General features: G+C 47.0%; 36 protein-coding genes and 1 non-coding gene across 37 annotated transcripts in view; 21 read left to right on the forward strand and 16 right to left on the reverse strand.

Moving 5' to 3' along the window:
- Positions 1–1,238: 1,238 nt before the first annotated feature.
- Positions 1,239–2,705, reverse strand: GUITHDRAFT_150779 (hypothetical protein). The gene is made up of 2 exons (XM_005838613.1): positions 1,357–2,705; positions 1,239–1,310 (listed from the first exon to the last, which is right to left on the reverse strand). The coding sequence occupies exon 1, from the start codon at positions 2,628–2,630 to the stop codon at positions 1,788–1,790; it is 843 nt and encodes a 280-aa protein (XP_005838670.1). The 5' UTR covers positions 2,631–2,705; the 3' UTR covers positions 1,239–1,310; positions 1,357–1,787.
- Positions 2,706–4,349: 1,644 nt separating this feature from the next.
- Positions 4,350–5,562, forward strand: GUITHDRAFT_134065 (hypothetical protein; the record flags this gene model as incomplete). Its single annotated transcript, XM_005838614.1, has 6 exons — positions 4,350–4,431; positions 4,578–4,646; positions 4,691–4,871; positions 5,050–5,151; positions 5,351–5,404; positions 5,490–5,562. 6 exons carry the CDS (start codon positions 4,350–4,352, stop codon positions 5,560–5,562), a joined length of 561 nt encoding a protein of 186 aa, XP_005838671.1.
- An 865-nt stretch (positions 5,563–6,427) lies between these two features.
- On the reverse strand, positions 6,428–6,796 carry GUITHDRAFT_102299 (hypothetical protein; the record flags this gene model as incomplete). The annotated part of the gene is made up of 3 exons (XM_005838615.1): positions 6,428–6,479; positions 6,527–6,639; positions 6,704–6,796. 3 exons carry the CDS (start codon positions 6,794–6,796, stop codon positions 6,428–6,430), a joined length of 258 nt encoding a protein of 85 aa, XP_005838672.1.
- Positions 6,797–7,303: 507 nt separating this feature from the next.
- GUITHDRAFT_102300 (hypothetical protein) lies at positions 7,304–8,291 on the forward strand (the record flags this gene model as incomplete). The annotated part of the gene is made up of 2 exons (XM_005838616.1): positions 7,304–7,627; positions 7,671–8,291. 2 exons carry the CDS (start codon positions 7,304–7,306, stop codon positions 8,289–8,291), a joined length of 945 nt encoding a protein of 314 aa, XP_005838673.1.
- Positions 8,292–9,347: 1,056 nt separating this feature from the next.
- GUITHDRAFT_102301 (hypothetical protein) lies at positions 9,348–10,269 on the forward strand (the record flags this gene model as incomplete). The annotated part of the gene is made up of 7 exons (XM_005838617.1): positions 9,348–9,404; positions 9,456–9,626; positions 9,669–9,711; positions 9,757–9,917; positions 9,971–10,095; positions 10,138–10,198; positions 10,240–10,269. 7 exons carry the CDS (start codon positions 9,348–9,350, stop codon positions 10,267–10,269), a joined length of 648 nt encoding a protein of 215 aa, XP_005838674.1.
- Positions 10,270–10,351: 82 nt separating this feature from the next.
- On the reverse strand, positions 10,352–13,531 carry GUITHDRAFT_157138 (hypothetical protein; the record flags this gene model as incomplete). The annotated part of the gene is made up of 24 exons (XM_005838618.1): positions 10,352–10,417; positions 10,462–10,497; positions 10,547–10,647; positions 10,708–10,807; positions 10,872–10,913; positions 10,960–11,040; positions 11,095–11,214; positions 11,259–11,336; positions 11,383–11,437; positions 11,481–11,588; positions 11,637–11,692; positions 11,743–11,835; positions 11,865–11,976; positions 12,034–12,065; positions 12,113–12,151; positions 12,213–12,264; positions 12,310–12,365; positions 12,432–12,503; positions 12,557–12,604; positions 12,651–12,749; positions 12,795–12,857; positions 12,899–12,953; positions 13,012–13,166; positions 13,214–13,531. 24 exons carry the CDS (start codon positions 13,529–13,531, stop codon positions 10,352–10,354), a joined length of 2,037 nt encoding a protein of 678 aa, XP_005838675.1.
- A 639-nt stretch (positions 13,532–14,170) lies between these two features.
- On the forward strand, positions 14,171–18,788 carry GUITHDRAFT_102302 (hypothetical protein; the record flags this gene model as incomplete). The annotated part of the gene is made up of 30 exons (XM_005838619.1): positions 14,171–14,290; positions 14,342–14,430; positions 14,486–14,536; positions 14,603–14,695; positions 14,748–14,947; positions 15,017–15,074; positions 15,124–15,244; positions 15,295–15,429; positions 15,551–15,609; positions 15,673–15,814; positions 15,861–15,950; positions 15,997–16,041; positions 16,087–16,191; positions 16,240–16,278; positions 16,327–16,370; positions 16,414–16,505; positions 16,551–16,635; positions 16,902–16,990; positions 17,034–17,086; positions 17,140–17,166; positions 17,216–17,617; positions 17,664–17,749; positions 17,810–17,927; positions 17,975–18,050; positions 18,095–18,168; positions 18,211–18,322; positions 18,397–18,461; positions 18,506–18,622; positions 18,669–18,698; positions 18,759–18,788. 30 exons carry the CDS (start codon positions 14,171–14,173, stop codon positions 18,786–18,788), a joined length of 2,847 nt encoding a protein of 948 aa, XP_005838676.1.
- Positions 18,789–19,959: 1,171 nt separating this feature from the next.
- GUITHDRAFT_134069 (hypothetical protein) lies at positions 19,960–23,175 on the reverse strand (the record flags this gene model as incomplete). Its single annotated transcript, XM_005838620.1, has 18 exons — positions 19,960–20,016; positions 20,192–20,247; positions 20,293–20,431; positions 20,481–20,532; positions 20,580–20,660; positions 20,938–21,000; positions 21,042–21,114; positions 21,135–21,183; positions 21,230–21,276; positions 21,669–21,775; positions 21,912–21,997; positions 22,076–22,208; positions 22,254–22,327; positions 22,379–22,444; positions 22,634–22,678; positions 22,720–22,865; positions 22,949–23,009; positions 23,083–23,175. 18 exons carry the CDS (start codon positions 23,173–23,175, stop codon positions 19,960–19,962), a joined length of 1,428 nt encoding a protein of 475 aa, XP_005838677.1.
- Positions 23,176–23,973: 798 nt separating this feature from the next.
- Positions 23,974–26,276, forward strand: GUITHDRAFT_134070 (hypothetical protein; the record flags this gene model as incomplete). The annotated part of the gene is made up of 10 exons (XM_005838621.1): positions 23,974–24,318; positions 24,369–24,444; positions 24,490–24,663; positions 24,925–25,003; positions 25,049–25,232; positions 25,288–25,407; positions 25,507–25,563; positions 25,622–25,755; positions 25,859–25,900; positions 25,997–26,276. 10 exons carry the CDS (start codon positions 23,974–23,976, stop codon positions 26,274–26,276), a joined length of 1,491 nt encoding a protein of 496 aa, XP_005838678.1.
- A 456-nt stretch (positions 26,277–26,732) lies between these two features.
- GUITHDRAFT_102305 (hypothetical protein) lies at positions 26,733–28,068 on the reverse strand (the record flags this gene model as incomplete). Its single annotated transcript, XM_005838622.1, has 5 exons — positions 26,733–26,760; positions 26,808–26,850; positions 27,075–27,162; positions 27,232–27,486; positions 27,541–28,068. The coding sequence occupies 5 exons, from the start codon at positions 28,066–28,068 to the stop codon at positions 26,733–26,735; spliced, it is 942 nt and encodes a 313-aa protein (XP_005838679.1).
- Positions 28,069–29,230: 1,162 nt separating this feature from the next.
- Positions 29,231–29,572, reverse strand: GUITHDRAFT_55948 (hypothetical protein; the record flags this gene model as incomplete). Its single annotated transcript, XM_005838623.1, has 2 exons — positions 29,231–29,408; positions 29,457–29,572. Coding segments are annotated over 2 exons (294 nt in total), but the record flags the coding sequence as incomplete, so codon positions are not given.
- Positions 29,573–31,790: 2,218 nt separating this feature from the next.
- Positions 31,791–31,861, forward strand: GUITHDRAFT_t28. The gene has a single exon. It is a non-coding gene; the product is annotated as a tRNA-Gly (tRNA).
- Positions 31,862–32,586: 725 nt separating this feature from the next.
- GUITHDRAFT_102307 (hypothetical protein) lies at positions 32,587–32,995 on the reverse strand (the record flags this gene model as incomplete). The annotated part of the gene is made up of 2 exons (XM_005838624.1): positions 32,587–32,679; positions 32,726–32,995. 2 exons carry the CDS (start codon positions 32,993–32,995, stop codon positions 32,587–32,589), a joined length of 363 nt encoding a protein of 120 aa, XP_005838681.1.
- A 1,471-nt stretch (positions 32,996–34,466) lies between these two features.
- GUITHDRAFT_102308 (hypothetical protein) lies at positions 34,467–35,742 on the forward strand (the record flags this gene model as incomplete). The annotated part of the gene is made up of 10 exons (XM_005838625.1): positions 34,467–34,557; positions 34,607–34,711; positions 34,754–34,906; positions 34,953–35,003; positions 35,054–35,112; positions 35,157–35,204; positions 35,272–35,337; positions 35,392–35,436; positions 35,477–35,554; positions 35,611–35,742. The coding sequence occupies 10 exons, from the start codon at positions 34,467–34,469 to the stop codon at positions 35,740–35,742; spliced, it is 828 nt and encodes a 275-aa protein (XP_005838682.1).
- A 1,983-nt stretch (positions 35,743–37,725) lies between these two features.
- On the forward strand, positions 37,726–42,402 carry GUITHDRAFT_134074 (hypothetical protein; the record flags this gene model as incomplete). The annotated part of the gene is made up of 1 exon (XM_005838626.1): positions 37,726–42,402. The coding sequence occupies one exon, from the start codon at positions 37,726–37,728 to the stop codon at positions 42,400–42,402; it is 4,677 nt and encodes a 1,558-aa protein (XP_005838683.1).
- A 6,742-nt stretch (positions 42,403–49,144) lies between these two features.
- Positions 49,145–49,982, forward strand: GUITHDRAFT_102310 (hypothetical protein; the record flags this gene model as incomplete). The annotated part of the gene is made up of 2 exons (XM_005838627.1): positions 49,145–49,880; positions 49,933–49,982. The coding sequence occupies 2 exons, from the start codon at positions 49,145–49,147 to the stop codon at positions 49,980–49,982; spliced, it is 786 nt and encodes a 261-aa protein (XP_005838684.1).
- A 5,270-nt stretch (positions 49,983–55,252) lies between these two features.
- On the forward strand, positions 55,253–57,272 carry GUITHDRAFT_134075 (hypothetical protein; the record flags this gene model as incomplete). The annotated part of the gene is made up of 5 exons (XM_005838628.1): positions 55,253–55,522; positions 55,595–55,999; positions 56,046–56,113; positions 56,197–56,662; positions 57,237–57,272. The coding sequence occupies 5 exons, from the start codon at positions 55,253–55,255 to the stop codon at positions 57,270–57,272; spliced, it is 1,245 nt and encodes a 414-aa protein (XP_005838685.1).
- A 6,053-nt stretch (positions 57,273–63,325) lies between these two features.
- Positions 63,326–65,166, forward strand: GUITHDRAFT_134076 (hypothetical protein; the record flags this gene model as incomplete). Its single annotated transcript, XM_005838629.1, has 4 exons — positions 63,326–64,018; positions 64,220–64,282; positions 64,322–64,948; positions 65,077–65,166. 4 exons carry the CDS (start codon positions 63,326–63,328, stop codon positions 65,164–65,166), a joined length of 1,473 nt encoding a protein of 490 aa, XP_005838686.1.
- Positions 65,167–68,776: 3,610 nt separating this feature from the next.
- GUITHDRAFT_102311 (hypothetical protein) lies at positions 68,777–69,575 on the forward strand (the record flags this gene model as incomplete). Its single annotated transcript, XM_005838630.1, has 2 exons — positions 68,777–69,493; positions 69,537–69,575. 2 exons carry the CDS (start codon positions 68,777–68,779, stop codon positions 69,573–69,575), a joined length of 756 nt encoding a protein of 251 aa, XP_005838687.1.
- A 7,121-nt stretch (positions 69,576–76,696) lies between these two features.
- GUITHDRAFT_102312 (hypothetical protein) lies at positions 76,697–85,445 on the forward strand (the record flags this gene model as incomplete). The annotated part of the gene is made up of 2 exons (XM_005838631.1): positions 76,697–85,303; positions 85,353–85,445. 2 exons carry the CDS (start codon positions 76,697–76,699, stop codon positions 85,443–85,445), a joined length of 8,700 nt encoding a protein of 2,899 aa, XP_005838688.1.
- Positions 85,446–85,524: 79 nt separating this feature from the next.
- On the reverse strand, positions 85,525–87,603 carry GUITHDRAFT_102313 (hypothetical protein; the record flags this gene model as incomplete). The annotated part of the gene is made up of 17 exons (XM_005838632.1): positions 85,525–85,594; positions 85,653–85,705; positions 85,749–85,802; positions 85,847–85,906; positions 85,955–85,999; positions 86,039–86,084; positions 86,133–86,179; positions 86,232–86,291; positions 86,343–86,380; positions 86,430–86,492; positions 86,589–86,633; positions 86,685–86,797; positions 86,872–86,897; positions 86,947–87,000; positions 87,173–87,291; positions 87,344–87,474; positions 87,530–87,603. The coding sequence occupies 17 exons, from the start codon at positions 87,601–87,603 to the stop codon at positions 85,525–85,527; spliced, it is 1,098 nt and encodes a 365-aa protein (XP_005838689.1).
- A 1,092-nt stretch (positions 87,604–88,695) lies between these two features.
- Positions 88,696–89,049, forward strand: GUITHDRAFT_102314 (hypothetical protein; the record flags this gene model as incomplete). Its single annotated transcript, XM_005838633.1, has 1 exon — positions 88,696–89,049. One exon carries the CDS (start codon positions 88,696–88,698, stop codon positions 89,047–89,049), a length of 354 nt encoding a protein of 117 aa, XP_005838690.1.
- Positions 89,050–90,528: 1,479 nt separating this feature from the next.
- GUITHDRAFT_55153 (hypothetical protein) lies at positions 90,529–90,684 on the reverse strand (the record flags this gene model as incomplete). The annotated part of the gene is made up of 1 exon (XM_005838634.1): positions 90,529–90,684. A coding segment is annotated over one exon (156 nt), but the record flags the coding sequence as incomplete, so codon positions are not given.
- A 3,273-nt stretch (positions 90,685–93,957) lies between these two features.
- On the forward strand, positions 93,958–97,320 carry GUITHDRAFT_102316 (hypothetical protein; the record flags this gene model as incomplete). Its single annotated transcript, XM_005838635.1, has 2 exons — positions 93,958–97,131; positions 97,183–97,320. 2 exons carry the CDS (start codon positions 93,958–93,960, stop codon positions 97,318–97,320), a joined length of 3,312 nt encoding a protein of 1,103 aa, XP_005838692.1.
- A 760-nt stretch (positions 97,321–98,080) lies between these two features.
- GUITHDRAFT_102317 (hypothetical protein) lies at positions 98,081–98,902 on the reverse strand (the record flags this gene model as incomplete). The annotated part of the gene is made up of 1 exon (XM_005838636.1): positions 98,081–98,902. The coding sequence occupies one exon, from the start codon at positions 98,900–98,902 to the stop codon at positions 98,081–98,083; it is 822 nt and encodes a 273-aa protein (XP_005838693.1).
- A 1,103-nt stretch (positions 98,903–100,005) lies between these two features.
- GUITHDRAFT_102318 (hypothetical protein) lies at positions 100,006–103,197 on the forward strand (the record flags this gene model as incomplete). Its single annotated transcript, XM_005838637.1, has 9 exons — positions 100,006–100,015; positions 100,056–100,094; positions 100,148–101,604; positions 101,654–101,666; positions 101,728–101,934; positions 101,980–102,011; positions 102,062–102,195; positions 102,243–102,438; positions 102,487–103,197. 9 exons carry the CDS (start codon positions 100,006–100,008, stop codon positions 103,195–103,197), a joined length of 2,799 nt encoding a protein of 932 aa, XP_005838694.1.
- Positions 103,198–103,231: 34 nt separating this feature from the next.
- GUITHDRAFT_102319 (hypothetical protein) lies at positions 103,232–104,026 on the reverse strand (the record flags this gene model as incomplete). The annotated part of the gene is made up of 1 exon (XM_005838638.1): positions 103,232–104,026. The coding sequence occupies one exon, from the start codon at positions 104,024–104,026 to the stop codon at positions 103,232–103,234; it is 795 nt and encodes a 264-aa protein (XP_005838695.1).
- A 1,098-nt stretch (positions 104,027–105,124) lies between these two features.
- Positions 105,125–106,536, reverse strand: GUITHDRAFT_84839 (hypothetical protein; the record flags this gene model as incomplete). The annotated part of the gene is made up of 2 exons (XM_005838639.1): positions 106,145–106,536; positions 105,125–105,198 (listed from the first exon to the last, which is right to left on the reverse strand). The coding sequence occupies exons 1-2, from the start codon at positions 106,509–106,511 to the stop codon at positions 105,125–105,127; spliced, it is 441 nt and encodes a 146-aa protein (XP_005838696.1). The 5' UTR covers positions 106,512–106,536.
- A 1,846-nt stretch (positions 106,537–108,382) lies between these two features.
- On the forward strand, positions 108,383–108,756 carry GUITHDRAFT_102322 (hypothetical protein; the record flags this gene model as incomplete). Its single annotated transcript, XM_005838640.1, has 3 exons — positions 108,383–108,484; positions 108,538–108,617; positions 108,669–108,756. The coding sequence occupies 3 exons, from the start codon at positions 108,383–108,385 to the stop codon at positions 108,754–108,756; spliced, it is 270 nt and encodes an 89-aa protein (XP_005838697.1).
- Positions 108,757–110,616: 1,860 nt separating this feature from the next.
- Positions 110,617–113,016, reverse strand: GUITHDRAFT_134086 (hypothetical protein; the record flags this gene model as incomplete). The annotated part of the gene is made up of 3 exons (XM_005838641.1): positions 110,617–111,937; positions 111,987–112,848; positions 112,923–113,016. The coding sequence occupies 3 exons, from the start codon at positions 113,014–113,016 to the stop codon at positions 110,617–110,619; spliced, it is 2,277 nt and encodes a 758-aa protein (XP_005838698.1).
- A 1,174-nt stretch (positions 113,017–114,190) lies between these two features.
- Positions 114,191–114,658, forward strand: GUITHDRAFT_102324 (hypothetical protein; the record flags this gene model as incomplete). The annotated part of the gene is made up of 1 exon (XM_005838642.1): positions 114,191–114,658. One exon carries the CDS (start codon positions 114,191–114,193, stop codon positions 114,656–114,658), a length of 468 nt encoding a protein of 155 aa, XP_005838699.1.
- Positions 114,659–115,445: 787 nt separating this feature from the next.
- GUITHDRAFT_102325 (hypothetical protein) lies at positions 115,446–120,530 on the forward strand (the record flags this gene model as incomplete). The annotated part of the gene is made up of 15 exons (XM_005838643.1): positions 115,446–115,573; positions 115,695–115,751; positions 115,842–115,928; positions 115,987–116,098; positions 116,532–116,618; positions 116,672–116,842; positions 116,919–117,020; positions 117,143–117,214; positions 117,579–117,720; positions 117,956–118,101; positions 118,323–118,622; positions 118,698–118,765; positions 118,931–119,108; positions 119,296–119,403; positions 119,598–120,530. 15 exons carry the CDS (start codon positions 115,446–115,448, stop codon positions 120,528–120,530), a joined length of 2,691 nt encoding a protein of 896 aa, XP_005838700.1.
- A 37-nt stretch (positions 120,531–120,567) lies between these two features.
- GUITHDRAFT_102326 (hypothetical protein) lies at positions 120,568–122,399 on the reverse strand (the record flags this gene model as incomplete). Its single annotated transcript, XM_005838644.1, has 15 exons — positions 120,568–120,645; positions 120,695–120,725; positions 120,773–120,813; positions 120,862–120,924; positions 121,049–121,114; positions 121,167–121,245; positions 121,293–121,318; positions 121,376–121,426; positions 121,473–121,650; positions 121,707–121,777; positions 121,829–121,885; positions 121,935–122,034; positions 122,086–122,144; positions 122,191–122,248; positions 122,299–122,399. The coding sequence occupies 15 exons, from the start codon at positions 122,397–122,399 to the stop codon at positions 120,568–120,570; spliced, it is 1,059 nt and encodes a 352-aa protein (XP_005838701.1).
- A 772-nt stretch (positions 122,400–123,171) lies between these two features.
- GUITHDRAFT_161397 (hypothetical protein) lies at positions 123,172–127,077 on the forward strand. The gene is made up of 18 exons (XM_005838645.1): positions 123,172–123,379; positions 123,499–123,558; positions 123,611–123,658; positions 123,710–123,756; positions 123,803–123,856; positions 123,900–123,993; positions 124,043–124,108; positions 124,160–124,215; positions 124,289–124,376; positions 124,427–124,464; positions 124,512–124,569; positions 124,614–124,682; positions 124,728–124,759; positions 124,912–124,975; positions 125,023–125,096; positions 125,146–126,511; positions 126,568–126,775; positions 126,834–127,077. The coding sequence occupies exons 1-17, from the start codon at positions 123,299–123,301 to the stop codon at positions 126,607–126,609; spliced, it is 2,337 nt and encodes a 778-aa protein (XP_005838702.1). The 5' UTR covers positions 123,172–123,298; the 3' UTR covers positions 126,610–126,775; positions 126,834–127,077.
- A 27-nt stretch (positions 127,078–127,104) lies between these two features.
- Positions 127,105–128,040, reverse strand: GUITHDRAFT_102328 (hypothetical protein; the record flags this gene model as incomplete). Its single annotated transcript, XM_005838646.1, has 1 exon — positions 127,105–128,040. One exon carries the CDS (start codon positions 128,038–128,040, stop codon positions 127,105–127,107), a length of 936 nt encoding a protein of 311 aa, XP_005838703.1.
- A 1,180-nt stretch (positions 128,041–129,220) lies between these two features.
- On the forward strand, positions 129,221–130,511 carry GUITHDRAFT_42232 (hypothetical protein; the record flags this gene model as incomplete). The annotated part of the gene is made up of 4 exons (XM_005838647.1): positions 129,221–129,561; positions 129,736–129,826; positions 129,885–129,995; positions 130,143–130,511. Coding segments are annotated over 4 exons (912 nt in total), but the record flags the coding sequence as incomplete, so codon positions are not given.
- A 1,861-nt stretch (positions 130,512–132,372) lies between these two features.
- The window catches only part of GUITHDRAFT_150786 (hypothetical protein), a 1,126-nt gene continuing 161 nt past the window's right edge, over positions 132,373–133,337 (reverse strand). The window contains exon 1 of the mRNA XM_005838648.1: positions 132,373–133,337. This exon is cut by the window's right edge and continues 161 nt beyond it. Coding sequence (XP_005838705.1) covers positions 132,448–133,323 — 876 coding nt within the window. The 5' untranslated portion in view covers positions 133,324–133,337 and the 3' untranslated portion in view covers positions 132,373–132,447.

Consider the following 133,337-nt stretch of genomic DNA (forward strand, 5'->3'; position numbering starts at 1 on the left):
GTGTTGCCGCCGTTGCACAGCCCCTCCATCTCCTTCCTCGTGAAGCGACCAGATGCCGCCGTCGACTTGATGATGATCTTGATCTCCTTGCCGTCCTTGCCGCCTGCCTTCTTCTGCAGTCTTGATGCCTTCTTCAACTTATTTCTGGACACAAAGCGATCGGCTGTCAACTCGACTGCGAGCGCCTCTCTGATCTTCGGGTCCTCGCTGAACAGAGTCAGGTGTACTCCCTCCATCGCTTCGCTCTCTCGGAAAGCTCGAAATGCTGTATCATTCGCCTCTGGGCAGCTCGAGGAGACGATCCACTCCACCTCCCTCTGTCTCCAGATGACGTTGGCCCCTACAGCGACGAAGCCTTTCTGACCTAAGCCTTTGTGGACTTGCTGGCCTGGCGCCCCAGCGACCAGCATGCCTGCCAGCGGCTGGAGTTGGACCGCTGCAAGGGACTGGCGCAGCAGCTGATAGCGATAGACGGCAGCTATCTCAGCCGTTGTCATGCCGCCCAAGGTTAGCAGGTGAGTCAGCTCTGCCAAGCTGCCCCCTTTGCCCCAGGGTCCTCTCTTGGCTCGAATCTTGAAAGATCGATCGTGCACGATGCTCACATGTACAGCTGTGAACTTGCGACCATCGATCGCGAAGTCCTCTCTTCCCTGCCAGAGCTTCTCCGCTTGTGCATTGCGGAGGAAGGAAACAGTCACCGGGATCTCCTCAGCACTCGCTATCTCGGGTCTATACGGAGCCTTCCACATGATTGCTTTACTCTCTTGCACTGAGTCTACGATCAGTCCGATCTCTTCAAATTTCTTCTTCAGCTTTTCTTCATGGTTGACATACACCGAGGAGATGCCCAGGAGAGTCATGGAGATGAAGGAAGTCACCTCGTTGCCTGCTGAGGCGGTGTATGTCTCGACCTTCTCCTTCTTGGCTTCTTCAATCTGCTGCATAAACCACTCTCTGGATGCGTCACTCCATCCAGTCATCGCTTCTTGCAGAAGCTCACGTCGTGCCTGCTGACATGTCGAGCGGATGGCTTCTGCGATAGCGTCGGGGGTGCATCCCTCCACAGCCTTGCAAGCCTGGGCTGTCCTGCTGTTCGGATAACGCTTCGCGAAGCTCTTCACCCTCTCGACGAGATCAGCTTCGAGGACAGAGGCATCCACAAGTCCGCTCTGCGTGTATTGGCATGATCTCCGATACAGCAGGTTGCGAACATTTTCATCATACTGAAGAACCATACTTAGAAAGCTATTTGAAGTATACAAACCTCTCGCTTGCAGCTTCCTTGGCGCCCTGGCGGCTTCCCCTACACCTGGCAAGGGGCCATGCTCCTAAACCCTAAACCCTAAACCCTAAACCCTAAACCCTAAACCCTATTATTATTATTATGTGAGTTTATTAGAATGCTAGAATGTTGCTCGGCCTCGTTGTGGGCTTGTGCAATTGGATCCTAGTCTAAAGAGGCGCGCGAGCACTGGGAGTACACGGCCTACAATGCGAACCCTGCTTCTGAGGCGTCTTTCTACTTTCTACTTCTGCTGTCTTCTCTTGGCTTCCTCAGCCTCAGTCAGGAGAGTTGCCTCTCCTCACCTTGGCCTTCGGTCGCCACCTACTCTACCTCCATTCAGCTTCCTCAGCCTCAGTCAGGAGAGTTGCCTCTCCTCACCTTGGCCTTCGGTCGCCACCTACTCGTCCTCCATTCAGCTTCCTCAGCCTCAGTCAGGAGAGTTGCCTCTCCTCACCTTGGCCTTCGGTCGCCTCCTTCCTTCTCTCCTTACCTTGGGCTCAGCTCAAGCTCGGTACGGGCTCGCCCCGTCTTCTTCCTCGGCGCCCTCGCCTTGCTCTTCCTCCATGTCTTCCTCTTCTTCGTCATCTTCCCTCATCTCCACTCGCAGTCGGTCCTTCTTGTCCACCTTCAGCGAGCAGGCCAGCACATGCATCTCTGCGAATTTACTCAGTGCTATGAACAGGAAGCTAAGAGATCGACGCTCTATGTCGTCGCTCTCCGCCTCCTGCTCAAGCTCAGCAGCTGCCGTTGCCCGTGGCGAGAACGCGCTGCCCCTCCTTGCCTTCTTGCTCTCTCCTTGCACGCGAGTCCAGCGCTTGCTCTGCAGCCACTTCCCCAGCTTCTCCTTGAGAACGTTGCGCCCAACTCCCTGCTCCTCTGGCATCTTCGCCCACTCTCCCAGCGCCATGAACTCCAGGCTCCCCGGAGAGTAGAAGGTGTCGTGGAGGTTGCCGACGGCCTTGTCCAGGACCAGCTTGATCGGCTCGCTCGTCCCTGCCTCGTTCAAAGAAGCTGCATCTTCGATGACTGCTGACAGCTCGCTGACGAGCTGCATGTCCTCTTGGCTTGACGGAGATGCTGCCTCCATTGTGATCCTCTCCAGGTCTGTAAACTCCAGCCACTCTCCCTCGCTCTCCTCCTGTCGCTGCGCTGCGTCGCTGGTGCCCCGCTGACCAGCCGCCTCAGAGTCAGGCTCCTTGTCGAAGCCGACTGCTTCGAGCTTGGTTGCTGCGCCTTCGAGATAGAAGGGCAGCTCCTTCATCATGCGTCGAGCATCCTCCGTGGAGCCGAGGAGGATGCATAGCTTGGACCCGTTCCAGGACTTGGTGTTCAAATCCTCCTCCATGTCGATGCCTTCAACGTTGATCTCGAGCCTGTTAGCGATCTCCAACAAGACTCTCTTGACTCTTGCGATGGACGTGTTGCCGCCGTTGCACAGCCCCTCCATCTCCTTCCTCGTGAAGCGACCAGTTGCCGCCGTCGACTTGATGATGATCTTGATCTCCTTGCCGTCCTTGCCGCCTGCCTTCTTCTGCATCCTTGATGCCTTCTTCAACTTATTTCTGGACACAAAGCGATCGGCTGTCAACTCGACTGCGAGCGCCTCTCTGATCTTCGGGTCCTCGCTGAACAGAGTCAGGTGTACTCCCTCCATCGCTTCGCTCTCTCGGAAAGCTCGAAATGCTGTATCATTCGCCTCTGGGCAGCTCGAGGAGACGATCCACTCCACCTCCCTCTGTCTCCAGATGACGTTGGCCCCTACAGCGATGAAGCCTTTCTGACCTAAGCCTTTGTGGACTTGCTGGCCTGGCGCCCCAGCGACCAGCATGCCTGCCAGCGGCTGGAGTTGGACCGCTGCAAGGGACTGGCGCAGCAGCTGATAGCGATAGACGGCAGCTATCTCAGCCGTTGTCATGCCGCCCAAGGTTAGCAGGTGAGTCAGCTCTGCCAAGCTGCCCCCTTTGCCCCAGGGTCCTCTCTTGGCTCGAATCTTGAAAGATCTATCGTGCACGATGCTCACATGTACAGCTGTGAACTTGCGACCATCGATCGCGAAGTCCTCTCTTCCCTGCCAGAGCTTCTCCGCTTGTGCATTGCGGAGGAAGGAAACAGTCACCGGGATCTCCTCAGCACTCGCTATCTCGGGTCTATACGGAGCCTTCCACATGATTGCTTTACTCTCTTGCACTGAGTCTACGATCAGTCCGATCTCTTCAAATTTCTTCTTCAGCTTTTCTTCATGGTTGACATACACCGAGGAGATGCCCAGGAGAGTCATGGAGATGAAGGAAGTCACCTCGTTGCCTGCTGAGGCGGTGTATGTCTCGACCTTCTCCTTCTTGGCTTCCTCAATCTGCTGCATAAACCACTCTCTGGATGCGTCACTCCATCCAGTCATCGCTTCTTGCAGAAGCTCACGTCGTGCCTGCTGACATGTCGAGCGGATGGCTTCTGCGATAGCGTCGGGGGTGCATCCCTCCACAGCCTTGCAAGCCTGGGCTGTCCTGCTGTTCGGATAACGCTTCGCGAAGCTCTTCACCCTCTCGACGAGATCAGCTTCGAGGACAGAGGCATCCACAAGTCCGCTCTGCGTGTATTGGCATGATCTCCGATACAGCAGGTTGCGAACATTTTCATCATACTGAAGAACCATACTTAGAAAGCTATTTGAAGTATACAAACCTCTCGCTTGCAGCTTCCTTGGCGCCCTGGCGGCTTCCCCTACACCTGGCAAGGGGCCATGCTCCTAAACCCTAAACCCTAAACCCTAAACCCTAAACCCTAAACCCTAAACCCTAAACCCTAAACCCTAAGACGGCAGCTTCCTTCGGTCCCCTTGCGCTCTCCCTATGCGCCGCAGAGCAGCATGCTTCTACTAACGGAACGGCGCCTGCCTGAAATAACGGCGCTTGTACTAACGGGCCAGTGCCTGTACGAACGGGCCGGTAAACTTGAAACCCTAAACCCTACCCTAAACCCTAAACGGTTATATTCTTTGAGAAAGTAACGATCAGTGTTAAAGATGCGCCTGCTGTTGTCTTTGCCTGCCGGGTCGGGGTGCATTATGGCAAGCGGGAACAAGCAGGCTAACAAGGAGGAGCGGCTGTTTAGCTTCGCTGCTTGTGGTTGGCTAAAGATATACTTATGTAAGTTAAGAGGATGGGTGAGGTGGCAGACTTTTGGGTGAAGGAGGGCTAGCACGCCAACACTAACTGTGTTTGCTGACAAGGATTGCATCGTGCAAAGCAATCACGAATTTTCTTGCTTACGAAGTGATAAGATTCCTCAACAGTTGGTGTCGCAAAAGCTCTCCAAGAGACTGGAATGGCTAATAATGCAAAATTCGTTGGTTCATCGGCAGGTTTGAGTTCAACTGTGCTTTGCTAAGTTCTGAACTCATTTCAGGTTCCTTGGTGGGTTTAGCACTTGCGTTAGATTTGGACTTCGAAGAAATCAAGGAATTCCAGCTTAACTGCGTAAAACGGACGCATGGCAGTATCAGAGGAGCGCTGAGGCTCAAGGCATACTTGGACGAGATCATGGACCAGATGCTCCCTGAAGGAGCTTGCGATCAGATTAACGACAGGTCATCTCCTGATATTCTATTGAGTGATTTACCCCAACGCTCTTGACCTATCAGGCTTGAAATTTCAATTTCCACATTGCCATATTGCCGGAACAAGCGGCTTAATCACTTCAGGGACAATGAATTTTTGCGGCAAAGCGTGCATGCAAGTTGCTGGTTGCTTCTTGTTGCGTTGCAGTTTCCAGAATGTTTCTAAGTGCACCACTAGTATGGCTCCCCTCTGTGGAATGCCTTTTGTGCATGATGGAGATTTAGTTTATGATGGAGCAGTTAGTGACTGGTACTTACTCCTCGTTTACACAGTTCCTAACGACATCGGATTGTCAGGTTTCACAATGGATTATTCACTGCACCAAAGGGTCATCAAAGTTCGAAAAAGAAAGAGATCAGCGTGACACCCTTTTGGTTTTCTCGAGCTGACATAAAACCCTCACAGGTCATTGCTTCCTTCCAGAGTCAAACCTGACTTTTTTTTGCAGTATATTCCACTATGGTGGGCGTTGTATCCTCCACGAGTCGAAGATTTTGAATGGGTTAGTCTTCTTTGAATGTACATTTATTTCCCTCCTTTGCTGCATTTTGGCTGCTGTAAATGTCTATGTTAGATTCGAAACGCAGGTGTATCATTTGGGATGTCATGATGGAAAAGTATGGAGCATGCAACAACAAGAGAGTTTGGATGGACAAATAACAAGCGACATATTGCTGCATAAATTTGCTGCAACAGATGGAAAACCAAAAGGTGCATTTACACGATCATTTGGTTATCGATCAATTTTGAGGCTAGTTCCCTCGTCTGCATTTGATATGGTACGGTTTGCAGTTTGTTTCATTTGCAGCTGACTACAACCGCAAGTTGTTGTGGTTGATAATCCTCATTGTTGTGAAACCGTGCGCAATTTGGATCATGTATATGGAGCTGTTCTTAAGATGTCTCTTGCATCCAGACGAGAACAAGAGAAAGCGGTGAAATAATCTGCTTGGCTCCATGAACAAAATCTGATTCGCTTTCACAAACACAGATCTAGAGTTTGCGCATCAAGGCTGCGATTGCCGTTCGATGTTCTCACCTGCCAGAGGTACATTTCGACGCTTCTACGAACTCTCATTTACATATCCGTAGCAGGTTTAGGAAGCAAGTACTGGCATCTTGTTTCAAAATCAGTTTTCACCCTACTTTCAGGAAAGCGATGGTCAAAACAAAGTTGTGGTAGCTAAGAAAGAGCTGTTTGAGCAGGTAAGCATTCTGGTTCTCTAGATTTAGGAGATCGCTCTCTAAAACTATTTTCAGTCATTCGTATTCAGAGTTTGTATCCACTTCCTGGAAGATAAAGATCAAAGCAACGCTTTCTTCAAGTGAGAAATGTTGGCGCGGATGTGATTGTGAACGAATTTGTAGAATACATGAAGTAGGGAATTGGAAATGAAAAACGGACGCCATGTTTTACTACCAGAAGGGTATGATGAAAACTTTACAGGGCAGGAAATAGCATCTTCCAGTCATCCGCTAAAAACAGTAATACCAAAGCAAATTTGCAAGTTCTACAAGGGGATCTTCACTGAAGGAATGGTCCATGAGTAAGAGCAGTAATGCACTTGATGCGGTTGCTACGTGAGGAGTTACCAAGCAAATCTCAATTTTGATTTCAACTGACCTGATGTAGTCAAACTGCTCAGTGCAATAATCAATACGCTTGAGATTCTTGTAGATGTTCGGCCATGTCATGAACGATGCACCAGTAGGAGGGACATATGTTGGTGGAGGTTTCTGTACAAGGTTCAGGTCAGATAAAACCGAGGTCATGGATTGACAGGAAAACATCGGAACGTACCGGCACACCATTCATCAGGGATGATGACGAATGATAGCGCTCAGCAGCAGCGCTGTCATCGCTCAATTTCTGTTGCATCAAAAGCTCAAACATCTGCAGAAGGGAGAGTCAAATCGAGTGTAAGATCATCAGTAGCAATCAACAATGTGCAAGTTCTCCATGAGAACTACAAGTGCCATCAAATGAACTTGCGGTAAGATTCACGCAAGCCGACAGAAACTCATTATAATTGACAATCAACTGTATTCCGTGCGACTGTTGGTGATCATGGTCTTCCCCTCTTGTCCCTTTCCTCATCACTTCTTTGTGCAGTACTTCTTTCTCGAATCGTGAAACCATTCTACCGCTCCACTCCTCCGCCGTGATGTCTTTCGCACCCGAAATAGATTCACCAGACGTCAAAAAAAGAATTGATTACGATAGTACACTTTTATTTTGACTAAAATCTCTCAGGGAGTCTCCGGACTCGCTCTATTTGTGTTTCAAAAAAACACTTGACCTCTTTTGATAGATGAAATTCTTTAGCGAGAGTCGTAGACGAAGAGAGGTGTCGATGGCACGATAACAGAGTGACTGTGGAGGTTGATCGAAGAAGAGGGGATGGACATTCGATCACGTCAAAGTTTTTGGGTTAGAGTTGTTTGTACAGCCATCCTTTTTGTTGTAGCAGTTTGCTTCGTTATTTGCAATAATGCAGAAAAGCGTAGCACGATATCAAACCTTATCTCAACAGTGTACACCAATGGTGAACTGGTAAGAGACAATGATCTGGACGCGACATTCATCTCAAAAATTCGAGGGGAAGTTTTGAGCATAGCTCCGTACAAGGAAGGGGCCATAAACTTCTCAGCAGACCCCTGCGACAATTTTTACGAATTTGCATGTGGACAATGGATCGAAAACACTTCTATCCCGAAAGAAAAGGTAATCATGGAACTATCAGAATTCGCTCTGACACACTCACCAGGCTTCAATCTCCATGATCTGGGACGCAGCAGAGGATGAGATTGTGCGAGAGATGAACGACCTGATGACGTCTGATGGTCATGATGGTGACGATGCCCAGAGACGCCTAAGAGCTTATTACAAGGCTTGTATGAATGTCTCCTTGCTCGATTCTCTAGGCGTGGATCCGTTGCGATTTCTCTTGAACCTGGCAGATAGCATTCAGAGTGTACAAGACGTGCGAGAAGTTATATCTATCCTTCAAGCTTGGAACTTCGACACCTTGATTTCATTGAGTGTCGAACCAGATTCGGCAAACCATTCGAGATACGCTTTACTAATCCGCTCTAGTGGCCTCAGTCTACCTGACTTCTCTTGGTATGAAGTGATTCCAGGTTCGCCTTTACAGACGCCAAACAATTCACAACCAGACGCCGCATGGAAATTGCAAGTGATTCAAACACTGGCTAACGACATCAAGAGGATGAACATGCTTGCGGGCTACAGCGAAAACGAAGCTGAACAAGCCGTCAAAGATACCTTCGAGATTGAGTTGCAATTAGCCAGCATCCTTTCGAAGGAACCGTTTGGTAACATTTTCCTGATAATTCTACACAATCGTTCACTTGACTCCACTGGGTGATAAACAGACAAGTATTTGAAAGAAAATCCTGGCGGACTCCCCAATATTGATGTGATGGAATTGCTCAAGATATGTCCAAATTTGCCATGGAAAACAATATTTGATCTGGTACAAATATTGAGATGTGACGATCACAATTTTGACGCATTGTCATGTAGATTGAATCTCAGTGCCTGAAGTCCCATTTCTCTTGTCTCAATATTGATACGCTGCAATCAGCAGGGAAAATTATCAACATCAATACACCATTCTACATTGCTCAAATTTCAGAAATGATTCAGCAAACCGATCCGAAGCTGTGGACTACTTACTTTAGGACGCACTTGCTTCGTCACTGGGCGCCTGTCCTGAGCAGGTAGTGGATATAGTCCCTTGTTTCGATGCTTGATTGGCTCCGATTCTAGCGCCTTTTTTGAGCAGCATGTCAAGACCGCACGCGCCATCACAGGAGTCAAAACTGCACCACCTCGTTGGTAACGTTTTAGTTCACAACTCTCATTCGGATTAACATCATCCCTGTTAACTACAGGGAGAAGTGCACAAAAGCTACAATGAATGCTCTGCCTGCTGAAACAAATTACGTTTTCAATCAGCATTATGTCAGTCAGGTAAAACAATCGAAGTTTCCACGCTAAAATTCACAATGCACAATTACTTAGGGAACCTTGAGAAATGCATCCGTATTGTTGAAGAATGTCAAGCAAGTTGTATTGCGTCGTGCATGAATCCAAACATTGATAATTTTCGCAGGCATTTATGCAAAATCTCAAAACGGTCGATTGGTTGGACGAAAAGACAAGTTCAGCTGCTATCCGAAAGGCAGAGCATATAGGATATCACGTTGGTGGACCAAAATGGTTATTTCACACCAACTTCAGTGTGCTTGAAGACACGTACTTCAACAATTCTTTACATTCGGCACGAGACATGTTGTTGCGAAGCGTAAGAACACCCTTGTTTCTCTTGGAACATTCCATTCTAGTACAGTAAGTCATTTGAGTGTAGCTATTTCGTCTCTGGCAACCTGTTGACAAAGAAGAGTGGAAGTTGCTATGTATGGCTGACACTCTTGGAATGCGTTCTGAATCTATTGCAGCAACATCCGTCAATGCGGTCTACGTGAAATTTTCTAATTCAATTTTTGTTCCCGCTGGTGTCCTACAGCCTCCGTTCTTCGACAATGCATACAGCCTTGCTGTTGTTTATGGAGGACTGGGTTCAGTCATTGGACATGAAATTACTCATGGATTTGATGTAAATGGCGCAAAATATGACGAGGACGCGAATAGAAAGAATTGGTGGACAGATGTTGTGAAGCAACTCTTTGACAACAAGGTGTAATGCAAGGGCCATACTCTCTCTAACGCGAATGAACAGACTGAATGTCTTCGAAAATTGTACGCAAACTTTGAAATTGCAGGTCTGGTAATATTCAGACGTGGGTTGATAAGTTGATATTCGACAGGGTCGAAGGTGGATGGTCAACTCACGCTCGGTGAGAATATGGCGGATCACGGAGGCCTCAAAGTGTCGCTCGATGCATTTCTTGAGTCAGTTAAAGAAGCTCCCCCATGCTCATGCGATGTGGAGTCTCTGATTCGCGTCTTCTTCATCTCCTACGCTCAGGTAAGAGGGGCAGATGCTCAAGAGCAGCTGATAGAGAAGCTAATGCTGCTCAGCTCTGGTGCACCAAATCGCATCCTGGCCAGGCGAAGGTGAACGCCATAACGGACAAGCACGCACCTCTTCCCTTTAGAGCCAACGGAGCTGTTTCTCAGAACAGCAAGTTTGCAGAAGTGTTCAGGTGAGACTTAGCTAGAACGATTTGGCTAAACAATCTGAGCAGGTGCAAGCAAGGAGCAGCCATGAATCCGATACACAAGTGCAGCGTGTGGCGCGACTCCCAGGTCTCGCAGACAACCTCTTCGCTGTGCTGACTTCCTCTCAGACAGAGGTGCTGGCTCAAGATGGTATGTAGATTGTTAAATATTTCTGTAAATCATTTTCAAAGCCCCCCCTTACTGGCAAGAAATAGTCCAGGTTGGCCGAGATCTCAACATTCAACTTTTGCCTGCTGTCTTGTACAGCAATGGCACGAGCTCAGCGAGCCAACCAACGTCGATCACCTTCCATCCATATTAGTCATTCTTCTATCTCTGTATGTTTTCACCGTGCAGTGTCGCATGTACAGCTTGGACGTGAGGACCTGTCGAAATGGTGAAATTCTGCTCTTCATCTTCTTTGCATCATTCTACAAGTTCATCAAACACCACGCTCCTTGCCCGCCTCCCAAAAAGAACCGACGAAGGATGGAGATAGACCTCCTGGGCTGTCACTTCCATCCTGTAAGACTTTCCTGCTGATAGCATGAGGCAATGGAGATTCAAGCACGTGAGGCAATGGAGATTCGCCTGACCGTCTGGTGCGATGGTTGCCGTGTTGCTGTAAAATGCAGTGCAGAGGCATCGCGCCACTGCCGTTAACTCTTGCTCACAAGAGACGAGAGGAATCTTCCCCTGAAGTTTGTCTCAATCCATTTAGACGAGGCATTGGAAAGGGAAGCCATGGAAGCAAACCTACCTGCTTGCAGTATCCTTGCAGTTGATTTCGGATGTCTTCAACCTTGCTACATGTCAGAGAATAGCGAGCCAATGAGTCAACGTCAAGCCTTCTTCATGTTCCGCGAGTTGATGAAATACTGATGACACCATTCTCTGTCCTTCTTTGACTTCAGCCAGCCATCGTAAACCTGAAAAATCCAACAGATGTAAACTATAAACTGACATGCATCAGACTTTGCTACCTTGAGGTAAGTCATGTGATCACCATCTGCAGACGATATGAGGTGCCGTGCTCTTGCAGCCTCTTCTCGCTTCCCTGCTGGGTTGAAAAATATTGAATCTACTGATAACATTGCCACAATCTGTGGGCTCTGTGAGAACATTCAAGTCCTCTTCAAATCCTTACAGTGAGAATCTCCTCTGAACAAGAGAATTTGCTTGAAGAAAGTAGCAATTTTGCGTAAGGTGGTTCCAATGGCAGCATCTGCAAATATGTATAAGGATGAAGTTTGCATTGTAACGGACCCTACCGCCATTTTACGTCCCAGGTCTGTCAACGTTTTGTTCTTGTCCAGAGCTTGCAGTCTGTCAGGATTTCGGTACCAACATGGAAATGAGACCTCCCAGCAGGAAAAGTTGCTCGAGTGCTTTGGTCAATAGGAGTATCGGTGGTGTATCCATAAATTCGAACTCCATGAGGTTGTCAATCCCCATGACAAACAGCTGGAGAACCATGCTGGAGAGTGCGGATTGTCATCCACCAACGAATTGAAGGTCAACCAACCTTGATAGCCTGCACCTCTTGATCTCGGGAACAGCAGCTGCACTCAGTTCCTCAAACTTGTATAAATATAAGAGATTGTCGGCAGCCCAAGACTGTTTGAACTGACCTGTGCTTCCGTGTACAGTCGATAGGCTTTGCCACTGGAGACTCGTCCTGCTCGTCCAGCTCGCTGCTTTGCTTGTGCCTTGGAGATAGGGATCTGGATGGAAGCTTTCAACGGACCATCACACAGGCGTTTTGTAATTCCTCGTGCAATGACTCCATATCATGTTTGGGATCATAAATTCTTGCTTTCACCAGGCCGTTGTCTACGACATACTTGATGCTGTCGATAGTGATACTGCAATGGTTGTTGAATCAATCTTCTGATACTTGATACTTGATGAAATTGAATCACCTGCTCTCAGCGATGTTGGTTGCCAGAATAATCTGTCATGCATTGAGCCTGGAAGATATTCGTAAAGGAGGGGAAACACCTTCCGGGTTCCTTCAGGTGCAGGGGCAAACGCATGCATCTGTTCACCGAAGCTGGCGATTAGCAACGTGCTCTTGAGCTGCTGGATGGTTCAAACTCACCTGCTCTGAAGGTGGCAACGCAGCATAAAGCGGGCAGGGCATCAATTTGTCACTGAACATGACCGTCAATACAAGAAGTTTCAACCCTGCGGAGAACCATGAAGGCGGCAAGGCCCTCGATCTCTCTTGCAACACTTTTGCAGCATCCTCTATCTACGACACGGAAGTGTTTAGGTGTAACCTATACCGGTAGCGGTTCAACATGTGCTTGAATATTACCTGGTCTTGACCACACAGGAAGCAAAGAACGTCTCCCCTTGGCTCTTCGAGATGTATTTGCAAGCAGGTCACCTTTTCATTCCATACTTACTGTCGTAACCGAAACAGAAAAAGCAAGTACACACCACAGCAGCATCAAGAAAGTCTGGTTGAGGTTCCGGGGTGTATAGAACCTGCGGATAAGAAGTCATTGATTGTGGCTATCAGAGGTCTTCGAACCTCGACAGGATACATCCTTCCTGGTACTTTGACAATCTTACAGTCAAGAAAAAAGCGAGAGTAGGCTTCTGCTTCCAGAGTTGCTGACATTATCACCACCTTGAGAAGCATTAACCAACCCGTTACGTATCAGACTGCAATTACTTTTAATGGAAATGAAGATTCTTGGCGTGACTTTTGCAAACGTTTGACAAGAGCGAGGAGAAGCTACAGGAATTCAGATCCAATGAGTCTCAATGCAGATGTACCTCAGTGTTAAGGCTTCTTTCATGTGCTTCATCAAGAACTATGGTAGAATATCGCCTAACTCATCTTTCTATTCAGTGTTTCACTTGATTTTCAAGTGCATGTCATGGCAAACCGTAGCTCGCCGTCCAGCATAAGTTCCCTAAGCAACATACCGTCCGTCATGAACTTTATTTTCGTGGAATGAGACGTGCTGTCCTCAAATCGTACTGTGTAGCCAACTTCTTCTCCTACTCTGCAACCAAACTCATCGGCAACTCGTCTTGCTACCTGTTCGACAATCATGCAAAATCAAAATCAAGTTCTAACAAAAATACAGATGTAGCCGCGACTCTCCTTGGCTGGGTGACCGCAATCATTCCATGTTTTGCGTAACCAGCATCAAAAAGAAATTGAGGAACTTGCGTTGTCTTGCCACTGCCAGTCTCCCCGACCAATATGAGTGTAGCATGTCGGCGGCATTCGAAGAGAATTTCGCTTCTTGCTTTGTACACCGGCAGCTCCTTCCTTTTCTCGAGGATAGACTCTTTGTGCTCTCCATTCATGGAATTCTTTCCTTGACATCTCTTTTTCGTCCCGTGACTCTGATGATTTTTCCTCCTTTTTTCTCCAACCTCCGGATCAACGTCGCTCATGACCTCAAGTTGGATGCAGTCTTTGATTTGTATGCTTATCTACCTATTTCATATGATTCAATGAAACCAGACATCATTTCTTCGACATTTCGTGTCAGAATTTCAATCTCGCATCGCACATTCCCTTCGCGTGCTCTCGTCTTCTTGCTCACGCGTTCTTTACTGCAAGCTCCTTCCACATTGCGACTATCCGAAGCAGCCCGCCTCAAGATTTGTTGCAAGCAAGAATTTGAAATTTTGGTGATTAACATTGTGAATTTTCCTATCTTGTTTTAAAGAATTCCCCAACAGATCTGTGAATAATCAAATCGAATTTTCTCTGTGGGTTCCCAGGCTTCACAAGTTTTCACTAAGTACCAACGATTCAGTTACTCACAAGCTAACATTTCAAATTTATTGATTAATATCAAATATATTCTATGATTAGCAATTCCAAACACCGCAGTACGGTATTTCCACCTCTCCTGGGGTTGTACGCGTCATGCAGGAGGCGCTCGCTAGTGGGGGAAGAGAAGATATGTCAGCAAGACCATGGCCTGCTCGTTCCTCTTCTCTTCTCCTCGCAGCTTTTCTGGCGGTCTGTGACGTCAGTAGGTTCGAAAAGATGAACTCACTCTTATGCCGTAGGCTCAAGTGTCCATGTTTCCAGCACATGCCCACCCAATGAGAGAAAGGCTGGGAACAGGAAAGGTGAACGCAAGCAAACTGCACTTTCCTCTCAGGAACCCCAAGCTATCTCGAAAATCAAGAGCAAACAAGGTATTATCTACCATGAATACTCTCATCTGGCTAACAGTTTCATAATTGAAGAATCCAACGCACTGGGGGCTTCTGGCAGACGCAGGAGCTGTGAATCCTGGTCTTCCTCAGGGTTGGACGGAAATGAAGGATCCGATCACGTAAAATCAAATGTAAACCATTTCCGACAACAGCTTGATGATTCTTTGCCTGCAGGCATCAATCCTACTACTACAACGCGGATAACAGCGTGGCAACTTGGACAATGTGAGTCATTGCGTTCTTCCAGAATCGTGCTGATCATCTGCTGTAACAATGACAACCATGTGACAGCCCTCAACCTGATATGATTTCTACCATCAAAGAGTGCAAAGATAACGACATCCACACTTCTTACACGAGCTGTGATGAGTCAACCTCGACGAGGTGAGGGATCTCACTGGCCGTACATTCAAATTGAATTGACAGTGTTTCAAAGGTCTCTGACGTACTTCTATTCCGCTCTTTGCAAGAAAGGAAAGGCACTCCCTCCTACAGTTGTTAATCTCCCGTGCAACATCACATGCAACGCCGGACAATACCTGCCACTGGGCAAGCCCACTTGTTCACCGTGCGAACCCGGTACCTACTCTATTGGTGGAGGAGAAAAGTACATGAACTGGGAATCTTTCCCTCCTGGTAATTCTTCTATCCATCGTATTCCATTCCCAACCATCTTTGAGATGGAGTCAATAATGATCCTCACAGGGTTTTCCACCAGCTGCAAATTTCAGTTGGAAGCAGACAACGACCAAACCTGCAATGGGTCAACTATACCGATTAAGGGGTTCACGTTGATGTGATATGATATTCAGGTGGGTTTTGAATGGTACATATATTCATTCCGGGGAGCTCCGCGGAAAGCGTCTTGTTGATTCAACCCTGACAATGAAAGTGGAGCTCATAAGAAGTGGATCTGTCACGTTCGAGTATAAGGTAACGTTTTACTGAATCTTGTTTTGAAACAATGATCGTGTCCTTTTTAGGTTGATGCTGAACGCCGCTGGGATGGTCTATACTTCGCGGTGGATGGCGAGACAGTGATGCAAATGGATTCCTACGAATTCAAGTACACCCAGTTCACCTGGCCACTTGCAGCTGGGCTGCACACTTTGCAATGGGTCTATCACAAAGACGTTGCATACGAGATGGGAGAAGATCGTGCAAGGATCAGATCTGTACAGGCAAGTGCACGCAGTGATGCCAAGAATGCAACTTGATTGAAAATTTTGGTTGTAAAAGGTTATTGGAATGCAATACAACACGGAAACTTGCTCAGTCTGCCCAAAGGGACACTACAGGTGATGTTACTGTTCTTGCTGTAAAGAAATCTGGCTAGGTGATTTTCCTGATTTTGTGTCCAGCCCCCCTGGAAGTGCTGAGTGCCTTAAGTGTCCAGTCAATACATATGCTGACAAATCCGGGACGGCTTCTTGCTTGCCGTGTAATCCAGTTGGAGGCCATGACTCTGCTAAATACTCACTTCCCGGAGCTGTCCAGTGCAAGGTACTTGTGCTGCATTTGAAAGTACTCTCTTTCACCGCGTTGTCAGCCCGCCAAGCCCTGTGTGGAGACCGACATTTTGGTCACCTATAGTGAATGCAATAATGGAAAGCGTACGAAGCATGAGTCTTACGTGGAGGTTTTACCTTTGACGGGCTTGTCTACGTTTGTAAAAGAATTTCCAGCCTAAGATATGCAGTGGTGGTGTCCAACCTAAGCCAGACAAGGAGGTAACACTCTTTGAAAATTCATGCTGAGTTCTAAGTCGAGATTAGGTCGAGTGTTCTCCATGTGATAGGGGAGAATATCGCCAGGGAGCTGTGTGCAATTACTGCCCAGCGGGCAAGTACAATCCCAATCCAACAAGGAGTGGAATCGATGTTGTACATATGTCTATGAGATTGATTTTCCTGAGTATTTGGTGAAAGGTCTGCAAATCATGTCCTAAAGGCTTTGTTGCATTGAAGGTACAGCCTCAGTTGACACGTACAAGATTCCTTGATCATTTGTGGCAGCTACGATATTACGACCAGCAATTCACCCCTGCGATGTTCAAACGGTTCAAAGAAAACTACATTGGCGTTCCCTGAATCGTATTTTAGCTACCTTGAAAGAGGAGAAATGCAAACGGGTTGCGCGAATGGCTTTTGTGCACAGAATGGCTGGCGAGCGCTGGGATCTAGTTTAGACACTGGTACGTTCAACACTAAGAAAGCTTCCTTTTATGCTTCTTTGTCAGGGGTTGGCAATGGAGATGTTGCAGATATTTGGCTTTCAGTGCGTGTTGTGTTAGAGACTACAGGGCAGGTGTTCTTCAACTACAGGTAATTGCATGCTCATTCTTGCAATTCCTGCATTCGCCATTGAAAGTTTGCAGTACGCGTGTGAGAAATTCAGAAAACCGACTCCAATTTTTCGTGGATGATGATCGCATATGGGGTGTTGAAACTCAGCAGGTGATAGATTCTTCTTTGCATCGAGTCGATGACCTGTGGTGTAAGCTTTATGCTTATGAAGACAGCGGCTATGAGTCCACGGTGACAATTATCTTGACTTAGCCTTTTAGCCTTGCTTATTCTTCGAATTTTAGGCTACCAGTGGATTTGAGAGTCGCTTCACATTCGCTGCTGATGTCGATCGTATGTGATGGGCTAGAGGGGAAGCTTAGATGGATTTCAGGTGCCCCCCGGGTCGCATGTTCTCACATGGGTATTCCACAAAGAACGCGAGTACTCGTGGATGGAAGGCGATGCCAACTCGCAGGCTGCAAAAGAGGTCGAAATAGATTTCATTCACTTTCCCTCACTCAAATCAATTAATTTCTGCAGGACAGGGCAGTGATCGATTCTATTGTGGTAAGATAGGTTTGAAACACGCGGAAGGCCTTGAATGATATCTCCGTAGGTCACTGGCGTCCAAGACGGCGGAGCCATTGAATGTGTCGCTTGTCCGCCCGGCTTTGTGTCAGATGAGCAGGCCTCCATCTGTGCACCTTGTCCCCCTGGGCAATTCGCTGCGGGCGGAGGATCCTCGTGTGCACCTTGTACAGCGGGAACTTTCACTGCCACTCCAGGATCGAGCTCCTGCAGATTGTGTGGGCATGGAACCTTCAGCCACATCGGCGCCGCTTCCTGCGATGTCTCACCAACTAACTGCCGGTACACGGTTGATGACGAGACCATCTACGACCTTGGAGAATTAGCGCGAGTTGGAAAGCCAATGTGGGGGCCAGTGGTGGACAGCAACAACAGCATGAACTATTACATCAACATTTGTAGTCAAAGCCATGCGAATGGAACTTGCGCGGTCTGACGTTACATTATTGCTTTTGAGATATCTGAATTGTTTCCAGGGGAGAGGAGGAGACGCTGCCAGATCATTTGCTTGTCAAGAGAGCACGCTCTTCGACGATTTCAATGACAATGCTTTTGCTGTGAGGTCGGTTCTCTGTTTCCTCTGAACTTTTGTTGGTTGTCACCCAATTGATTTCTATGCAAGTCGACTTCATGTGTTACAATCTGATCAAGTTCCTGACTGCAACGATAGCCTCGGTGATACCATGGCATTTTACACCCTACCGCAACGACCTCGCAATGGGTTAATGGTTTCTATACAGGTTTCAGCTGCCTTCTTCACATATGCATGCTGAACTTGCTTGCTCAGGGTGGAGAAAAGTGTTGGAATGGAGGCACACGATCGTTGAACATCACGATGTACTGCGACCCTGAAGCTGGACCTGGTCTTTCTTGAGTGTTGCGGTTGTCTCATCTTATCTTATCGCAGGCTTTCCATCTCTCATTCCTGGAATGCCAGTCGAACAGAAGAAATGTGGATATGCTTTGCAATGGCGATCGCAGGTGAAGTGATTCTTGTCTCGTTTGCAGCTCACAGTGGCCTAGTATGCTTGTCCTTTGTGCACAAATGAAGACATGCGAACACTGCCTGGGGAATGCTCAGTCACTGGAAAGAGACCAGTGCACATGGTGTGGAAAGAACCCAAGGTTTGTCATGGTAAGACAACTCCAATCTTGCATTTACCTTTGAAAAGTTGTCGTCTTCCTCAGCTTGACATGTTATGACGAAAGGTGGACTGGATCTCCCTGAAGTGATCTACGAAGATTGTCAAGCTGTCTTGCTTGACAAGTCAAAGGTGAGTTCATGGGCGTTCGTCTTTGCTGGCTCAGACTGATGTAGGTGACAATGATCATCGTATCGGGGGTCTCGGTGTTTGGAATCCTCTTAACAGGATTGATATATCTATACTTCCGCAACAGGAAGATATATAGGGAGTACAGCGTGTTGAAGGAACAGGTACAACGATTGTGCGAAAAACTTCATCGCTAACTTAGACATCCAGAACGAAGCAGAGATCGAATTGGACAGAATGGTAGGCTGAAGATTGAGGTTATTGAACATTCGTTGCACTGACTTGACGGGCCGGGTGCAGGCTGGTTTCTCACTGGACGAAGATCACTGATCTGCCGCTGCTGCGGCTCTCATTCAATGTAATGTAATAACTGAGTAAATTCGTCTCTACCGCTGTTCCCGTTGGCACCAGTCACTGAGTCAGATGAAACATCCGTGGGGCCGGGCAGTAGTAACGGGTGAGTAACGTAAAGCCACTTGCCACCAAAAGGGTGCGCCTCACCTTGGCTCTTTTACACCTGATCAAGGGTCGTTGCTGACTCGCACGAGCTGCCCCAAAAACTGTGAAAGAGAGCGTTTTGGAACTGAGCTTTCCCGAGAAAAAAAATGTCCCTTTCAAACTAGAGTGTGGAAATCTTTGACGAGCACAGCGACAGCAGCGGAAGCAGCAGCTTTCAACACCGTCGCACAGTCAGCTCTGTCAGTCTGGTCAACATCGTCGACATAGTCAACATGGGTAGTGGGTTGTCTCGATGCGGTTTGCAAGACAAAACCACAGCAGATGCCGCAAAAAACGGGCGAGGAAAGACTTCTCAAGGGGAGCATGTCGACCGAAGAATGAAAATTCATGTTTTCAACCATGAACAACCGAAGAAAGCAGGTCATCAACGAGAGATAAAGCATCAGAATCTAGTCAAATTCGAGAAGCAATTCAAGACTGATGAATCTGCCTCATCGATCTCTCGCAGTCCTTCATGCCCTATGCAGGTGCAAGCGCCTATTTCTCCTTGTTGCACAAGGGGGGAAGCAGATCAACGGGATTTATGGCCGAGGAGGTCACCATCGCGACCTCCGGTCAGCTTCTGCAATCTGAATCAACGTCGAAGGAACATGGAAGCTCAGCTGGCTCAGGAGGAGCTGATCCTTGCAGTGCTGCAAAACTCCAGGAGAGAGATCCCCTCATACTGAAACTTCTCCGTGACATCCACTGATGGACTTGGTACTTACCCAAATGGACTTTGTAAAATATCATATCTAGTAATCCCAATCAATAAATTAATATCAATGCAATCTCTTCTACTCCTTGATGAGCTCATCCTGCAGCTTCAACGTCAGCGAATGCAAATGCTGCCGGACCAAATCACCTCCTCCTCGGAGTACTCTGAATCAGAGACGTCATCTTCTCCAGGTACTTGAACCTGCGCCACCCAACCAGGTCACCGTGGCACCGCGATCCTTCGAAATAGCAGCATACAGGTGCCCAAATCCTTGGTCTCGGCAAGTCAGGGCGAGTTACGGCAGTTTTCAAGTTTCGGATGTGCAAGTCTGCCACGTTGAATCTGAAAAAACGTTAGAAAGCCTATCCATGCTCCGTCGGCATCACCCGAAATGCAGAGCCAAGCAAAAGCAGATAAGAAAAATGAAGGCACTGACGATGATCAGAGCGAGAATGGGCGGACTCCACTCAATACAAATCTGTCTATCGGTGTCAATTCTCAAACATGACATTCTGACCATGTTCACAGGTGGCTTTCCGTATGGGAGCTCTGGTGAGAATCCACCGCTATCGCCTGCTGGAGGGGTCAGCCATACAAGCGACCGCGATTCTGAATGACCTGTAGGATCTGCAGGAAAGTTTGGACTCGCTGGATTGAGCTCGTAGGTTGTTGGGTGAGATCCATACTCTCCGGTAGAGTTTGCAGAGGGAAGACAAGGGCCCATGAAGCCATAGGGCGCAAGCCACTTGGGCAGTGGCTGATGGATTGGCAGAGGTCAGTTTGAAATCTGCCAAGGCCAAGAAAACCTGTTTGGTCAAGTCTCCTCTCGTTCTTGCCCAAGCACTCTCCGTCCCCTTTCTGCAGTGATACATTAACGACAGCTTGTAGCCTAAACCTGGATGAACCTTGACAGTGTCGTTTGTTGCAGGATGGCGAATTCAGCAGAGCAGTCCAAACAATAATTGTGATTGTCCTTCATACAGGACCTATAAACCAAAAGCAAGGTCGCAATCAGCAATCGTCAATTACGATGTAGAATACCAGCATCGTCCATAAAGTTGCTTCGTTCCTAAAAAGGTCTGTTGTCCACCTTTTGACCGTTTTCACACATATTGTTTGTCCATGCAAGGAACACCTTCAAAACATCTCCCATACCAAAGATCACAAGGACTGACTTGAACGCAGATGCTCTTTCCGATTTGACATCCTCTGTCAAATCAATTTGAATCATCTGATTGTACTATGAAGCCTTGCAGGACTTACTGGTAGGTACATCCGTCAATTGTGTTTGATCCATTGCACGCAAAATCTTCAGGCTGACAGTGCCTGCAGAAGATTCATGAAGATCTTGTTGGAGGATGGCCCACCAGCAATGCCAATTGTACTCCACTTGGCAGGATTGAGAGCATCCGTCCTTGGCCACACCCTCACGAACTTTATCTTGAGCATTCGTTTCTTACTTACCCCATTTATTTGGTTTCCGTCATCGCATTCCTCCCCAGTGTCTGTCTGTTGCATATTTAGCAAAAGCAAACTTCATTCTGCTTCTTGTTACCTGTGTCTTGCCGTCTCCACAAATCTTGGATTGTAGTGTCGTGACACCTGACACATGTGATTGCTCAAGCAAGCCGAGATTCATCGTTCACCATCAATAGATATCGCCCTAAACGTTGTCAAATTGACGCCGCCGGGAAATCCTTCCTGTGAATGTTGAATGTCTCAAACTAGAACCGCGATATTGGTAGCAAAGCGAGTACTTCTCGCATTAATTGATCCACAATGCCTTGACTAAACTTTTGCGCTGTAGATAGTCAACCCCGATCGGATCAGTGGGTAGAGTATCGGCCATTGAATCACATACCGATGAGAGCAACAAGAATTTCACTCTTGGCGTCACTAGCAGTTGACACCCGAACTTTGACCTTCACTCTTATGACATTTCGCAGGGAAAATGGATCATTTCTACCTCTACATTATTTGATGCTCGAACAAACCTGCAAACCCTTCAATGTTCGTTGACCCTCGGTAAATTAAGCTACATGCGCTTGACATAATTTGCGAAGCTGTGCCGAGTGAGCTTTGCATGAAGTGGATAAGATCTCTTCGTCAAAGTCAAACAAAATAAGAAATATGTGAAGCTCGATTACAGTATCGGTTGCTGTAATGATATCGAGGAATATCTAAAAACCAAGGTGTCATTATTCAAAGGGTAGAAGGTTTCGGGAAGACGATGGCACCTGCGCGATATCGAGTGCCTTTGCAAGTACACCAAGAAAATGAAACTTCCTCTCCCTATTGAAGCTGACGCCACTTTCTCCGTGAACTGAAAAGCAGGTAATCAATGAAAATTCACAGAACCCTTTGCTTAACCTAAAATGTTCAGTTCAATGCTAGATCTGACAGGCTCAGGGGTTGTTTCAATGATCTGTGTAGTTGCTGCTGCAGCTGTTGTTGTGATCTGCTGATTCGTAACAGGTTCGCAGGTTCCAGGGCAACCCATGCATGGCTGTCTATCTGAACATCGAAACTGCGTCCTGAGAAATGTGTTATGTAACATTCAAAAGTGTAAATAGTCTTACCGGCATGTTTGATTAATCTTTTGAATGGTTTCGTAATATTTCACTGATCCTACAGGCCAGCTCTCCCAGTCTCCCTAAGACCTTCGGTCAGCCGTCCTTGCATGTGAAAGCAACTATGCTTTCACTTTGCACATCTCTGACGCAAGCATCTTCTCACAAAATCCGCAACACATCTCAAGAAATCCAATGCCCTAGCATGATAATCAAATTCTGCAGGAGTGTACACTGAGAGCATGCATTCAATGGGGGCTGAAATGTTTGCTTAATGCCTTGACAGTCTTCGTCTCTGTAGCACATCACATGTTGTCCAAGTGAAACCTCTCCCTTTCGAGATGGTCAGAAAGCTTTAATCGTTTCTTGGTATGCTCGCTATAACTCACCGGGATGGTCTCATATTCTGGTACCACAACATCAAATTTGGTATCCTGAGAGGGCGTTACATGTCGGTAAGAGGCATAAGACATACCGTTGCAAACGTCAAAGTTGTTTGAAACTTCGTTGTATTATCAGCTTTGTTCACGTCGTAAAGGGCAGTCAAACTTAATATTGATGCGTATTGATCTATCTTTAATGCCAGAGTTTTTGTCGCCAAACTATCTGGAAACGCATTGCCTGCAAAGTTTGTCATGCTTGTTTCAAGAGGGGAGGTAGCCTACCCATTTGTGTTAGTTTTGCTGTTATGCATGGAATCAAACCGCATGTTGGATTGGCTGCATCATAGATGAAGTAGCCATACGCAATTGACTTCCAATCTTTCTGACGAGTGAAAAGGTATCGTGGATTTCTTCGACGAGTCGTCAAACGGTAAATCGGTTCCTCTAGAGGGTACCTGCAACATCTTTCCGTCCCGCTCGCTCGGTCTGTGATTGAGCTGAAAAAACCATTGGCGTTTGAGCAAATGGCAGTATAGTTGCCAGAACATGTCAGCGTATTCATTCCCTCCTGAGATTTTCCTGGCTTTAAAAGACAGTTTCCATCAGATCAGGGCAAACGCAAACCAGGGATGGTCGGAGGATGTTGTTGGCATAAAGGGTAGCATTTGCTTGTGAGGTCGCGCAAACAGCTTTCAAAAAGAGATCAATCGCTGAGAATCACAAGATTTGATTGGTACAAGTGCGAAACACGCTTGGCTCGCTTATGCCATTTCTGAATGTCAAAATCAGAAACGTAATGTCAGACGTGCCCCTGTACTTGCAAGCAACGAAACCCGAAGTATCCGTGATACATTCTGTTGGCTTTATCAATGAAAGTGTGCCTCTACATTTGAGATAAGACCTGCTTCTCCACAGTTTGTGTCGGCATCAAAGTTGGAGTAAACCATCGCTGTTGCTTGGTAGCACCGAAAGGTGTCTGTAATAGCTGGCTGTAGGTAAGGAAATGTCTGGTCAACGGTGGGCTCAACTGCTGGGAGAAAGAGGAGGAGGGAGAACGTGATGAGTGCGAGAGCGATCGAGCCATCACGCATGAGGCGAAGCTTCATCTTCACCATCGCGCCCGTCTCGCTCTTACTTTCCCTTCCCGCCCATTGCTGCTCAAAAAAAAGAAATCATTCAGGGTGATGGGAGAGTGATTTGAGGATGAATCAAACTTGTTTCAAATAGTTCGGTTTCATTTGAAATTATCTTGTGAGCGTAGTCGCTCTATAAAGGGAGGGCTCGAATGCAAGGACGGTAAAGGACTGACGGGTTGAACAAGTCGAGGAGGTAGCAGCAACTGCGTCATGTTCCCCTTGCACTTCATCTCCCTGCCCTTGGCACTTGCCTTGCTCGCAACCGCAGCCGAGTCTCAAGTATGCCCCACTCAAACTGTCTTCTCCTCCGACAAGGGTTTCAACAATCGAACATTCACCATGGCGCTTCACGTGGCTCCGCCGTTTGTGAGTTACAACAAGGAAGTCTCAGGCTCGAGCCGCTTCAGTGGGCTGACCATTGACATTGCGAACCTTCTGGAGAATGAGCTTTCATGCAAATTTGAATTCATGTTAGCCGATGGAAACAATCCAGAATCTTCTAGAGCAGCAGTGCAATCAGTGGTCTCAAATGCGGGCAGCAGCCCTCAAGCTCAGGTGAATATTCACATGTCACTTGATCCTCCTTTGAACGTCTCTACTTGCAGATTGCGGGTGGGGCTCTTGAAATCACCACAGAGCGGTCGAGCATTGCACATTTCACCATTCCTTACTATGACACAGGTCAGATAGATGAATGTTTGCTTGTTTGTTTTATGTACCTTTCAGGATACATCTTGATAGTCCAAAGGCCTGCACAAAGTCCCAGTTTATGGCACTTTTTCGGTCCATTTCAAACCACGCTTTGGATAGCTGTCCTTGTTGAGATTGTTGCGGTGGCTCTTCTGTGCTACCTGATGGAATCTCCCTTTCTTTCCTCCATCAAGGATTCAGATATTGTAGGTGAGAACTTGAGATATTACTTGGATCAGGTCGTTTACCTTTCTCTCCTTGTGATTTCTTTGCTTTCAGATGGAGGGTTGGAGGGCTTCGTCGATTCCTTGTATTGGTCATTCACGCTTCTGCTGCAAAATCCAGATAAAGCTCCAAGAACCTGGGGAGGGAAGTTGGTGATGATGGCACATGGCTGGTTCATGCTCATAATCGTTGCAAGCTGTACACGTTCATCGTATCTTATTGAAACAATGACTTTGAATTACACAGATACTGCCAATCTGGCAAGTTTTTTGACCGCTTCGTTTTCCGTCCCGGGAATCAGTGATTGGAGTAGTGTTTTGAACAGGTAATCTGCAGTTTGCCTATGTATCAGATGACACGTTGTCGATAGCAAGGGGAAGTTCAAATTAGCACTTCCAGCAGGTGGGCTCCATCAAGCTTTCGTACAATTCGAAAAGAAACAATATCCAAATGCGGTGTTCAATGTCACCTGGACAGACTCGTGGGAAAGCGCAGTCAAAATGGTTGGTGACGGCTTAGCCGATGCTACATTTCACGATGAGCCGATAGTGCAAGTAAGAATGCAACTGATAAAATCAATGTGAAATCATGTTCAAACACCTTGACCAGGATTACATCGTTCGTGAGGGGCTCAACTGTAAAGTGATGGAAACTGGGAAAATATTCAATGTATTTGGATATGGCTTTGCATTCAACTATGCGTCCCTGGACTTCATACCCTTCTCACAGGTACGCGTTTTTATGAGAGTTGAAAGGAGGTTGTGTAGCTACACATTGACTGGTCGCATTTTCTAACCATTGATGACGTGACTTGCTGGTGGACGATAGGCTATTGTATCTCTAAAGGAAAGTGGTGAAATTGGACAGCTGATCAAGAACTATCAGGTAAGCCGAAGCCTACTACAACATCTGCTCCTGTAAGAATCATTTTGGTTGTATCCAGGTGGGAACCTTTCAAACCACTTCCACAGAATCGTGTGCGGTCACTTCTGGAGACAATTCTTTTTCTTTTCGAGACATGCTTGGGCTGTTCTTGATGACAAGTGGAGTGATCTTTGTGGGATTCGTCATAAATGCGTGTGAGCTATTCGTACATGGAAAACTTGCTCTGGGCGGCTGCAAAGGTTTAGTCTTGCAGCTTAAAAAATCCTCTTGGTTTGACCTCTTTCTTTTGTTATAGGAAAGAAGCAAGAGAACAAAACAAGTACGACGGAGAAGGGCAGTGAGGATCCCGAAAAGCTTGCGAACGAGCGGATGAGTTTGGCTTTCTCTGAAGCAGTCCGACAAGGTACTTGGGTGTTTCCTTGTGCTTTGACAGGCTGATGCGCAATGGGACAGGAATCCTCTTGTCATTGAAGTCAATGTGTGAGACCCTGAGAGACGGCGAGAGCGCACGAGACGTTGATGTCAAATCTGAGCTTCTAGCATACATCGATGGCATACTGGACTCTAGCAGGCAGAATGGTTCCAAGCCAGAGGACGAGTTTCTGCGGAAGGATTGTGTCGGAGACAGACTTCTATACGGCAAGGTGTCGCTGATTGAGCTGGACGACCAAACTTTGAAGCAGCTGCGCATGTATGTTGATGAGTGGCTCTAAATTGTAATGTATCTAACACAATCGTTCCGATTGTAATACGTTGTTAACGAGATTCCAACCAAGGCGAGAAATCTGTTTGTCACACCGATGTATCTACATACCTCTTGATTATCCAACGAGTCACTTCGCCAGTGTAAGAGGCAACCAGTATCGCTGAACTCCCTGAACAATATCTTACCATCTTGAAGCGGCTTATTCTTACACATACCATCCGATATCATAGACGAGACTGGACCAGGAAGAATTCGAGTTCCCACACACTTAATTTCTCCGTTTGCAAACATCCACATCCGCATATTATGATCTTCACCGGTCGTTATGATGAAGCTGCCACTGTGACAGGATGAAGTCAGAACGACGCATGCAAACCGGGATGAAATCAGTATATTGCACACATGTCAGTTTCATACCAAGATGCCAGGAAGGTTACAGAAACTTTGTCTTGATGAGATGAGCTTACAATTCTCCAATCTTGGTCAGAGTCCTGCGATTATGATCAGCTGCAATCGAGCGTGTGAGACGAGGTGGTACCCGAACTTCGATACATCCTTCTTCCGAGCAGCTAATGACAAACCTAAGACAAGACTGTAAGCAGCATCAATACAACCGATACAATCTACCTTGACAGAGTCGTTATGCCAAGGACAGAGCCCTTGTGACCTTCAATCCTCGACAACAGCCTCCAATCGGTCGTGGACCAAATGCAAATGCTCTTGTCGCAAGATCCGCTATACAGAAAATCATTGGAGTGCTTCAGGACAAGCACTGAGTCTGTATGCCCACGTAAAACCCTATCACAAGTCCAGCTTTTCTTTCCATCTGAAATCTGCCTCCAAATGCAAATGCAATCGTCTGCAGATCCAGTAGCAAATCTTCGTCCGATGACCTGAGCGATCAGAAGCAAGGGGTCAGGAGCTGCAAGCTTTTAATGTCTTGTTTGATCAATGCATCATACCTCCAGTGCACCAACTCGTTGTGAGTGCTTATCATGTTTCTCCAGAAGGGCAAGCTCGTCCGTAGAAAAGATGCACACTTTACAATCCGCAGATCCGGTAACTAGTATTTCTTCCAACGAGATCAATCCAAGAACAGCATCACTGTGAGCCTTGATCTCCTTCAAGCAGGTGTATGTCTTCATGCACCATTTCTTTATTGTACCATCATGCGATCCGCTAAACAAAAACCCTTGTGCAATGGCTAAAGCCCAAATCTGCAGTGCAACAAAAGTCTTGTTAGATATAATTGTGCTCCATTGCTTGGTTACCGATTCCCTATGCGCAACAAAGTTTTTGTCCAAAAGAAGCTCCCATGATTCAACCGTCTTGGTCTTGCTCTGTTTGTTTGTCCCCTGTCGCCTAGACTCAATTTGAGTACGCTGTGCATTGTTAGATTTCTCCTTCTTCAGTGCTTTCATCAGAGCTTCGTCGTCGAATTCTTCTGAGCTCTCTTTCCTGTGACCATAAAGTTCGCCTTGAGTACCAAGAAAGTTCTCGGCTAACAGCATCCCCTTCAATTCTTGGAGAAGTCGAAGGGATTTGTCGAGGCATGGCGGACTCAAGTCCGATTGATTCAAGCGCGGCACTTCTTGACCTTTGCTGTGATGATGTATCTCGATCAGTTTATGAACTTGTTTCACGACGACTTTGAAAGGAGCTTCGAAGTCGCACAATAAAGCGCGTGTACTCGCTGATATGGAGGCAGACTCTTTCTCAAGCTTCGCTTTCAGAGCATTCCACTTGTTCGTCATATCATACACAAGAAGAGAGAGATCGTCATGGATTCTTCCTGCCATAATCTTGGCTGTTAATCTCTCATCATCTTTGTTCCCACTGCCATCATCTTCGCTTTTCACCTACCGCCACTGTGAGTATGAACTGACTGCATGTTCGCCTGATCCCTTTGCCGCCAAACGCTGTGATATGATTTCAAATATGTCGATACATATTGAAATTAAGTGTTAAACAATTCGAAAAGACCCTTGAGATTTGGGCAACCAGTGCATCGAATGTACCGCAACGCACCTAGTAGTACCGTACCGTAGTACCCAAGTACTCTCAGCACGGGTCAGTTCGCCGAGTCGCCCGGGCCGCCGGTATGATTCAGTAGTGCCAGTGAGCCTTTGAGAGTGGCAGTGGCCTGCGCCGCAGCTGCCAGCGAGTTTCCTTGAGCGATCTCTATTCAGTTTACCTTTCATTCGCTGCACTTGCTAAGCTCATGAAGTTTCTGCTTAAGCCTAACTGTCTCTCGGTGATGTCTGCCATAGATGTTTTGGAGAACACGAAGCGCCTTGTCGTAGCTAGCGATGGCATCTTGCTTGCTCTAGTGAAAGACATTCATCACTGCTGACAACGCATGTTACCACTCAAACCGGGTCAGAAGATCTCATCATGGCATCGGCGTAGTGCTGTTCCATCAATGCATGAATGGGATGGTTTCTGTGCAGATGATTTTTGGCTGCCCCCAGCACAAGTCGACAATATCTCACAGTTTCGTCATGGAGATTGAGACCCTTGAAAAGTATCAACGAACGGTTGATACAAAGATTCCTTACCAGGCATACATCAACGAGCAATTTGTAAATATCAAACATTATCCAGTTGTCGTACATCAGCACACTGCCAACCTCGTGCAAGGTCTAAATCAAAGGTCAGCTTTTATCTAAACTCAACATGGTCGATCGAAATAAAGCAAGCAACAACACACATATCTTTTGACTGTGTATCTTCGATGAGGTTTCAGAGACCTGCATGAGAATGAAGTGGCTTGACTTGAGTTGATGAGCTTGGTATTCACGCAAAGCGGAGCTCCAACCTTCCTGGGCCCTGACGATTGTCTGAATAATTGGATTCGTCACAATTAAAAAGATTTCGGAGAGCGAACATGTATGCATAGGATGTCACCTCCTTTGGGCCGGCAGCGATTCTAGATTCAAGCGGATGGTCAATGGGCCTGCGACATCTCGAGCATCTACAGAGAAATCCCTTGCGCGAGAGCAAGGCGTCTCTCCTCACGTCCAGAGGAGCATACAGCTCGACATATGCTATTGTGATCTCGGTGCCTCGGGGAATGTTCTCAAGAGCTCGAACTACCAATTTGTTTCCATCGAAGGAAATTATTGCATTAGGCTCACAGCTAAAGAAATAAGTCAAAATATCTTCAATGGCAGAGATGTATTTGAACCTGTGATTAATGAAAGAAGCAAGTGGATACAATCCATGGCCGAAGTTTTGACCCTTGAGGTCGACTATGCCATGCATATTTCGTTGAGCTTTAGAAATCATGGAAGCAATGACTTCATCTTGCAATTTGAAATTCACATCAACAAATCTGAGAGAGTTGATTACCATTTGTGTAGCTGCAGAAAACAAAAACAATTACCGATTCACAACACGCGCCATCCCTGAACAAGCCTGTCAGTAATGCACAAAATCCAATGCAAGTGCATGGACTTACCTAGAAGGTTGCTATCTTTAGAAGCACTCTTGTCATGCTCAAGCAGATTTAACAGACCTGCACAAATGTTGCTCCTGGAAAATGCATAGACCAAACGGAGGAACAACCTCAACCCCCGCACGCCTCTCTGCTATTTTATGAATTCGAACAATCAAACTGAGAGAAACAAGCTACAGCACCTTTTGATTTGCATCTGTCGATTTGTTCCATAGTGATAGAATAGAACATTCTCCGTCGTGATGAATGGAATCAAGCACTTGACATCGTTTTGAACAGTACAAAACTCCTCCACACTCGTTCGCACACACTACTGATTCTTCCACCTTAACTGAGTTGAAGCAATTTGAGCAAATCATTCCAGAATACTTGTCATTTACAACCGCTGCAAGTGCTGATGCTTCCATCAATACTTCCCCTTCTTGCACATCTTGCCTTGACTTGATACACCGCCCTCTTTCATGATCAGTCTGGAGTTCAATGGGAAATGCTTTTAGACATTCTGAAACGTACTGAATCGCACCCTGCAGGCTACCAGGAACACTTCTGCTCTCCTTGGATGATGCTCTGGAAATGCTACATTCTTGAAACTGCGATGTGAGCTGTTTTATCCCTGCCAAGCACCCAGAATGATCAGGCTGTATTCTCAAGGCGACCTGTGATATGACAGACATTGGCAATGCAAGCTTCAGGCATTCAATCATCAGGAATGAGATCCAAGCTCACATGAAAGAAATTTTCAGCAGAGATCGAATCTCCCTTGGAAAGGTGAATGTCACCCAGACGCTCGTATGCCCTTGCACAATTTGGAAATTTCCTTGTGCATTCCATGCAATCACGAGTAGCATCTTCCAATGCTCCCTGCTTCAGAAAGCAAAGTGCTCGGTTTGTGTATACAAATTCATCTTCTTGCCAGATCTTGTAATTACAAATCAGTTTGAGCACAAAATCTTCTTCAAACATACCTGAATAGACTCGGTATACAGCCTTTGCGCTTCTTGAAAATCCCCTGCTCGAAAAGCTTGATTTCCTTCATTCTTGGGCAACATTTAGACCCAAGGCATGTCATCATACTTCAAAGATACCTTGAGCCTAAGTGCATTATTTCTTGCATCAGAATCCAGTTCAACGTGACGTTTCTCTTCTTCTCCGATAGATTTCCATGACTTCGATCCGCATTCTTGTGCAGCAGCAAGTTCCTCATTCGGGGTAAGAATTGGTGCGAACACACGAAGCATCGAACGATTTCGAATCAATTTTGCCCTGACATGTTCCTCATTGATCACGTATGGACATCTGCACAAGATTTCATGATCAGCGTGGTCCTTGCCGGTCGATTGACGGAGACAAAAGATGTATGACCCGTCTTCCCCGTCTTGTTTGATTAAAAGATCCAGGTAGTCTTTACTTGGCACAGCCTCGGACAGTTGAAAGCAAATTTTTACTCCAATCACACTCTCATCCTCCACACAATGTTCTATCGTGCATGCCATGGTTTCCGGCAAAGTGAGCAATGAATGGCTCAGGTCTCAAGATGTTGCTGATCACTTTCCTTTTTCACTTGAAGCATGAATTCGTTGCCATGGTCTCACTGCTTGCTTATAATCGTGCAATGTTTTGTCGTCCTTCTCTTCCCCCCTGCATGATTTATGAGCGACGTGCGATCTTCTACCTGCTCCCCTAAACCCCTCCCCACTTGCGTTGCTTTTTCCCACCACACACTTGCCACCCTACCCCACCATTGCCCTTTGCTCGTTTCATCATGAAAATGACGGGTGTATCTGGTCAATCCTCTGTATTTCTAGTTGTTGGTCACGAATTTAGCAGCAAAAAAGTGGACAGGAGGAAGTGATCAAGTGAGAGAATCAAGTCGAGATGGAGGGTTGATTCTACTGAGGACATTCTAGGCGCGATTGTAAAATCACAACTTTCAGTACTTGCTGGGTTCAACATAAATCGTAACAAGCGGCAACATCTGCTCCACGATCATATGTCTGAAACCTTATATATATACGCATAAATTGCGATGTACAGCATCGAATGTTGGGGGCTTTACAGCCCTGCACACCGATGGTCTAGTGGTAGAATACGCCCCTGCCACGGGCGAGACCCGGGTTCGATTCCCGGTCGGTGTACCCGACTGTACAATTCTTTTTACGCTAGGCCTGGCTCCGAGCTCTGGTTTTTGATCACTGCAAGTTTGAGGCTGGCACGCCATATTATGTCTGGGCCTTCCGTCTAGCATCGCGGCGGTGATCTTAGAGTGGCTTGAAAAGACAGAGCGAGCCAACCCTCATCCTTCCAACTGCACAATACAGGCGGGGCTCAATAGGCAACAACAACTCGCATTGGAAGGCGGGGCCGCTCTTGAATCTGAGTCTGGCGCTGCTTGTCGATGATACACGTATTGACGGAAATTACGGCCAGTGAAACTTTCCGAAGCCCACACCAGTCCGAAGGAACAGTGTGGCCAGTGAACTCGATTGTTAGTCATGTTTTTCCATTTCAAACATGGACAAACCTGAAATAATTTTGCTTATCCATCAAAGCAAATCGATGCTGATAATGAATGCAAATACACAACAAGATGGCTGCTACACCTAGGTACACTCCCACTATCTCTCATCACAACTCCATCTGTTGATTAATGCAACTCCATCCGCCTTGCAATCATAATGAAGTTTGTTTTTGGCAGTCGATTGCAAGATAAAACGAAATCGATTCCCTTCATTTTGAATACTGAGCCATCATTCCTCACTAGATTTATACACATGACTTGAGGCGATCATATGTCCTTTTCATCGACGAAGTTGTCTTCGTCGGCAGTAAACAACGCAAGTTGCAGAGTACATTGGATGATTTATGATGTAAGATCTTTTGCTCCAGCATATGGATCTAGAGATTTGTTACATTTCTTGAACCTGCGTTGAAATTCATCAGGCACATTGCCCCTCTGCAACAGGGAATCAGAAACCGAAACAAGGCAAGAGTGATCGTACCTTTGGTAACGCATTTGGGTCTTTCTTTCTCTTCACGAGCTCAGGGTCCACTGGAGTTGTGCCGTTCAAGAGCATTTGCTTCATTTCTTCTGCAACTTCATGGAATTCGTAGTTGGCTCCGCCTTCTGCTTCATCATCCGTGTTTGGAAATTCGTCAAGAAACTTAGAGTACCCCCCTCTAAGCCTGATGTTTCCTGAATTGCAGTGCATGAACCCATCTGAAGCCGACATGCGGATACCGGCCCCTGCACCTGCACGGATCTCTGACATTGATGTCGCAAAAGAGAGCGACGAAACTACCAACAGCAACAGCAAGCTGGTCGTTAACGATTTGGTATCAAGCACAGCGCAAGAAAAACCGCTTGAATGCCTCCCCGGTACATGACTACAGAAGCGATAAGTCCTCTGATGGGTCTGCTGCCTCTCCTGACTGCGGGGCCGCTGCTCCTGTCTCGTTATCTTCCACCCCTCCATCCCAGCGCGCACTCCTGCAGCGGGAGGCCGAGGTGTCAGTGTGGGGAGGAGGGTTTCACGTTTACAACGGATTTGTAACGGATTCGCATCAAAACAAGATTCACAATGCACCGTGCACAGAGGACGATTGGCAGATAGTTTTGGAGGACTGAAGCCATTCAATGAGGGGATCTGAGGCTTTGATACCAAACTCAATGTCCTGCTTGCTTGCCTGCTTTCGATAGAAATAACATGAAGATCTGGTCTGAAGAGTTGCATCAGGATATGAGGAGATGCGACTGGTCAACAAGAAGTGGATTGGTTCGATATTGCTTCGTCTGATACAACCGCATCGAAAGGCAAAACACGCATGTAATTCAGAGTTTGCCATTTGTCCACTCGTATAACTGCCAGCAAGCATGAAACTTTTCGACCTCCTTATGACTGTAGTTTTCCTTCTCCTTCTCCAAGAAACCCAGATGAAAGACTCGAAACTGCAAGTAAGCAACAGACATTCAATACCAGACAAGGCTAAACGTGACAAAGGAGAGAAGAACTCAGCGTAATGTTTTTAACGCTTGAATCATGACATCTAAGCAAGCTTTCAGGACACTGAAGAATGAAGGGATCCAAAAATTAGGGTTGAGGCCAAATCCAATCCACACCAGCATTCACTGTGGCACTCGATGTAAAGATATCATTTTTCTTTTGACATGGCATAATTTTGCAAATGTGGAAATAGATGCAGTCAAACAGCCGAAACGGGGTAACGAATCCTACCCTGGAATTAACGAATACAACGAATTTGGACTAACAAGAAGGATTATGGTAAAAGCTGTCTGCTTTGAATCAAGTTTCATATTAGAATCAGGAAAAAGAGAGGAGAAGAGAAAACTTTCTCCGCGAAGCAAGCAATACCTACAGGTTGGTAGAAAAGTGTCTCCTCATAAGTGCCCACCTCTCATTCTATGGAAATTAGAGACAAGATCAAGGACCGAAGGACACTGTTTATTGGTAACCTCCCCATTGGCCCTCCGCTTCACAGAATCCGAAGCTCACTCCTCAGAGTACTGAAGCAATATGGGGTGCAATCAGAATATTGACGAGCATCATGGAAGCCTGATGCAAACTTTGATATAGAAAGTTGAATCCATGCGATTCCGTTCATTTGCTGTATCCAATTCCAAGATATTGAAACGAGAAGCGCTGAAAAGATATCAGGTACTTCTTGATGTAGAATTTCCTACCTGAATTTTTCATTTTGAAGTTTGGGATGCAAAAAGGCAACATGAATGCGTATGTTGTATTTCTTGATGAAAACTGTGCGAGAAGCGCTGCAAAAGCGTGCAACGGAATTAATCTTACTATTACGTACAATCGTAAGATTGAGATTACGTATCCACAAGGTTGTTTTACCAGGTGTGTCAGGAACTGGTGGAGAGCAACAAAAAATCCTCCAAAAGTCCAGCTGTGTAATTCGTTGCGACATTGCAACGGGTGCAAATTATGTCAGCGCCCGCTCTATATTCTTGGGTATGTTGCTACACGGTACATCTTGGTTCTGATATCTATCAGGAAATGTACCATTCGTAAACGCGAGTGAAGATTCTATCAGGAACATCTGGCACATTGTCACAATCTCGTTTGACGAATCTTGCAGATTGCTCTTCCGTTCCTGTGGCGATATAGAGAATGTACGGCTAGTCCGCGACAAGATGACGGGATATGGTGACGAAGACTTGACCGTTGAGAAAGTTTCTAACTTGTTGTGCAGGGAAAGGCTTTGGCTACATACAGTTTGTGAACGAAACTAGCGTCCACAAAGGTGAAAGGTTCAAGGCATCTGAGAGTATTGAATTGCATTCAACGATGCAGCACTTCAGATGGCCAAGCATCGTCCTCCTAGCCTATGTGTTGGTGAAAGACGTTATGAGGTCTGATTCGAAAGTACAGTTTCTGAGGTATCACAATCGTACAGCTCAGGATTCAGGCAGCTATGAAGCCGATGCACCTCGAACGAAAAAAGGTGATGCACATTTCGGATGAACATTTTGTAATCTCTGAATAACCTGCCTTGATGACTTGATGCACAGAAAGTAAAGCAATTCCTGGAGAAAGGAGGGAAGAAAGCTTACCAAAAACGAATGAAAAGATGGAAGGTAATGTTCAGAGTTTGCCATTCAACTTCTTCGTCTAATTTACTTCACACCCAGGCAAGGAAGAAGAAGCGTTTCGAGGTCAAGACCGGGGTACGTAAGGTAACAGGCACAAGTGTGGAATGTCAAGTCTGATGAGCAGAAGTCAAAGGACGGGAAAGACTCTCCACGATCGGAGAAAAGAGCGTACAAGCAGCGTGAGAAATTGAAATCTGATAGCGTAATATGTTTTTCTATCTGTAATTGTGGACTGAAGCGGTTTCCTCTTTTATTCAGAAGTCAACAAAAGTCCAGGTCGTGACAAAGGGACAGCATACGGCAAAGAAGAAGAAGGAATCAAAATCTAGAATGGCGAGAAAGGGAGAAAAGAAGGTTAAGAACAAGAAGGTGGGCAGGAAGGGGCAGTGAAGCTCCACATTTACATATTGTGCATTTCAACAAAGAATGAACATCATCTGATTTGCATATCTCTGTACGGGCTTGAAACATTTCATCACATCAATGTAATCCAACAGAAAAATCTCTGAAAACCGTATGGTCCGTCGAGGGAAGGGTCTATTGGATGAGAGCGACATTAGGTCGTCTCAGTAGACTTGTAGTAGGTAGAATGCATTAGACTAATCCCTTGTTCGCGAACCTCTTCAACAATAAGTTGACACGAGGACTACGAGAGTCGAAGAGGACCCTGACTACTGTCCCACAGGCCATGTACGGCGAGTAGGACTATGAAATCTTCGGTTTTCCGTTGTAAAGGATAGAATTTGACTTTTTTGTTTATGTCAAGTGGGGGGTGGCCATATAATATAGGAGAGCAGAGCGCGTATGCTGGAGGGAGAGTGGGTGGGTATTGAATTTTTAGTCAACTTATTGGCTCAACTAAAACTAACTCCTAAAATCTGAGGGCATCAAGGATTCCCTGGCGCATTTGATGTGCGAGATGCGGCCAATGAAGCTGAAAGATGAAGACAGGTAAGCATGGGAAGAGCGGAAGACAGGTGGCAAAGGAGGAGAAAGGAAGACATGTAACAAAGGGGAAACAGGAAAGACAGGCAGCAAATGGTGAGAAGGGAGGCAAGCTTAAGTTGTATTTGAAGTTAGTGAAAAGAATGAAGAAAACATTTTGATCAAACAGGCAACATATTGCAAACCAGAAGGATACGATTGGAGAGATGATCTCCCCACCGCAGGCATAGATCTACTTTCAGCAGAGAAAGCCTCATATGCATGTTACATGGATCTCAAAGGGTGCGAGCCGATTTATAGCACACTGACGAGGAACTACAGGTTGATGAGCGATCGAAAACAAATTCCTCATCCAAAGATACCCTGAGCTGTGAGATTTTGGCCAAAATGATGTCTAGAAGACACTTTGTCCCTCATATGCTTCTTTTGTTGCTTTCTGACGTCGCGGATACATCACGACACGATCTTGATTATGCAAAACCGTATGGGGATGGATTGACAATTGCAACTGCTGGTGTCAGGGGACGATATTTGTTGGTATCAAGTGATCTCTCTGCGAACCGATTAAAGGAATTCTCTTCAGCGTTGATTCACGTAACTTGGTCTTCAAATGAGAAATTCAGATCTCCAATTGTTCGTTATGACTCTGTTTCTATGCCTCAAAGTTGTCCTGATTCTCGTGGATATTGCATTACTGAGATCCGAATCGTCAAACCAGGAGGAGGATGTTTGACTGGAGGCAAGATTTATGCAGAAGGTGGTGGTGGATCTCAATTTTCGGCAGACTTTTCAATCAATTCTAGGGGTTCAATCTCAGACGTGCACATCATTGACCCTGGACATTCGTATACATCAAGCCCTACGATCTGGATTGCGCAAGGAGGAGATGGCTGTGGTGGTTTTGAATTCCTTCCAGTGATAAGCCGCGGGGATGAGCATTACGTAGATTATCTGATCACGTTGAGTGGAAAGTTTTTGATTTTACACAAGAAGTTGATTCAAGGCGGATTGGGATTGAATCTCGGAAATTTTGAAAATGGAAATTGGATATTCAGTAAAGTTGATAGAAACAATTGGTTTTCCAGACGAGAGTTCACATATGATTTCAGCAACATTTCAGGAGAGTGGGCTGGCAAGCTACAGTCGTTACAGGGTGGCAATGTGATGTTCACAGTAAGGACAAGCTCTAGCATCAGGCTTTGGATCAATGGCGAGGTTGTCATTGACACCATCTACAAAGACCACTCAACAATTTCAAAGGCATGTACAACGATTGATAGCGCCTTTTACTTTCAAGTAATTTCAGATTTGGATAGAGGCGTTCGTTCATTCACATCAATGAGTTGCCCTATGAAATCATTACAAAGTGCAGCCTCATCTTCTGCAAAAATACATGAATTTCAATTTCAAACCTTGTTGTTGCCAGCCATGTCTGTACATAAAGTTGACATCCTGGAACCTGGTGTGATTGGGATAGCAAGAGACGGAGTCGTGATATATCATTTGGGCATGAACTCTGGGGCAGTACCCTCGATCGATTCATGTGGAGGCGTTCTGTTTGCGAGTGGACTATATGCCTATGTGAAGTATCCGTCTTGTCTCCTTCCAAATCCGGAAGTCGCACACTCACCTCTGGTTGGATTCATGTTAGATGGAATTCCAATCTACGGTCCACTCGATGTCGGAGGTGCAAAGGCGGAGGACATTCATGGTCGCTATCAACTCGACGAATGTGGAGGCCATGTGGACTCTCAAAACAACTTCTATCACTATCACTACAGGTCGAAGTATCCTTTCTCCATCTCGTGCTTCAGGGCCTGTCTATTCCAGCCAAATCTGATTTACCGGAATCCGTACGTTGCTAAAATTAGCCAAGATTGCAAGGATTCCGATTTGAAGTACAGTTACCATCCTCTTGACAATCTTGCTATTTCTGTCATTAACAATTTTGACCCTCAAGCTCATCTAAAATTGTCCGTGTTTCATGGCGGCAGGAACATGACTTACGGCAAGTTTTATGATTTTAAGTTACAATTTGAAGATGTTGGAATCGGAAGTTTCTTTGACCTCAAATGGGCTAACGAGTACCAATCGCCTACACACATTCCCGATGCTTTATTCTTTTTCTCTCAAGACATTATGAGCAATGACATTTCAATGTTGATTTTGCCGGGCTTGGCTTCAACAGCAACATCGACGACCTCGGCGCAGAATGGCAGCTCGTATAGGGTTGGTATCTGGAATGCCGAAGTGGTTACGAGGGATAGATACGGAAATAGATGCTCTTCGACGAACTTGACAGTAGTTTCGTGGATTGAGTTAAACGCCTCTATCGTGAATTGCACCGTAATTTACCAGGGCAGTGGCAATTATCGCGTTTCGGCCCTCGTCACACGATCAGGGTCCTGGAACTTCAACGTACTTGTCAATGAACGACTGCTTGACGATTCACCCAAGGTTTTGATCTTCGAACCAGGCTCCGTCGACGCAAAAATTTCGGCTGTCATTGGAAACTGTAATGGAGGCCTTGAATTCATTATGACTAGAGGCCAAGTTGCAAACTTTCTGATTCAACCGAAAGATTCCTTTGGTAATAATGTCACAACTACCTCTGGTGTTGGGTTCTCTGCATGGTTGCGGAAAGATCTTACCGTACACAATTACTGTCCTATCTATCAACTCCTCCCTTCACTCTACTCAGCATCCTGTCTTGCTTACACCCCGGGACTCATTTCGCTGGAAGTTGTCTTCCAACTCCATTTTGTAGGCTCAACTCCTTTGCAAGTCTACGTCGAAGCTGGATCAACATGTGCAGGGACTAGCAGAGTGTATGGGCCACTTCTTACTCTTTCAACAGTTGGCATTGAAACATTCTTTTTCATAGAAACCCGTGACGCCCTGTATTTCAACAAGAATGCAGGTGGCGACCAGTTTTTTGTTTCCTTCAATTCTACTGCTGCAAACGCCACTGGATCTGTCCTAGACGCATCTATGGATCGTTTGAATTTCACTTGCAACAGACCATCAAGCATGAACAATCCTTCTATTGAGTTAGGAATACTGCAGGCCACGCTTGAGGTATTCGATAAGCAGATGCTTTACCTCCGGACTGGAAAATCGTTTGCATCCTTTGGAGATTTTATTCTGATTGACTCTGAGATCATGTCAGTTGTCTCGAGTTCCAGCAATTCTCTTGTCGTTCAACGAGGACAGTTCGGAGGTGCTGTTGGCATACATCTTCCTGGCTCCCTTATCTATCTCTTCCTTCCTAATTGTGAAGCGGGAAAGTACGTCACCTACGTGCAGCTCACCGTGTCCGGCACTTATGTTGTGACTGTGAGCTTGGGAGGGTTTTATCCACTCCACGGCTCGCCCTTCGTTTTAAGGGTGAGGCCAGCTGCTTTCTCGTTGAGCAACAACAAGGTTGTGGGGGAGGGCCTGACCTTGGCTACTGCTGGTTTCAAATCTCATTTCCAAGTTTTAGCAAGAGACTTGTATGGAAATGTTATTGAGGCTTTTGATGATCAAATCGTGAACTATCAGATCTTTGATACATATCTGCAAGTCGTGTTCAACGGATCATACAGTCTCATGTTCTCAGAAGGGATGCAGCTACCTGTCTTCCTGGTCCAATACTATCTTGAAAAAGGTTCCTGCTCTTGCTTCAGCCACTCTCTGAAGATCAATGGCACAGATATCATTCCAGACCTGCAGGCATTGTGCTTGACTGTGGTTCCGCAGAGAGCGTCACTTTCAAACTCATTCTTCCCTCAGTTGACCAACAGAAACTTGAGCGTTGGAACCCCTGCACTACAAGTCATTGATGCCTTCAATTCTGCTGGACAAGTGCAATGTTTAAATCGCATTGCTTCCGTTGAAATCCTTTATGATCAGGTCCAAGGTGCTTTGGTAGACGCATCTCAAGTGAAAGTGGATGTGACCTGTATCTTGCCTTGTACTGGAAGCGGCTTCAGCGCCACCTTTGATGTGCAGCAGGGCGAGGTCGGGAACGTTCGAGTACTTGATTGTGGATGTGGCTACGATCCAAAATTTCCTCCCCAGATAGGGAACGCGACATTTGCTCCAGGCGTTATTTTCAGGCCTGTGTTCCAAAGTCAGTCATTCGAAAGATGGAGCATCACTTATTCTGCCTTGTTGGTGTCTGGTTTGCGTGCAACCTTCTATGAGAGTGAGGAATTCACCGTGCCTGCGTTTTCCGGGCCCTGGTCAAATAAAGGAGTGCAGGATGTTCTTTGCCTTACATCAGGCTCCATCAGGACAAAGGAGTCACTAGGAAATCATCTGAATCCTTCCGTATTTGGTGACTTCAAAGGTTTTTTGATACTGCCCAATCAAGGTTACACCTCCATCTCTTTTGCTGCAACTGGATCTGGACAACGAGTAAAGCTGTGGATAGATGAAAGCATCGTGATAGATACATGGACGAGTCTTGGTGCATGGATAATGACATATTCCTTCACGCCATCCCAAGCATCCTCTGCGCATGAAATTCATATCCGTTACAAAGGAACCCCGCTTGATTGCTTGAGCTTGAAATGGAATGTCACAACAATAGAAGAATTGATTCCGCTTCAAGCTTTTGCTTCTCAATTGCATGTGACTCACCCAGTTCTTTCAGACATGAGAAATGGTTCGTACCAAATCGAATTTTCAAGCACAAAGTCTGGAATATATTCGAACGCTCTGGCTTTGACTTACAGAGGTGGTCTTTCGGCTACGTACATTCCAAACAAGTTGTGGCAGCTGACAGGGAATGAGCTGCGACGAGTCGATCCTGAGGTGAACTTTGTATGGGGATCGAAAGCACCGATGGCAAATTTCCCTTCAGATGACTTCAGCGTGATTTGGGAAGGATTTCTTCAACCCAAGGTAGATGACATCTACCAATTGCACTTTATTGCAGATGACTCAATCGTTGTCTACTTCGACGGACAAAAAGTCTTGAACACTTCACAGGAAGAAATGAGAGTCGAATACGTATATTTTGTGACATATCCCCTATTAGCGCAGAACTTGTATCAAATCAAAATTCTCTACAAAGAAGAGCAAGTGCATGCCAATGCTAGAATGCTTTGGAGCACAAATTCGATGGCGAAGGAGCTTATTTCATCTTCTTATCTGTTTTACTCTACCGAGCCATCCAGATATTTTGATTCATATATCCTGGCTTCAAATTTGAACATAGATTTTACGGCCTCGAAAGCTGTCGGTCAAGTGCCCTCCAAAGTGACAGCAGGAGATTCTGCAACTTTCACAGCGTTCTATAAAGATCAATTCTTCAACCCAACTTTCGGTGCGAATCCCGATGGGTTTTTCTTCGTAGCAAGAGCTCTTCCTGTGGCTGGTGGTATCCAGAGCTTTCAGATCGATATTGTGAACGGTGGATTGAATTACATTCCTGGATCTCTTCGAATTGAAGTCTGCAGTCAATTATTTTACTCCAACTTCAATGTCAGCAGCGTTGGATCTATCAACAGCATCGACAACACTTTTTTCGATTGCGGAGAAGTTTCTCATGAACATGGGCTCCATGTAACTCCTCTATACTCTACTACAAACACGCTTCAAGGAGGTTCCGTTACATCAGTATCTATTTCTGGAACTGCCTCTCTACCATACAAACATGAGGGAAATCTTATTTGGAACTGTTCAGGCATAACCGATTGTGAGGGGTTTGGGCTGGCTGGAATTTGTTATGCCGCTTCCGGCAATGTCACCAGTGTCGTGCTTATTGATCACGGTAGCAACTTCTCATCAATAGCAAAGCCGTCTGTTTACTGTGAGGATGGATCAGGGCAAGAGTTCCAAGTCAACATCGCCGAGGGAGCATTGTTTCTTCCGATGTACGAAGCACCAATGCAGAAAGCAATCTGCAACTCTTCCGATCCCTGTGCAGACATGAATGTTGCTTCGCTCTCCCTCAGCGTATCACTCACTCGAGCTGGAACGATGGAGTTTTCGGTAGCCACAGCGTTTTCTGGAGGATTGCAGGCGACATATTATCTGTGTTCTTACTCAGAAGAGTTAGCATTGGATTGTGGAACTCCAGCTAAGACTGTAATTGACGCAGAATCGATTTTCTAGTCTTGGATCTGCGGGAGACATAACATGGCCGACTGAATCCAATCTTCCGTATGAAAATTACGCTTTGAGAGATGCAAATCCGTTTCGAGCCCGTTGGTTTGGATGGTTATACACGCCTTTCCTGCAGGAGAGGTTTGAAATACATTGCTCCATAGCAGAAACTGATGAGCGACTGCGTTTGTGGCTCGACAACATCATGCTCATTGATCAGTGGAATAGTCTGGATGATCTCAACCTCTCAGCCTCTTTCCGAACGACAGATGCACGTCCGATATCACTCCAGCTCGAATACCAGGAATTGGAGGGCTCTAGGAAACTGCAGGTGTCCCTGAAGCATGAGGATAATATCATGGCTTTGGGAGGAATTTATGCTTACTATGAGAATTATTTCAAAGGAGCAGAGCCCACTTCAATTGTCGTTGAAAGTTCGTCTACTTGTGCGTCGAGTTCAATCGTAATAGGCAATTTTCTACGGGCAAAGTTCGACAAAGTTGTTGAAATTTCTATTCTAGCAAAGGACAGCTTTAACAACATTGTGACCTCTCCCTCTGAGAATTTTGGTGCACTTTTGGTCAATGAAGACAATACTACAATCAGCAAATTCTTAATTTCAGAAATCGTGAATAGCACTTTCTACACAAAAATTTATGGAATCAACGAATCAATGTCAAGAGTCATGGTCATGTACTTTTCTCGAGGTTATATTCAAATCGATGTGGGCAATTTTAGTGAAATTTTTCATATTTCATCATCAATGTGCAGTCCTGTTCCATCTGGCTTAAAGAATTATGGCAGCTTAAGATGGAGCTTCTACATAATTCCCACAATCACTGGTCAGTACACGTTCACGTCAACAAGACTTTCATATGAAGATGAAATTTCGATATGGTTGGACGATCATCCTTTGATCCTGAACAGGCTGACATCTTGTCTAGAGAGAGAAGTTGATATTTATCTATGTGCTGGCTGCTTGTATAGTGTTGTCTTGCTACAATCCAGCTATTCAGCTTACCACGACATTCCTTTGCGCTGGCGGTTTGAGACATCAAATGAATTCGTGTGTATTCCTCCTAGCGTTATTTACTCGTCTTTTGCTGTCAGCCAAGGGGCATACGAACTTCCGGCGGGGTCTCAATTGACTTCAAATACCTACAGCTGCGAGGGTGACTTCTTGACACTGACAACTGCTGGAGTACAAGCTTCGTTCACCTTGTTGGCGAACAGAGAGGGATTTGCAAGTGGGTCTGGGGATTCCAGTTGGTACCTTGTAGCATGGAAGGAAAGAAATCCGCCGCTGCTTATGTTTTATCCAGCTGTACAGCAAGCAAACTCCAGCTACTCCATACAGTACATGCTCACTTTGTCTGGATGGTATTTTACGTCCATCAAGCGCTACATTCCTGGTGGTTTGATGTTCACTTCGACGATACCAAGCACTTTGACGAGCACACGATCTATCACATTGTTAGGATTTGAAAACGTTCTACAGAATGGTTCGAGCTGCTCATGGGAGGGTTTCTTGAGGCCAACATACTCTGAATTGTATTCTTTTATTGTTGATTGTGACAACTGTGCGCCAAGTCTCATAATTGACAATCAAGAGCTGTTCTCAGATGCTCAGTATTCGGTACATCGAATACAATCAGGCAAAGTTTTCTTGAATGATTCGCAAGCAACTTACATTCGTTTTCAAATAAGGTACACGCTTTCTGAAACACAATTACATCTTTATTGGATGAGTCGATCCCAAATGCTTCAGGAAATACCTTCAAGCAGATTTATGTATCCGGTTGAAACAGCATGCGAACAAGCCAGCATCCTTAATGTTCTTCCAACAAGCAATTTATGCAAGGATCTGGCAATTGTTACCGGATCAAGTCTGACATTGGCAACAGCAGGACAAACTATGACTTTCTCTCTGTTTCTTAGAGATACTTACGGCAACACGATTCAGAATCCAAGTGAGGGTGGCTCAATACTTAAGACGTATCTGGAATCTCACGAAATGAATGTTGATCTGTATTCAAGACCATTGATGCAAATACCAGTAGTCAACATTAATTTGGACTCATTTCAGAAGTCTATTGGTCTAGACACAGATAAATTTTTGAAATCGACAGGAATTATGCTGGAGGAAGATTTATCACCTGATGTCTCGTTTGCAAAGGTTGTGATGAATGCATCCAATTTCAGTCTTTTGCGCAAAAATATCTATATTGGTGGTGAGATCCTTTACGTAAAAAGCTTTTCGAATTTGAATGTGATTCAGCTTGTACGTGGAATTTTAGGTACGTATCCAGATTCCCATCCAAAAAATTCTCGAATTTACTCCTATATCGGCAAACCTGAGTCAAATTTTGCAATCAGCGTCCAACCATGCAAATTCACGCTTGCAAATGTTTTTCAAAGCAACCCATTTCCAAGTCAATTGAATACTTTGACTGTAATACTAAGGTGCAATTGCAAACTGAATATTGCTGATGAAATCATCCTACAGGGAATGACTGGGAGCTCAACTAATGACGAATACATCGAAGTATTTCAAGAATACCTGGTCTTCAACCAAAGCGCTAATTGGAACTCTACCTCAGGGACCCTCTCATTATCACTCACGGAAGAAATGCTTCCAGACGAACATTATCAATTTTCTTTCTCCTTGAGGAATTCAATGAAGGGACAGCAGGCTCAAACAATAAACGTGAAGACCAGCAACAGATTTTTTTCAGGCTACCTGGAACTGGCTTTCGAGGAGTATGGATACGCGAGGTCGGTCATCGGCGAGTTACAAAATGACTTCTCTTCAAACTCTCAAGTACTTGTGTTTCAGCCAACATCCTCAGTCAAAATTGGCGACCAGCTGCAAATCGACAGCGAGCGATTTCAAATAGTAAACGAAACAGTCGGGTTTTTCGTGGTCGAGAGTCTGATGGAATTTCCACACATGAGGCCACATGCAAAGGGATCCCTGGTATATCAGATCCTGCAAGGAAGCAAGGAAGGCGACTCGGCTCCAATGAAGATCTATCCACCAACATTTCTGCTGAGCATAATTTCCCAATCAACCAAAACTCCATGCTGGACACCTTGTACAAGTGAAAATCTCATCACTGTAAATCTAAAGTTGAGCATAAATCTTACAAATAGGTCGCAGTTGGTTTTTTCTGGTATTCTCAATTCACAAACAATTGATGCATATATGACAGTACGACTCAATGAGTACGGAAGAAACATTTCAGCGAACGAGACAATTTTACATGTTCTATCACCTGTAAATGTCACATTGCAACAAGGACAGTTTTTAAGGATCGAACAAGAACTTCTTGTTATCAGATCAATCAATAAGGAAACTTTGTCGCAAAACTTTTCTGTCATCACCATTCTTGACTCATGGTTAAATCTCTTTCTACCAAATACGTACGCAAAGCTACACAATGGTATCATAGTTTTGGGCAATGATAACTTTGGAATAGGAGAATCTTTTCTTGTCCAACATATTGAATGGGGTGACAGTTTACCAGGGCACTTGGATACCATCCAGTATCTGGATGCAACGTTGTTGGTCAACGGTATAGATACTGCACAAACTGAAATTTCTGTTACTAAATTGGATATGAGAAGATTGCAAGTCAACTGTTTTCTTGCATTGAATGATGAGATTGTGAAAGTCGTATCAATCTTGTATGGAACGAATACAATCGAAGTCGCTCGAGCTCAAGCAGGAACTTCTGCTCAGACGCACACTTCAGATTCGATCGTTTCTGTCGAGCGATATTTCATCCTCATGCAAGATCTCAACGAAACCTCCACCACTTTGACTTTGAATTATGACTTTGTTCAATCCGTGCGGGCTGGGGAGGTTTTGCAGGTGCTCGATGAATCGATCTTGGTTCAAAACGTTGCAGTGATTGAGGATGAAACATCCATGAAATACTCAATAAGTTGCTTACGTGCGTATGGCACATCTACCTCATCATCTTACCAATCAAGCACGCCAGTTGTGAAAGTCGAAAGATCTTCGTTGTCCATGAGTTTGAACGAAAATCAAACAAAACTCCATATCCTCTCTAATTTGAGTGTTGCAACATCTGTCAGATCATTTCTGAAAATTGGGAATGAAGTTGTCAAGGTGCTTGGAGTGAATGGTACAGAGATAGTGATACAGCGTGCCCAAGGCAACACCAGAGCTACATATCACGTTCAAGGCGAAAATATTCACGTCTTGCCTTGTTCGGCCTTAGATCTAGCAAATGCTAGTGTTTTGGAATATGACACCTCGCGATTCCAAGTTGTTCCCGGTGTCATCGACATACGGCAAGGCTCAATCATTCAGATAGGAGCCGAAACGATTCGCGTGCTTGATGTGAGTAATTACACGGTCACAGTATCTAGGGGAGAGCTTGGGACCTCTGCAACACGACATACCAATGGAGACTTAGTTTGCCTCATTCCGCATACTTACCTTGACTTGAGGTTTTCCGGAAACCTTAGTTCAGCATCCACAGTCATTCCAGTGATTTCTGTCCTTGCAGCAGATATTTTTGAAGGAAGCTTTATAATGATCGAAAGCGAGATTCTGTTTGTCTCAAAAATAACGGATGACAATCACCTTGAAGTCGTTCGAGGTCAGAACGGAACTCTGGCATCAGAGCATGATTACAGATCGTCTATTGCTATCATTACATCTTCCAAAATCATCACGCGAGATGTGCTTTCTGTTGAGCGAGGACAGGGTTCAACTGTAGCTTCCTCTCATCCAGACCTGGCCAAGGCGTCTTTAGTGGTTCCGATTTTCGATCTTGCAAATGTTGAATCCGGGTTTGGACAGTGGAGACAAAAAGAAGGAGAACTGATTTTTCACACCAAGGCAGACAATTTGGTTGCTGCTGGGACTGAATTTTCATTTCAATTCAATCTCAAAAACCCGAAGGCTGCAAACCCTGGGAATGTTGTATTTGTTTCAATGATTGAAGATCAAAAGAATGTAATCTATCCCACCCCCATGAATTCTGGACTCAATTTTTTCGTTATTGATAACCCGACCTTCGATGTTGCACAGTATTCTTACGGATTCCAATCATCCAGAACTTATATCCATTTAACTTTGCGCTCAAATGTGGACCTTGAGGGTCCAGCAATTGTGCGAATCTATTTCGCTGACAGTCAGATGTTTGATGGGATTCTGTTGGTACTGCTGTCAGATGGTTCCTCACCATTTGGTGGGGAAGCTAGTTGGGATTCTGTGTTGTTTGCATTAAAACTTCACATAAATGATACACAAAAATTGATTGCTGGAGTGGTATACAACACGTCTCTGCTGATCAATCGCAAGGATGAGACACTTACTCAGCCAACCATCGAGGCTTATTCTGAAAGATCTGGTCTGAGAATTTTACGACAAAACCTGCAGAAGACAGGATATGACTACCCATGTCAGATGTATGTTCAATCTGATCAGAATCTCACCAACACCAGCGATATTTTGCCTTACGCGATGATATATCAAAACTCTTCATTTCCTGGTGAAATGAATAAGATAACTGTGATGCTTTGTTCATCCATCACTTTAGAAGGGACAATCATCTTTATTGAAGGGCTGCGTGGAAGTACGACCATTGATTCGATACTTTACTTGCAATACGAGCCTGAAGACGGAATATCCCGTTGTCCATTCAATGCTAATGCAACCTGGAGTAATGCAGCTGGGCGATGTGTCATGCAATTAGAATCAAATGTGTCCTTGATTGCAGGTACATTATGCAAGATTTCATTCGTCATAAGGAATAACATAAGCAGTCAGATAGCTCAAAAACCATACATTGGCGTGGCTGCATTGAGTGGTAAATATGAAATGCGAACTGCAACACAGCTGTCCACTAGTATGTTCGGCAGCTTTTACAACCTGCCTATGCTGATTCAAAGAGCCAGCTTTTTGTACCTTGCTTTGCAGCAGGACAGCACATTTCCAAATTCGAAGAACAATGTAATATTTTCTTTGATGACCAATTGCAAGCTGAAAGGAACAGACAATTCTTCCTTTAAGATAAGGCTGACTCAGCTGACATTTTCTACTTCACAGGCGATTCATGTAACCTATGTGCCAGTTATGAAGGGATTGGTGTTGGACATCATTTCAAATTCAGTATACAGACTAAGTTTTGATATTATGATGCTCAAAGTTGATTTTAAAAATTACTATATCTTCATCAGGACAAACATGTCTGGTATTTTTGGTTCTCAAATTCATGTAAGAAGTGTGATTTCGTTGTCACGTGATGGAATCGTGACATTGAATGCATCTGTGCCTGATTTAGTTTCAAGAATCTCCGAATATTGGGTTCAATACTATCTTGAAAATCCGTTGGAGCCAATTGCAGAAGTAGACTTGAATCAAAAATTAATCACCTTGAGATTGCTTTCAAACGCGTATATAGAGGCTGGAGTTATTTCTTCGTTCTCAATTCAAGTTGTTAACCTTCCTTTTCAGTCATTTCCTTCATCAATATTCGTAGAGGCTGGAGGGTCGTTTGAAATTTCGCCAAGAAGATATGAATATGACTCGCTGGGGATTCCAAGAACGCTGATTGCGTATTTGAATGGATCATACAATATTTCTGAAACCATCCTTGACTTTCTGCATCCTAGGTTTGACAACATAAGCGTCGGACATTACATTCAAGTAGACAGCGAGTTGATGATCGTGCTTGATGTCATCGGAAACATTTTGTCAGTTCGGAGGGGATGTATGGGAACAATCAGTCAACCTCATCAAGATGGTGCACAAGTGTATTTGGCTCTCCTAGGCTCATCTTTCGGAGATTCAGAACCCTTTCGTGTGTTCGAGCCAAAGTTCATAAGAGCAGACATTGGACAATCTCGAATCGATACCGGAGTGTCGAATTCTATTTGTGTAACCTTCGCTCTGAATGTTGATATTTTTGTTTCCGAAAACTTTACGATCAAGATCGGAAACTTAAGTGGAATTACTCATCCGATCGGTCCCATTCCAATCTATTCATGCGATGATTTGAGGATTCCTTCACATTCGGCAAGCATGGACATCGAATTCTCATCTCTGAGCGTAAATCTCGAATTCAACTTGCACAAGGGTATTTCATATGCGTTTGGATTTGACGTGGTAAATCCCACAACTCCCCAGTCATCACCAGATATTTACATAATGGCAGTCGGACCTTACAATGTGAAAATGAGCTATTTTCAAACAATCCTTCCTAATCTTCCGGTCATTTCTCGCTTTCGATTGACTGTGCAAGTTGAAAACTGGTGGACCACGGAAATTTTCGTTCCAGAGAATCATGATTTGCCTTTGTATTCGTACGTTCGAATAGGAGATGAGCTTATGACCATTGTAGAATCGACGGAGCGTGAGGTTATAGTTCAAAGATGTGTTCACAACACAGTTTGTACCAAGCACATAGCTGGCGAAACTGTTTTTGCTTACGCTGTAGGAGCGCGCATTGGTGATTCAAGGCCATTGCAAGTTCGAAATGGTTTCATATTTGGTATGCTTAGACAAAGCAGTCCAAACCCTTCCGAATTGGATACAATCGAACTTTCTCTGATATTTGTTGCCAAACCAAACAGCACACAGAAGATTGTCATAAGTGGATTGATTGGCTTTGAAGATTCTAGCAATAGCCAATATCCAATATTTGTGAAACAACGAAATGAGAGCAGCACAGCATTTGGCAGCTTTGCAGTTTGGTCAAGAGAACATGGATCAATGACTGTGTCTTTTACCATGAATGATTCGAGTGCCTTACACCCGTTTCAGATAAGCTTCACCCTTCAAAATCCAATTCCTACAAACCAAAGGATGGATCGAGTTGAATTTAGCCAAGTAAACGGCACAAATATTTATCAGGCGACTCCACAGGTTGCGTCAATGTTTGACTTCTTTTTGGGATCGAAAATAGAAGGTTTACTCGCAACTTACTATGTCGATTCCTCGTTAGATAATCCCTCGTGCAACATAGAAGCAGCTTCCATTGGAGGAAATCTTAATCCATGTCCAACATCATACATGGGATTCAGCACTTATTCACGTCTGCAGGGATATCTGAATGTTGAGAGTGCTGTTTATGCAACCTGCAATTTCGTATTTGGCAGTGCTATGGATCGTGCACGACTGTGGATTGAAAATGTTTTATTGATCGATCAATGGGACAGCTTGGAAACAATCACGACCAGTATCAAAACTGATTTGACAGCGCATGAGACTTACTTTCGTTTGGAACAGCAAGTGCTACCGACTGGTACCGGAAATGCTATATCTTGGTATGATGTTAGGGGTAATGGTTTAAACGCAACATTCGATTTCATAAGATTGTTTGTCAGCGAACTTCAAATCACGATTTATCCAGCATTTCCGTGTGCTTCAACGAGCTCATGTACAGGAAGTTCACTATCAATACAGACTGCAGGAATACAAGCAACCTTTACCTTGGTAGTGAGAGATGAATTTGGCAATGTTCGATATCAGCAGACTGATCAAATATTTTCTTTCGGGGTTCTGTCTTACTTCAAACTTGCTGACAATTCAACTCCTTTGCGCCCCCTTGTCAAAGTCAACTTGGGTCGTTTTCATTATGAGTACCTGAATACCAGAGCTGTGGAACAAAAGATATACAGTTGCATTGCACTTTCAGGGGGCTTGTTTGCAACATACTACCAGAACTGGTTGCCACATACAACAAGCATAGATTCAACTCTTGACTTTTCTAGAGACGTTTCCATCGAGCAAGCAGCTCACTGGCCAAACTCTCAGCTATCTTTCAATACGATAAATGGTGCATTTGAAGCTCGATGGCAGGGCTTTGTACGTTCAAAGCTGTTCAGTCTGCACACCTTTTACGTGAATTTTGGTGCGACACGAGACCCCATGGACCGTATAAAAGTGTGGATTGACAACAAAATCGTAGTTGAACAATGGTCTTCTTTGCAAAGCGCATTCATCACAGGAACCATTTCCCTTCAAAACCCAGAAACTTTGTACGAAATCAACATCGAATATCGCAATGGAGGGAATTCTCAATCCTACCTGCAATTGTTCTGGAATTTTGACGAAGACTACAACTCTGGAATTTTTGTCATCTCCTCTTCTAGACTATATTCCTGTCATCTTGTTCGCAATTCACCTTTCAATGTCAGGACGGTTGCCAACGTCGTTTCGCCAGACCAAAGTTTGATTTCCACGAATAATTTGCCATTCGAAAATGTTGGACAACGAGTCAACATCACCATACAATTAAAAGATGCTTACGGAAATAATATCACATCAAATGCATTCCCGTTTGAAGGTCATGAAGTCGGCATAGCTTGCCGAGTCAGCGATATTTCTTCGACACACGATTTGCAAGAATATCGATCATGTGCAGTCTTGCACGTTGGAAAGTGTTCTCTAATAGGAAGCTGTGATAACAGTTACATTTTGGGTGAAGTTTTGAAAAGAAATATCAATATATCGCTATCACTCTTTATTAACGGGGGGTTAACAGAAACAACATATCGAGATCTCAATCTGAGTAGTCCAGTGAATGCTCTAGTTATAGAAAACATTGACTTCTCATTCGACCGACATTCACCCAGAGAAGGATCGAACATTCCGAATGACTTTTTCTCATTGCGATGGTCTGGCGGAGTACGCACGGAATATGCAGATCACTATACATTCAAAATTGAGACTTCACCGACGATAGGAATGGACGGAGGACTCCGTCCTTACACTTACATACGACTTGATGACGAGACCATGCAAACTCTCACTGTCGAGAACACATCCTTTACTGGATCAATATTGTCCAGAATAAACCTGTATCGACAAGTCTTCCCCTTCTCAAAAAGTGTCCACAAATTGGGAACTCAAATGCAAGTTGTCATGCCAATTTTCGAATTGCCTTTGCTCAAGGGCCGTTTCTTTCTGACGAATTTCACAAATTTTTTGACAATTGAACAAGACATGGAAAGAATTCAATTTGACTCACTCAGAATAATTAGAATAGACTATGATGGTGATCCGGAAACTCAAGAAGATGCAGAAGTCCGCATTATCACTTCAGTTTCGAATATGCACACATTACAACTTGAGGAGGCGCTCAAGTATCAGATCATTCCAAATGTTTCAACTTATGAAATATTTTCGGCATTTGATAGAATCTTTCAAAATCTCGGAGACTGGACACGGTCTGATGGAAATCTGACTTTAAAAATGAAACCTGGAACCTCATTGTTGAACGACATCGATGAAAACACACAGGATCTGATCCTTCTGGATACGATCTCTCCACAAATTGTTTCAGGCAGTTACATTGTGATTGACGATGAGATCTTGTTGGTTTTGAATATAATTGAGAATAAAGTTTTCTCAATGAGGGGTCAGATGAAGACAGCAAGAGCGAAGCACTCTGCCGGTACCTTGGTCGCAACATGCCTTGCTCCTGGTAGAATATATTCTTTTGCATTTCCGTTGCAGAACAAGGATTCAGAACAATCAGGTCAAACGATTCATGTTGTGACCAAGGGTGCAGCAAATGTCTCTGAAGTGTATGACGAAGACATCAATGCCACTTTGCCGTTCCTACTATCACAAAAGGGCGATACGTCTCCGATGAAAACCTATGGACTTTCTTTCCTAGTGAAAAATATTGGACAGAGCTCAACAGGGCCGTGCGCATCCTACGATCCAACTTTATGGTGCTTCCAAGGAAATGAAATTACAATAACAATTGCATTCAACCACAAATTAGGTTCAGGATCTATGATATCAGTTACAGGTTTGACTGGTTCTCAAACTGAGACTGCAGATGACAGAGAAATAATTCTCTTGCACAACATTAAATCAAATGACACAGATGCAACAGTAAATGTTTTGAGCAATCTGTCAATTACTTCGGGATCGTTTTGGAAGATAGACGAGGAATTAATTTTGGTGACAAAGGTAGCATGTTCTGACATGAGTCATTGTTCCTTGAAAATGGTCCGTGCACAAGCAAATACTGCGGCAACATTTCATTCTGCTCTGACAAGTTTCAGACAGAGGCTACCAATTTTTGATAAGCCTCTGATTGAAGGCATAATTATCAATGCCAACTCAGATTCAGTGGTTAGCGTGAAATTCGACTCATCAGATATCGCTCCATTGATGAATTTGTCAAATTATGTTATACAGGTAGATTTTGATGGGGATCCTTCAACACCCGATGTTGAGACATCACTCATTTCTAAACAGATTTCGTCAGAGCTTTACCTTTACCAAGGCTTGTCACAAATGCCAAGCAATGAGTCTAGATTTCAAATTTTAAGCAAATCTTCCATTCTCTTTGGGCAAAGCTCTACTTGGTATAGGGAGACTGGAAATCTTTCATTAAAAGTTGGAGATGGTCTTGTGGGAATGAAACTTGAGAAATCGATGGACTCAAAAAACAACACGTTGTGTATACAGAATGTAAATTCTGAGTTGGACATGAGAGGATTGTACGTCCAGATCGATGAAGAGATCATTCTCTTGATAGCACAGGAGGGAAACTGCTTCATTTCACTGCGAGGGGCAGCGAATTCGTTGATTACAGGTCATTCTCAATTAGCCCGAGTCGATGCAATCATGATGGCAGGAGTGGTATATAAGTTTTCTTTCCAACTCACGAATTCCTGGAACGCTCAGGACTCATTGCCGATTTACATTCAGACTCATGGCAATATCGATTCCACCCGCGAACGAATGATTCGAGATCAGATTTCTCTCACTTCTGACATGGGTTCGATTCCTGGGGATGCAGCGCCATTGAAAACTTATAAAGGATTCGTGAGTGGTGGGAAAGATATTGGACAAAACAATCCAAATCCAGGTTCATTGAATACGTTGACTGTTACCTTGGGAATGAATCTATTCTTAGCTTCAAACAATATATCAGACCTTGGAAATGTCGTGATAGAAGGACTTAGTGGGAGTGCAAGTCCAGATGGAGACTTGGAAATATTGGATTCATCGTTCTTGATTGAACAAGGTCATCTTTCAAAAATAGATCATCAGAACCCATCCAGGGTTTTGTTTCTGGCTAGCAATGCATCAAAATTTAGCGGGGCATACGTGGGATTTAGGATTTCAGTACAGACTGGAGCATTTCCGGCTGAAGAAAGAATGATTGTTCAATATCTCAGTAGAGAAGTCACTCTAGATAACGAACTTGTCCATTTGCCTTCGATTGATTCTACCTATCAGATCTTCAGCCTGGCGTCCACTGTTTTGAATCTACAGGGCACCTGGAGTCAAGCAGAAGGTAGATTGGAACTTTCTGTAAAACCAGGCAGAGCTTTTTATCCCGATGTCCTGTACAGCTTTTATTTCACTCTGTTGAATCCGGTATCGTTTCCAAACAATGTCAAGCAAGAATCTCCACGGATCTTCATCTCTGCCAACGGAACTGCCCACATCCCAAGAACAGAAATGCAGAGGGATTTCGCAAGAATCTTAGATCAATTGGCAGCACAGCCAGGAGATGCCTTGCCTCTCAGACTGTACAATAACAGGTTCAGGAAAGCTTTGTTGTTTCAAAATTCAACAATTCCATTTGGTACAAATAACATTAAGGTTCTGATCTCGACCAATGTCCCATTGTCCTCTAGAATTCCGAATTCATTGATCATTGCTGGACTGTCCAGTATGAGATGTAGTAGCTTTGTTGAAATTTTCAATTATCCTGTTCAGACTGGGCAAATAGGCAAAGTTTTCAGCCAAAGTGAATTTGAATTGCTTCCGTTTTCATCATATTTGCAGAACATTTCGCAATCTTATGTCATTTCGATTCAAAACGAGAGTAGAGTCATCCAATTAGCCATGGATGGAAGCAGAGTAAAGGTTTTCTACAGTTTTTCCAACAATGTCACTGAACGTGATCACTACGAAATCTCGTTGAATGTTGAAAACACAATAGCCCACCATGCGCGATGCGATGAGCACCTTGGCACTGTGGAAATTTCGTTCCAAGATATTTCATATCTGGCAGAAAGTGTGAATCTTTCCAGTTCAATCATCCTGATCGAGAATGTATCAACGTTTGAAGTAGGTGTCGGATCGTTCTTGCAAATAAATCAGGAGATAGTCCAGGTTTTGACGATTTCAGGTCACGCATTGATTGTTCATCGGGGGTTAGGCTCTAGCTTATTGTCATCCCACCAGATTGGTGACGTAGTTTCTAAGATCCTGCCACCTGATCTGGGGATCATAATTGCCTTCAACCTCTTTAACCCTTCTCAAGTGGTCACCAATCAAAGCCAGATCACGATCAAGGCGACAGCACCCCTGCGCAGCATCGAAGTAGATAGCTTTGGCCGTGGTTACATTGATGGATCAGTACTTTTGTACGGAGGCGATGGATATGGAGCTTCTGCAGTCTTTTCTGTATTTCCCAATGGATCCATTGGAGCCACTGAAATTACCAACGTTGGACATGGATTTACCTTGGCACCCAATGCAACATTAGAATATTTCAAAGGCAGCCTTACGTCCAGTGCAACTTCGTATGACCAGATTCTAAATGTTTCGAATTTACTACAATGTAACTTTGTTGTCGGGGCACTTCTGGTGATTGAAGGTGAAATTGTCCAAGTTGCTGAAATCGACATCGCAGGTAGCAGTCTCAGGGTTGACAGAGGAATACAAGGTACATTGGCTATGTTTCATCCTCAAAATGTTGAAGTACGATGGTTGAGAAATCTTATGACAAACTCAATAACCCACATCAAAATTATTTCAACAGGATTGAACTTTGTGTCCGGTAGTATTCGTGTCCTTGGAGGTTGCGATCCTGCAGTATGTAGTCAAGCGTACGCAATATTTGAAGTGGACACGAATGGATCCGTAACAAACATTGAGATATACGACCATGGAGCCGGATATCTCCGAGATCCTGCAGATGATTATGATCCCACGTATAAGCCATATGTAATCGAGGTGTTGTATGCAGACTCTGGGAGCATTCAAATGAATTCGATATCCGACTTACAAATACTTGGCTCCAACATGACAGGATGCAGTGCAGGGATTCACATTTATGCTCTTTCTGGAGGTGGCTACAGATTTGATGCTGTTGTCAGTGCAGCTCAAGATGGTGCAATAACAGCTATCACTGTTTTAGATCATGGTGTGGGTTACCAACAGGATCCTGATTTGGTATCCGATGACTCTGCATGCAAGTGCAATGGAAGAGATTCTAGCATCACTGGTGTCTTAAATGAATGTTTGAAGGTAAGACGCGCATCTGGCTTATCGCTTGAAGCTGTTAGGGCTTCTGGTGCTTTGGTTCACGCTTTGGTGGATTATGGAACAATTCCAAAGACAGGCTTCTCGTCGTCGATTCTTGTTCAAAATCCTCACTTTGAAGGAACAATTTCACAACAAACAGATGCTCCAAATTCTTTGAATGTGATTTCAATTACATTCTCTGCCAATTTTGCTATCTCTGCTGGAACTATAATAGAATTTTCAGGTTTTGAGCAAAGAAACATTTTTGTTCTGTCGGCAAAAATTAAACTCAATTCGATAAGAAGTAGATCCTCATTTTTTATTGACGATTCATCACTCCAAGAAGACGATGCGTATCTTGGATACTTGATGGAAATTAACGGAGAAATACGCGAGATTGTCAAGTACACGCAGGCAAGGAGCGTTACAGTATATCCCTCCTTCTCCAACTCTCCATTGGAGGGCACAAAGTTCATGATATGGCTTGCGGGCAACAACGCATCGATCAACACTTGCGTATCTGAATCGACTTCCAGTCTGTGTAGATCGTTTTCTCCCATATCGAATGATCAAACAGGTATGGGTAACTGGGATGAATCGGCCAAATCTTTAAAATTGATGGCAGTTGCATGGATACCAGCTTTCGAAAACATCACAATCTCGTTTCAAGTCATGAACAGAAACCAGCTTACATCAAGCCTAATCCAAATACAAAGCCAAGGAAATGAGTCGGTTCCTCCTCAAGTTTTGAACTCCAGCACTGCATTGCCCATTTCGTTCGCTCAATTCACTACAAAATCAATTGGTCAATCCTCGCCATGGCCCGGGGCTAACAATACCTTGTCACTCACTTTGGCTTCAAACGTCCTTTTGAGTTATGACGAAGTCATTTCTATCAAAATTTCAAACCTGACTGGTGCTGTCATCAACTCACAGCATTTTGCATTAACAGACCGAGCGTTATATACCGGAGTGGTGATCAGCGTTTACAACCAGTCTGCAATCCAAATAGACAACCGATGTGATTCGTATCAATATTACAGAATTTTCTTCGACATTGACGGCATTGACTCCACTCAAAGCGATCGGTACTCAGATATCATTCAGAATTGCATGGATGGATCTGTCGTATTGCTCACAAAGGATCTTCCAGTGCAGGCCAATTCAAACTCTACATATGCGATTTATGGGGCATCAGCAAAGATTTTTGGATATCATGGTTTTTGGGACTTGAACGATACTACTGCAACATTCACCTTCGTAGAGGATGTTCAGATGAAGGAAGATATTAGCGAAAGTTCGAATACGTTTGAACTGGACTCGGTGGATTTGATTGAAAAGGGCATGTTTCTTCGAATAGACAGCGAAATCATGCAAATCACAGATTTGATCAACCAATCTGTTTATGTTCTGCGTGGATTATACAATAGTGTAGCTACGATACATTCGAAGGAAACAAAATCCTATCCTATCCTACCCGCCACTATGAAAATTTTATTTTCCTTTGATCTACAAAATTTTGAATACCCTCAAGAGTCGCCAAACATTTACATCAGGGCTATTCCAAGAATCTACGGTTTTACATTTTTGCAGTCTGGTTCAAACTTCATTCCTGGCATCATTCAAATAACAAGCATTGGAAGAAGAGGCATTGAGGAGACAGTCGCCTCGTTTTCCTTTTATGTGGCGTACTCCATTGCGACTGCAAAGGTCATTTCTTCCGGAGTCAATTGTACTCCATCCAATATCACTGCTGTAGATGGCGATGGACAGGGATTTTCAGGTCGCGTTTTGGCAACTGCTGGAGCGATATATTCGGTGGAAATATTCAATCAAGGGAACAATTACTTGTACGTTCCATCTGGAAACTGCAGTGGAAACTGCATTTGCGTTCAGAATCAGGCAATCTGTGACGATGCCCTTGACACCAACAACAGTTGTATTTGCAGATTGCCGTCTGCAAGAATCACAGATCAGTATACATCTTGTAGGGACTATCAAATTGAATTGAGTCTCTCTGGCACATTGCCAATAAAATCGGGTACTCTTCAATATTTCAAAAGGAATGAAACGCAAAGTTCATATGGAGGTTCACTCAATGCCAAATTTTTGTATGAAGGTTTTCGTCGATGTGGGATGGACGACGTCCTTAAAAGTGATTGCTTACAGGAAAGCACGATAACATCTGTCTCCTTTCAAAATTATGGGACAGGATACACGTCGGCTGAGATTAGAACTGGAGGACCTGAATTGGGCTTTCTCGCTACTATCGGGGTCAACTTGAATGGATCATTGCAGCCTGAGACTTTGGTGATTGAGAATCATGGATCGGGATACAGTGTTGGAGCAACCGGTATTTTGTTCTATCCTGGAACACAAGATCAGATGGAAAATACAATCACATCGATTGTCATCATAGCATCAGGAAGTAATTATATTGATGGAAACCTTTTGGCTGTTGGTGAGTCTACTACAACTCCGTTTCAAGGAACATATACGGTCAATGGCAACGGCAGTATTGCAGGCACCACTATTAAATCTCGGGGTATATATCGCAGCTCTGACCCATCAATTCTCATGACATACCCTTTCAGTTCAGCTTGCGCAATTGACAACTCTGCTTGTACTAGCACTGTTCAAGACAAGACTATCACTGGAATGGTCATCAGGACAAAAGGATCTGGATACCTTCCTGGAAGGATTATTGCTATCGGCGGAGGAGGCACAGGATTTGAGGCAAACTTTGATGTCGATGCACAGGGTGGTATCTCAGCCATCTACTTTCAACAAGCTTCAAGCCATGGATCAAATTATGTTGAAGATCCAGAATATTTTGTGATATTGTATTTGGATACTTCCTTATGCAATTACTCTTTGGCTCTCAATAATTCCATCTGCACTCAAGAAGGAAGCATAGCTTCTGTAAGATATACGCAATTTCAACTTCCCGACCTTCCACTCTATCCAGTTGAGTACGTGCAAGCATATACAGATTGTTCGAATACGTCCAATTGCACGTCCTCAAAGAATTGCTCCCTTGATCCAAATTGTACTGGTCAAGGGTTTCAGGGCCTTTGTAAAATCGTGAAAGGATATCAAGGGTCGGGTGAAGATTTGATCATTGAAGTATCAGTATCAGATCATGGAGTTGGTTATTCATGTTTGGATCCTCCCAAAGTTTTTTGCGATGGCTATGATCAAGTGTTTGAAGCTGTTGTACCTTGTGGAGCATCGGTGATACCAAAGCGAGCAGATGGAGGAATTCTCCAAGCTATTCGAGCGCATGGAGCTTCATTCAAACTTCACGTTGCAGGAGGCAGCCAAGCTCTTATTATCGTGTCACCTGCAGATATACAGCCACAAGAGTTGCAGGCTGACCGAAGCAGTATCCTATCATGGATCTCATCAGTTAAGGGAGATGCAGCCCCCCTTCGGATTCTGAAAAAAGGATTGATCCTTGCACTTGGAAGCCAGTCAACGGCATATCCAGAAGCTTACAATACATTACAATTTTCATTTGCCATCAACTTTCAACCCAAGTGGCCATTTATCCTTCAGGTAAGTGGACTGATTGGCACTGAAACTGCTTCAACCATCGGGGCACCTTCTGCGTATCTCATACAGGATATATCATCCTATGACCAAAGTCTATACTTGAACACGAGAATATCATCAGAGTTACCTCAAACTTCCCATGGATATATCCGTGTGGACCAAGAAATAATGATGATTGTGAATATCAAAGAAAACATGTTACAAGTTATTAGAGCGATAGGAAATTCTGTTGCAAGTGAACATTCCAATCAGACGAATATCACTTTTGTTTTGCCAATTAATCCAGTTCGAGAATTTCTCTGTGAAGGGACGATAGCATGGTTAGACACAACAGTATCAAATACAACTTTCCGTGTTGCAGGGTGTTACATGCAGAATGAAATCACCATGTCACTTCAGATAAGTCTTGTCGTCGGACCACTTGCTGAAAGTAGGAATGTTATTTCGTATCATAATGGTATCGTTGTTGTGTCCCATGAATTTTCATTTTCGTTCGAAGTTGGAACTGAATTTAAATTGTATAGCCTGGTTAGCCTTGATTATTCGTCAACAAAACTTTGGAATCGTGCCTCAGGGATTTTGCAACTTCAATTTGAACTGCCAATAGTAACGAACATTACGTATTCATTTGCAATCATCGTGAAGAACACCAATTCTTTTCAATCTACGAAGACAAACATTTCTATCCTAACATCGATGAGTGTTTATGAAGCTGAGCTGCAGCCAATTTGTTGTCAAGTACAATCTCAATTCCCTTCAAGGGAGGTCACAACGCTTCAATACCCAGTGGGGAAATCAGACCACGAGATTTACGTTCAGAATGGCAGTGATCCTGGACTGTCTGTTGGTGGGTTGATCTTTGTCGGAGAGGAAATCATGAGAATTGTGGGAGCGAATGGAAGCATGCTACAAGTTGAGCGAGGAATCAACTTCTCTCTTGTTCAAGGCTACATCGAACAAGTAGACCCTTCTGTTCCAGAGTTGAATTTTCAGTTGTCTAGCAATGCGTCAACCATACAAGGAGCATATATTGGTTTTGAGATCATTGTTACGACAATTTTTGGATCAGAAGAAACTCGAATAATAACAGGTTACAGCGCTCAAAGATTTGTGGAGATCTCTGATCCGCTAGATTTGAAACCGATAGCACTACGAAGCAAATTTGAAATCGTCACAAATTCTAAATGGACACCTCAACTTCACCCGGATAAGTCACCCGTTTGGTTGATACAGACAGGAGGATCTCCTGGAGACAGAACTGTCCTGAAGATTTATGGATCTCAATTTAATTACAAGATTGCGTCTCAAACAAATCCATACCCAGCTGCACGAAATACTATTATCATCACTCTAAGTGCAAATGTTGAGCTTTCAAAATCTGCTTCAATATCTTTGAGTGGATTTCTTGGAGCATTTGATATTCAAGATTCTCTGCAAATTTTCGATTTTCCAAGTCTTGATCAGGACAATTACTTCAGTTCGTTTATGAACAGGTCCAATGTAGGTTACGGAAATTGGAATGATCGAACAAAAAATTTAACTTTGTTTTTGATTCAACCTTTACCAGCCGGCAAAATCTACCGATTTAGCTTCAATATCTATAATCCAATAGATTCTCAACTTTCACCGTCAATAGTTGTAGAAACTAGAGTTGGAATCGATTTCGTTGAGGTCCAAAATACTGGTATTGGATACATCGCAGGCGAAATTTTCGCGGTAGGTGGAGGAGCATACGATTGGGCTTCTTGGTGTAACCCAGCTTGTGGAGGCTCAGGATTTGAAGGAACGTTTACTGTCGAAAAGGTAAAAGAATATGTTGATACGCAAAATCAACCAAGAGAGATTTTTGGAATAAGTTCTGTTGAATTGACAAATCATGGATATGCATTCAATTCGTTACCATCCATAATCCCTTACTATTTAGGCGGATTTCTCAACATGTCGCTTCAGGCTACAAGCACAAGTCTAAAGCTGAATTCTGAAGATGTTGCCAAACTTGGCATTGTTCCAGATTGTCAGCTATTGCTTGAAAACGAAATAGTTCTGGTTCAATATGTTGATGGAAATAATTTGACCATATCTAGAGCACAGGAGGGCACGATTGCAGATTCTCACCCCGAAGGAACCAGAGTTTACCCATACCCACCGGAGATGGAGAACAGTATAACATCCCTGGTCGTGCTTGATGAAGGAATCAATTACATACCTGGGATCATCGTACTTGAAAATGCAGTGCATGGATTTGGTTTCAGAGCAAGGTTCAATGTCTCTGATGGCAAAATAAAGCAGGATCTTATAACATTGTCGCGCCATGGAAGTGGCTTCCTTGTTGACCCTTTTGCTGAACCTTACTATGTTGACACGGCTGAAAAGATGACTGATTCTATTGTTTCGATTGATATATTACAACCTGGGAGAGGATATACTGTCGGAGTGATCGGAGCGACGGATATAAATGGGTCAAACTTCTCAGCCTCTTTTGAAGTAAGCTCCGGGATTTTCGATGCACAAAATTCTTCAATAGTATTTGCAAGAGATAGAGGACAAATCGTCAATGTAGGGATTCTGCAACATGGGACCAATTACACGCGTAATGCGAACCTTCAGATTCTCTATCCTGGTTCATCTGTACTCATGACGCAGTCATTGACTGAGGTTTTGCAATATTCTTTTGCTGATGTAAATTTGGAAGGCTGTAGGGTGATCGCTGATGTGATTCATGCCGAAGATTCAACCGGGAATGGTCTGAGGGCTGTTGCCCAGCACGTTACGTCGAAGGCATTTCTTCTTGAGCCATATTCTTTCATTGTGAAAAGCATTGGACAAACTTGCGATTTTCCCAACGCAAGAAATTACATCTCATTGACACTTGTTACCAATACGAGATTGACATCAGGTACTACGATATCTATTTTTGGATTGACTGGAACAGCGTCAGAAACTTTGAATCTTGCAAATTTCAAGGATTATGAATGCAATCAAGCTATCATGCAGTGCCCTTCCCGTCTCTTTGACTTCGGTAATGCCATATGGTCAATGCAGTCAGGTTTCCTATCGTTTTCCATAGCAGAGGGACAAAACTTTGAACCGTATCATGCATATAAATTTACGATGGCTGTGCTGAATGGGCCACAAGCCCAAGATTCTCCCACTGTACGAATTGCTGCAGACGGCGAGAATTCTATTGCAAGGACTACGATGGATTCCGATGTTGAGAGCGTGTTGGGATTCCTCGGATCCACGATTGGAAATGCAGCTCCTCTTTACATTCAAGATCAAGGATTCATTGCTTTGGAAATCAGCCAGAGTCAAAAAATGCCAGACAAGATCAATTACTTGACAATCGGTTTTGCCTCCAACATAGATATAGCTGTTCATGAAAACAGTGCGATTCGTTTCGAAATCACAGGGATGAATCTATTCCATCTAAAGAATTTGTGCGATCCGAACAGTTTGTTGTGTCCCCTGGAACTTTCTGGTACGTATGCGCATATGTTTGAAGACATCACGTCAAATCAATCTGCGATTGCCAATTACAACATTTCAAGCAATATTGTGTACCTGAACCCTACAGCTTCAATTCAATCCAACAAACTGATTGAAGTGGTCATCAAGGTATATAACCCACCCTTGAGTCAAGACTCTCCCACCATGTATATGGCATGCTACAACCTCTCTGCCAACGGAAATCCCATCCTTCCAAAGACGGCTGCAAAAAGCAGTCAACTTCCTTTCTACAAGAATTATACAATTTTACGCTCAAACATATCCAGTGAACCAAGTACTTATTTCGGTAGCTTGATTGTAAGTGAATCGACAGAATCAGGTCTTGTAGAAGGAGTTTATATTTTAGTTGATCAAGAAATCATGTACGTGACTGGTACATCTGGTGATAAGGTGTATGTGAGCAGAGGACAAATGGGATCTCAAATACAAAAGCATTTTGAATTTCAAACTTCTGTCAGAAGAAAAGTTGATGGCTCAAGTGGATCTGATTTTTTTCAGACATTCACCAAAGTGTATGTGCTGGAACATGGCACCAAACTTCAGGACAAGTCCGTGTTGAAGGTAGAGGCATGCCGTTTTGTCTTGTACAATATCAAACAGAGTTCGAAATATCCTGGGTCTTCAAACACGATTGAAATCAGACTACAATCATCCTGTGTCATCCAATCAGGATCCCGCATTGAAATAAGCGGGATTGATGGAGCGATTATCAGACATGGTATCAACTTCTTTTCATATTCTGAATCATTTTCAGCTTTTGATTCTGGTCCCAATGGAACGTTCTACTGGAACCAAAGTGACAGAATCATGTCTTTTTATTCATTAAGAAATATTACAGAGTTTGAAGATATCATTTTTAATTTTACAGTTCTCAATTCTATTCGCGAAAGACCTTCTTGTAATGCTCAAATAGCTTTATTGGGCGGTGATGCCGTCTTGCTAAATGATCTTCCACCGCCTAAAACGGTGTTTCTTGTCAGCGATTTGAACCCAAACGATGCCACAGTCTTTGTCAGCAATCCTAACGATGGACTTGCAAAAGGAACCTACATCAAAATAGGGTTTGAAATTATGCAGATTCAAGAACTATACTCCACTATTTCTCGAGATTATGTCGATGCTCTGTCAAACGTGATGTACCTGATATCAGTTAGCGAAGTTTCACCAGGTGTTCTGCTCAAAGTAGATCAAGAGCTCATGAGAGTGCAGTCAATCGAAGGCAGTCTGGTAATTGTTTCAAGAGGAGAATATGGAAGCATTGCAGCTCCACATGTATCTATGAGTACTTGCTATATTGGTAAAATATTGGTGAAAAGAGGAATCGCGAATTCGCTTTCCTCATCGATTCATTATAGTCGGAATTCTTCGACTCAGATTTATCAGCTCAGTCTTTCTACAACTGCTATGAGCATTTCCAAGCCTGTGGGCTCTTTTCTTACAATTGATTGCGAAGATATTGCCATACTACATTTTTCTCCGATCAGTGGAGAATATCAACTTTGCAGAGGGTTTGGTCAAACCTTTCCGTCGGCGCATGCACAGGGATCAAAAATCAGGAGCTGGTTTGTCAAACGAACATCATTGATGACACTTGATCAGGACTCGATCTTAGAAACATCAAAATTGGCCAGCTCAATGAATGAAAATGACATCTGTGTTTTGACTTCATCCAGCGTTTTGTCGGCAATTGTTGGTTCTACCATAAGAATCGAAGAAGAATACATGAAAGTCATAGAAATACAGAACAATTCATATCTTTGTGTTGAAAGAGGTCTAAACAGTGCTCCACAATTTCACGCAAATCTTTCGGTGGTGAATATCCTCAAGTTTGATTCCCACACCGATGACCCATCACCTATGAAAATTGAATCTCTTGGCCTGTCGATTTTCAAAATCGAACATGCAAATCCATTCCCTGGTGCAACAAATCAAATTACAATCTTGTTAGTCAGTACAGTCAACTTTGGTGGAATGCAAATGTCATCCACTTCAATCAGCAACACGATTACAATAAGTGGAATCAAAGGAATCAAACAGTCAGATCCTCGTAGTGTTGTGAGTACATTAGACATTGTTCAAACAATCCATATGCCAGATGAACTTCAGGCAATAATTACGTTTGACGGGTACAAGATCCTTGAAGCTGGACGACTATACAGAATATCTTTTGATGTCATTAATCAAAATGCAGGACAACGCAATCCTGACTTGCGTCTTTCATACTCAATTTTTCCAAGGATAGGGCAGATCTTTGAATTGACTGAGGGGATTAGCGCAAATGAAAGCGAAGTGACACTGGCTAACATTTCCCTCCCCAAAACTTACAAAGGAGCATTCTTCTTGATCAATAGCGAGGTTTTAAAAGTGATCGATGCTATGCCAGATGGTATTCTCAAGTTATCTAGGGCAGAATTGGATACAAAGGCAGGAAATCATGTAGCTGGCTCGAGAGTATATTTGATGCTGATGATTAAGAATTTCGGAGGATTGAATGTGAATGATACTACAATTCTATTCTGGCCCTATTTTGATTTCGCGCTGAGCTACCCTAAAGATTTCCTATTTAAGGCAAATGAAGAATTGATGTCGGTGCAATCCGTCTCCGGTGGGTACATGACCGTGAATCGCGGATTGCAAGGATCAAAAAGAGTCTTTCATCCAGAAGACACGCTGATGATTCCCTTTGTGACATCATCGAGCACGATTCTTTCCAATGATCAAAGATTGAGTGTAGGACAAGATTCTGAGTCTGCTCTTGGATTTATAATTTCCAATATTGGACAAAGTACTGCAGATCCAGGAGTTACAAATTATATTACAAGCACATTGGTACTCAACTCAAACTTTTTGGGAAAAGACTTGAGCTATTTCCAGATTTCAGGACTTCGAGGCACTCTAACCGAATCAACAGGAACGAGCGTCGTACTCCTAACAGCGCTTGATTTTGTCCAGACAGAAATAGCTGTCACTTCAATCAATAACGCTGGTTTTTATGTCGACTGTTATCTTCTAATGAATGAGGAGATCGTCAGGATACAAGAATTTGCAAATACAACGCAGAAACAAGGATATATCACAGTAGAAAGTACTTATTCATTTGGATTTGACGTTGGACAATATGTCCAGGTTGAGAATGAAACTATGCGGATAAATCAGATTGATATTCATAATAATGCTTCAATTTACGTAGATAGAGGACAACTTGGCTCAAACAGGGCTTTGCACCAACCAAAGAGTACCATATTGCTGCTTCGGTTCGGAACTCTTAAATCCGAGTTGAATTCAACCACAGATGTCATCAATATATATGCTGGAGGTTTGCTTGGAAGCCTGAGTATAAATCAGCGCTGCTTACAAATAGACAATGAATTCCTCAAGGTTATAAAATTCATTGACTCAGAGCATGTACTTGTACAAAGAGGATATGCAATCTCAAACCGACAACATCATGACAACGAAAGCATCATTTATTTAGAGCCATCTACGATTCTTGAAGATGACATCCTATTAGAAGCTGACATGCAGTCATATTATGAAAATTCTTCGTTGGCTAACGTTACATCAATCAACTCTACGTTGAATACAAGTCTCAATTTCACTGTAAACGTAAGCGAGTCTCTAGCACAGTACACACCGGGAGTAAATATTATCATTCCAAATACATCGTTCTCATTTGGAGTTAGATCTTCTTTCATAGGAAGAATAACTTCAGGGTGCTATTTGCAAGTGAATGCTGAAATCATGAAAGTAATTTCGGTCGATTCAAATAATGTGACAGTCCGAAGGTGCATGCTTGGTACATGTGCAGAAGGTGTTCCAATTCACAGGAAGAATGATGTTGTGACGGCTATTCGTAGTACATCTTTATCCTCTAAGCTTTGGTCTACTCTAACATACATGAACCTTACAAGCATGGAAGTTGCTGGAGTATCAAGCAATATGTACGTTAAGATAGGCAGTGAGATAATCTACATTGCATCAATTGGTTTCGATGATCAAAGCATCTTACAGATTTCACGAGGACAAATTGGTACAGTGGCACAGGATCACGAAGTCAACTCTACTGTACTCCGGCTCGATATTGATGTGCTGAATGCAAATGTTGGAGAGACTGATTTGCAGATACAAACCCGCATATATTCGAAACAGCCAAAATTGAGCCAATATGGATTCAAGACAGGAAATATGTTTAGAATTGACAATGAGATTTTTCGCATAGAGAGCATAGATAGTGGATTCATTAGAGTTGCCAGAGGGCAGCTTGGAACAAAAGCTGCCTATCATGCAAACGGTACCATTTTAGAAATAGAAAATTATGCATCATTAGATCAAGTGCTGGATTCGAGTTCCACAAACTTTACATCTGGCTCCTTCGAACTTTTGTATGGTGCCATTGTTGGCAGTATCGTCCAAATAGAGAATGAACTTATGCAAGTAACTGAAATCACAGAAACAACCGTGAAAGTGAAGAGGGGATATTTTGGTACAGCACCTGCCTATCATGAGTTTGCAAGTTCAATATTCTTATGGAATCCGATTCTCTCCATGTCGAATATATTGCGAGTGGAACGTAACAGCTTTTCAACCACACCAAGTCGACATACGAGGGGGACACTGGTTACAAGCATAATACCATTTTTAGGCAAAGTGGGACAGCAGTCTGCATTTTTCAATTATGGCATTTCAACATGGAATCAAACAGAGGGATCAGCAACAATAAACTTTCTTGGAAATACAACATTGAATGGATTTGGACTGCAAGAACAATTCCTCAGGGTTGAAAATTACTCACTGGCCTTCCTGCAAGGTGGAAATTATATCAAAATAGATCGAGAAATTCTCCAAATTATCAACATTTCTGGGGAAACTTTGTTTGTAAACCGCCGTCAGGCCCTGACGTCTTCTACTCCGCACACAGAATTCTCAACAGTACAAAGGCAAGACTTATCTTTGGTTTTGAAGTCCATGAATGAGAGTGAAACAATACTCAGCTTTGACCCCCCTGCGATATTCCTCAATAAATTAGAAACCTATCTAACAATTGACGGGGAGATCATGCAGGTCACAAAACTTTTAAACAATATTTCAGTGGAAGTAAGACGAGGTGCGGCACAAAGCAATCCCAAACCAATACGCCAATACGCGGCAATATACATAGCGAAACAATCTATTCTATCCTCTGACATCACCGATGCGTCAGCAGACACAATATTCCTACAGTCCGTCTCATCTTGCGGTGTGTTCGTTGGGGACTATATCCAGATTGATGACGAAGTCTTGCTCATTCTTGCCATCAGCCAAAACAATCTGTCGGTCTCCAGGGGTGCAAGCTCGAGCGCAGCTACGTCACACACAGCAGGAGCTGCCGTCATTGCTATCCGCAGCACCGCGATCGTGCAGGGATGGAATTTCCTGGAAACCGCCACGAAGCTTCTGCTACAATCGTACGACATGCCCTCTATACAGGTCGGTCGCTTCCTTCAGATCGAGGACGAGATCGTCCTGGTGACCAACGTCTCGACCGACGGAGTAGAGACCGAGAGAGGAGTAGGGCAGACTGAAGTCGTGGCACACGCCGGGGGAACCACCGTGACTGTGGTGCTCATGACCACAGTCATCAGAGAGAGCCGGATATGGCACAACGATACGGCTATACGTGTTTTCAACACAAGTGTGTTCGAGATATCTTCTGGTCTGTTCTTGGAGCTCGAGGACGAAATCATCCTCGTCAGTGATGTCAGAGCAGTATCCGACGCGGTCTTGGAGCTACAGGTAGTGAGAGGCTTAGCCGGAACATACCCCAGAGAGCATGCAGGTGGCTCGATCGTCAAGCCGACGACAGGCGCTCGATTGACGGCAGATGTGACTGCGACGGACGATCGATTTGCGATCTCATCCAGCTTTGACATTCCAAATCTGGAGCAGGGAGCATATCTGCAGGTAGGGGAAGAAGTGGTTCGAGTGGAGGAGGTCGGTGCGGACTATTTGTTGATTTTAAGAGAACAGAGGAAGAATTTCTCCATTGGCAGCATGTTGCTCGTCATAACGACTTCTCACGTGCGTAGCAATTACTATCTCAGTGATAGCTCTGATGTTCTCAAAGTCTGGTCTTTTAAGGAAGCAACAATTTTTGAAGGTATGGCCGTTCAAATAAATGAAGAAGTTGTTTTTGTTGAAAGTATTTTGGACGACACCACTGCTATTGTGAGGAGAGGATTTGCAAACACAACTGTGAATGCTCATATGTATTCAAGTGTGGTGTACAAGGCAATGGTAGTCGGTCAAGAATACGTCTTTTCATTTCCTCTTCAAAATCCAAATGTTTTCAACGATATTTCCACAATATCTCTTAATGCTCAAGGTACATGGCAGTGGACAAATAACATGTCGTCAGATACCAATAGTATCTTGTATAGCTACTCCTGTTCGATGGATTGGATTCCTTGCAACATCAGCTTGATTGACCAACCATCTGAAACGCAATTATCCTTGCCTATGCTAAGTTTTATACTTGCAGAAGATTTAGGACTGAACTCTACATTTGCAATCGTTGCAATGGATTCAAAGTCACATTCTGCTCAAATTGGAGAATACTTTCAAATCGATCAAGAAATTGTGAAAATAGAAAAAGTGGAGATTTTGACCGAAATCCAATTCAATGTCACTTTGCAACGAGGAAGTTTCGGATCCTCCATCACAGGACACGCATCCTTTTCCCAATTTCACACTTGTCAAATGAATTTGCTCGAATTTGATTTCTTTGATAACTACATGCAGGAGTGCATTACTGTTGAGAAAGAACGTATGCTACCTTTTGCAAGAACTGGTGAGGTTGTTTTGGTTAGACGAGGATTCCGATCAAGTGAAATAAGTGATCATCCCTCTCAGAGCGCTGTATCGCTCTGTCTTGTCGATATCGTTGTGGGCTCATCCAGTTATTTGCCCTTTTTCACTCCAGGCAAATTCGTGCAAGTTGATGAGGAAGTTTTCCAGATTCAAAGCAAAGCTTCAAATCGCCTGACGGTAACAAGAGCGTCATTGAACACAAGTGTTGCGCCTCATGCGTTGGGTTCACCTGTATTCCTTGTGGCTTCTGGGTTTAAATATGGTGACTCAAAGCCCCTGAAAGTCAACCCTCCGGGATTTGTCATTCGAGACATAGGTCAAAACAATCCCTTTCGGTCCTCTGCAATATTAGACAGAAATCATTTGTCAATAACGCTTGTTCCAAATGTCAACCTGTATGGAAATTCGAACACCGTCATCACCATCTCAGGTATCAAATCAAACTCTCCTTGCGGAGAAATTTGCGAGTCTTATTGCAGATCCAACAGGAACCTCAATTTGATATATGATGCCAGTGTTCAGAAAATATTTGGAAACTCGGGGAACTGGCAGATGATTTCCAGTCAAGGTTACCTTCGACTCACAATGCAGTCTAATTTCGTTTGGCAAAAAGACTCAGCCCAGTACTTCGGATTTGACATCTATAACCCACAAACTTCTACAAAGAACATCACTTGTCCCCCAGCTGATGTGAAAGTTTCGGTTTCGACACAAGATGGACTTTCATATCAAGCTTCCATGACCTATGGATTAATCCAGTCTCCAGCACTTGGTCTCCAATCAGCCGATTCCGCTCCGCTTCAAATATTGCCGTGTACAGAAGAAGATTGTGTTCTGCTCTCAAGCGTAGGTCAACAAACTTACTTACCTTCGGTTGAAAATACGATCACCGTCACTTTGTCATTTCGTGCACAAACAAAATATCCATCTTTACCTAGCTGTGCTTCTCCATTTTCAAATGCTTTTGCCATCACGATTACAGGCTTGACTGGAGCAACCACTGATGCAACAGGCATTATTCAGGCAGATGGTAAAATTCCTCAATACAGAACATATCTGCAAGCAAGCTCTGGGAGTATCGGTTCGAATGCAATCTCTGACACTCAGGTGCAAGTCTCAGATCTGCCGAATGTAGTGCTTCAGGTTGGCCAGTACATTCAGATTGATTCAGAGATCATGAGGATTTTGGATTATGACAGCAATAATGATGGAGTTATCGGGGACTTAACCGTGGAGCGTGCACAAATGAATACAGATGCAAGCAGACATTACAATGGTGCCGCAGTTGACGTAATATTACCAGTGTTTGACGTCTACAAGTGCACGTCCTTTAGTATAGATGGCTTGAAGTGTTATCAGTGGCAACCGATATCAGCATGTCAAAATGGAAAGTGGGACAGGTTGAGTGGCACCGTGATTGTTGGTATAACGGCAGATTTGCGAGCAGGCGAAGCATTCAAGTTTTCTTTTAAACTTCTCAATCCAAATGACGAACAACAAAGTCCACAAGTAAGCATTAGCGCGTATGGGTTAAGTTTTTATGAAGCGGATACAGTCCAACATAATCAGATTCAATCGCAAAGAATGAATCGAGACTCTACCACGTTAATCAGAATACCGCAATCAGAATACGGCTTTGCTCAACCTTTATTTTGTACTGGACAAAAGCTCCTGCAGGCTTCGATAGGTCAAAGTTCGTATTTGCCGAGTGCGGAGAATGTCTTGGCGGTGACATTGACTTCTTCTGTAGCGATTGGAGGAAGGTCAAAGAGTGAATTTACCATCACAGGACTCCATGGCTTGACCATGGCTCAAACAGAGACAAATATTCAGCTGGAAAGTGTCGTCATTCTGCAAGGATATATCAAAGCGCAATTAACATCAACTACAATTGAGATGAATCACTATATAGAATCCTATTCAAAAATATACGTGGGATACTACATACAAGTTTGTTGTGACCAGGCCGGACTCAGTCAGACAAGGCAAATCGTCAGTCACGATTCTTACCACGTGCTTGTAATCGATTCACCGTTTTCCATTGCCTTGCTATCTCCTATCTCCTTCAAAATAGTTTCGGATGTGTCTCAAGTCTTAAGTATCTCAGCTGAAGCTTGGAACGAGACCTCGGGTGTGCTGATACTCAGCACCGACCCAAGTCAATCATTGGTGTTGTTGGCTGGGAGATCGTTTGCATTTCAATTCCGCATGATCAATCCCGCTTATGGAAGGAATTTTTCGAGCATCAATTTACAATTTTCGAACGCTTATATTTGCATTGGTGGTGTGCACAGTGGAATAAGCTGTCAAAGTTTGGAAGATATACAAACCTGTGGTCTCGATGGAGGTTGCGTTGCAGTACAGATAGTTCCAACCAAGCTTAGTTTTGATCCAAATCAGCTCCCCTACAAGAGTTACTCAACATTGCAAAATTACATTCCTGGTAATTTCGATGCCGTCATCACTTTCAATATAAGTAATTCATCAAATCTCATGATGTATCAGAGTCTACAGCTTGGAAGAGAGCTGCTGAAGATCTTGACAATTGACGGAGCAACTATAACAGCCTCGCGCAATCTCGATGTCTCAATTGTAACTGAACACGTTGAAGGATCAATGATCTATGTGATCCAGCCAGGAGCCTTTCCAGGGGACATTGCTCCACTTCAGATACGGTGTCGTGGTTTTGCAGCCTTGGAGTTGACCATAAATAGCAGCACTGCCTCGGCCCTCAATCAAGTCGCATTCTTCTTTGTGCGTTCTACGCTACTTCCTGCTAGAACTGAAATAAAGCTGACAAATTTTGAAGTACATTTGAAATCGGAAGATAGCATTCTCAAAATACAAGGTCCAGGTGCTTTTGGGTTTGCAGCCAACGTCGATGGAGAAAAGGGGACTGCGTTGTGGTCAGAGGCAGACAAAACTCTCAAACTCTATGCGATGGAAGATGTGGCACCAGAAATGATTGTCGGGCTCTCGTTCATTGGTTTCAATAGCATTTACTCCAAGCAACTACAGAACGTGCAGGTCATGGTCGAAACTTTGACTGAAGCTTACGAATTAGCCATTTTGCAATCCGGATCTTCGAATGTAATAATCAATGGGTTGTCGTCCTCGATTCATGCACAAAATGCATCTTTCTTGGACACAAGTTGTTTTTCAATTCGAACTCTTCTGAGCGAAAATAGATATCTCGTACTCAAACCTCTGCTTAATCAGCAACTCTCAATCAGTAATGTCCTGCCATTCATGGCCACTAATGTCAGCATCACATTCAGACTGTCTATTGCTGTATCTGACGATCATGGAGTCAACCTTACGATATCGGGTTTGACTGGAATGCAAACGCCTAGCACGGGAGGCATTTCTTATCTCCTCTATGATCTATTCAGAAATGATAGTTCCTTTGAGATTGACACAGCTTCTGGAGCACGGATATCTTCAGGGAGTTTTGTGAGGATAGACCATGAAATCCTTGGAGTGATCAGAGTTGAAGGTGACAAACGAATTTATGTCAATAGAGCTCAATTTGGTTCCAAACTCTGTGATCATCAGCGAAGAACAGAAGTCGAAGTTGTTTTACCTATCTTTCGTGAAAACAACAACAGTCAATCGATTGCAACAACAGCTAGTATTTGGAATCAGGAAAGTGGAACGCTTGTCATCAGCCCACAGGAGATTGGATTCATCTCGAGAAATCTGAACAGCATTGAAACTCACTTTGAATTAGATCTGTATGATGAATCTAGCATTCTATCAGGGAGTTATTTTCAGGTTGAGAACGAAATTTTTCAAGTGCTGAACCAGTCAAGTAATGCTGTCACTGTTGTGAGAGGCGTCTACTCCACCTGTAACACCTTTCATGCTTCCGGGTCAAAGGTTAGTGTGGCACTACTTCCAGATGTCCCTTACGAAATTTCATTTCCATTGGTGCAAGGGGCTTCGCTTTCACCTATTTTACCGCAACTCTCCATCGCTTTACAATTTCCCTTCGAGTATTTGCCGCAAATTGATCGCGACTCTATCCTCGGCTTCAAAGGTTCTCAACCTGGTGATGCTGCAGCCCTGAAAATCTTATCGGCTCAATTCACGGTACTCACAGCATCCCAGACGAACCCTTACCCAAATGCTTCCAATCTCATTAAGGTGACGTTTGGCCTTAGTATAGACATAAACAGTTCACATTTCAGCATTCGCATTTTAGGGCTAAATGAAAGTCAGAATTCCGAGGATGGTGTTGTTCATGTTGTCCCCGTCCCATATCAAATCCAGTCAGGAGATATTGAATCCTTTGAAGGGACAATAAGCTCGTTTGTTGTGGTGAATTCTTACACCTCAATAGTTGGATGTCTCGTCTCGGTGTCGTTCAATCAAAACATTCATTGGCGTGAGATTGTCAACTATGATAGCAATTTTACAATTTTGCTGAATGAGAGTATCTATTTCCAGAATGATACCAAGTTTTCGTACTCTATTTGGAGTGTACTGCCTTCTCTTTCAACGTATGCTAGCATTCACCACGGAATTGTGGAGCTCCAATGGAATGGAACGCTCCATAAGGGTTTGCCTTATTCGTTTGCACTCCACATTCAGAATCCAATGGTAGATCTCAGTCCCGGCTTGGTACGATTGTTCTGTGAAGTCAAAATGGATACATTCAGTGTGCTACAGGAAATATCTCATGACGATTCTGAAATATTGTTCACTTCGGTCTTAATTCTGGAGGAGGATGCTCCTTCAAGTGCGCTTTTCTTAAAATGTGAATGTCTAAATAACAAGTGCTGCACAAACTATTCAAGAATTTTACTTTCCTCCATAGACAAAGTCTTCATTGGTAATTCAATCCAAATCGGAGACGAAAAGATGACAGTCATTGCAACTGAAGATGAATATGTTCTGGTGAGCAGAGGGCCAGTGTTATCTCACCATCCAAAAGGCTCGCTTGCTTACATTCTGAGAATTGGACCCTCACGAGGATTGGTTGTAGGAAGCTTAAACATTCAATCACAATTGTTGGGGCTAGAGGACAGATTTTTCAGCGTGAAGTTAAATTACCAGTTGTCCCAAGGACAGCTGTTCTTCATCGATGATGAATTGATTCGTGTGATTTCAAGCAATGTCTCGTTGATCGAAGCTGACAGAGGGGTAGCCGGGAGCTTGCAAGCTGATCATTCAAACTCGAGCACAATCCAGTTCCCTTTGGTCTCTGGTTTACTCTTCACAGAAGACTCCCGACCTTTGAGGGTCTATAACCCCGAATTCGTCCTGCGAAATATTGGGCAAAGCAACCCATTCCCTGGATCCAAAAACAAAATCTATGTGACGCTTGCGACAAATATTCAACTCAAATCTGATTGCCAAATTCAAGTGAACAATCTTGCTGGATTGAACATATCGTCTGGAAACTTGACAATTCATGATTTTCATGAAGGCTCGTTTGGAGTTTTTGGATCAGAAGTATTCTCTACAGGAGATAAGATCTTTGTGTACATTGCAAATGAAAAAAAAATGGAGACCGACCTGCCTTACAAATTCTTTTTTGAGATCAGAAATAACCTTCAAGGATTTGATTGGATTCAACCTGAAATTTCCGCAAATTGTTCCGACTTTCATATTGAAGGGAAGCCAATGCATTCTGATCACATTTCTGTTCCAAATGTATTGGGCAGTAATCAAGGAGATGCAAGGCCGTTTTATGTTGCTCCTCCTGCCTTTGTCTTGAAGGAAATTAGCCAGAGTACGTCGACAATAGGTAATGATTTTCTTTTTGTTCACACACCGTGTTATTGATGTTTGGTCACAGGTGGAAAGAACAATATTTACGTAACGCTAGCTTCGAATTTCAATATCCTCGGTGGATCAAAAATAATACTTGAAGGGCTGCGAGGCGTGGTTTTAGAAGAGCTCACGACAATTGTTCAAAACAAGGTCACAATAACATCTGGTTTTTTTGTTGCTTTCAATCAGACTGCCATAAATTTGAAAGCAAATGAGCAAGAAATTGATTACTATAAAGGATGTGAGATCTTACTTTTTACTGAGTCAGAAGAAAGTAGAGTGGAATCTAGACAGATAATTGCTTTCATGGGAGGGATGGCGTTTTTGAGTTCTCCTCTAAAACCAACACAAATGAATGGCACATTTGTAATTCAAACGCAGATTTTGTCTGAAATCGATGACGTGGCTCTGTGGAATGAAACTGTAGAATCTCTAACCGTGACTGTGAAGGCTGGGGGAGCTTTGAAATCAAACATGACTTACAGTTTCCGTTTCCTACTCACAAATGGTTTCACTCTGCAAGATGGTCTTACTATCAATGTGACCGTGAAAGGAGGTATTTCAATCGTCTCAAGTCCAATGCGGAGTACCGCTGGATCAATCCTCAACATTTCAATCCTAGACCATGGAAAAGATTTCAGCCAAGACCCACTTCTGTTCGTAGCTAGTACCTCAACTTGCTTCTGTGGAGATCGACTGCTAGATCAACCTGGCAATGCTCGTTACTGTCTTAAACCGATAGTTGCTCTTGGAGCCTCCTTCAACTTCACAAGAGCTTTTGGAGCCAGGATCCTTGCTATCCGTGCGTCCGGAGCTCTTCTCCGGCCGAATCTCCCGAAGTCCATCATACCTCCTGTAGTGCTCGAGCCAGATTTAGCAACGATCCCTTCAGTGACGAATGCCATCCCGCAGCCACAAATCGGAGATGCGGCTCCTCTCAAGGTGTATGGATCTGAGTTTGTAATATCTACTATAGGGCAGAGCAGTCCCTACCCGGCAGCAACAAACACTTTGACTGTAACGTTGTGTGCGAATCTCTTGCTCACATCTCTTGCTATCATCACCATTGAAGGTCTCACGGGAGGAAGCTCGCCGACAGGAGCGCTGGCTTTGGAGGGACCAGGGGCTCTGTCGTTTCAGAATGCGGCAACTGGAATACCAGGAACAGCGGACTGGAACGATAATCGCAAGACTTTGAATCTATTTGTAGTTTCCAATGTGTCCGTCTTTTCCGTTCAAATTTTCAGCTTCAACCTGCAGAATTCAATTTCAGGGCAAAGCTCTCCACCAATTTCTTTGAGCGCCAGTGGAATAACTGGTGGCGTATACCCAGTCCCATCAAGAATTCTTCGTAAAGCAATGACGAAAGATCTTACAACGATCTTAACTAATATCTTAGGTGCATCCCAAGGTGATGCTGCTCCTCTCAAAATTCAAGCTCCTAAATTTCTGATCAAACGGGTCTCACAATCTTATGCTTGGCCTTGTCAGAGCTGTGGCGTGCAAAATTATATCCATGTTACACTTGCTGTTAACTTCATCGCATCTGGATTGACGAACAGTGAAATCATTCTCTCAGGATTGCGAGGGTCTGCGACATCCGATTCAGGCGGAAATTCAATATTGGTTGCAGATCTTGATGCAGAAGCTTCGGAAATGCTCATAGATGATTCTAGCGGCAGTTTGACTTCGCGAGAGGGCTCTCGACTGTACTTAAAGGGCAATCCAGTGATCGAAGAATGGTTTTCCACTTTCACTCAGGTTTCAGGAAGCGCCTACCTCGATCAAGGCATACACGACCTCCGGTTGGAGTACAAGGAATTGACTGGACTAGCCAAAGTAAGCTTGAAATGGAAATCGTCTTCTGGCATCTTGCAACCTATTCCAAACTCAGTACTGTACTATGGTAAAGCAGCCATAGGGACTGAGATCAATGTGTACGCCTGCGGCGATGGGCTTGTTTCAAGATCGGCAGAAGAATGTGATGATGGGAATACAGAATCAAACGATGGATGTTCGAGCAGCTGCAGCGTTGAATATGGTTATTCATGCCATTCCACCCCAAGTCTTTGCAAAACGATTTGTGGGGATGGTAGGAGAGTTTCTTTAGAGTACGGAGGTTTGGAACAATGTGATGATGGCAACTTGTACGATGGAGACGGGTGTAGCTCAGCCTGTGCGATAGAATTCAACTACTCCTGCATCGGAGGCACTCCACTTACGAGGGATTACTGTAAGGTTTTGCCTCCAAGCTATGACACAAGCGATAAAACCATTCATCTTGACTTCGTAACAATTACTGTAAATTCTGAAACCCGTGCTTCAAAATTATTGATTCAATTCCTTCCTTCACAAATTTTCTTTCCGACCGAATCAAATTCTGTGAGATTGAGCGTGCAAAGAAATGGTACAAGACTTCGGAGCTTTGCTACACGGGATGGAATGTTAAGAAGCGATATATCCTCTGATGAGTTCCTCCTGAAAGTTGGAGGAGGTATCATATTCAGAAGCATCTTTCTTAACACGACAACATTGAAATTAGATGTGTTGCACTGTTATGACATCAACAACATTCTCATCCAAAAAGAAGACGCTGCAATCAGTGGAATCATTGGTTCTACTTACAATGATAGCTCGCCATTGAATTTGAAGAGTCTTGGATTTATAGAGAATTTAATCTCACAAAGCACATCATCTGTCGCATCAATCAATATTCTGAAAGTATCCATAGCTCTAAACATAGACGTTCCCTATGATCCGAATGAATGTGGGTTGACAATCAAGGGACTGACAGGAAGTGACAGCCCACGCACGCAGGGGTTTACCAGCATAATTCCTCTTGATGAATATGTCCAAGTATTACAAGTAAGCGACTCACAGTTGTTCTCTAATGCAGGGATTGGGATTCTCCGAATTGATCAAGAGCTTATGTTGTTTCAAGAAAAACGAAACCTGCTGTATGTCAAAAGAGGATTTCTTCGCTCTCTACAGAAATCACATGAAGACCTGACCAACGTAATCTTGGAGAATGTCGCATTCATCCAAGAAGGACTAAATGAAAGCGATAGTACTTCTCTTGTTGAATCTGCATCCTTTGCAAACATCAAACCAAACGATATCCTGCAGATTGATCAAGAATTGATTTTCTTAGAGTATGTGGATCTTCATTATTCAATCTGCCCCAAAGGCTGCGAAAGACAGATTGACCTTCGATGCCAGTGTTTTGCAAGTCGATACGACAGACTTTCCTTTCAAAGAGGAATAGGAAATACTCTACCGACTTCTCACAAGAATCACGCTGTCATTCAGCGATTATTCGTTGACTACATTGTAAATCATCCTGTTTCGACATCAGACACTTTTTTGAATTTAAGAAAGCGGGATTTGACAATCGAGGGGGTCTTTCTGTATCGAAAGTACATCAAATTAGGAACAGAAATCTTGTTTGTAAACTCGATCAATTTTCCAACTGCTGGCGTCCGACGAGGAACCGTGGGCACACGACCTTTGTCAATCGCATTAGGTACTCTGGTCGAGATTCCAAAACAATCTATTCTATCCTCTGACATCACCGATGCGTCAGCAGACACAATATTCCTACAGTCCGTCTCATCTTGCTGTGTGTTCGTTGGAGACTATATCCAGATTGATGACGAAGTCTTGCTCATTCTTGCCATCAGCCAAAACAATCTGTCGGTCTCCAGGGGTGCAAGCTCGAGCGCAGCTACGTCACACACTGCAGGAGCTGCCGTCATTGCTATCCACAGCACCGCGATCGTGCAGGGATGGAATTTCCTGGAAACCGCCACGAAGCTTCTGCTACAATCGTACGACATGCCCTCTATACAGGTCGGTCGCTTCCTTCAGATCGAGGACGAGATCGTCCTGGTGACCAACGTCTCGACCGACGGAGTAGAGACCGAGAGAGGAGTAGGGCAGACTGAAGTCGTGGCACACGCCGGGGGAACCACCGTGACTGTGGTGCTCATGACCACAGTCATCAGAGAGAGCCGGATATGGCACAACGATACGGCTATACGTGTTTTCAACACAAGTGTGTTCGAGATATCTTCTGGTCTGTTCTTGGAGCTCGAGGACGAAATCATCCTCGTCAGTGATGTCAGAGCAGTATCCGACGCGGTCTTGGAGCTACAGGTAGTGAGAGGCTTAGCCGGAACATACCCCAGAGAGCATGCAGGTGGCTCGATCGTCAAGCCGACGACAGGCGCTCGATTGACGGCAGATGTGACTGCGACGGACGATCGATTTGCGATCTCATCCAGCTTTGACATTCCAAATCTGGAGCAGGGAGCATATCTGCAGGTAGGGGAAGAAGTGGTTCGAGTGGAGCAGGTCGGTGCGGACTATTTGTCTGTCGCAAGAGGACAATACTTGACGGAAGTTGTTGCCTTCCCCTCGCGATCTCAGCTCATTCTGTGCGACAGAACTCTCTTAATCCTCGGATCAGACATGGCCGCTTCATCTCTAACACTCTCTCTGGACGTGTCATCGTGGAACTTTAGTCCCGTTGTTGGTGATTACCTGCAGGTTGAAGCAGAAGTCGTGCGAGTCGGTCATATCGATACTTCTGGTAATTCATTCACTGTCCAGCGGAGTATGCTAGGGACTGTTGCCGTCAACCATCCAGATGGAAGCGTAGTTAAATCTGTGAAAACATACAAACTAAATGTGAAGTATCCGATGGACCAAGCTCAGGGATGGATGATGATCGATAGCGTGGATATGGAAGCTTTCTTTGTTGGGGGTATCCTACAAATCGATGATGAATTAGTTGGTATCTCCTACATGAACATCTCAAATCTCACTGTTACAAGAGGAATTTTCAGCTCGGCAACTTCCTTTCACAGCAATGGAACTATCGTTCCATATCTCAGCGCCTCGCTCTCCATGAAAGAAACCGGGTTCTATCCTGGCCAACTTTCGATTGAAGATGAAATCATAAGTGTTGCTTCCACTCCTCTCACCTTTCAACCATATACTTACCTGAAGATTGACGAGGAAATTCTACTAGTCAAGGCAAATCTCAGCAATGCCTTGTATGTGGTTGAGCGAGGGTCTGCTGGAACTGCTGTCTCAATACACTCCGACGGGTCGATCATCACTCAACTTCGTATGACTGTTTTGAATCACAGTGAAGGGTTGTCAGAATTTGACAATCGAACGATGTTATCAAGAACCGCCTACTTCTGTACGATCCGGGTGGGAACGTTCATGGAGATTGAGGATGAAATTGTCCGTGTATCGAGCGTGGCAGACCCTTATGTTTTTATCTCTCGGGGACAAGCAGGAACTGTTCCAAGATTCCATCCTGACAAGGCGAAAGTGTCGATCCCAATAGAAACTTTTCTTTTGAACGACTTAGAAGCTACAACAAGCACATTCAGTGTTGAAGACGCATCAGCAGCTGATATCAGCATCAGTATGTACATACAAATTGACGAAGAAATCATGTTTGTTCAAAATAAGACTGGGGATCTCGTTACTGTACTGCGTGCTCAGAGGTTTACTACTGCTTCCTTTCATTCAAAGTATTCCATCGTGATTGCGGTGCGGAGAACAGGCTTGTTCATGAATTATACTTTGGACATTGTTTCAGAAGAGATTAATGTATACTCAGCAAAAACTGCAGGAATATTGCCCGGGTCAGATTTGATCTTAGGAAACGAATACCTCTTTGTCACGGATGTTGAAGGAAACCGTTTGACTGTAAAACGAGGAATGTACAACTCCTCAGTTGAGAGTCATCACTCAGGCGCAAAGATCTCTGCGACTACACCTCTGATCTCACAATCACAGTCTCCTGACAGATTCGCTCCAAATGGTTGGGACCCCCTCACTGGCACGCTTGCAATCAAGGTTCTAACTAGCCTCATCAAGAATACTGCATACTCCTTTGCTTTCCCCTTACTCAACCCTGCCGCACCTCAAGGGCCCGTGACACCTGATCTAATCCTCAGCTGTGGAGCAGTTTCTCTACAGCAGACAATGAGTGTCAGCAGCAGCTCGCCTCCCCTCCAAGTCGACCCTCCTGCCTTCATCGTAAAAACTATCCGTCAAAGCTCTCCGTATCCTGAGGCAACCAATGTCATCCGGGTTGAGTTTGCCGTGAACTTCGATGCTTCTCCTCCATCTGCAGTTGTAGTCTCTGGCCTTGTGGGAAGCTTGACTCATGATGACAATCATCTTGCAATCGGCCCTTGCGATCTCAACGAAGTAGGCGTGTTTGACATAGAGGCAAGGTGGCAACAGAATTCCGGAACGATCTCGCTTCTCACAAGGAACAACAGCCTGATCGAAGCTAACAAGCTTTATTGTTTCACTTTCAATCTTACCAACCCGACCTTATCTCAGAATGCAAATGACGTTTACATCGTTCTCTCAAATCAGAAGATTTCAGCTCAAGGCAAAATGGAAACAGAGGCATTCTGTATCCCCTCTTCTGGACAATCCCAGCTTTCTGCATACATTCCTGATCCTGTTACAAGTATCTTAGCAGTAATGAGTACTGCTGCATTTCAAAATGGTAAACTTATACAGTGTGATGAGGAAATCATGCTGGTTCAAAGGATTCACAATGATACCATCTTGCAAGTTTCTCGTGGGTATGGAGGCAGCAACGCAACTTGTCACAGCGTTGGAATGACAGTCTACAGCATTCTACTAGGCGCTCAACAGGGTGACTGCAGGCCGTTGAAAATTTTGACACCTGGCTTTGTTCTCAAAGCGATCAAGCAGAGCACTTTCTATGCTGATGTCACCAATCGGATGACGGTTGAGCTTGGGACGAACGTTGATCTGCCTATCGCCGCATCCATCACCATCAATGGGTTGAAGTCGTCAAGCACTGAAGATTCTCCTTTTCTTCCTCTGAAATATTCAACAAGCAACGCGTCAATCTTCGGGCCGTACGGAGCTTGGACCCAGAGCGAAGGGACCTTGATTCTGAGGGTGACGGCAAACAGAAGCATTGAAAAAGATACAATCTACTCCTTCAGCTTTGCGTTGAAGAATCCGCTGCTGACATCTGAACCGAAGTATGGGATAGGTCATAGTCCTCCTGATGTTTTCATCTCGTCATCAAGCAGTCGAACCATCCCTCCTGTCATCATGTCGTGGGATCAGGGGGCTCCTTGCCTTGATTACCTCAGTCTGCTCAGCAGTGTTGACAGTATTCAGAATGCCATCCAAGTATCCAACGCGTCGAGAGTCTATGCTGGGTATCAGCTGAGGCTAGACAATGAGCTTGTTGGTGTTGTCAGAGTCCTCAATCTCACCGTTTGGGTGCAGCGAGCGCAGGGAGAAACCTCCTCGGAGCCGCACCTAGAGGGGTCTCAAGCTTGTGTCATCGTGCCTGGAGCTAGGAGGGGGTACGCGCGGCCTTTCCTCATAGTCAAGCCAGGAATCTCAGCTGCTCTCTGCTCACAGCAGTCGAGCTTTCAAGACACCAACAACTCTGTCTCTTTGATCTTTGCTACAAGCATGCTCATGTCATCTTGGCAAATCGCAACGTTGACTGTGACAGGTCTCTCTGGCATGAGCGGAGTGCAGCCAGTGCGCATCCAACACGTAGGGGGCAAGTTGGTATTCGAGGAAGAGGCAGAGTTGGTGCCGAGAAGCGGAGAGATGATTCTGAGAGTTGTTGCTGACTTGACGTGGCTGCCATATGAAACAACTTGGATCTCATTCAATCTTGTCAATCCCAAGTACTCCATTCGAAATAATCTGGTTGAGTTCTGGTTCAGAGATTTTCAATCAAGCCTGACGTTTCAGGGTGTTTTCTTAGATCCGCAAACCCTCCAACAAACTTCCCTGATCGTCCAAGAGAGCCATTTTCTGATCAAGACAGCTTATCAAAGCACTCCTCTGCCCTCGGCCCTAAACAACATAACCGTTCATTTCTCTCATAGCTCAAGGCTTACAGCTGCAACCCTCACCCTGCATGGTTTGACTGGGTCGCAAACGCCTGATGACAATGTCTTACCTCTGGTACCTTCTTCTGATTCTCAACTTTTCCTTCCGACCGAATCTCGTTGGAACCAGTCGTCAGGCCAGCTCATAGTCCCGTGTGACAAGGACATTCCGCCAGGAGCCACCATCTCGTTTCAGTTCTCCCTGAGAAATCCTCCCTTTGAGAACCTGGTCTTGACTCCCCTCATCGAAATCAGCTCGGCAGATCTCACCATCCCACCTACAGCCTTTGATATCAACCACCACTATCCCTGCATTGGTACAACGAGTCTGATGTACGATTTTTACGTTTGCTTCAATCATGCGATGGAGGTAGTATCTGTGGAAGAGGCACAAATTCAGAAAGGTTCAATGATTTCCATTGAAGGTGATCTGATTGTTGTTGATGAAGTGCTGGGGGAACAGCTTCAGATTGAAATGAAGCACAAGGTTTCTTCAAATACCATGTACAAGGCAGGTACACCAGTGTGTCACGTCTTTCCTGGTACAACCACTCTCGACGTCAACCCTCTGCAAACTCTAGCGCCAGGATTTCAAGTGATCAGGATGGCTCAGAACAATCCAACCCCTGGCTCCTTGAATCAAATTAGCGTCACGTTTGTTGCCAACGTGCTGATGGAGGTCGGGGCAGTATCAGCTGTGGTTGTGAGCGGCTTCAAAGGGACTGGCGCTCAAGTCATGACCATCGTTGGCACTCAAGTGGATGTCAACGGGACTGATTCTGCCGTGTTTGATCACAAAGGAGTGTGGAATGAAAGTGCTGGGAGTTTGACGCTGACGATCGCAGAAGGGAAGTCGATCATGCCAGGAAGATACTACTCCGTGACTTTCGTCGTCATCAACCCCCCGAATCCTCTCCTTCAGACACCAGACTTCGTCTTAAGCGCAAGATGCTTTCACTCCGATTCAAGCATTTACTATCAGGTCACGCAGCGAAACCAAACGACAGCGCTGCAGGAGTACAACCAGGTAGGCAGAGAAAAGAGCTCGATGCTTCTTCTTACTCTTGTTTCCACAGACTCTCGTGCTGGAGCTGCCGTGCCTTGTAAGTGCCTTCGCGACATTCCCTGAGAAAGAGCAGAGCGACTCTCATCAAGTCGAATTCAGCTAGAATTGAGCCGGACGAATGAGACCGGAGAGGAGAGGTTAGCTAGGGGAAGGTGTTGTTTCTCATTTCTATTGAATCAAAGTTACGTAGACTCTGATTGCCGACGAAACTCTTCTCTAAGCTCCATCGTTGTTGAAAGGATCTCTTTGTACCTGATCGAGATCCAAAACAAAAGATATCAAAACGAACTCACCACATGAGCACACATACATCTCGTGAACTCCATCCACATTGTGAACAGAGGCCGCACTCATTCGCATTGACTGCATGAAACATGACAACTTGTTGAAACCATTCAGCAAATACCTTTCCCAAAGCCTTTCCCAATCTGTTCCTACTCAACGCAAACACGATGGGAATCTGGTAGATTCATCAGGTTGTGTTCTCAGACTCTCCTCCTGTACCCCTTTACTCTTGGCTGCCTTTATGATCTCCTCGACCCTGTCGTCCAGCCCTCCCTCGCTCTTGCACTCGACGTGAGTTGTCAAGGTGCAAGTAAAGCCGCAGCTCACCGGGCTACTTTCAATGTTGGGGGCGATGACGACAAGCTTCGCTTCCTGCAGGTCGTCAACAGACTCTCATGACGTCCTTTCAACCTGAATGCGAACACTACGATATACTTCTCGTAGCCCAGAAGAAACCCTGTCATGCTCCTGAGCCTCAACCCTGCATCACTGCTTCGGTGCAGACCTTCTCTTCATCTTCGCCTTCAAGGGGTCTCGTTCCTTCATTCTTTCCTTGATTCCAAAGTTAAGGAGAAGAACTTACAAGTGCAACTGCAAACAGTACTTGGAATGCATTCAGCTTGGACAAGAAGTTGAAAACTGTTTTGTTCAGATCCTCGCTCAACTTGCAGAAAAGTCAGGATTGCAGCCTATCAGTCCTGAGTGAGATTACTACCTTTTGATCGCAATATTCCCGTATTAATGTCTGATTTTCTTGATGCAGCCTCACCATCAAGTAATATCACAGCATGTAGTCACTTACTTCTGCCCTCTCCTTCACACACTGAACCCTTGCCAATGTTGACGGTTTTCACACTTTGCTGGGCTGCTTGATCACAACTGTGAGAGATCGAGGTGGACGTATTCAGGGAATCTGAGCAGGTGACTGAGCAGCAGAACATCGGCGAGATGACATTCTGACCATCTTCATCAGAAAGGCGATCAACTTGATTATCCGAGTGATGCTCTGATTCCTGTTAGCTCCGTCAGCACGTGCTAAGCGCCTGATAATCATCACCATAGAAAATGAAGGCACGAACTCCGGAGCAGTCGGACGCGCCCAACTGAGCAGATTCTTCACAGGAAGGTGCTGCACGAGGGATTTGGTGGCTAGTTGTTGCGATCGACGACCTGCAAGAGGTCAGGACGGTGAGACTTTGAAATCGAGACTTTTACATGTCCAGGACACGACCGAAGGCAACGACCAGAAGGTAGACAACCCTTGTGGTTCCTGCGTCCAACCAGTGAGAAAGACAGAAAATTCGTGGAGGCAGGACAACCATGACTGCCTCATCTTCATCTTCACTGGATGACTCTGAGTCCTGGAGTCGGACCTTAATTCGGGGTGAGGAGATGGAGCGCAAAAGACAAACCTGGTTGAGAACTTCCAAGAGTTGCTGCAACACTTGCGTATCAATAGAAGGAGATGAGATGAGATGAGATGAGATGAGATGAGATGAGATGAGATGAGATGAGATGAGATGAGATGAGATGAGATGAGATGACCTCAAGATGGTCTGGATTGGTAGCATTCATGCCATGGTCTTCAAGCCAAGCCTCTAGAATAAAGATAAGAACAAGTGTTGTCATCATCGAAAGTCTGCCACCTGCTAAGTGTGCAGCTTCTGCATCAAGGAAAAGTTAGTTTTTCATGTACACCATCGTCATGTGAGAGACCGTGTGAGAGCTCAAGGATTTCTTGTCCACCATCTTCGTGTTGTTGATCTTCGACGTTCGCCTCGGGCACGGCAGTCGCAGCTTCAGTGCTTCGTGCCTCGGCCTTTCCCTCACGGACAAGTCTCTCAGCACTGATGATCGAATGGCCAGCATCACTCCAACTACTTGCATCCACTGAGCAATCACCGGTCTTTGAGAATCAGCTTCTTGAGAGAAGAAAGCTTGTTCTTCTTTGCTGTCCGCTCTTTTCTAGTAGCCATGGAGGTCAGGAGGTACAAGGAGGTACTATTACATCAGAGCAAGGACACATCAAGAGCAAGTAGAGCAGTACGGCTACCTCCTCAAGACAAGCGTCCGCTGACTGTCGGCGGCATTCGGGTTCAAGACAGGTGTGGACTTCTTGGAAGCGGCGCTACAGCTCTGCTGTGTTTCAGTAGTCCATGAGTTACGAAACAATGAACCTGCTGAGCTTGTGGAGCCGAAGGAGCTTTCGAGGCTCTGCTATTAAAGATGGGAAGCAATTCAAACAGCGTTATTGGACTTTTCTTTGGTTTTGTACTGGATTGGGTTTCTGGAAAGCAAATCATCATGGGAGTTTGGAAGGTATGCAATGAATAATCAATTTCACACGTTTGTCTGCTCCCTCCTGATGCCTGGACTCATTCATGGCGTTCTTTTTCCGGCCCTCATTCGTTGACGACTTTGACTTCGACCCAACGGTGACCCATTCATCTTTTCCCGCCACTCCTGCAGCTCATGGATCAACAAAAACAACCTAAACAACAAGAACAAGTTCCTGCTGGCAGTGGATCATGATCCTTCTTCAGGATGTGCACACTTCCCCGTGCCCATGCTCCTTTTGGGGCATACCTGCGTCAACTTTGAACACCATGTGTGGGTGTAGAAAGGAAGTTACGATTCTTGGGCTGTTGCGATCTCTGACAGCGACAGAAGATTCTCGGTATCGCGATGATTTGTCGTTCTGTTTTCGAATGCATTGCTTCGTTCTCCTGCTCCTCCAATACCTGGTAGCCGTCTGTCTCCTGCCTCCCCCTTGCCTCCCCGTCCTCCCCCTCGCCCTCCACGTCCTCCCCCTCGCCCACCATTCTCGCCTTGTCCCCTGTCTGCTCTCTCACCGCTTCTCTCGCTTCCGCCTCCCCTCCCTCTGCTCCTCCCCCCTCCCCTCTCCCCTCTCCCCTCTCCCCTCTCCCCTCTCCCCTCCCTCTCCCTCCCTCCCTTCCCCTCTCCCCTCCCCTCTCCCCTCCCCTCTCTCTTCTCCCATCTTTGTCGCCTCCCTTATCTTTGGTCGACATTGCACGCTGGGTCGGAGAATTGACTAAAACATTCAAAGTATGGCGAGACGGCTGGCAGCGCCTGCTGGCACCTTTGCCATGGTGGGGGCGGAGAGTGGCGGAGAGGAGGGGCAAGGAGAGCGATCGATCGTAGTGACGCACATGGGGGAGGAGGGGCTCGGAACCATCGACTATGACGTGTTCACAGCAAGCAACACGGGTCTTCTGAACTTGAATGCTGTCAAGAAGAGATTCGGGCTGTCTGTCGTACGTGACTTGAATGGGATAGAGCTGGAGGAGGATGGAGAAGGATACACATCGGTAGATGAGCTTCTCACAGTCAGAGGTAGCTTAGACATCACAGGAACGATGAAACCAATTTGCTTGAAACGAACGAATGATACCAAGGAATGAAATTATAACATTGAGAATATTGTAAATCAGCTTGGAAGGAGACCGAGTTTCCTCAAAGCTTCTATTCTCCTTTGCTCCATCTCGAGACGTTGGAGTTCTCGTTGCCTTTGAGTTCGTTCTTGAGCATTCTTGGATCGCAGAGCCCTCCTGTCGTCAGTCTCAAGGTAGGATACACAGTCTTTCTGAGATGACATCTGTATAGCAAAGAAGACTTCACCCCAAACCCCGCAGATAGTGTGTGCTGTCTGTTCTCCATTCCTGAAGAAGGAGAGCTCTCCAAGTTCAAGATCGAGATTCACCGTCAGGATGTCTCCTTTGCCCCAAGAAGTCCCTTTGTAGATCTCGAAGCTTCTTTGATTCCAAGCGTCTGTACAAGCAAAGTTTTCCAACATTCCACTCTCTGGGACCAGGACATCTCCGATGAACAAACAACCGCTGTAACTGTTCCACCAGAAAGACTTGTTGTTGGCGACAGCAAAGTCTCCCCAGTCAGCCCCTACTCCCACTGATGAATGCACAACCCCTATGCGCACTCCTCCTCCGTCAGGATCCAATTCGTCTACACGGAGCATCCAAGAGATCATTCCGACGGGTCTGCCAGCTTCCTCCTTCTCTGCTTGCTTCAAAGCTTCTGCTTTCTGCTTGTCGTTCTCGTCATCTATCTTCTTGATCTGCCTCAAGAGCAGGCTCATCTCCTTTACTTCTTGCGGCTTCATCTCTCCCCCTTGTTTCTGCTTGTACTCCAACTCAGCCAATCGAGTCTTCATCTGGGCGTACATGGCAGACTTCTTCTCGTTCTGGGCTGACATCTTGATCGGTTTCCCCAGCTCCCTTCCATCGCTTGTCCCCAGCTCCCTCCCTTCCCCTGTGACTTCTGGTTTCTGGCTCGATTCAACCTCGGCCGGTGGAATGATCTGAGACAAAACTCCGAGAGGAAGGGGCGAGCCTGACGCTATCGGCATCTCGAAGCAAGTTCCACTCACGCTGCTCACAGTGTCTCTGGTGAGACGAATCCTGCAGGGCACTGGCACGCCATCGCCCCTCACACTCCCGTTGGCCAAACGAAAGGTTCTCCTCTCCGGATAATTCCATCGCACTGTGCGCGATGCGTGAAATTCAGCCCTCCACCCTTGAGCGGTATACAGCCCTCGATGCGGCCCCTGGTAGGGAGAGTCGTCATTGCCAAGATAGGCAGTTGGTCTTGTCCGAGACAAACTGTTGAAGTCTTGAGATTCTACATCGAAGACATCCACCCCCCCTCTGACACTCCAACACCATCGCTTGACGCTCTCGTCCCAACTCGGTTCATCTTCAAGAAAGCAAGCATGACTGTCAGCCCATGGAAGGTCTTTCTCCGTCTCCTCCACTTCAGGCTCCTCTTGAGGCATCAAGAGACAGGCTTCTATCATCTCCGAAAACTGAAAGACAACATGTGAGTGGCCTTCGTCTTGCTCTGCAAGAAGATGCAAGCAACCATACCTCGTCAAACTGGATGAGTCCATCCCCTGAAGTGTCAAACTCATGAAATATTCTTTGCAAATCATCATCGGACTTCTCAAGCCCGAGCAGAGAGAAAGCTGTCTTGACTTCTTTCAGGTCAAGTTCCCCACTTCCATCGATGTCCATTTGCTGGAAAATTTTCAAGTATCGCTTCCTGCAACAGTATCGTTGATTGCTGAGCAGACAAACAATACGAATACCTTGAAATGGATTCAACTATGCGAATGAAGTCTTCATTCGTGATCTGTTGATTCGGAGCTGACTTGAAGTGTTTGTCGTATATCCTTGATGCCTCGATCTTTTCGAGAGGCACTCCAAGCTCATGAAAAGCATCTTGCAAAATTCCAATGTCCAACTTCGTCTTGTAATCTGACGAGGCAGCATCAGAAACGATTTCAATGTCAATGGAGAGGTACCAAATATGCGCTGAAAGACTCTGATAATGTCTTGTTTCCTGCGTTCCTTCCTGTCAGCTGAGACATCTGGAGTTGCTGTGTCCGATGACATCAGCTCTTGTAGACAGCAAGGTTGCGTGATCGTATTCTATCTCAATGCGATCTGATGGTCATGGCAGATGTTGACAACCGTTGTTTCTTCACCGATGAGCGCATGTCAGCTTCAAGTGTTCAACTGAAGCGCAGCAGGGATGGGAAAGTGGGGCGGAGTTGTGATTGGACTACAATTCAAGCCAACCTCAGACAGACATATAAAGATACTAGAAAGACATCAAATACTGTGTAAGGTTTTCCCTCCGGTGCCCGCAGACATAATAGGAAACCGTGAGAGAGATGCTACTACGAAACTCGTCTTCGGGGTATCAAGCTCAGGAACATGGTGTCAGGTAGTCGTCATCAGAGGCTGGGAACACCTTGCTAGCATTGCTTCATTCAATCATTCCTATCACTGCTCAAAACATGGGCATCTTCCTTCCCTTGCAACACGGACAACCGGAACCGCCTCGATGGCCCATCGCCTGGGGTTACATCAATCAACTCCAACGACAGAGATCCAGTCACTCACCCATGAGGGAGGCGTTATGCTTTTACGCTTCTTTTTTAGAACGATTTTCAACTGTTTCCAGAGAGAAAAAAGAAATGAGCAAACTAAGCGTCAAATTGTGAGATTCGCACCGGGTAATGAATGGATTCGTCATACTGCAAGGCAAGCCCTTTCCCACCTTGATCTTGATTCGACTGTCAAACACAAACAATGCTGTCAGACCGTCGGAAATGTGCATTCTTGCCGTACGTTGAGAGCTTTTAAGTGTTTGCTCCAGACCTGGGCGACTGTTTTGAATATGCCTGAAAGGTGATAAGAAGCATCACCTCATCGTCGTACACTTGTTCTTGTTGGACCTCAAATTTCTCCTGAGAAGATTCAAGAATCACCAAAGCACCCACCATTGTACACATATCTACCTGCGCAAGGGCACAAAACTCTTCAAGAGTCCCTCCCCTCTTTGGCGCCCATAGCAACGCTTGCCCGTTTGAAGACAACAAAACATCTAAGGTGTGAACTGGAGTAACACTGTCAGAGTTTGAAAATTGGACCGAAGATAGAGACCTAAGGCTTTGTGGTAGTCGCGAAAAAACAAACAATCTGCGCCAATGACGAAATCAAAAGTCCCTGCTCTTGGAACCTCCGCTCCATATCAAAATCTCTGAAAGGATTAGACTACAGCAAAACCTGCAGTGAACTGAGCTTCTCCGACCATATCAGCTGTCTGATTCCTATCTTGACGCAATGTTATGCAAGGTTGCAAAGCAACATCGCATCGAACACCTCTTTACAACAGAAGACAGTGGAGTGTTCAGGCCCTTGATTTGTCTTGAGACTCTCTTTCAATCCCTCAACAACCTGCTGCAGAGTCAACAGGCGAAAAGTTACCCCAAGAAGATACCTTCTCATTTCCTTTCATCACAATTTTCATTCGTCAGTCATTCAAACACAATGATAATTGAATGTACCATCGGTAATCAGGATAGAGTTCATACAAACAGCTTTTGCTAAGAGCAATCCTGCAAGTCCAACCTTGAAAAATGTTCTCAACAGATTTCCAACTCAAATGCTGTTGTAGAATACCCCTGCCCCTATTTCGCAAACGTTTTTCCCGTCGAGCGTTGCAGACATCTTCAACAGACAATGTGCCATCACCTGATACCTCTTTTTGGATCAAACCCACGCTGGAATCAATGTTCTACCTCCTCAGCCGGCCAAAGACAGACATGTCCTGTGCTGTCAACACCGTTGTTCTGTGAAGCTTGGAAATCCTTGATAGTGACCTGACGTTTCACATGGAAGGATCAACTTGTGGCACGAAGATTTATCAATTGCAGTTGGTAGGCTTGCCTTTCCGGAGACTCGCTGTCGCAGAATGATATTCTACGAGATGAGGGTTTCAATTTCAAGATAGATCGAATTTGAATACATCACTTTGTCATGATCTCCGGTCTTGTACTCAACCAGTTCGTACTGGATGTCTCCGTCTTGTTCATACTGTAGCATGATGATGTCATTATCTTGGTCTAAGTCAGGCAGCTCTTATTACCAGAGAAACGTTTGTGTTCTCATTCAACGTCTGATCAATCCTTTCTACCTGAATCTCTGGTTAAGGCATCGATTCTCAGACTGCGAGGGAAGCTAATACATGGAAGAGGTCAAAAGTATTGTGCCTTCGTACTGAAACTGCCTGCATCTCTTCTCGATCAAGCACGTTAACTGAATTATTCTTTTTCGGCCTCAGGAAATTTGCAACCATCTTCCATCTTGCCCGGGCTCTGTTTTTTGTCGGGTCAAGACTTGTGAACGATGGCGTGTAGAATCCATACCCTGCTTCATCTGGTTACGAATCCTGAATCTTCCACAAATTCGGCTCATGCACCGCCTCTTTACTAACTGTTTGTTATTTTCTGTTCATGTGTAATACTCTACTAAGACTCCCGCTCTTCTCCTCTATCGCATTACAATACACCACAACACAACACAACACAACACCATACAAGATCACATCACATCACATCACGTCACGTCACGTCACGTCACGTCACATCACGTCACGTCACATCACATATCACATGATGTCTTGTTCGCTTTTACCCGACACGAAAATCTTCGAATTTGCCTCTGCGCTCGATCCCGCCATTTTATCGCAATGTCCCCACCCCACCGCTTCACACAGACCGCTGAAACAGGGGGTACTGGGGTAGTACGGAAATCCTGGGCAGAGTATGCGGAGAGGAGACGAGTGAGGGGGTGGAGAGGTGGAGGATCAAGGGGAGAGGGAAGGGAAGGAGAAAGAGGAGGAGGAAGAGAGACAAAGAAAGGAGGAGGAAAAGAGAGGAGGAAGCTGAAGAAGGGCAGAAGACTACCAGAGGGGAACGGTGAGGAAGCGGAGCAGCCGCATCAAGAATGGCGGGGAGGAGAGAGCTTCTGCTCGTCTTTATGTTTTGCCTGTGGCCTTGCGCTTCACCTTTTCTTGGTCTCTATCCCTCTGCATTCCCCGGCACTTCTTTCTTCAATGTCTGGCCCATTCCAAAAGGACTTGCACTCAGAACGAAACAAGTGGAGGCCCCGCCTCTGAGCGATGCGCTTTCTTGGCTTGACGAAGACGGAGAGCATCTCAATGATCAGACAGCTGACATCTTAGAGAGCTTTGCTTTTGGAGATGGTCATCTTGAGGAGAAGCGATCGTTGTGTGCAAAGCAATTGTCGGATTTGAGGTTGAACATGTTTTATCCAAAGATAAAACAAGGAAGTGGTCAAGACACCTGGGGCCAGCTAGATGCCTTCCGCCACATCCTGGAGGCTCGCCTTCATTTCTTGGCATGCTTAGGTCCACAAGTCGCAGTACGGCAGTACGCTGGAGGGCATGGAGTAAAGTATGCATTGTTTTGGAAAGTAGCCAACCAAACATTTGAAAAATCTGAATTGGAGCAAAAGTATGTGAATGTGACTTATCTTGCCTGCATGCCTTTGCATCAATCAATCAGTGAACCTCAGTGGATTTATCGCTTGGAAAAGTGTAGCGGAGAGGAATGGAATCATGCTTTCACGAAAATCCAGGGACCTTGGAATAGAAAACCCGCACCTGATGACCCAATCTTCTTTTGTTTTGATCATTTCATGGATATGGTCTCGGCGGACATTCGCTGGCATTGGCCATTGGTAAGAAATAATCCTGCTGTCATTTCCAACATCTTTCGTGGGAATTTCGCAGTCAGCCGAGAAAGAAGCAGTTTGGAAACAGAGCTCGATTCCCTATCCTTCGATTACCTCCTCTGGAAAGTGTCGCAGGACGCAAAGAAAGGCAAAGCAGATCTTGGGGATGGCAAGGAGATCTTTCAGATCATCAACGATGCGGGGCTTGTTCCATCTTATCTTTCACAACTCCTTCTCATGGACATTGTGGTGGGATGTGCACGGAGAGGTGAAGCTGGTCCAGAGGAGATCGACATGGCGCTTGAGACAATCGAATCCCTGGGAATAGGGTCTGATATGAGCATGTATCTTCCTGCCCTTGAGGCTCTAGCATGGGCTGCGTATCATGGCAAGGCAAACATGAACGATGCCGAAGTCATGGTGTTGAGAATGATGGAATCTTGTTTTGTCTCCGAGAGAATGACTGAGCTGTGCTCCCTCCCTACCTTACACAGTTGCACCTGGTCTGTCTTGGTCTCCTGCTCTTTCAAGAACTCCATGGACAAGAGGCAATATGTCGGGCAGGCTGCTCCAGGGTTGAAATCCTCGTATATTCAAGCAGATCTCAATTGGCGTGATTATGAATTCAATCTGATTAAGACCTTGGAGTGTTACAACGTGTCGAACAGCATCATCATATCTGCTGCAAGGATGCAGCTAATCTTAGCAGCTTCGCTTGTCGGTGATAGTAGTTTGGAGGAAGTTGAGACAAGATTGACAGAATTCCTGGAGCCGGATGTGGAATTGGAACATGGAATCGGTTATCCAATGGTAGGTGCTGTTGTTGCTCTTGCTCAACAAGGCAAAGCCACTCTGCAAGATATTCAAAAGACTGTAGCATATTGTGAAGTAGGAGGTCTGCAGCTTGACTCTTTGTTGGTTGCCCTTTGGCTGAATGGAACTTTAGCTGCATACCGGAGGAACGAGGCTAGTATTGACGACATTGTGGAATTGTTCAATGTTATATTTCGGCAACGAGTATCTCTTGAGCAGAGACTGTTCAATCAGGTCACAGACGCACTGATATATGGATATCGAAATCTCAATCTCTCAACAAGCAAGATTGAACTCATAAAGAGTCAACTGCTTGTGATTGGAGGCACCTTTGACAAAAGCTTCTTTGACTTTTTCTTTGAGGTGGCGCTTGAAGAGCATCTCAATAGAAACGTTACTGTATCTTGTTTAGATGCAGAATGCATTGTTGAGGACATGATGATCGCTGGCCATGAGCCCGATACTTTGACTTTGACCCAGCTGATGAAGATTTTTACGGTCGTCTGCTCCGAATCTCGAGGCTCAATCGAGGATGTTGCCAGGATACTCGACAAGGCAAAGGCAAGCGGAGTGCACTTCGACAGCGCTCTGCTGATACAAACGATGCATGCGGTGTGTCAGTGTGCCAAACACGGACAGATTTCTCTTGAACAGACTGTAAGTTTGATGCTGTACCTGAGCAACGAAGAAGCGGTCACAGGGAGTGCCGAGCTTCTAGGTGCACTCATAGAAGTCGCGTCTGCAGCTGCTCCTTTTGGTTTAGCTCACATGAATCAATTGATTCCGTTTGTCGATAGACTTGTACAGCTGAAAGGCGAGCTATCAAAACATCAGAAGCAACTTTTGATGTCGATCTTGGAAGCCAACGCACATCAGGGACTGGCAAGTTTGAGCGATGCTGACTTGTCTATGAAGTATATTGAGGGTGGGGGAGAACGACCGACAAAGGAAATGCTTTCAGTATTGCTTGATGTGGTGGTGTCTGGTGCCGGTCGAGGCCAAGCTGCCATGAAGGATGGAGAACATGTTATCGGCAGAATGAGAGGCTGCGGCTTTGAAATAGGAGAAAGGGAATTGGAGCGCTTGTTACTGATTGCAAAGTTTTCTGTGCAAGCAAACGTCGGAAATTTCTCTGATAGTTGTAAAGCTGCAGAAGCTCTTCAGAGAAAGATTGGAAATTTGTCGTCAAAACATGCAGTTTGGATTCTTGAATCTGCTGTGTGGGGTGCGTTTCATCGACGGCAAAAGAATGAAGGGTCAGGCTACGCTGGATCTTGGTACAATGAAACATGGGCAAGAGTGGATCGATTTCTGCAGTCATCTAACATCTCCGGTCAGCATCTTGGGTCTAAAGGAGTAGCTCTGTGCGCAAGATTTGCCTACTTGGCAGAAAGCAAGCACCTTGCTCTTCGCGCTTGGCAGTTTTTCAGATCAATTCCGCCCAAAAGTCGAAATTCGCTGGTCTATCGAGAGATGATCGGAGCGTTAGGGGCTGTGAGAAACAGCGAAGCTGCTCTCGGACTTCTCAAAGTAGCCATCAAGAACGGTATTCCCTTGACAGGGGAGATGTACATGACAACCTATGAAGCTTGCAGCTACGATCCTGCTGTGGTTGAGAATCACTTGCATGAAGAGTTTGTTCACTGACTTGCTGCATCGCAGGTCCAAGAGTTACAAGATGAGTACAGAGACAAGGTGGAGTCAGCGAAGAGAGAGGCTCCTACCCAACAGCTACGAACCTCTAGGCACAGACCAGAGGCTGAAGATGTGCTGTTGTCACATAATCAGGAAAGTAAGTGACGTGTAGACTAATCTAATTTCAAACAAAAGAAGTTCGATGTGAATGAATATTTATGTTGTCCAATCTTGTTGTGATTTCCTCCGGATCTGAAGTAAGATTTCCGTTCTATGCTGTATGTATTACATACCTTGGGGAATCGCTTGCTGAAATGTGATTGAAATCACTCTGCACAAAGTCTGTCGTCAGCAAAGGCTCCGCTTCTACAGGTTGGTGGTTGACATGTACAGATCCAGCTGCAATGAGGCAGCCACCAGGGCTTTCAGAGTCAAGCTCTTTTCTGTGCTGATAAACGCACAATCGACGCCATCGATGCTTGTGCTTTCGTGACAGCATCATGCTTATATGACCCCATTGCCAGCACCTAGCAACAAGGAGGATCATTGCCATTCAACAAGAACCCACACGAAAACAAAAAAAATCACTAAAGAAAGTCAGGTTGCACCGCATCGCACCGCATCGCATCCCAACACATCACATCCCAACACATCACATCACATCACATCACATCACATCACATCACATCACATCACATCACATCACATCACATCACATTACTGTGTCATATCATAACACATCACATCGTAGAGGAGAAGGCGTACGTTATTTCATTCCGCTGAGTCGTGCGTACCCAAAGATTGAAACAGATAATCATGTGCTTTTGGGCCATCTGCACAAGACTTTTGTTTTGATACAAGTCCAACAGGGTAAAAAATCTTTTGCTGATCTGCATGTAACGATCAATTTTGCTCACTATAACAATCATCCTTTTACCATTTGCAGGCAAGCCTCCTTCTGTGTAGCTACAAACCTTTCTTCTTGCAATTCACACTCCATCTGCGAGACAAGCGTTTGCAGTTCATCTCCCAAGTTGTTTAGGTCGTGTCTGGCCTGTTCCTTTGCCAGCTTTATGACACTCTCAATGTTCGTCGGGTCCATTGACTTGGAATGCTTTCGCTGAAACGGCCAATTCTCAAGGAAGGTCAGAGTCCTGTTCTGAAAGAAAGAGTTCAAAAACCCCGAATTCGGGTAACGCTGCTTGTCGTTTTGGACATGATCGAATAATCTAGAAGGAGCTTCGTCTTCACGGTCTGAAGTTAGGTTGTTCTTGGCATGGGTGAAAGTCTCGTTGATATTCAGTTGATCTTCATGATAGCAAGCATGCCTACAATGTCCTTGCTTCTCGTGGTCTTGCCTCTTGCAGACGTTTTTCGAAGGTTGAGGTTGAGGGCTTGAGAAGCTGAGATGTATTTGCAACCCACTGCGATCTTGACGCGGGTAGAGGAGGCCTGTGATAGTCTTCATCGGGTCAAAGACGCTGTTTGATTCCAACATGTCGACTGGCGTAGGGGCTCTTGAAGCATCGGAGGTTGCGGAGGAGCGGCAGGGAGTGCATTTCAACTGCCTGATGCGGTTCAGGTTGGCGATCAAGTCCTTGGCATTCGTGCTGGTCCCCAGCGGATGCTCTGGCGAACAGCCAGCCTCTGCATCGACTCGCGGCGTGAAGGCTGTCGAAAGCTCTTCTAGCGGCATTGAGATCTGCTGCATCACAATCAGCTCACCAGAACAAAGTTTCGACTTCATCGTTTGTCTCTGCTATCTCTACATGATCCTGTAGCAAAGTTGTTTGCGATGTTGTACATCGATCATTTCCGAACATCTTCCTGCTAACTTTTGGTCCTCCTTGAATATTTCTACCCTGCGATGGATGCTGGAAACCAGACTGTTCATCAACAGAACAAACACTCTATAACAATCTCGACTTTTTCGTTTCATCATCATGAATTCATAGTCATCATTAAGTTCGCATCTTTTCGATGGCGTGCAAGTGAGCAGATATAGAAAAGCAAAATTTTCGCGTCTGGTCATCCATGTTATCTCAATCTTCGTGTTTGGAGTCAAGATGTGGCATCGTCATCACATGCATCACATCTGTTCCATGTCGGTCTTGTCGCTCACTCCTTGTATCGCGGCTCCATTGCGAACGGCCCTAACCTCTCTCCGTTACACCTCTGAACATGGCGCTGCCTACATTGTCACCATCGATAACTAATTATCTGCTGGTACTGATGACTTGCCGACCCGGCCCGTAGACGGTGCCAGGCTGAGGGTTCCGGGCCCCGGGCCGACGGACCGTGTGAGCTCGGAGTCGGACTGGCAGTCCAAGCTAAGTTCAACGTGACCGTAAATTGAACGCCGGGGCCGGGAGGACTCCGCCGGGGGGACGACCGGGACCCGGCCTCAGGCTGGGCGGCCGCCCCGGGGCCCGGGGCCTGGCGGCCGGGCCGGGCTCGTGGCTTTACTACGGCGTTAGTTAGTTTTAGAGACCGAAGTTGAGTAAAATAACAGCCATAATAGTTAATTAGGGTCTAAATAGCTTATTATCCTGTTTGTTTGTTGTTTGTTGCAGGTGAAGAAAATGGCAGGGGAAGGGGAGAGGAGGAGGGAGAGAGTGCTGGATAGAGCGAGAGGTCGGTGGAGAAGAGCACTGAATAGAGCACGTACATGACAAGAAATCTGAGAGAAAGAGTTGAAGTAACTGTTCATCGACTTTTACAAAAAGAAATATGGAAACAAGGAATGCAGGTCAACTGAACGAGTCTCAATCAAACCGTGCGATTGCAAGATCGAGCAGCGATGGTAGAATGGGAGGCCAGAGGGCAATAGGAGTATGCAGACAAAGAAAAATGAAGGAATGTACGTGGAGAAATAATGCCCTGACGCGCGTGTTGCACAGTTCGGTACGCTGAAAGGCATACCATCGTAATGGCCAAAGGTAAACATTCTTGTTGACTTCATCAAATGAACAGGCTGACTATGTAACTTTAGAAACAGAAGATATTCCAGAAGAACTGACCGACTGGAGTTGCCAGTCGAGTGTCAGTCTTTATCATTCGGCGCTTGGTAGTCTATCGCAAAGCCGACGGACTCTGGTGTCCTTGACGTCTTCTCAGCCGCATTTGGGCTTCAGGCTGGAAGAGCAGGAGGGCTCTGACTGCGACGCATTTTACTCTGCTTCTGACAATGAAGGGGATGAGTGTTCGCCAAACGCTCCATTTGCATGCAATGCCAATGAGGATTTGATTGTTCCAAATGTCTTCGGTGAGGGTAAATCGAAAGAGCTTTTCAAGGAACGAGATGGAGGCAGGATTCTGAGTCACAAGCTGCACAAACAGGCAGATCTATTTGAGTCAGGAGCGTCACATGCAATGGATGGTGATTGTGATGTAAGTTCCAGACAGAGTTTGCATGAAGACTACAATGAAGGGGCAGCGAACGAGCTGCTGCATGCCTCAGTGTCAGACCTCTTGAGCTCGAGTTTCGAGAAGAGTGCTTTTGCCGAGCATGATACTCATAATTTAAGTAACACAACGCTGGATGAAAACCTGTCTTGCTTGAGGATGACTAAGTCGCTAATCAATCACAAGGAATATGTTACTGGATCCCTTCATATTGAAAATCCACGCCCAAAGGCACCTGGCATTTCTTTCGAATGCATGCAGGACAAAAGTGAAGCAAATTCCTGTCCGAAATCTAAGACTTTTGATCTGGAAAGCCAACAAGCAATGGCTCGTGGTAGTCTGCCTGAAGTTTCTCCAACCGAGGTTGTCGGTACTGCGATTCAAGTAATCAACCAAGAAAAGCTTTCTCCAAAAACAACCAAAAAACAAAAACGCAAACAGAAAAAGAAGTCAAATGGACAGTTCAAAGATTCACTACCAAAACCAGACAAAGAAACGATAACTCCAGCAACAGAGAGTCATCAAGAGGAAAAGACGGAAGTGGGAAAGACAAAATTGAAAATGGAGAGAGGGGCCCAGGGCGACGAGGCGGCAAGGGAGGCCAGAGAGCGCCTAGAGCAGGGGCAGATGCAGGAGGCAATGGAGCGGCTTGAGGCAGCGGAGGCGGCATATCGCGAGGCCGGGACGCTGGGGGAGAAGGAGGGCTCGATAGAGGAGCTACGGGGGCGGATCGAGGAGGCAGCGAGAAGGGAGGAGAGAGGGGCCCAGGGCGACGAGGCGGCAAGGGAGGCCAGAGAGCGCCTAGAGCAGGGGCAGATGCGGGAGGCAATGGAGCGGCTTGAGGTTGCGGAGGCGGCATATCGCGAGGCCGGGACGCTGGGGGAGAAGGAGGGCTCGATAGAGGAGCTACGGGGGCGGATCGAGGAGGCAGCGAGAAGGGAGGAGAGAGGGGCCCAGGGCAACGAGGCGGCAAGGGAGGCTATGCATTTGAACGACAAGCCAAAGTTTCTTGTTGTAGATCTTCAAGATCAGTTTGCCATGGAGGTTTGGCGTTATTTTGTTCGTTTGTTTCGTTTGATTGTTTTCGTTCCAGTCTGCCACGCTCGGTATTTCTTTTCGATTTTTCTTTGTCTGTGGAAGTGTAGATCACCATGATGTTTTTTACAGGTCAGAGGCAAGACCCTTTAGGTGTCTTTGAGTCGGCAATCACCCCAGTCGTCATCAATGAGGATTATTTAGACTCAGAGGACGATGAAGAATACGTTCCTGCGAGTGATTTCTCCTCCTCATTCTTGTGCAAGTCAATGCTGGATGAAAGTGATTTGTATCTGTCCTCTGCAATTGATCAGAAGATCGTCCCGACTGAAGAAAGTGGTAGACTCTCTTTGTCATTTTATCGTATTTAATTTGTTTTGGTAGGGATTGGTCACACGACGGGAAGCTTGAATATGGTTTGCCTTGAGCAGTAGCCAAGAACTTGTTCACTAACGAGGCCACACAGAGCAAGGACTCCCCGCTCATGCAGTGTGCAATAGACGTTGGGGCGTTACACCAGGCTGTCGTGCAGAACAATGGTGACCTTGTCTCAGAGCTTCTACAAAGCAATGCAGATGTCTCTCATCGTGACAAGAGATGGTGATTGTGTCTATCAAGGAGGTGGCGGTAACTCTAAATTTTCACAGGTTCTGTCCGCTTCACTATGCTGCAAAGTTTGGGCGCACTGACATCATCAATCAACTAGTGCGACAGGGAAATGCTGATGTTGAATCTGAAACTCGTGAGGGATTCACGGCTCTGCATCTTGCTACAATGTACGATCGCGAAGAAGCCGTCACGGCCCTAGTCAAACTTCTCTCGATTGACGCCTTGAACCTTCAGGTCCTGTTCACGTGTTATCGATCAGACCTGACGGTTTTGTTGTTTCAGGATCAAGAGGGTAAGTCAGCTCTTCACTACATCAACGACTCTGAAGCTGGAAATCGAATCTGCTCCTTGCTGCTGCGAGTTGGGGCAGACCCGAATCTTGCTGACTTCCAGGGGAATCTGCCTCCGATTCGTCAACATCAGGCTGCCGACAATGCCAAGGTTGGGACTCCCACCTCTCGCCCTCCTCCCGCTCAGATGCTCAACGCACCGGTGGACGAGGACATGGTGACTGGAAGGGGAGAAGTGTGGGTTGCTCGCCCCTTGTCGCCTTCGATACTGCCTGTGACGGAGCCGGGAGAGGCAGCAGCGGCTGTGGGGCTCAACTCGAGTCATTGGGGGCTGCAGACTGTCGAGATCGACCCCAAGCAGAGCACCCAGCGCGTTGCTGATGGTCGCGGAGAGGCAGCCGGTCGGTTTGTAAACTACGCGAGCTGGCAGGAGCGAAGTATGGCTCGCTACGGCACGAAAAGTCGGATGGAGGGATCTGTCGACCTGACCAAGTCAATGACTGATGATTGGATTGTGATTGACAGCGATGATGAGGAGAAAAAAGGTTCGCAAGATGACGTCATCGAAGCATTCACTGGAAGAATAGAGAGCCAAGTCTGGAAAGCTCGTGTGGACCAGGCCAAGGGAGCCATGATGAAAGTAGGCTCACAGCTCAAACGAGTCTTGGGGAACATGTCGAGCTGGCCAGCAGGCGGCGAGTAGAATAAAGTCGGAAAAAGCCAGGGGGTCTAAGCGATCAGGTGGAGTCGATTGGGGGAGAGATGCAGTAAGCAAACCACCATGACGCCCATGCGACCGCATGGAGGAAGCAGAAGAGACCGGACAAGTTCAGCACAAGCCCAGCAGCCGAGAGCTCTCGCTCATACTCGCTCAAGAACCGATAACCCCAGCGCCCCCCCAGCAGGCGACAAATGAGAGTCCATAGGCAAAAGAGCACGACTAGCTTGTGAACTCGCGATGCCCCGACCGTCAGCCCGAGCCGCTTCCCGCTCCTCGCCACGTACCTTGCAGGCCCGTACATCCAGTGCCTGGGCCTGCAGAAGACTAGGAAGACCCAACCGAGGAGGGGCATGGCGAGGCTGATCCACCAGTCTGCAGCGATGCTCTCCTGCTCGATGACATCTTCTCCTGCTCGCATCAACACCCCATGACACACCGCCACAACAGGACTGAACGTGACGCTGAGCCCTAGAAGCACTGCTGTGTTCCTGTAGAAGAAGTCCCGCCGCTCATGGCGTCTCAAGATAAACCGGTCAGGATGCGGCTCAAACGCTAGGGTGGAGATCACGAACAGGACGAGGCTGCTGATGCGGAGAAGAAAATTCCACGTGCTTAGGAATTGCGTATGCCCACCAAACAAGTACACACCCCTGAACCTGCGCCGAAGACACAGATAGAATGCAAACATGTCAAAGATTCCTGACAGTATCGCCATTGCAACCCAGAAGAAGTCCTGGAAGGACAAGCGGTTCCGCTTGCGCCTCTTCTCATTGGGGTCTTCTTCATGGACTTCAGCTTTCACCTGAGACATGTCGTGATGGCAATGCTATCTACAAGACCTCTGTCATTCTACAGGCTGACTGACTTGCTGATCTAACACAAACTGACTTGCTCTCTCTCCCTCCCTCCTTGCGTATCAGATCTCGGTTTGTGCGCTTCGTACAGGTCGAAGTGCCTAGATGAGGGGGGTGATTTTTAGGACACAAGGGGGTGGGGGTCCTGCTAACTTGGACTGATGCTGAGAACGTGTGGGGGAGGGCGGGCAGGGGAAGGGAGGGGGAGGGGAAAGGAAGAGGAAGCAGCAGAAGGAGAGGAGAAGAATGTGTAGAGAAGGAAGAAGACAACGAGAGGATAGAACAAAGTTGAAAGACGAGGAGGGCAATGTACGGAAGAAGGAAAACGGAGTTTGAAGAAGCAACAAAGTAAGGGTTGAGCGTAAGTTGGAGAGGGAGAGGAGGAAGAGGTGAAGAGTTTGAGAAGGAGATTTCGTCTAATCTTGCATTCATTTCATGACATGACACGTGCTGGCAGGGAAGTAAGAACATCAGTCATGTCTTTAGCTGGAGTTGTCGATCTAACCGCCGAGAACCCGATGCTTGGAAACCTGGCAGCTGCACACCACAATGCCATGGAAGAGAATGATGGCAGTGCAGGACGACCATGGCAGTTCATTATCTATCCTCCTGGTGACCCAGACGCGATCACTCTCACTCTCGCCGATGTCGAAAGACTGAACGAGGGTGAATTCCTCAATGACAGCCTTATCGACTTCTGGTGCAGATATGTTACCTTGAGGATGAACCCCAAGACGAGGGACAGGTTTCACATCTTCAACTCCTACCTCTTCACCAAGCTCATGCAAGAAGACTCGGACTTGACCGACAGCTCGGAGAGGCCTAGCGAAGTACTGTCATGGGTGAAAAATGTTGACGTGTTTTCCAAGGACTTTCTCCTGATTCCCATTTGCGAGCGGATGCACTGGAGCCTTGCCGTGGTGTGCTATCCCTTCCTTGACAAGGTACAGAAACTCGCAGACACGCACTGGCAAGTTCCTTGCATCCTTCACCTCAACTCAATCAGAAAAACTCAGCACTGGGTCCCTGAATGCATTAGGAAGTTCTTGCAGGAGCTATGGAACGCGCGGCATGCCATGACCAAGGGAGATCGGAAATTCGACAAGTTCTTGTTCCCGGGATATTATCCCTCCTGTCCGCAGCAGGAGAACGAGTGGGACTGCGGGATCTTTGTGATCGAGTACATGGAGCGAATGTGCATAAGAGACTATCAGCCAACGTTTGAGCAGCTGCAGCATATAGACGACCCCAACGATTTCTTCGTCAAGAGCTCGTGGTTTAGACAAGCTGACCTCAAGGATCGCAGAACAAGATTTCGTGAGATCCTCGATGACCTTCAGTTGCAGATCCTCAGCGGCTCAAACGCACATCTCCCCACTGCACCTTCAGCTTCCTCGCAGTCCCCGAGCAAGCAGACGAGCCGGAAACATCTCCTGGTGTCTCGCGGGAGTGCAGACGAGGAGGCTGTGGACGAGGTGGTGGGAGCGAAGAAACTTAGAACTGCACATGTTGAGCCGGCGGATGCGCAAGACTTAGTCCAGCCGTCTGCGTCTCAATACATCTGCTTGGACGACTACGAGCATGAGAGTGCGTCGACATCGGTGATGTGCGGTGAGTCAAGATCGATGGACGAGTCACAGGAATGCGAAGAAGTTTTGCCTGTTGTTGACGACGACGATGTGGTCGAAGACCAGTCGAGCAAGGACATGGAGGGTGGAGAGGAGTCGGGAGGGAATGAGAATCGAGATTTGCAGCAGGAGGAAGTTTGTATTGACCTCTCAGACGAAGGAGACGGCGATCGATCGATCCATGAGGTGCCCGAAGACTGAAAACTTGTGCCGGTCTAAAAACACTTGATTCCCCCTTGCATGCCCCCCGCCTTCTTGTTTACTTGCAGGCAATAAAGTGATTAAACAAACAAACGGCTGACCGTCACGACTGTTCGGAGACCAACTTTCCGACAGCTTCGAGGACGAGCCCCTTCTTCTCCAGCAGGGCCTTCAACACGCTCCTCCGCTCAGTAAACCCCATGCTGGCAAGCTGAGCCGTCTGCGACTCGTAGACGAGGGGATTACACGCCTCGAAGCAGTCGAGCCCCTCGTCGTCTCTCAACGAACTGTCTGCCCTGTTCTGCAGCAGGAACTCGGCGACGTCGGTGTAGCCATACTTGAGAGCGAGGAACAAGGGACTCTGTCCCCTCTGGTTGCAGGCGTTGATGTTGGCGTTGTACCGCAGGAGCAGTTTAACGATGTTGAGATGGCCGTTGGCTGCAGCAGCTGCAAGCACAGAGTTTCCCTTGTTGTCGGTGCTGTGCACAGAAGCGTTCTCCCGCTCCAAGATGCCCTTCACCTCCACCAACGAGCCCAGACGAGCCTTCCGGACGATGAGAGGAGCAGCCGCTGCGCTCTTGTCCTTGGCTCCAACGGCATCAGCAGCTAGCATGTCAACAGCAACCTGCTCGAGATCTGCCACAGGAGGCTGAGCTTCTGCCTTGCTGTCTGACTCCCTGTTGGCCTCCACCTCCACCACCTCTCCAGCTACGTGCACGCCCTGCCCCCCTTGTGGTGGCTGCTGTGAATCCCTTTGCTCCATCTCCCTCACGACGCTGAGAGAGATCTCGGGAGCCGAAGGAGAGGGGAGAGAAGCCTGCAGGTAGCCATGCGCGTCCCCCGAGGCCTCTGACTCGCCCGATACGTCGAGATTCTTCCACTCCAAGAGGCTTGCGCGGACTTGGTAGGAGCTGTTGCTGTTGGGGTTCAAGAAGGTCATGCTCAGACAGTCTTCGCTGGACGAGTCGAGGATCGATCTCTCCATGGCCAGCAGCTCCGCCGCATCTGAGATCCTCCCGCCGTTCACGCGCTCCAGCACGTCGCCCTCTTGCACCGGCCCGCTGCGAGACACGAGCGAGTCCGCAAGGATGGTCGAGACGACGAGACGCTGCGTCAGCTTGTCTTTGTGCAGCTCGATGCCCAACGAGTGGATCAAGGTTTTCTCTGCTGTCCTAGACTCGTCAGTCTCGGGGAAAATCTCAGCAGCGCAAGGGAGATCCATGAACGCCGTCGTCCAGCACTCAACATCGTTCATGGTGGCTGCTCTGAACGAGTACAGGCGGATCCTTACGTCGTCATGGTTGAAGATATTGAGGTGAAAGTCTTGACCAAACATGCTACTGCTCGTGCTGCTCACTCCCAGCTTGACTTTCATACTCCTCCCGAAGACAAAGCTGTCGATTTCAAACCCGTCTCGATCCACCACAGACAGCACGTTTTCACGTAGAGTGCACCTACACTCTATCCATCTCGCTGAGTTCGCACTACCTTCATCAACTTGCTGCATCAACAAACTTCCTTGCATCATCTCAAACTCCAAGATCTAGGCCAATCTAGTGGCGGTCGATCCCGTCGACTTTGTTCCCAAAAAACAACTTCACGAAAAGAATCACTTTTCAACAGTTGTACATTCGTTCATTCTCCCCTGCCTTGCATCTTCTTCGTAGGCATACAAGATACGAGAGTCGCTGACCTGTCTCATGCTCTGTCTCCTCTCTCTCTCCCTCTCGCTCTCCCTCCCTCCCTCCCTCTCTCTCTCTCACACCTGACTCTCAACCCTTCAGTCAGCCCTCCCTGCCATCATCGCATAGCTACAGAAGAGGCCTTGCGTGATTCCTTTAGGAGCACTACTCTGGACATCCATCTTCACCGGTGACACTCGGCCCGGCCGATCATCGGGCAGGTCACCGGGTCACTGCAGGGTCACTGGACTGGTCACTGCAGTGGTCACTGGTGGTCACTGGAGGGATTCTGGAGTATGAGGGGGATGAGTGTCATTCTATTTCAGGATTGACGATGGTGAGTTGCGGTCGTTGAGAGGAAAGGAAGTCGGAGAGAGGCGCGGAGAGCAGGGGAGAGGAGGGGAGAGGAGGGGAGAGGAGGGGAGAGGAGGGGAGAGGAGCGGAGAGGAGCGGAGAGGAGCGGAGAGGAGCGGAGAGGAGCGGAGAGGAGCGGAGAGGAGCGGAGAGGAGCGGAGAGGAGCGGAGAGGAGCGGAGAGGAGCGGAGAGGAGCGGAGAGGAGCGGAGAGGAGCGGAGAGGAGCGGAGAGGAGCGGAGAGGAGCGGAGAGGGGGAGAGGAGCGGAGAGGAGCGGAGAGGAGCGGAGAGGAGGGGAGAGGAGGAGAGGAGAGAGGAGGATGCGAGATGTGGACGCTATCGAGATGCTTGGCTGGGCCTGGAAGAAGTTTAGAAACAGTAATGATCAACGATTGGAGGTGGAAGAGATGCGATTGTGTTGATATGTCCTCGATACCATCCGCTCAGAATGATGGCTTTTGGGATGCTGACATTTTTTGTTTCTTATTCTTTTCTTCTCCTTTGGGCGGATTACCACAAACTAGTTCGCTACCGTGAGTTTCACTTTGTAGTGAGTTCGTATAATCAGTGATGATTGCGCTCCAATAGATTGTTGACGCACAGAAGCTCTTTGCTACCAACTCGCTTGAAGCCATCAGCAAGCACATCAAGTTGAACCAGACCTATCCCTGGGGCACGGACTCGTGAGTGGCTCCTTCAAAGTTGCTTCTTAGCGTCTGCTAACGGTCCACCAGCGGCGATGCCTTCGGAGACGGCGAGGGATTCGACGGCGACGGCGTTGGCAACAACGTCTCTGATCAGGAGAACTATCCTTACAACTAAGATGATCCAGTCACGACAAGGTGGAAGGTCGCCTATGCTAAGCTGGACATAGACCACGGATGATGGTTCTTTTACATGTCAATTATGAGTGTAAACTGTGTAAGGTTCACGATCACTCAGTCTTGAAAGCTCATATTTGATATGAAGGAATATGAGCTTATATTTTTATGAGCTGATATTCTCATGTCAATTGCTCCTACAAGTCACCGCGCCTCCCTTATCTCATGCATGAACAAGCGTGTAGCACCCACACGTGCCAAGTTTCACCTCGCCGTTACTAGAAGTCCATCGCAAGGAGCGCCTCTTCGTGCTGTTGTGCTTCGGCATCAAACTCCTGTAATCCATCAGGAAAGTTCAGAGCGTTAGCGTGTGTTAAATTTCACTTGGGACGGGGCTGAACACGGCTTACCTTTTCTTCAACTTTGATCTTTGTGAGAGCTCTATGGTAGAAATATGATCATGCATGTGTCGGCTCGTTATGCAAACATACCTTGTAGCTTTATGCTTCGCCTGAATGATGGGAAGAGCTTCTTTGTGACAACTTGGAATCGTTTCAATGTACAGCAGTGCTTTCATCCTTCACCTTCTTGGCATGGCAACTGATCGATGAACCATGCAACAGACGTCATGATCCTTTATCTGGATTGAAACCGCAAGTCATTGATCTGGCCTATTTGCTTAATCCTCACGTGTCTAATGAAAAAGATCGCATTCCAAAGCATCGAGTGCCAGGCTCGATTTGACCCTGCAATGAAGAAGCTGTTCAATCGATCTTGCATCTTCACACTACGAATTTGGCTCACGGATGATGAAGATGTTGGCAAGCGGATTAAAATATTTGACTGAGGAGGAGAATGAGCATCAGTACCGTCCAAGTGTGTATCAAGTATAGCAATACTCTGCATCCTATTCTGGAGTCGAGCCATCCCCACATCGCCGAAATTCCGAAGGACCGAGTCTTTGACTGCTTGCATCACAACGCCTTTCGATACTCCCGATGGACAAGCACAATCTTGGTTCGTGCTGCTCCAGATCATTTCGACAATAAGGTATCGGCTTTTAAGCCGAACCATTGTTTCTTGTTTCTTCTTATCACACTCTTCGTTTCAGAGTAGTTGCTCTTTCCTTCGTCTTTCTCTCACACCTCCTCTCAAACAACAGCTGTCCTCTCCTTTCACTTCCATTTCCGCCCCCCCGCCATGATTCGTTTCACTAGTTGGTATACCCGGCATTGCCTGAGGAATCTGATTCCACCGGGCCCGGCGGCCCGCTGCCCGCCGGGCCGCTGGCGCCGGGCCCGGTCCGGGAGCGCCGGGGCTCGGACTCGGAGGCTCCGGGAACGGTCCGATCGGAGTCTAGCCTGAGCGGCCGTCGGAGCCGCGCCAGGGCCAGGCAGGCCGTTTCAAGAGCCCCAGTAAATTGTCTGTGCAAGCCTCAGTGAAGTTTGCTCACTAAGACCGAGTTTAATCAGCGGCACGCCGTCACGAAACAAGGATTGAGGAGCACATGAGAGATAGACTGTATGCTAGGATGTGAAACCCAAGCACAAGCACAGCCGACGGTCCAGACCAACACTGCGACACGTAAGGGTCGTCTTGGTTTACAGGAGAGTTTTGTTATCTCAGCGCTATCTGCCACGGACTGGCACGGCTGGCATGCGATCCATCAAGTTTGGCAGCCAGCGAGACAACATGGGGGCTGTCATCTTTTAATAAGCCGTGACAGCAACTTTGTTTTGATATCCATTAGACATTGTTTAGAACTCTTTTCTTCCTGATGTCGCTTCCCAATCATCCTCATGGTCAGTGCCGGCTGCGTGGCAATGAAGATAGTCAGCTGCTTCAAAGGGATCAGGTGGTATCACTGGCGTCGCATTTCCATGGCGTGGTTGAGGCTGCTCGTCCAATTTCGCAAAGCAACGCTGGTATTGAGCATGATTTCTTTCCACTCTTCGCTGCTGGGGTCCCCTCCAGCCCTAGAGTCGGAAGCCGAGGAGGCAGAGGGAAACCCATTCCTCGCAAACCTTCCCTCCTCCGGCATTGCTGGTCCGGTGAAACGATCCGAAGAATCTGCTGGTGCAGAAGCAGAAGCTGCAGCTCCAAATGTAACCGAGGAGCCTTCAGCTTGTGGACCGTGCTCTGCTCTGCTTGCTGGATGGTTAGCACGCGGCCTGCCAGTAGCGATAGAAGGCTGGCCTCCTGCTGCACTTCTTTGTTCTGAACCAGCAGCAAGCCTGCGATTTCTTGTCCTCACAGCCTCCTCTCGGAGGGAAGAGAAGCTCCTTGCCATCCCTTCACCATCCGCAGACACTGCTTGTGCCTCGCCTTCACAGAGATTTGCACTTTCTCTTGCAAAATGTAGGGATGATTGTCCAGGCGATGCCTCAGGCTCTTGATCCACTGGGACGTTAGACTGACGCAAAGAATCCGCTTCTTCCCTCCCATGATCCTCAGCATTTGTCTGTCGAGATGGCTGCCTAGCAAAAGTTGACGATGTGTATTGGTTTCTCCTCTGTTCTGCTTGTCCTCGTCGGAGAGAACTGGGCTCATCCACATCGAATTCCATCGCCCTATCCTCTGCCTCATGTGGGCTTGGGCTTCTTTGTCCATTCCGGTTACGCGAGCGAGGTCGGATGGAGGGTTCAGGCAGACTTGTGAGAGCATCTTGCACGCCAGAGGATCTTAGCGTGTAAGCTGTAGCATCGTTTACAGTCTCGCGTGTCCTTGTCGAGGTGGAAGTTATTACTCCGTCCGCCTCACTCAGCTGGTTGAGCCTGCGAACTTTGTCTCTGAACCTGTCAATCGACCGGTCGACATCGGAGTTTCTTGCCACGTTAGTCGCTTTGTTGGTAAGCATTCGACGGCCGGATAGCAAGGGAGACTTCGTTTTCTTGGGGGAACGTTTCGTGTTCTTCTGAATCTGTTCTGATTTCTTCAAAAATCTTCCTGCACCGTCTCGTACCCTTTTCTTTGCATTTTGAGAGCAAATCTCACGCTTCTTTGCTGAGCTGTCAGGAGGACCTGTTTTTTGGACGGACTTTGCTTTCTTGCTCACAGGAAAGCCGAAAAAACTTGTAAATCGAGGGACGATGGGAGACCCTCCACAGTAGTTGCAATAGCACAATTCAAAGGAAATGTTTTCTTCGTAGTCACCCCACATCACCTCGAGCTGACGCACTGCTCTACAAAGGAGTCAGCAAGTAACGCAGTAATGACCATAACGAATACAACCTTGTGGTCTTCCAGCCGAATCTCCAGTGTCCATTGATCCTCCATACAAAAAGTTTGCAGTTTACACGATCCGGTTGGCATGTGTGGTTGACATAGTAACCGGCATGAAGCGTCTGGTCTGATATTTTGCGGCTGAACACGCACTGAAAGAGCGTGTTTGTTGCAAATCGCCGAATGAAGATCGAATCCTCAAGCGATTCTGACCTTGTCTTGGACGAGACTGAGCAGTTGTACGCCTCGCCTTTACAAGGCCCACATATCCATGTGTTTGCTGGGATGTCAGAGGTAGCCTGCAAACAGACCCCGATCCCATCCATGGTGCTGGTTGGCTTGAACCGACTCGAAAATTCGGAAAAGAAAGAGTTCGGACAGTTTGGTCCTTCACCACAGGAATAGCACGGCAGACCATTCTCAACATTGACTTCATGAACTCCAGAGATGGTGTGCTTCTCATGAGCCATCGCCGAGCCGTTTCTCATTACAGTGTCAGCAAATTCTTCTAACGAGTTGCCTTCCGCACTCCCTCCAACAGGTGACTTCCTCAGCGATTGCTTGGTGGATTTTCGTTTGTAGTTCATTTGTCTCGTGGTGCTCAAGAAAGTTCTCTTCGGCCTTTTCCTCTTGATAACTCTCTCGCCATTGGTACTCGTGCTCATGCGCGGGCCGCACAGTTCTTCATTCGTGCGTAGATTACTGCCAACATCATTTGACATCTCTGCATTTTGCTGAAGTTGTTGCCCGTCGTTGCTTCCCTCACTTTCCTCATCGTTGTCAGATTCATCTTCTCCAGCACTGAGGTGATTGGCGTTCTCTTCTGCATCTGTTTCTGTCTGCTCCTCAATCGATGCTTCTTCCTCGCATCCTAGATTCAACGGCAGATTAGAGGGAGTCTTTCACAGAGGCCTCGCCCGACCCTTATTCCATCCCCGAGCTCACCTGGTTGGTTGTGCTCTGTCGACTTCAAGTTCTCTTCATTGAAAGTGACCGAGTGATCAGTCGATGGCCGATGGGCCTCCTCGTTTGCTACCATCTCCTCTGAACCTGGTAGCATCAAAGAATCTCTTACTAGTCCCAGAAAACGCTGAATTTTAAGAGAAATGGAAACCGAAAGGCAAGGGAGGAAACCTGAAAGATCAAGGCAAAGGGAAGAGTAAGCAGAAGACAGGGGTTTAACCCTGCAAAAAAAACAAAAATGATTGTGTTTCCATACTTTCTCATTTGCTTCGATCTTTATCTTTACTGTTCTAATATTCATCTCTCCCGTTCCACCTCTCTCATTTTTCTTTGTTTCTCTTCCTTCACTCTGTTCTGCTCCCCTTCAATTCTTGCGGCCCATCTGCTCTTCCTCCCTCGAACCTGGTCACAGGCAATTCCTTCTCCTCCCCTCCCCTTCATCCTACTCCTCTCATCTCCTTTCCTCTCATCTCCTTTCCTCTCCTCTCCTCTCCTTTCCTCTCCTCTCCTCTCCACTCGCCTCTCCTCTCCTCTCCTATTGCCGAGGTTTCTTAGCTACTAGGGAATGTTTTGCATCTCTAACGGGTGGGGTGATGAAGTACCGGGTAGTTTCAATACAAAATGATATATAATGAGGGGGTTAGAGTTGCAAGGGGTAGTATGAATCGAAACATTGGGGGTGGGGGATATTTGCGGCCCCCTTCCCCGCTCACACACGAACTCCAAGAACAAAGAAATGAGTTTGAATTGAATCCCCACCACGCCGCGAATCCATGGCGTGTAGACAGTGGCTAGATGCAGGGAGGGGGCGGGAGAGCGAAGCAAGGAGTAGAGTTATGGTAGCAGGAGTTTGGAATGCAAACTTAGTATGACTCCAGAGTGCTCCAGCAAAAGAAGATGTCAAATTTCTTTTCAGTGCCTGGGATGTAGTTACCAGGTGGATCTGATCGAAGTAGATGATTTCAAGATGCGTTGAGATATCTGAAAATGTCAGTGTCGCTGAATGATATTTCGATGTCTTGACAGGCACTAGCTGTGGAACTGAGCAGGGATGGAGGAAGCGAACCATGACAGCATCTTTCAAGACCTGCAAAACGAAATCTCAAGCCTTCGACTGGAACAACTACAGGTTGCAAGCGGGGTTGTTCTTGAATTCATGCTGAACTGCAAGCTAGGAGGAAGAAGGAGATGATTTCAGCCTAGAAAATATCCATTTCACTTTCAGTCTGGATCGGCATGTGGCGTCTTTGATGAATGACCTCCACCAAGTGCTTGCAAGCATTCTGACCACTGCTGAAACACTAGCTTCATCGGAAGTTTCATCGTCGATATGGAATGCTGTGAGGAAATCGGTGGACCCGAAGCTGCTAGGAAGTTTCTTGCATCACATCTGCAAGGTAGCTGAGCATGGTCTTGGAGTCACCACCTTGACATGTGACCTTCAGTCGGGAACACAAAAGTTCCAGAAGAATGCAGAGGAAGGGAAGAGTGATCTCGACCTTGCTCACTTGTCTGCTGCCCTCTATCTTTGCTTGATGCGCATTCCTGGATCTCGATCCAACTTCTATGATGAGTTTGCGATGCACTACATGCTGAAGAGCTTGATGTTTGGAGCGGAACCATGCAATGAGAAGCAAGAGAAGAAAACGAAGACGAGGAAGAGAAGAGCCGTCGCTATGGATGAGAGCTTGGATGAGCATGTTGAGAGTGTTACCTAGTGATAATCTGCCATGATTCTAATCGCAGGACGAAGAAGATGACGATATGATCGAGGATAGGGTGCGGGGGGGTTCTTTTGTGAACAGCGAGCATTGTTGGGATCAAGCCTTCAAGCAAGCTCGAATGTTCGTCGAACATGTCTCGTTGCAGACGATGATGGAGACACACGAATTGATTGCTGAGGTAAGATCTTACTTGTGCTCTGTATCTCTTTGACTCTCGGGGAAGATCTCAACACACGTTGCTATCACATGCGGTGGTAGTCGACAGGCGGATGCGATCGCCTGCATTGTCGATCTTCTTGGCTCGAAACACGGACATGCAGACACGACTAGCAAGGTTGCACTCAGAAGTCTTTGATGGATGGGACGGGAAGAGAAGGAGAGGAGATGGAGATGAGGAGATCCAACGATGAAAGAGAAGGGGAGTGAACATTAGATAAAACAAGCAAAAGAAAGGGAGGATGGAAGGAGAAGAGGACGAAGTTGAGCATGTAAGTGATTTGATTGCAGTCTGTGATCAAGCAGCTTCTACCTTGGATATTGAAACCAGCGCTATCAAACAACACGGTAATCTTTCATGCCGTAATGATATTGTCATGATGCACTCTGGCTTTTTCTTGATATCTGACTGTCTTCTAAACGATTCTCAATTGTTTGTTTTCCTAACTAGCCTGCATAAAGAACTCTTCTATCGTCAACATCGTCGATCATTGTCTTCAAGAGTCAGATGTTTTGAAGCACAGTCCAGACGAAGAAGGAAACGGAAAAGGAAGCAGCGCAGTCGATGGACAAGGGGAGAAGCAAGCTGAGGAACAAGACAGAGGCGAGGAAAGAGCTGCTGCAGCAGGGGGGGAGGATCGAGGACTCGGACTGCTCCTCGCCAACCTCATCGTCCTCTGTCAGCAAGCAAGTGTGAGGGTTATTGACAGAGCTCCTATCCGAGCCCAGGTCAGTCTCCCTGCCCCCCCCCTCCTCTCCTCCTTCCCTGCCTCTCAACGCTCCTCCTGCATCAGGTGGCTGGAATCATCTGCAGGATCCTCGAGCTCATGGCAGCGAGAGGAGGGCAGCAGTTCCTCAGCTGCTACGTGAGGTAAAGAGGCGAAGACACCAGAGGAGGAGAAGGGGGCTGGAGGGTGCAAGAGGCAAGTGGGTAAACCGTCTTGCTAAACTCCGGCTGCAGGTTTGCGTGCAAGTTGTCGAGGCACGAGAAGCAGTCGACGAGGATGTTTGCGGTGGAGGTGGCAGGGAGCTTGCTGCTGTCAGAGGGGTGAGATGAGAGGAGAGGAGAAGGCTGAGGGTGGCACTGACTTCTAGTAACCCTCAAGGATGGGAAAGACCGGCGGAGAGAGTGATGAAGGCCCTTCGGAGGAGAAGGACGGAAGAAGAAGTCAGCACTTCCGGGAAGTCAACGCGCCATTGCTCCGTATGCTGCTGCAGGTTCTCCTTCTCCTCCTCTCTCCTCCTCTCTCCTCCTCTCTCCTCCTCCTCCTCTCTTCTTCTCCTTCTCCTATCTTCTCCTCCTCCTTCTCCTCCTCCTCTCTTCTTCTCCTTCTCCTATCTTCTCCTCCTCCTATCTCTACCTTCTCTCTTCTTCTCCTTCTCCTATCTTCTCCTCCTCCTATCTCCTCCTCCTATCGCCTCCTCCTTCTCCTCCTTCTCCTATCTTCGTCTCCTCCTCCTCCCTTGTCCTCCTCCTCTCTTCTTCTGCTTCTCTTCTCTTCTCCTCCTCCTCCTCGCTTCTTCTTCTCCTCCTCCTCGCTTCTTCTCCTCCTCTCTCCTCCTCTCTTCTCCTCTTCTTCTCTTCTTCTCCTCCTCCTCTAACTTGCTGTCTTTCTCTCATCTCCTCCTCTGCCAACTTTCTTGCTGTCAGCGATGCTCGGACAAGATGCCATCAGTGCGAGCCAAGGCGATTGCCAACCTTGCGTGCGTGATGGAGCGAGAGGAGCTGCTGCATGCGGTGAGAACGAGGGGGGGGGGAGGGGCAGGCACGGGGTTGATATCGTTGGGCAGCTGCTGCAACACATGCAGGAGGAGCAGGGAGCAGGAGACTTGTCGACAATGTCAAGAGATCTCAATCAGACCTCCGAGCAAGAGGTCAAGTTGCAGCTCGACTCACTCATGGACATCATGAAGAGGAGAAGTGAAGATAGCAAAAGTTTTGTCCGCAAGTCCTCCGTGCAGGTCCCCCATCCTCCTACTCCCTCTACCTCTCCTCCCCTCCCTCCTCACATCTCCTCGAAGCCGATGGACTCCGCAGGTGCTGGAGGTATTGTTGAGGCACAGGATCGAGGCTGGAGAGGAAGAAAGCTCTCTGCTGCAGGACGTGAAGCTGCTCACGAAGCGATGCACAGACATCTCGGTGATCCTATCGTGCTGGGGAGGCGTGGAGGGAAAGGCGGGGAGGGAAAACGGGGGGGGGGAGGGGGAGGAGGAGGAGGAGGAGGAGGAGGAGGAGGAGGAGGAGATGATTTGTTTGCGCAGGTGCTAGTGCGGAAGCAAGCTCTGGACTCGGTCACAAACCTCCTTCAGGAGGCAGCACAGCAAGAGAAGTCGGTGGTTCCTGCCCTCTGCTCTTGCTGGCTTAGCAGCTGCCTCCCTCTTGTTAAGGATCAGGTCTTGTCCCAATTCTAACATTCCCTCCCTCCTGCTCCTGCTCCTCTTTCCCTTCTTCCTTTCCTCGCTTTTACCTGCTCTTGCTTTCCTCTCCTGATCCTCCTTTCTGTGCTTCATTCTTCCTCATCTTAGAACAGGAGCCAACGGTCCAGGAAAGGATTCTTGAGGCTGTCTGCTTCTTCCTCCTGCATCCCCTCAACCAGCCGAGCTCTCACCCCATGCAAGGGGCGACCCGCGCACTCCTCCTCCTCTCCACCGACGTTGGCAGCTTCTGTCCTCTCCTCCTCCTCTGACTCTCGCGTAGGAACAGGTCGCTCTCCTCCAGGTCGCCTGCCGCATCCTGGGGAGGAGGAAGCCCAGCGGGCTGCCGTCAGGGCTGACGAGGAAGATGATGACGCGGCTGAAGGCGATCAGCGAGGAGGAGAAGGAGGAAGAGACGAGAATCGGTGAGGAGCAAGAGGAGAGAGTTGCGAGCTCTGACGACGAGCAAGATGTCACCATGTGGAGACTCATCGAGGAAATCGCATGCCTGCAGCCCGCAGGACTCGATTCTTCAGTCCTCCTACACACCTACCAGCAAGGTCCTCCTCCTCACTCCGCCCCCCTCCTCCGAGTCCTCACCTTCCTGATCCTCTTCCTGATCCTCTTCCTGATCCTCATTCTCATCGGTTCTGCCCACAGGTTGTCCTGTGCGGCAGGGAGCAGCTCTCCGTCTTGCTACGAGGGCGGCAGCGCATCTCTCAGACGATTGTGTTGCCTCCCTCCTCGAATCGCTCCAGCTGCACCTCAAGCATGCTGACAGCCCTCCCCAGCTGCTCCATGACATGGTTGTCCACCATCTTCTGTCTCCTCCCCTCGCTCTGATCTTCTATACCTCGCCCTTATCATCCTTCCTCCTCTGTCTCTCCTTCCTTGTTCCTGTCTCTCTCTCCCCCTTCCTCTATCCCTCTCCCTCTGCTTCCATTTTCAGTTGCCCTTCATGGGTCTCTCCCAGGCTCTCTCCACCTTCTCCCTCCTCCTCAAGTTTCTCAGCTCATTGTGCTGGCAGTGCAAGGCAGCTTTCAGCCTGTCGAGGCGGGAAACCCGCAACCCTCAGCTCGACCCCAGCTGGGCACAAAGGATCTGCAACTCTAGCCTCCAGCGCCTCCAGCCGTTTGTGCAGCGAAGGCTGAAGGGAGCGAAAGGGAGGGAGGGGGAGGAGGAGGAGCGGATGGTGCGCACGGTGTTTGTGGTGGGAGCTATGGCGCTCGAGGGTGCGAAGATCTCCACCACGCTGAGCAACACGATCCAAGCGCTGCTGAGGCCTGCCAACCAAGTGCGAGAGGAGGAAGAGGATGGAGCAGAACAGGTGAGAGGACGGAGGATGGGATTAGCAAGCTGACGTTGACCTTCCTTCCTCCCTCCTTCCGCCCTCGCCCTACAGGAGCTGCAGTCGCACGTCCTCATAGCGTTGGGAAAGATGTGCATGCAGGATGCATCCCTTGCCTCCAAGTGAGAACATCTCCTTTCATTTCATCCTCATCCTCCTCCTCCTCCTCCTCCTCCTCCTCCTCCTATCTTCCATCAGCCTAATCTTCTCCCTCCGACTGCTTCTCCTAGAACGCCTCCCCCCCCTCTCTTCTCCTCTCCTCTTCTTCGCCTGACTGCTCTTCACAGGATGAGTTCAGTTTTCTTCCGCGAGCTGCAGCTGACGAGCTCTCCGGTCATCCGCAACAATCTCCTCGTCATTCTCTCCGACCTCTGCGTCCGTTTCACTTCCCTCGTCGACCCTCACGTCTCCAAGCTCGCCTCCTGCCTTCGGGACCCTAACGCCATCCTTCGTCAGCACGCGCTGGTTGCTCCTCCTTGCAACTCCTCTTGCCCCACACCCCCTCTTTCTTCCCTTGCTTCTTCTTTCACACCACAGCCTCCCTCTCTCCCTCTTCCTCCCTCCCTCTCCTCCCCTCCCTCACCACCTCGCTCATCTATCGTTGCCCTCCTCTGCTTCTATCCGTGTTCTCCGTGCCTGACTGGAATCGCAGACGCTCATCACCACTCTGCTCTGTACCGACTACGTCAAGTGGAAAGGCGCTCTCTTCTTCCGCTACATCCTCGCTCTCGTCGACGAAAATGAAGTCATCCGCGACCAGGTCCTTCTCAACATCCTCCTTTCCCTCTTCTCCCTCCCTACGTATCTACCTACGCACCTCCCTCCTCCTCCTCCTCCTCCTCCTCCTCCTCCTCCTCCTCCTCCTATCCTCCCAACACCTCATTTTCTCTTCCCTTTTCCCTTTTCTCCTGACTTTCTCTCGTCTCTTCTTTTCAACATGTGACCATGGAGCAGGCGCGCAAGCAACTGTTCAACGTGCTGCTTCCCAAGAGCGGGCACCAGATCTGCTCGGCCCATCTGGTTGAATCTCTCTTCGTCCTCAACGACTTCACCTCCCACGAGTCCTTCAACCGCTTCAAGGCCTCCCCCGAGGAGAGAACTCGCTTCTCCCTCCCGGGCAAGGGAGACAACCAGAGGAGGAGGAGGGAGATCTACACTCTCATGCTCGCCCACTGCTCCGACGAGCAGAAGTTTCAGATCACCGCCAAGCTCTGCGAGGAGGTGCTTGGAGCCGTCGCCGACGGGACCATGGGCCTGCATGCTGCGGAGGACGTGCTGGGAGACGCACTCTACCTGCTCTCGAGCAAGGAGATCAAACTCTCGGCCTTGCAGAAGACCAAGGCAGGAGACGAAGAGCGGGAGGAGGAGGTAGCGCAGGCAGCGGCAACAGCAGCAAGGAACAAGCTGCTGAGCCAGGTGGTGAAGAAGAACGTGATGCAGAACGTGGTGCCGACGTTGGCAGGGCTGAAGGTGGTGCTGGAGGAGCAGCACTCGAGCCTCCTCGGCGACCTCATGCGCTGCTTCTCCTCCCTCCTGCGCGAGTTCCGCTCCGAGATCGACGACATCCTCGCGTCCAACCGGCAGCTCGCCTCAGAGCTCCTCTACGACCTCCGTCTGGAGGAGACTCGACCGCGTGCTGAGGAGGCGGCGGGAGGCGGCGGGGAAGCGACCGGCAGCTCGTTACTCTGCTCTCCGGGCACGAGCCGCTCACAGCAGGCGGCAACTCCGCTCTCCATCCCCAAGCTGAACCAGAGCGCGGCGAAGAGCGCGGGGAAAGGGATGGCAGAGAAGAGGAGGGGAGAACTGGAGGAGACCTCAAAGCGGATCGAGTTCAACGACGAGAACGAGGACCCACGGAGACGATCGAAGAGGGCGAGGAGAAGCTGAGAATGTACACTAGCACAGGAAGGCGAAGAAAAGACGCTCACTCTCCCTGCTTCCTCCCCTCCAGCTTGGCAAGAAACTCGTCGAGCACGTGGAGCTTCTTGTGCATCTCCGTGAGCTGAAGACAAATCAGGAAGGAGGAGGAGGAGGAGGAGACGCAGACAGACCTTGCGAGGGGTGAGCGACCCACTTGCAACTCTACACGCCCCTGTAAGCTTCATAAACTAACAGATCACCGTCCTCACCTTGCCAGCCTCTCTCGCTCCTCCTTCACAAACTCCTCCCCCTGAGCGAGAAGATGAGAAAAGCAAGGAAGAAATGGTCATCTGCCTACCCTCTCAAGCACTCTTTGCATCAGGTGGATGTAGTAAGACCCATCCTGCGCGTGAGGAGCTTCCTGCAGCAATCACTGAGAAGGCTGACAAGCCTCGTCGCTACCCTACGAGATGCTCCAGTTGTTCTTGTGCTGCTGCAATCTTGAGCTCAAGTCAGTGACAGCCGTCGATGTCAGCAAGTCGCACTTGTTTCGGGTCTCGATCTCTTAGGAAATCTTCAACATGACGGTCGAGAGACGCCACGATCCCCGCCTGCATCCAGTTGCCCTTCACCGACCAGCACAGGCAAGCAGCAAGCGTCTACCTCTTCTCTCAGTCCTCCCCCCAACTTCCGCAGCGTCCCAGCATGGCGGTTCACAAAATCGATCATCGACTCGGCATCCCTTCCAGCAACAGTCAGCTTTGCCTTGCCTCCTCTACTCCACTGCACCTTCCGCCATCGTACACAATTCCCCCCTGGTTGCACGTCAGCAAGGGGAGGGACACAAGGAGGATCAGTTTGAAGCATCTGACCTTGGAAGCGTTGGAATAAAGCTTGATTGTAGGATAACTCTCTACTCCGTGCTGCTCCGCCCGACATCAGTCACTGTCTTCTTGCAGGGCCACATACCTTCTTCGCCAGCTCAAGATTGCTGTCAGCGTTGAACTTGGCTATCACCACCTTGCATCTGATCACCGACAAACCAAGACACACGCTGCTTACCGAGCTTTCATGCCGGAACGCCACCGCCACCCTCTCAAACTCCGGCATGAGTCGCTTGCAGTGGGAACACCATGGAGCGTAGAAACTGCACGTGAAGATGGTGAGGATCTACCGAAGGGACCCGAGCATACATGAACATACTTGATTAGCATGAACATTCCACTGTCAAGAGTCAGGGTTTGAAGGCTGTTGTCATCTAAATCTACAGTCTTCTGCGGGGACAGGTAATCAACAGAGAGCTGGTTTTCGCCTGTTCTCCTTACCCGGGCAGGTTTCAAGTACTTGACAGCATTTCCTGTCTGAGAGTTGAGATATTTCACCTTTCACCACATCAAAACTTCAAAATCGAAGAGTTCTCAAGTCAGTCACCATGGTCTCAGCATCTCGTTCGCCCATATAAGTATCCGACGGAATCTTTGCTCCTCTCGGGAAGAATTTAATCGTGGGATATCCGTTCACTTCGAATTTGCTGTTGACGCATCACACACTTCCTCACTAAGACAGCAGGAGACACTCTCACTCTCTGACAGAGCGGTACTGGTCCGCATCGATCCTGGCGATAATGGTGTTTGCTACCGGCTGGGCGGATTTTTAACTACTGCAGCAAGCAGCTTTCAATTCTGACCTTGTACAACTTGGCCAAATCTTCGTAGTGCTCCTCCATGAGCCGGCAGTGTCCGCACCTGAGAATTCCTTTCCTTTCAGACCGAGGACTGGCTCACTTGTGAGATACCATGGTGCATAAAATTGGACCAAGACGTTGTTTGAGCCATCAATCACCTCGTAAAAGTTGCTTTCCGTGAGCTCTTTTATCATACCATAAGTTGGAACCATCCCTTGCAGAATCAACTGCAACTCACATCGTTACGATCGCGCCTCTACCAGTTTCCCGTTCCTCCTATTCCCTTGCTCTCTCCCTCTATGCTTCCTCCCTCCCCTGCCCTCTCTCTCTCCCTTGCCTCCTCCCTTGCCTCCTCCAAACATCTTGCTCCTTCGCTCTGCCTGCCATCTTCTACCAACTTACCGCAACAAGCATCATCCTCGCCATCACCGTCGCTCCCTCGCTCATTCCCATTTCCTCCACGTCTGTCCTGATCCTGGACTGCCAGCTAGCCGGTCTCAGTCGCTGGTGACTGTGAGCCCCGGCTTGGCCCAGGCTGACTCTGTGAATCACGGCCGGGGGGGACGCGGGGCCCCTGCCGGCTGCCGTCTCGGTGGCCACGGGCCCCGCAGCCACCTAGTGACGAGGCTGTCACTGACTACCAGGTTACTGTGACCTCTTTACTCAAAGGTAAGTTGTGAGAGTCGTCTTGATTGGTTCATCAAAACGAGAGAATGTTCTTTAGAAAGGATCATTTCTTCCACCTTCATCAAGGTGGATGATATGAAGGTGGAGCATCAAGGTGGATGATAAGTACAAGAGAGGAGCAAGCAAGGAACAGCATCACAGTTTTTGTCTTCACATCACAAAGGAAACATGTGCTGTGACCCGATCTGTGCCGGCAGGACAGACTTTAGTGCCTCGAGCTCCAGCTATTGTTTGATCTGAGGGGGACTTGAAATACTATTTGAAAGATGCGGGACCTACTAACGCATTCTGAAACAGCAATGGCGGGTTGTTGACGAGACATGGTGGAAGGGAAAGAGGACAAGGCGCGCCAAGTCTGCCTCACGTCCCCCCTGTAGCTCCTCCTCCTCCTCCTCCTCCTCCTCCCTCCTCCTTCTCAAAAAGCATGGCGGACGATCTGCCGCCTGAAGATGTCATGGTTTGGACGGATAGGGATGGAATCACCTACAAGATCAGTTTCCAACATGTAAGGATGAGGACTCTTGTTCTTTACAAGTTTCACTTATTCCTCACATCTCTGCATTATGATCATTTTCTGTTGTCTCTGTGCTGCTCGGTTGTATCATCTGAGACTTGAGTCATCAGGCCAAACTTTTGTATATAGTCTCCCACTATGCAAGGGCATCCATCAAAGACAATCAGCCGGTAACGTGACGTGTGAAGTTCTCGATATCATGTCCATCTGAACGCATGGCAGGAAACATGGATGCGGCAGCTGCAACTGGATGTCTTGATCTTCGAAGGGGTAAAGGCTTCGCGATTGGCCATGAGCGACACGACCTGAACAACTTGTCAGATCCTTGCAAGGAAGCTCGACTTCGACTATGCGCCTGAATCTACCATGTGCAAACATGATGCGTCTCGCGGAAAGATGTGACGAGGAATGCAGACAGCCGATCATAGAGGAGGAGGCAGTCAGATGTGTGCGTCAATACATGAATATGTGAGAGACTTCAGCGCGTCTCTCCACGTTGAAGGCTTTACAGAAGCCAAGAGGGACGAAGCGCTATCTATGATCTGACAGAGCAAGGATTCTTGAATACCTTGCGACTGCCATCAACGAATCTACTCTCTACCATTGTAAGGGCAACACCTTTCCATTCATCATTAGTGATCTACCTCGTCAAAGGCACTGCAAGCTTCCCATAAGGGAATGAGGTTGTTGGATGCTCTTCCGCCGCTCCTACGATATGATGTGAGTTTTACGATTCTGCTGCTCTTCTTCACCTCAATCCTGCAAACACAGGTGGACGAGTTTCTGTTTTCAAAGCCTGGCCATATGAGAGCTTTCCTAAAGGATATGTGAGTGCAAGAATTTACACTCGATGATATCGCGTTGTTGATCATATCGCGTTGTTGATGTTCGAAATGGAAGGCATCCGGTTCGAGATCTGAAACACGTCATAATTGACGAGCAAGGTTTCCTGATTGTGACTGAAAATGGCTTCGAAGAACGTTCAGAGGTAGAAGCTGACTTGTAAGGATGTGATGCGTTATCTCATGTCTTGGGCAGGTTCTGTTCATTGAAGACATCTCCTACGTGACTAGCCCGTGAGATCGAGCTCTTTCCTCGCGCTTTTCTCAAGTTTCACTCGAAGGTTTCTACCCTGGTCGCTAAGAAGAAGCGAAGCTCAGATGAGGGACAACTCGACTCGGGTAGATGGCTGACGCTATGTCTTCCTCCTCACCTCTCTGTGAAGGCTTGGGAATCTGGGAACGGCAAGTCGCAAGTGCAAGGGGATCTACATGAGTCTTTGATCCTCTCTCAGGTCAGCTGTGTGTCAGTTTGTTTCCTCTTGTGTGAAGCTCGTCAGGTGCACGCGATACTGATGGAATGGGTTCCAATGTCAGCGAACGAGTTCGGTTGTCATCAACACAGGACTCATTTCACGCGTGATGACATTCTTCGCAGAAGTCTTCCTGGAAAAGTTTGATGTACGTCAGGGGTAACCGACGTTTTGCATTTCGTTTTCAACCCTCTGAAGATGCTGTCACTAGGAACCATAAACGGAGAGTTACAAACATGTTTCAACAAGTCGGAAGTGGGATTTTATCAAAGACTGTAAGCTCCTCAAAAGCTGTAATTCTCACCAATGAGATCATTCGCAGGGGAAAGACGTTCCTTTGATCAACATCTTGGAGTACAAAGAGAACGATTGTCTTAACTTCGAAGCAGAGATAGGGTCAGCGCTTGTTTCGATAGACGAATACCTGATGGTGATGATGTTGCAGCTTCAAGAACGATGAGGGGATCTGCCAGGTCGAAGAAGTTGCTGCTCACATCAACGCAAATGGGATCGTCGCCTTCGGAGCCAGGGTGGAGGCGATTCAGAACCGATTGGCCGACGATATTTCCATGGACTTGTTGAGCAGACTGCTAACAGACTTGCAAGTCGACGTCTCTGAGATGATGGAAAACCTCTTGACAACCGCTCAGAATCACATGCTGAAGAGCGCTTTCTGGGGCAACTCAAGCTCTCGATCGAGATTCGTGTTGCTCTTCACCTCCAAGATTGATCCCTTGCTCAAAGCAGACGGCTACCTCGATCATGGCGAGTATGAGAATGAGATGTCGCAGGTGATAGGACAACTGGTCAGAGCAAGAGATTTCGGGAACAAGAACAACTTTATCGTGGTTGCACAGAGGGGAATGCTCGTGGTAGGCGACCGTTTGAGAAGATACGATCGTTTGATCTTCATGCTCTGCGAGCTGATCGCCATGAATCAGTTCGCAGTCGTGCTGTACAAATGGACTTCTAACATCCAGAGCGACCTGCAGAGGCTTCGAATGCTCACAAACGTCCGAGACCCGAACCCCAACCACTTCGACGAGGCGAGGCAGTTGAGGAACGAGACGTCGGAGGACATCGCGTGCCTGGAAGAGATCATGATCAACCTCAGCGGGAACTTGAAGAAGGTCCACGTCCCTCCTTCTCCCTTCGAAGACTTCGGGCAGAAACTCTACGACTTCCTCGAGCTCAAGAAGACTCACGACAACCTGACGAGACAAATCGAGGACCTGACCAGCTTTGTCTGCTGCTACAAAGCTGAGGTGCGGAGCATCAGCGTCAACCTTCGGACTGCTCAGAACAAGCGGGAGAGAGGGACCGTCCTCAAGCTGGAGCAAGAGACCGGGAGAATGATTCAGTACTCAATCTCTGAGAGAGAGCAGACCAGCGTCTTTGAGATCATGCTGGGGATCATCGCGTTCAAGTTCCTGCTGGTCTTCCTCGATAGCTTCATCACCGCAAGGTCTCGTTACTTCGGGATCGCTGCCCTCATCGATTCGTCATCCAACTCTTCTACCGGCTCTCCCACCATCGCTGGCTTCTCCGTCGTCTCCACCAGCAGCATCGGAAGTCCGCTGAGCTCGAACTCATACTTCCCCTTGCAGTGGGCGATTCAGCTTGACAAGATCCCCTTCTTCACCATCGTGTTGCACCTTGTGTTTTGTGCTCTGTTCCTCGTGCTTCTAGCAAGAGCTTACCGTCATCGACGACATGATCCGGTCCGAGACGTCAAGATTCAAACGGATTTACATGTCAACCTTGAGAACCTTGATGCCTTCGTACTGCGGCATAAGAAGAAGCGCATTGAAGTCGAGAACGATTTCAATCGCCATTTCAAGAAATACCAGTTCGTACCAACTGCAAGGGTATGGGGGCCCAGCAAACCCAAGATCATCGTCATGGTTGATACGTCAACGACGAGGTTGATATGGGCAAGCATCACAAGAAATGAGAAGCTGTCGTTGTGGCGATGGCTGCTGCAATTTGTAATCTACAGGAAGTTCTCGGGCTTGTCCATGAATGGTTTAGAAGAAGACACGCTCAACGACATTCTGTTGGATGAGTTCTCCAAGGTAGAGTCACTTGCAGACAAGTCTGTGGTCTGGTTTTGCTCACTGAAACTCGTTGCAGGAAGGCATACTGGTCGACCCGGACGCAGTTGTTGAACAGGAGAGTAGTGCTGTTGGAGAGGAGCAAGTGGAAGAGACGAAAGTAAGTCAGCAGGAGGGTGAAGACGATGAGCAAGAACGGACGCATGATGAAGACATGTCCATGGGCAGCGACTATGATGAAGCAAGGCACGATAAGGTATAAATACAACTCAACAAGAACAACCACCAATATGTAAGATACAGTAAACAAGTTGAAGACATCCAAGTCCGAGCGTCAGTCTGTCGTTGACCTAAACCGAGTTCTCCGAGAGCATCTTCACGAGCACGTGCTGAGGTACTGAGACCCCGCAGTGTCGTATCAGACTCTGGTTGGTCTCCTGCCGATGCTCCGATGGTCGCGGCCATGCGCTGGTCTTCAGCACGCTCGCGTAGCCTCCAGCCTCAGCAGCGCTCGACAGCTCCATGGCCTCCGCAGACACGCCAGGAGCGCAGAATGAGCTCGCTGACTGCCTGAGAGAGCTTGTCAAGACATGCGCACTGGACGGAGCCGGAAAATGCGAGGCAGCAGCAAGCAGCGGCTGCTGTGTTGCGCTGCAGGATGGGGCTGCCTCGGGAGAGCCCGTGAGGATGTAGTCGATTAGGATAGTCTGCAAGGTGCTGGCAAGGGAGGGCATGCGCTCTCCGAAGATTCGAGGGACAGCGCCGTCCGAGCACAGCTTCTGTAGATGATCGAAGATTCCTTGCGATCGAAGCATCTCCCGCTTGGACGCGTTTCGTCCTCCTCCCAGACACAAGTCTCTGCTGGAGTCTGAGGTCAGGTACTGCAGATCTGACGGCTCATGCAGCATGTAGTGGGAGATGGCGGCTGCGATGGCGTCGTTGATGTCTGTCGGGCTGAGCTGAGAGTCGCACGACACCGAGCATGAGCCCGCCTTCCTCTTCATCACCGCATGCTTCAGCAGGCGGAACCCGAGCGACGAGAACTTCCTGACCCTGGGAGCCCGAGGCTTCGCTTTCTTCCTGGTCGAGAACGCTTCCTCAGCATTGTGCAGTGACAAGTGCGAGTCAAAGCGCGGAGCGTGTCGCTCCTGCTGCTGGCACGCCATGACGTCTGCGTCGTCCTCATTCGTCCCGTCGATCGAGTTGTGCTGAGCGTCCTCCCATTCGCTGGCTCCAGCAGTGTCGTGAAGTTCAACGCTACCAGCATCCGGCTCGAACGAGTCCATGGGAGCCTGAATGGGCACGAGTAAGAAGACCCCTCACGAGAGAACGCGCAGCATGCGATCGTCTGAGACTCTCTGCTAAGTGAGTATTGAGAGTGAATCATCTCGTTGCTTCCTGCACTCTCAGCTGACCCCATCCTTCCCTCCTACTTTCAGCCTTGTCATCCCCTACACCTTCTTCGGTTCGCCAAAACTTGTCTCCTCGAATCCTCGCATTGGCCTTCTCCTGCTCCGTTCCCTTCCCTCTGCATCTTCTCTCCTCTCCTCATCTCTCTCCTCGCATCTCCTCTCCTCTCCTCATCTTTCCCTACCTCTCTTCTCTGTCCCTGTGATCGTTCGGTTCACCCCGATGCCGTAAGGGGCGCAACGAGCCAGGGGCAGCTCGACAGCACTAGTGAATTTTCCTATGATACAATTGCTGTCTTCTCAAATTCGTCTTGCGGCTCCTTGCGAAAATGGAGGAACAAAGAAGTGGGAAGAAAGTACAGCGAGAGGGGGAGAAAGAGAGCGGGAGAGGACAGAGGAGACGGGGAGAAGGGAAGGAGAGAAAGAAGAGGAGGATTGTGACATGACAATATCATGAGGGGAATGCTATTACAACACAAGGTGTTGATACAGTAATATAGTTTAATGATAGACGTAGGTAGAAGAAAATTTAGATGGCCCGCCCTTGGATTGTTGCATACTGTGCTGTTTCTACAACCGTTTGACCTGTCACTGCAGGTATGGGAAGACTACAGTGATGAAACGAATACGATCGATCTTAAGCACATTCGTTGAGGCATGAAGGGCTAACGTATCTTTGTCCAACAACTTTGCCTTCTTCATGCCGCAGCGTCTGGACAGCATGCGGTCGCTCGTGCATGCAGGAAGGTTGCTGTCCTCTTGCATCACCAGCAGAGCCAAGCACCAAGCGTGCAATGCTCCTTCCAGGCGGAGCTTCTCCGTGATTTTTCCTGACCGTCATCATGTGAACGTCTTCGGACGGAAAATGTCTCAACTGAGCGAAGCTGAACTGACAATGCCCGGGGTGAGCACGACGGAATGGTTGGACAATAGGACGAAATCAGCCAAGGGGATCGGAAAGTTTGAGGACAAGCACTGGCCGATGCTACAGAAGCTTGCTTCCTCTGGTCCGGGCAACGCCAACACCTTCAAGAAAGTCAGGTACACCTTGCGGCAGATCGATCGCATCCTGGACGTGTTCGAGCCCGGTCAGCTCGCACTCTCCTTCAATGGCGGGAAGGACTCGACAGTGCTGATGCACCTGATCAAAGAAGCGTGCGACCTTCACCCCACCCACAGCTTCACCCACATCCAACCCATCTGGTTTCAGAACCCTGACAATGAGTTCCCTGAGATGCAGCAGTACGTCCGACAAGTTGCCGACGAGCACTTCACGTACGATGAGGGTCTCAAGACGGTCGCAGACGAGAAGCTCAACAGGCTATGGACTATGCACATCACCAACCCCAGAGACTTCATCGACGCGCTCGTCTACCTCTCGTCCTCCACCGGCCTGCGGTGCATCATCATGGGCAGCAGGCGGACGGACCCTGGCTGCAGGGACCTGTCGGGCATCCAGCTGATGGACCTCGCTCCTATCTTTCTCAGCTCGACCCTCACCCGCCTGAAGCTGGAGACAAGGTTGAATATGCTCAAACTTGAAGGTGACCCCGGAATCCCCGGCACCTGGAGCTCGACGATCAAGGAGCCTTCACTGATGCGGTTCAGCCCCATCCTTGAGTGGTCCTACCGAGATATCTGGGACTTCATCCAGGCGTTGGAGGTGAGTCCAGCTCCCTTGTTATCTCTTGGGTACTTCTGAATGTGGAATGTGTTTGCAGCTCCCGTACTGCAGCTTGTACGATGAAGGTTACACCTCCATCGGGTCCGTCATTGACACGGTCAGAAATCCTGCGCTCCTCCGACAGAACATGGAGCCGCTGCTGACCAAGGTGGACGAGTACTTCGACCCGACAACCTCCCTCGGGAAGAGGTACGCGGAGATGGAGGAGCTCAAGATCCGCAACTACAAGCAGCTGGGGGCAGACATCTACGGCGAGAAGTACGAGAAGAAAATCGACGCCTCCAGACTCGACAAGTACTTTCCAGCTTGGAGCCTCATGGACGAGAGCAAGGAGAACGGCTCTAGGATCAAGGCTCTCACCCAGAGCGCGATTGGGCCCGACGGCCAGCGGTCCAACACAGCAGGAGACACAGCAGCGGTGCTGATCATCGGAGATGAGATTGTGTCCGGTCTGATCGAAGAGGACTACTCTCACATCCTTGGAGGAGCCCTGCAGAACGTGGGCATTGCGCTGAAGCAGGTGATGAAGATCGAGAATGACGTCGACGTCATCGCGTTCATGGTAAGGAGGATGAGTCCAGTACACAAGTACCTCTTCATCGCCGGAGGAACCGGCGCTGGGCATGAGGATGTCACGCTGACGGCTGTGGCGAAAGCGTTCGGGACGGGGATGCAGCGGCACCCGAAGCTGCTGGAGCTGATCATCAAGTGCATCCCCGAGGAGAAGATCACTGACCTTCACCTCAAGCTCGCAGACTTTCCGTTCGGCTCGGAGATTGTCGGCGAGATCCCCTCGGTGAGAGATGGGAAGGAGAGGTGGGGGATGGGAGGAAAGCGGAGATGAGGAGGGGAGGAAGGGGTTGGAGGGATTGCAAATGAAAGCACGAGGGATGGAAGATTGGCAGGTGGTAGGAGTGGTAGGGGAGGTAACGCATGTACAGGTCGAGCAAAGTGAGCAGGGGGACTGGAACAAAGTTTTGAAGAGATGGCCTATCATCAAGAAGAACAACTGCTTCATCATGTCTCACCGCCCTGGCATGCTGCCCACCATGATGCGGTCGCTGCTCCCTAAGATCAAGAGCTCCCCCTTCCACGTCACCAAGATCACCATCGAGATGGAAGAGAACCATCTCGTCTGCGAGATCGCTGACTGGGACGCGATGTTCGACAAAGTACACGTTGTGTCCTTCTCGCACGAGGGAGCGGGAGAGGACGGGGCCGATCACGTTATCATCCGTGTGGAGAGCAAGAACAGGAATCTGCAGCAGCAGGTGGTGCGAGCCATCCTGGAGAAGGTGGATGTGGATAAGGTGGTTTCTATCGACGATCAGCACACCTTCGATGCCGCACATGCCGAAGACAACGAGGCGCAGAAGGTCTACGAGAGGAAGTTCGGTGAAAACAGCTCAGAACTCTTCTCTCCCCCTCCTCTTACCGATCTTCAGGTCCCTCCCTCACCGTCCTCAGGGAGCAGTTCGACTCCATGGACACCGACGGGTCGGGGACGCTCGACAAAGAGGAAATCGGTCAGGCGCTCAAGAGCATGGGCTTCAATTTCTCTCCGGGAGATCTTGATGCTGCTTACAAGGCGGTGCGACTTGCGTTCCCGCTCCTGCTCCCGCTCCCGCTCCCGCTCCCGCTCCCGCTCCTGCTCCCGCTCCCGCTCCCGCTCCCGCTCCCGCTCCCGCTCCCGCTCCCGCTCCCGCTCCCGCTCCCGCTCCCGCTCCCGCTCCCGCTCCCGCTCCCGCTCCCGCTCCCGCTCCCGCTCCCGCTCCCGCTCCCGCTCCCGCTCCCGCTCCCGCTCCCGCTCCCGCTCCCGCTCCCGCTCCCGCTCCCGCTCCCGCTCCCGCTCCCGCTCCCGCTCCCGCTCCCGCTCCCGCTCCCGCTCCCGCTCCCGCTCCCGCTCCATTTTCAGCACTTCTTCCGTCTCCATCTCCATCTCATACTCCTGCTCCATCTGCTGCTCCCTCCTCTTGTCTTCACCCATTATTCCTTCAGTCCCTGCTCCTCCCTCCTCCTTGTGTCTCACGACCTCGTCCAGGTTGACAGCAACAGCGACGGCGAGATCGACTTTGGGGACTTCGAGAGGTCGGTGAGGCGAGCTTACAAGGCCTCCTACCGGCTATCGGACAAGGAGCTGGCGCAGCATTTCCACCTCAAGGACCAGGACAACGACGAGCTGGTGGACTGCGAGGAGTTTCGGCAGCTCCTGAAGGAGCTGGGCTATGACAACTTCAGCCCGGTCCAGGTTGACAGAATCTTCCAGCAGGTCAGCTGGGAGTGTGCTGGGTGGGATGGGAGGAGGGGAGGAGCGGGGGTTGAGCAGCTAATGAGTGACTTCAACTTGGCAGGTGGATGTGGGGAACAAGGGCAAGATCAACTGCAAGGAATTCAGCAAAGCTCTTCGCCTGCTCACAGCCAGTTTGGAGTGGCTCAAGGGAGGAGGCGGAAACGCTGAGTGAGGTCCGTTACCTCCCCTGCTGCTTCACCTGCCCTGCGCGAGGCTGCTGCCGGTCTGGTAGGAAGAAAGGACGTGGACCTTCACTGAAATAAAGCTTGATTACATGAGATTCTACTTACAGACCCGAAACACATCAACGTCACTCCACCAGCCCCGTACTGCCTGGTCGAGTTTGGAAGAACGTTATAACATCTCCTGCATCGTACAAATAAATCTCCCCTCCCAGAAGCTCGTAGATCGGACCCTCCTCCCCGCACAGATCCCCGAAGCACGCTAGCGCCGCAGGGTCTCCTGTGAAGATCCCCAAGCGGGCTGACAGGAGTTGGGCATCGGCTCCGAAGCGACCTGCCAGCTTCTCTGCGAGCGAATGCTGGGGCAGCTCCTGCTGCTGCTGCTGCTGCTCATACTCCTGCATCAGATCCGAGGCGTTGATCCGCAAGGGCCCTGCTCCTCCTACTAGTTTCCCTTGCAGGCCCTTCTTTGCCGCACTCGCATCCTCGTACCTCGAAAAATTGACAAACGCGCTGGAGGATTCGGGCAGGATGTTGACGGATGGGACCCCGTGGATCTGCGGATTACAAAGCTCCCCGAACTTCTCGAACGCGTTCCGAAACTCTTCTTCCTGCACCAGAGTCGCATGTACGTTGCCAACCCACAGCCCAAAAAACGGAGGTCGCTCCCGCTGCCCCTTCTCTGCAGTCAGGATCACTTGCTTCTGTGGCGGCTCATCCTGCTGCCTCTTGTGCCATGATATTGATAATCCCGGCCGAGTGATCTTGCCTATCAGGGCTCCTTGCAGCCCTCTCAGAGCAGCGCAAGCGTGATCGTAACTTGCAAAATTCACAATGGCAGCCTTGTTTTCTACCAGGAGCTCAACAGCACGGGCTCCATGCTCTCTTGGTTTGCACATGTCTCCATACCTTGCAAACGCTTCCCACAGATCCTTTGCATCCACTCTCTCGGGGTCAACGTTTCCCACCCAGAGAGCAAAGGGAGGCTTTCGACCAAGGCTCATGCCGCACTAAACTT

The sequence above is a fragment of the Guillardia theta genome (genome assembly GCF_000315625.1).
Source record: "Guillardia theta CCMP2712 unplaced genomic scaffold GUITHscaffold_10, whole genome shotgun sequence".
Taxonomy (NCBI): Eukaryota; class Cryptophyceae; order Pyrenomonadales; family Geminigeraceae; genus Guillardia; species Guillardia theta.

Bases quoted from the DNA above. Each gene is read 5' to 3' on its own strand.
- GUITHDRAFT_161397 (XM_005838645.1), top strand. From the start codon at position 123,299: ATGGCGGACGATCTGCCGCCTGAAGATGTCATGGTTTGGACGGATAGG. The intron at 123,857-123,899 runs GTGAGAGACTTC...AAGGCTTTACAG, and splicing joins GTGCGTCAATACATGAATAT to AAGCCAAGAGGGACGAAGCG. The intron at 124,570-124,613 runs GTAGATGGCTGA...CTCTCTGTGAAG, and splicing joins TGAGGGACAACTCGACTCGG to GCTTGGGAATCTGGGAACGG.
- GUITHDRAFT_150779 (XM_005838613.1), bottom strand. From the start codon at position 2,630: ATGGAGGAGGATTTGAACACCAAGTCCTGGAACGGGTCCAAGCTATGC.